The sequence below is a fragment of the Pleurodeles waltl genome, chromosome 11 (genome assembly GCF_031143425.1).
Source record: "Pleurodeles waltl isolate 20211129_DDA chromosome 11, aPleWal1.hap1.20221129, whole genome shotgun sequence".
In the NCBI taxonomy this organism is placed as follows: domain Eukaryota; kingdom Metazoa; phylum Chordata; class Amphibia; order Caudata; family Salamandridae; genus Pleurodeles; species Pleurodeles waltl.
In genome coordinates this window covers 299,991,540-300,135,718 of record NC_090450.1, presented here as the reverse complement: position 1 = coordinate 300,135,718, position 144,179 = coordinate 299,991,540, and positions in this window count along the sequence as shown.

Below are 144,179 nucleotides of genomic sequence, written 5' to 3'. Positions count from 1 at the left end.
AAGAGCAGGCCTACAATGAAGGGCACAGGAACACTCGCAATGTGGTGGAAAGGACAATTTGGCTCCTGAATTCAAGATTCAGGTGCCTGGGCATAACACAAGGAAGCCTCTTCTATGCTCTACCACACATTTGCAAAATAATTCTAGCACGTGCAGTCCTCCACAAAATTAGTGTCAGAACAAATATCCCCTGGGATGACCAGGTTGATGTCCCCAACGAGGAAGAGGATGATGATGGAACAGATAATTTGGAAGGGGGAACAACAGAACACTGCTGCATGAGTTCGCAGGAGACTCCACATTATTGAGAACTTCTACACATAGTCATTATACTAAAAACATGATATTGTAAAAAGGACAAATAAAATAGTTTGCACCTGATTCTCCATGGTCTACTCATTCTCCACTACATATACCATTGGAATGTGACTCAAACCTCAGTGAGCAGGTAAGAAACACAAAGGTGACAAGTATGGTAGCAACATTGTTTGTGATGTAAGAGGGTCTACTGCCTCTATCTCACATATCAGTGACATGCAATTCATGGGCATGTGACTCCTGAAGGCCTAGATCCATGCACAACTACATATATTGTGACGTGAAGTGGTCAACAACACCATGCCTAACAGAATGTATGAAACGGGGGCACACGTAAGGTAGGGGCTGTTAACAAATGGATATTAAGTAATGTAGGAAGAGAACACTGTCACAACTCTTGGTGATTGCAGCTCTGCCTGCATGATAAATGTGTGACAAGGGTGGGACATCATTAGTAACTATGGACCGTCAGTAATTGTCCAGGGATTGTAACCAATGTCTAATGCTGAGCCTGCACAGTGTATCCATGGGATAATGTCCTGGCACTGGCATTGAGCACAACCCTGACATGTGGTGGACTGTACCTCATGAATGGCACACACATGTTGGCTGTGGAGTGCACAATGAGTTGCCAGACAAAATAAGTAGCTATGGGTGCAGAAGCACTATCCAAACACATGACCCATTGTCAGGATCTAAGGATTTGATGGGACAATGCACCAGCAAAATATTTCTCTGGGACAAAAGTAGGAAGAGTGTCTTGCACTCACTACGTACATGAGGTGCACACTTGTCACACAAATCTGCAGTCTTGACACATGCCTTGAGCAAATCCAGATAAACATGTGAAGACTGATGTACGGGTGCATGTCCTCGGTAGCAATGGGTGTGCCAGTATCAACAATGCTTGACACGTGTCAGCATGTTTACCTAGTATGCTCTGTATAACAACATCACACAGCACATAGCAACACACACCATTCAGTGTAACTCACATTACAGAACAAGTGCATGGTAGCAACAGTAACAATTTATCCCATACATGTTTTGGGCTCCAACATCGCAATCAGGTGTGGGATGTGCTACTATGTCCAACATTGTTTAATAATGTCTGAGACACAACATCAAACTGAGTGCGAGTAGACCTAGCCATACATGTTGCATTTGGCTAATGAACAGTACAGCACTGAGATTATTTCACACCTTTACATAATTCAGTCATGGTGGGAGTTACCTAGGTTGCGGGATGCTGGAAGTAATGCATACCCATGTTCAATGGAGAATGTAGATAGAAAGCTTTGAGGCACCCACAGATACTTGCAAATACAACACTTGGCCACTTGGAGACAACACAACTGCTGTGTCAGGTGTAATGTCATGTGTGTTTGGCAATCATTACATCTCACAAACCCCGTCAATGGAACCATAACCATCAAGTAGCCAGTAGTAGGAGATGTGTACATCTACAAATTACACAAGTCACATGTTGCATCATGTCCATGTATGACCAGACAATGTTGCTGTAGAAGATGTGCACAGAGTGCAAGCAGACTAAAGAATGGACACAATGTAGGAGACAATACATACCTTACCAGTACTGCAGGAAAACATGGAGAATGAATACACATAGACCAATACTGACTGTACAACACATCAATGTCTACATGTCAACATTTAACATATGTACAGAGAGGGTGGTCAGGTCAGTACAAAACCCAGTCATGTTTGCCCCTAGCATACCATGGTATTTTCCCATCGCATGCCACAATGACAGGAGGCAGTGACAGACAACACCATCTGTAGCCTGCCATGTTTCCAATATTGTATTGAAGTCACAACAGATATACAAGCCCTAAACAAGCTGCCCATGGAAACAACTAAGGACATCAAATAATGAGACATTCCCTACATGTGCAAGCACCTGAGCTCTGTACATGAGAGGGGAGCGTTGACATCAAGTACAGCAGAGGAAAATGTGATATCCTGGTCTGTTTGACCACAATTGTGCATGTGTCTATCTGCTGGGGAGTGTGCATAGCTATGCTGAGTAGCAATGATGAAGAGTCTAGATCCCTGCTCAATAAACCCACACACCACTGCTCTGGCTACATCAACGTATGACACTGTCAGGGGCCTGATATATGTGCACAGGGGGCTGAGTAAACTGGAGCACCATTAACCTGCCCCTTCACATCCAACCATGGGTTTGGGTTGCCATACAAACTCACACAGTGGTGAGGATGAGTAAGCTGGCATCTATGCCAGACTGCAACACTGCTGCCCAGTGGTATGCCATTGTATGTGACAGTCATAACAAACAGTTGGAAGCATGTACACATATACCACATATCTCAGCACACGTGTACCACTATAATGGCTCAGGCATGATAATGTGAATGGATTCTGAAAGTCAACCTAGAACAAAAATAATGGCCTAGGTATCACAAAATCAATGACTGAAAGAAATTACTGCGACATCTGTTCAGACATACAGAAACATAGGTGGCACTGATGTGACTACATATGCATTTGTAAAATGCCAACATGTGTCTATGCAGGAAGATGGTAATGTGAGGTTTCACATCCCATGAACACACCACTGTCGCCATATGTTACAGAAATTACATAGCACATGTCTTTACACACACACATGGCATATACCAAACTTCACTAACACAGGTGTACATAACAGCTCCTACAACTAAGATGCATGGGGAATCAAATGACACACGTGTGGCACAGCAACATGAAGTAAAATCCAACTACACACCACAGAGTGGACACACATGCACACTCAAATTACCAGGGGTTATGTGATATTAGTGCAGTCAAAGTCCACTGAATACTCTGAGTACAAATTGTCATGGTTGCACACACGCCTTACCGTGTGTTGGACATAGGCCATCATGTATATTGTGTTGTAGGTATGTGTACATTTGCACCTCAGACATAACAATGTAGTCCACCCACAAATTAGTATTCATACAGATATGTAGACACATAGCACACATGTGCCAACATGTATGTGGACACAGTGTAGCTACACATACCCATATGCACAAGATATGAGCAATTGCATGCAGAAAATTCATAAACAAACCTATGGATTTGACATTCCAATGTCACTGTAATGACCTGACTGGATAGTCATGCACATGTAGCCATACCACATATACAACATTGTAGCACAGCCCATGTGACGTATTAAGTGAATCAGGGTGCACTCAAGGCCTACAATGTAAACATCCACACAATTCCATCATGCGTCACAAAAAGTGCCGCAAACGCATCAACTCCACACTGCAACATAAGTAAAATGACGCTTTGGCCCTGAGCGGCAATTACACGTTCACACGCCTCTTGACGCACGATGGTGAAAAATCGATGCATTACCGTCATACGTCAAAATTTTTCACGCATACGCATATACCATACAATTCCCCTAAGCTAAAAGACGCCTAGCCCCTGAACGTCCATCACACATCTGCAGGTAATTTCATACTAAAGGTTAGAAAAATGACTCATGACTGTTATGCGTAAAAAAAACGCATGACTGGAAACTTGAAGAACACGCCCAGAAAGTGATGAAACAGGACACCCTGCCTCAAAACATGGTACAGTGAGTTAACTTTCACTTTCCAAGCTTTTTGTCTGTGACTGTGTGAGGTTGTGTGGAGCTGGTGCTGTAGGAGGTTTTGAGTGTTTGGAGTGTTTTGAATGTTTATTGTGCAGCATCCTGAAGGTGTTGTGTTTTGTCTTTAAACTTGTCTTTTGTATTATAAGTGCACTGTTTTTGTCTCTGTATTGTGAGGTGTTTGTCTGGGGTACTATCATTGTTGGGGTACTTGGGTTAGGTGTTAGGTATATTTATTTTTTTGTTTTGGATAGACTGCATTTGCAGTCCAGTATGTCTGGGAAAGGGAGGATGGAGTGGATGACAGCTGATGAGCTGGGTGGATTAATCTGGCTTGTTCAGCACTACCTCCCCATGATGCTGCAACTGGGTGGCCGTGTCATTATTGGCTACCCCACAGAGGCAAGGAGGCTGCAGTGGGGCAAGGTGCTCCATCACCTAACACGGATCTTTGGGACAGGAAGGAATGACCCCCAACTCAAGAATCACTGGGCAGATCTCATTACAATGGAGCAGGATCTGCTGGATCATTTGGGCATAGAGATTGCTGGAGCAGTTGGAAAATCTCCCATTTCCATACAAAGTCCTTTCTTTTGCACGTGCATGACAGTTGCAGATACGGTTGAGTGCTGCATGTAGTGGTTAGGGATCATTGGCATGTTGTGTGCTACCTGTATACCTGTATGAAAAGTCCAAGCACCACCATAGGTCTGCAATTTAAATATACAATAATGAAGCCGATGCAGGGCAGATGTACCATTTTCCTTGCACAACCATCACAAAGTGTTGTGATGCATGCATAGGGCAACTCGGTAATGAGCAGCACCAAATGAGGCCTGCGCTAGGCATCATGTATGGAAGGGGATCCAAAAACCTGTTTGGGAGGCAAATGTGTAATCCATTGAGTAAAATGAGAAATCCCTTATTTCAATTTTTCATGTACTCTAAACAGCTGCTGAGAGCAGGTGTGATATGGGGGCATATAAATGTATGAGATGGGCCCCAATGTACTCAGCTAAAGTCGTGATGATCTGTTGGAACTCCTGCTGAGTACATCATTTACCTACACATAAATAGATGCAGTTGGACCTTACCTGCGTTATGCTGTGCCTTAATTCTCATTAAGCGCACACATGACGGGGTAAGATGTGCACTGAGGGCCACAAGGACTATATAGATGCAATTGGTGCTGCACCACTGTTGTTCTATTGGCCCCTTTGTGTCATTGGCCAAGGCCATGTAAGGGAGCTTGACATGCACTGGGTCCAGACTACTAGAACCTCCCTGTTCCAGCTCATTGTGAATCACATAATCCTACACTATGTCTATTACAATATACATGTGCAGAGTCAGTTCCAGAGGCCTGCCACTTCTCACTGACAGTATGGGGCTGCCCTACATCTGCTCCATCACTCAGTAATCTGTACCAACAAATGCATCCTTGGACCACTGAGCAAGTGTGTCTGTGTTGAGGCATATTTCTATGTCCATGTTCTTATCCCTCCCTGGACAAATAATGGTGTAGCATGGCAACAATGGCTGGCCACACAGTATTGGCAATTCATCCATGATTTCAATCAGTCAACGTGCAGGTAGGTACAACTGTCTTCACATGAGTAAACTCCTATAGCATTTTTGATTGTGTGGGCCTTGTGATGACACACACCTACTACTTACCTCAATGAAGGATGTATTACGGCATTTCTCAACACCTTGGTATACCCTTACAACCCCTGGGCATTAGTTTGTCAGTTTGCTGTGACAATGAGGTAGTTGTCTACAACATCTGAGGCAGGCTCAAATGTTATTGGTGTCACAATGGACAGCCACTGCAACAACCATAGCATGCCCCTCAGATGCAATATACAGTGTCAAGCAGTCTCATATGGTCATGGAGGTGTAGTGCTAACAGACACCTGTATGACAATGCCATGTACAAATGGTGCAGTGAGAAGCTCCACAGAAGTATCAGGGACAATGATGGTTTGTAGGTGCGTGGGTCTACATTATCTGAGAGTATCTGTGATTGACTGATCATAGATATTGTTCAGTTGCTCTGATCGACCACTAGGATGACTTGCTCACTCATCCTAACAAGTTTACAGTGAACAATGTCGTCCATTAACTGATATGTACAAATTACACTAAGCAATGTTTTCCATTCATGTCTTGCAGGTGGCCCTTCAACTTACACCGTAGGAGAGACTGACCAATTTGAAGACACCAATGCATCCAGTAAGTGTCATCTTGTGCATCCTGTGTGCTAATCCAGGTTTTGGTGTGAGTGAGTCTGAAGTGTGGAATGTATGAAAGATGGTTTTGCCTGACTAATGATATATCATTGGAGAATGGATGGTGACACTGTGTAGTTGGAATGTTGTGCAATTACAATGGCTTGCTTGTAGTTCAAGGGGCAACGTGTGCTGGCATGGAATTGTGTGAAATAGGAATTGTAATGGCTGGCCACTTATTTATTGATGACTACCATGATAGGTCTCAGGGCAGCTATTTATGTTCATAGCATGCCTGTTGACAACCACTTTGTCACAGCACCATTGTCAGCACTGTGTGCCACACATAGCTTACATTTGCTGACAAGATGATACAGATGTGGGTTATATCTGCAGAGGTCTCTAGGGGGCTTATGTAAGAGACACATACACCACAGGTGCCTCAGTACCCTTCAGATATAATGAGTCTGTAGTGCTGCAAGGAGCCACACTGCGCTGCACAGCAGTCAGTACTGTACACAGTTAGAAGACAACTCAGCTCCAGATGCTTGTGGGAAAAGTCTATGATTCTTTACATGCCAGATCTCTGCAGTTTTCGCAACATGGTCCAGCCACCATGATATTTGTGAGTGATGTCGGTCACACCACACATGCATCTGATGTGAATGCTGTGTGTGTACCTGGTACTTTGATGATGTCTGACATGCATGTGCAAGTGATGTACAATGTATCAGGATACCGTTGCCACACCCAGTGCAGTGCCAAACTCACTGTGGGCCTAAGGGTACCCATACAGCCACCATGTGTGTGCCATTTAACACATGTACCACAACACAGCACAGGGTAGGGGGCTTCAGTTCTGTAATGTGTTGACAACTTTGGTGTGTAGCTCAGGCTTTGGACACACTCTCTGGGAACATTGCATCAATGGTACATGTGGGCACATCATGGGCAATGGCGTGCCCCCTTGTAATTTATGCTCAGGCCAGGTCTTACGCAAGGACACAATGTTGATTTACCTAACCTTTGACTAGAAGGTGGGAAGTTACCAGGCCCCCTGTCATATGGTCCCCACCTTGTTCCATGATGACTGGGCAACACTTGATGCTTCACCAGGGGTGTTGAGGTGATGGATTGCATGCACAGCCCCCCTTATCCACAGGGACACAAGAAATCCAGACTTGTTGGGGCACGTGATCCTCACAAGTTAGATGACAAAAATGTTGATTATGGACAATTTTGTCCAATCAGCTCTGGACCCTGTTGGTCAACAATGTATTGCCATCATCCCAGTAACAAGTACATGATACTGTTGATGGCTAGTAGGAAATAGTCATAGATGAGGATAAGTCACTTGAGGAATGTGTGATGGACTGTATGTGCTATCTGCAGTTGCAGTGTACATAATGGGGGTCATTCTGACCCTGGCGGTCGGTGATAAAGCGGCGGCCAACCCGCCAACAGGCCGGCGGTCCAAAATATGCAATTCTGACCCTGGCGGGAACCGCCAACACAGCCCGCCGCATTAACACTCCGACCGCCACGGCGGAACAAACAAACAGCGCGGCGGTCACCGCCAACAGCCAGGCGGCAGACAATGTACCGCCCACCCTATCACGACCCACCAATCCGCCACCTTTTCCGGGGCGGGAGCACCGCCGATAAAAACAAGGCGGAAACAGACTACGAACGGGAAAACGCTCACCTCCACATACTCCACGCGAGATTCCGGCAGTATGGAACCCGAGTTACAGGTCATCCCCGCACTCCTATACCTGCTCCTGTACCAGGAGCACGCCCGGCGGCGCGGAAGACATCGGTGAGTACTGCACCTACGACACAGGGGAGGGAAAAGATTACCGGCACACACCCACCCACCCACACCCACTACAACACACACATCAATGCATTCCCACAGATCACTGTCACAACCCACAAACCCCCCCCTCCGAAATAATGCAAAGACCAAAAGAAGAGATCTTAAACGGGCAGATATATTGAAAAATGGACAGCAGTAATCCAAATAAATAAATAAACTATGTACAAAATATATACATCTACTATATGTAGTCCAACCACTGTCCGTGGACCACAGGGGTCCTGAGCAAAGGGGCAAGGCCCAGTCCCACGACAAGAACTCCACGGAGAGAACACTGCAGGGGCATCAGAAAGAAAAAAGGGCAGGCACCTCAGGGGGAAGGGAAGGGGGGGCACCTCAGCCACTTGAGTACACGACGCCAGATCCACGAGGGGACTCCATGACCACTGGCCCATCCTGGGGAGTGCAAAGCCACAGTCCATACTGTCCATACAGTGGGTGGCCTGCCCACTGGGCCATCCTGGGGAGTGAAAAGCCACAGTCCATACAGTCCATACAGTGGGTGGCCTGCCCACTGGGCCATCCTGGGGAGAGCAAAGCCACAGTCCATACAGTCCATACAGTGGGTGGCCTGCCCACTGGGCCATCCTGGGGAGTGCAAAGCCACAGTCCATACAGTCCATACAGTGGGTGGCCTGCCCACTGGGCCATCCTGGGGAGAGCAAAGCCACAGTCCATACAGTCCATACAGTGGGTGGCCTGCCCACTGGGCCATCCTGGGGAGTGCAAAGCCACAGTCCATACAGTCCATACAGTGGGTGGCCTGCCCACTGGGCCATCCTGGGGAGTGCAAAGCCACAGTCCATACAGTCCATACAGTGGGTGGCCTGCCCACTGGGCCATCCTGGGGAGTGCAAAGCCACAGTCCAAACAGTCCATAACAGACTCCACTGCCACTGGAGGAGGCATGTTGGCCAGAGGACATCCTGCAGCCCTGCCCGAGACAGATCCTGCCCTGCCACGTCTGCCAAAGGGCCAGCGGTTCTTGCCTGGAAGGGCCCAGTTCAGCGGTTCTTGCCTTGAAGGGCCCAGTTCAGCGGTTCTTGCCTTGAAGGGCCCAGTTCAGCGGTTCTTGCCTTGAAGGGCCCAGTTCAGCGGTTCTTGAGACGGCGGTCCCCAGCGGAGCGGTGCTGGAGACGGCGGGGCCCAGTTCATCGGTTCTTGCCTTGAAGGGCCCAGTTCAGCGGTTCTTGCCTTGAAGGGCCCAGTTCAGCGGTTCTTGCCTTGAAGGGCCCAGTTCAGCGGTTCTTGCCTTGAAGGGCCCAGTTCAGCGGTTCTTGAGACGGCGGTCCCCAGCGGAGCGGTGCTGGAGACGGCGGCCATTCTATGGCCAACTGCTCATTGCCTGGTGGTGCCCTCCTGGGCAGCGGGGATTGTGCTCCTTCAATGCCCACCTGGGCTGTGGGTGGTGGGGCCCTCCTGGCCAGCTGGGCTGGGTCCTCCCTGGGCAGCGGCTATGGGGGTGGTGGGCTCTCCCTGGGCAGCTGTGCCGGTTCCTCCCTGGGCAGCGGCTATGGGGGTGGTGGGCTCTCCCTGGGCAGCTGTGCCGGTTCCTCCCTGGGCAGCGGCTATGGGGGTGGTGGGCTCCTCCTGTGCAGCTGTGACGGCTCCTCCATGGGCAGCAGGCCTGCTGCCTGACTTCTCCGCCTTGCTGCCCTTGCCCTCCTTAGTCAGGAGTCTGTGGCCCTTTCCTCCCTTTGGAGCTGTGGCTGGTGACGGTGTCTGGGTGGTGTCCTGGGGGGATGTAGAACCCGGGCTCCTGCGGCGCCCCTTCCGCCTTCTGCTCCTCTTCCCAGGGGGTGGACTGCCTGTCCCCTTGCTGCTGGGTGAAGATCCAGACATGCGTGCTGGTGGGCTCCAATACCCCTGCACCCTTGTCAAGGGGGCTGCAGGGCTGGTGGTGGCTGAGGTGCTCTTTTTACCCCGACGAGAAGGAGGGGGGGGCTCAGGGTCAGGAACGAAGGTAGCAGTAGAGAGATAGATTTTCTTGGGACAATGGAGAGTGATAGGTACAGTGGGAATGGGAGTGGAGGGAGAGGATGTGGTTGTAGGTGAGTGACGTTTGCTGTCTTTGGGTGCAGGTGCAGGAGGGATAGGCTGTCGTGAGGTGGATGGCTGTTGGGTGGGTGGGTGGGTGCGTTTGTGTGGTGTGGAAGAGGGGGTGACAGACACAGTGGGAGAGGACACAGGGGACGTGTAAATGGCAGTGGGGGTGGTGACTGCACGTGTGCGGACTGTAGTGGAGGGTATGCTGGTGATGGAAACACTGGCTGATGGTGAGGTGAATGAAGGTGTGAGTGTAGACGTCACAGGGAGGGAGGAGGGAGACGAGGAGGTGGGGGTCACAGAGGTGGAAGTGACTGTTGGCATGTCTGCATCGGAATGTTGCTTGTGTGAATGTCTGCGTGATCTGTGGTGCTTATGTTTGGATGAGCTGCTCTTGGGTGTTGAGGTGTGTGCAGGCTGGTCTGATGGTGTGGGTGGGACAGGCAGAGGAACAGGAGACTGGGAGGAGGGAGTTAGTAGAGGGAGGCAGGAGACAGGGACAATGGCTGCCGTCAGTGCTGAGGCCAGAGCCTGGAACGATCGTTGATGGGCAGCCTGACCCGAATGAATGCCCTCCAGGTACGCATTGCTGCGATGAACCTCCCTCTCCACCCCCTGGATGGCATTCAAAAGGGTAGTCTGCCCAACAATGAGCGTTCGGAGGAGGTCAATGACCTCCTCACTGAGGGCAGCGGGGGTAACAGGGGCAGGGCCTGAGGTGCCTGGGGTGAAGGAGATGCCCGGCTTCCTGGCAGAGTGGGCACGGGGCGAACGCTGAGGGGCTGCTGGGAGGGCGGAGATGGTGCGCTGGGTGGCGGCTGTACCTGTAATGGCGGGAGGCACGGATGTTGCCCCCCCCGCAAGGGAGCTCCCTTCCGAGGACGTGTCCGTGTCGCTGCAGGGTCCAGTCGTCCCCGTTGTGGAGCTCCCCTCGCCCTCCGTCTCACTGGTCCAGTCAGATTCTGTGGCATGGCCCTCCTGGGCCATGTGAGATGCAGCTCCCTCCTGCCCCGATGCCACTTCTCCTCCGCCTGATGATGCTGATGCACACAAGCACAGAAAGACAAACAAAAAGGGGGGGGAGAGAGAAATAAAGAGATTTTGAGTACATGGATCACCGGTACAGTTAGCGGACATGACAGACACAGATGCCCCCTGCACTAAGTTGCGCACTTGGGGTCCGCTACGCATTCCGTGGAACATGCCCTACACGCCTAGAGTTGACAACTGCACCCATGGATGACACGGCCCAGGGATGGCTGTACTGGCACACTACTGAGGGTGGTGGCTGGGGACACAGGGGCTTACGGGGGTTCCCAGCCTACAGATATCGCCCTGGCCTCGGGGGACCCACAGCCCTCCTCCCCCACCCAGACACCTCCACTGCGCGACAACAGAGTAGATTATGCTTGTACTCACCCCCTTGTGTCTGCTGTGCTGCCCTCACGCGCCCATCCAAATCAGGGTAGGCCACCGCCAGGATCCGGAACATCAGGAGGGTCAGTTGACGGCAGGCACCCCGCCTACGTTGGGAGGCCATCCCCAGCAGAGACTCGGCGGTCTTCTTGGTCCCGCGGCGGATGTCCTCCCACCTCTTGCGGCAGTGGGTGCCCCGTCGATGGTGGACCCCCAGGGTCCGGACTTCCTTGGCGATGGCACGCCAAATCCCGATCTTCTCATGGGCGCGGACCTATGTGACACGTACAGGGAGGGAGAAATACCACGTTCAAGTTTGTCTGCATTTTCGTTGCCAGTGGCCCAACGCCCCCCATCCCCGCCAGGCCCCCCGCCATGCCCCCCGCCAGGCCCAACATGCCCCCCATCCCCGCCATGCCCCCCGCCAGGCCCAACATGCCCCCCATCCCCGCCAGGCCCCCCGCCATGCCCCCCCGCCAGGCCCAACATGCCCCCCATCCCCGCCATGCCCCCCGCCAGGCCCAACATGCCCCCCATCCCCGCCAGGCCCCCCGCCATGCCCCCCCGCCAGGCCCAACATGCCCCCCATCCCCGCCAGGCCCCCCGCCATGCCCCCCGCCAGGCCCAACATGCCCCCCATCCCCGCCAGGCCCCCCGCCAGGCCCAACGCCAGGCGCAACATGCCCCCCATCCCCGCCATGCCCCCCGCCAGGCCCAACATGCCCCCCATCCCCGCCATGCCCCCCACCAGGCCCAACATGCCCCCCATCCCCGCCAGGCCCCCCGCCATGCCCACCCGCCAGGCCCAACATGCCCCCCATCCCCGTCATGCCCCCGCCAGGCCCAACATGCCCCCCATCCCCGCCAGGCCCCCCGCCATGCCTCCCGCCAGGCCCAACATGCCCCCCATCCCCGCCAGGCCCCCCGCCAGGCCCCCCGCCAGGCCCCCCGCCAGGCCCAACATGCCCCCCATCCCCGCCATGCCCCCCGCCAGGCCCAACATGCCCCCCATCCCCGCCAGGCCCCCGCCATGCCCCCCCGCCAGGCCCAACATGCCCCCCATCCCCGCCATGTCCCCGCCAGGCCCAACATGCCCCCCATCCCCGCCAGGCCCCCCGCCATGCCCCCCCCGCCAGGCCCAACATGCCCCCCATCCCCGCCAGGCCCCCCGCCATGCCCCCCGCCAGGCCCAACATGCCCCCCATCCCCGCCAGGCCCCCCGCCATGCCCCCCGCCAGGCCCAACATGCCCCCCATCCCCGCCATGCCCCCGCCAGGCCCAACATCCCCCCATCCCCGCCATGCCCCCCGCCAGGCCCAACATGCCCCCCATCCCTGCCAGGCCCCCCGCCATGACCCCCGCCAGGCCCAACATGCCCCCCATCCCCGCCAGGCCCCCCGCCATGCCCCCCGCCAGGCCCAACATGCCCCCCATCCCCGCCAGGCCCCCCTCCAGGCCCCCCACCAGGCCCAACATGCCCCCCATCCCCGCCATGCCCCCCGCCAGGCCCAACATGCCCCCCGCCAGGCCCCCAGGCCAGCCAGTGGCCCCAAATCCATATTGAATTAAACTCACTTGTTGGTCTGGAGGACCGTAGAGTAGCGCATACTGGGGGAGGACCCCATCCACAAGTTTCTCCAACTCTTCTCCAGTGAAGGCAGGGGCCCTTTCCCCAGACACATGAGCCATTGTCCCTTCCAGACCGAGGTCACAGCAACACTTGCAGTATAGGTCCTCTCCTGTGAAAGTTCAAGTCGCGAGTGAATAAGTAGATAGAAAATGGCGGTCACGCCCGCGGCGGTGCGTACCGCGGCGGGGCGTACCGCCACCGCCAGCGCACTTCGCCATTGGCTCCTGATACCCATAGGCTTCAATGTTATCCAATGCGGCTTCGCGCCGCGGTCTTCGACCGCCTACCGCCACGGTGTGCCACGCCAGCGCATTGACCTCACATCCCATTGTCACACTTCACAGGTCAGGCAGCCGCCATTTCGAGGGTCCACATGGCTCAATTTCAACTGCGTCACACAGGCCTAGGCCTTGCATAGCCACTCATACACGCCATTCACTGCATAGAGAATCGTTTACTGTGCAAGCTGTGAGTACGTACCTGTGGGTTGCTTGACTGTGTGCTCCATGTTGTCCTTCCTACGCACCGTCCGCTGGGTTTGGCGAGGAGAAGGAGGAATCCTCCCGTGTACAGACCGCTGGTGGACCTGTCGACAATGGAAGCACGCCACATTATCCTGACCTACCGGCTTGACCGTGCAACTATACATGAACTGTGTGCCCAGCTGGAGCCCGACCTGATGTCCCCCATCCGCCAACCCACAGGGATTCCCCCTCTGGTGCAGGTCCTGTCAGTACTCCATTTCTTGGCAAGTGGGTCATTTCAGACAACAGTGGGAATTGCTTCTGGGATGTCTCAGCCCATGTTTTCGAAGGTGTTATCCAGAGTGTTGTCTGCCCTGATGAAATACATGAGGAGCTACATCCTTTTCCCTGAGGTGGGCGAATTGGCTACAGTGAAGGGTGATTTCTATGCCCTTGGACATATTCCCAACGTCATTGGTGCCATTGATGGGACCCATGTGGCTTTGGTTCCCCCCCAAGGAAGTGAGCAGGTGTACAGGAACAGGAAAAGTTACCATTCTATGAACATCCAGGTGGTGTGTTTGGCTGACCAGTACATCTCCCATGTCAATGCCAAGTTCCCTGGGTCAGTGCATGACGCCTACATCCTAAGGAATAGCAGCATCCCTTACGTGATGGAACAGCTAGAGAGACACCGTGTATGGCTATTGGGGGACTCTGGGTACCCCAACCTGTCGTGGCTACTGACCCCAGTAAGGAATCCCCGGACCAGGGCAGAGGAACGGTACAATGAGGCCCATGGGCGTACTAGGAGGGTGATCGAACGCACCTTCGGCCTCCTAAAGGCCAGGTTTTGGTGCCTGCATATGACAGGTGGATCCCTAATGTACTCACCTAAGAAGGTGTGTCACATCATCGTGGCCTGCTGCATGCTTCACAACCTGGCTTTGCGCCGCCAGGTGCCTTTCCTGCAGGAGGATGGTCGAGACGGTGGTGTTGTGGCAGCTGTGGAACCTGTGGAGAGTGACGAGGAGGAAGACGACGGGGCTGAAACAGACAACAGGGACAGAATCATTGCACAGTACTTCCAATAGGACACAGGTAACAATTCAAACATAATTTAGTAAATGTAAACTACTCTCCTGCATCTCTGCTGCCTGTCTATTTGCCCCAGTGTATGATGACTGAGTTGTGGCTTTTCCCTCCCTATTTCAGATCTGGGGTCCCCACTACGAGTCCTGTGCTTCGTTTCCCCATGGACTACAGCTTTGTGGCAGTGGTTTGTTGACTTCACTATGTACAAGGACATATTTGCACTGTCATGTCAATGACAATATTTTGAAATCACAGCCAGACTCCAGATAGTTTTGTGCAAAATAGGTGTTTATTTCAGTGCTCAAAATGGGATGGGTGGTTTCAAGTGGGTGGGGGCTATGGTGAAGGAATGTCCATGGCAGGGTCCAGAGTAACAGTCACACAGGTGCATTGTCCATAGGCCTGTGGAGAGATGGAGCATGGGCAGTTCAAGGATGGACAGGGTGACAATGTGGGACAGTGGGATGACATCAGGTGGTATCCTTTGCTGGCGGGGGTCTTGACATCCTACTCTGTCTTCTTGCGAGATCTCAGGGCCCTCTTGCGGGGTGGTTCTTCTCCTGCAGGAGGTGGGGGTCTGGTGGGCTGCTGTTGTGCGGGGGCCTCCTGTCCACTAGCGCCGGCGGAGGTGGTTGGCTGTTCTTGGTCCAGGCTAGTGGCAGGGGCCCTTTGTTGTTGTTGAGTGTCCGTCCTGGTGTTGATGAGTTCCTGCAGCAGCCCTACCATGGTAACCAGGGTGGAGGTGAGGGCTCTGATGTCCTCCCTGTACCCCCGATAGTGTTCCTCCTGCAGTACCTGGATCTCCTGGAACCTGGCCAGTACCGTCGCCATCGTCTCCCGGGAGCGGTTGTATGCTCCCATGATGGTGGTGAGGGCCTCGTGGAGAGTGGGTTCCCTGGGCCCGTCCCCCCCCTGTCGCACAGCTGCCCTCCCAGTTCCCCTGTTTCCCTGGGCCTCTGCCCCCTGGCCGGTGTGCCCACTACCACTGCCCCCAGGTCCCTGTTGTTGTTGGGGTGGTGGGTTATCCTGGGTGCCCTGTAGTGGTAGACACACCGCTGATTGACGCGCCCTGGAGACAGAGGCATGGGCCCGCTGGGTGGGAGCTGTGCTGGTGTTCCCAGAGGGGTTTGGGTCTGTAGTGGCCTGTGGCTGTCTGAAAGGGAACCGACTGTCCAGAGGTCCCCGATGGTCCGGGCTGGTCATCAGTGTCCAGGTCGACAGAGCTGCTGTCATCGCTGACGGCCTCTTGGGTGGGGGGTGTGGAGAATTCTGGGCCCTCCGTGGCGGTGTGTTGGCGGTCGGGTCCTGCAGGGGTATAGAGGTATGGTTATAGTTTCAATGTGTGCCATATGGGTGTATCTGTGGGTTCCCGTGTCCCCAAGTGCTGGCATTCGTGTGTGGGGGCTTTGGTGAGGGTGGCTTGTGGGGGGGATGTGTATATGCATTGGGCATGCTTTGGTGATGGGTGTCCATGCTTAGTGGACGCATGCAGGCCTAGGTTTTGGGATGTGTGGGTTGTGATGGTGAGACATTGGCGGGGAATAGGTGTGCTGGGGGTGGGGGTGAGGATGGTGGTGGGGGTGAGGGTGGGGGTGAGGATGGGGGTGGGGGTGAGGGTGGGGTTCGAGGATGGGGGTGAGGGTTGGGGTATGATTTGGCATGCAGGTGGGGGGGAAGCAGTATTGAAGCTTCAACTTACCAGAATCCATTCCTCCGCCGACTCCTGCGAGGCCGTCAGGATGCAGGATGTTCAAGACTTCCTCCTCCCATGTTGTAAATTGTGGGGGTTGAGGTGGGGGTCCTCCGCCAGTCTTCTGCACGGTGATGTTGTGCCTGGATACCATGGAACGCACCTTCCCCCGTAGGTCGTTCCATCGCTTCCTGATGTCTTCCCGATTTCTGGGGTGCTGTCCCACAGCGTTGACCCTGTCGACAATCCTCTGCCATAGCTCCGTCCTCCGGGCAATGCTGGTGTATTGGACCTGTGTGCCGAAGAGCTGGGGTTCTACCCGAACGATTTCCTCCACCATGACCCTGAGTTCTTCGTCTGAGAAGCGGGGGTGTCTTTGGGGTGCCATGGAGTGGTGTGTATGATGTGTGGGGTGGAGTTGGTGTAGTTAAGTGTGTTGAGTGTGGTGGTGTGTGTTGTTTTGTGTGTGGATATTGTGTGGGTGATGGTGTAGTGTGCCTCTGTGTGATGGTGTTCTGTGATCGCTGCTGTGTCTCTCAGTGCTTCTTTTTGGATTTTGGTCGAAGGGGTTTGTGGGTGATGTGGGTGTGTGTTTTATATTGTATTGTGTGTGTGGGAGTGGTGTGTGTATGTGTATCAGGTGTGTGGAATTCAAATCGTCCAATGTGGCTGAGTTTTGTTCGTTTGTGTGTATTCTGACCGCGGCGGTGTGTACCGCCAATGGAAAACCGCGTTTGAAAGACCGCCGTGTGGATTCGTGGGTCGTAATGGCATGGGCGTATTTCTGTTGGCGTGACGGTGGAGGTTTGGTCACCTCCACTTTTCCGCCGACCGCTGGTCTGGCGGTCTGTTGTGGCTGTCGGATTTTCGGAGGTTTGGCTGTTGCGGGTCAGAATGACCGTGGCGGATTACCGCGACCGCGGCGGAATTATGGAGGATTTCTGACCGGCGGTAGGCGCCTTTTACCGCCGAGGTCAGAATGACCACCAATATGTCTGTACTACCTTCACCCAATGCTGATGCTTGCTTCTCCTCATAGTTCAGCTGCCAACATGACACAAGACCAGAGGCAAGCTTTCCACAAGAGGGCCGAACGCTACCGCCACATGATGGAAATTGAGACCAGATACCGCTGAATTGGAAGGAGGTTCCGAAGTGAGAAAGCATCAGGGGAATGGCATGCGTTTGCACATGGTGGACCTCCACAGCAGCCACACAAGAACATTGGAGCAAAGTCATTAGGGGATGTAGGGGGTCACAGCTGGACCAAGGCCCTCCATGTCAGCTGCACCAGTCATAACCAAGCCACTAGTTCCGCCACCTGCTGCAGTAGTCCCAAGTCAGTTTGAACAAGACATGAGAAGAGACATGGGCAAGATTTTAGCCAGACTTAAAAAAATGGAGGAGGAATGAGCAGAGAACCGGATGATGTTGTGATACATCAAGAAGAAGATGAAGAAAAGCAGGGAATGAACTTCTGGTCGTACAACCTCACAGTTCCTTCCCCTCCCTTTTACTGTTTTAAATAGTCATCTATTGGGTTTCTAGATGTGTAGTTTTAGGTTAGTGGGTAGGCATAGGTTAGGTTAAGTATAGTGGGGGGGTGGGTTTTTCTACATTTTTTTGTTGGGAGGTTTGGGTGGGAGGTCATGTTGGGGTATTTGTGTATTAAAAAATATTTAAAAATAAAAAATAATATATATATATATATATATATATATATATATATACATATATATATATATATATATTTGTTTAGGTCAAAGGTTATGTTAGTACATGTGCAGTCACAGTTTATGTTGTCATTCTTGTATCTTGTCTCTGAAGGGTGGCGGGACAATGTTTGGAGTGTGGTGTTACATGTGTAAGATAAGTTTAGAATAGGTTAGATAGGTTTAGTTGTTAATTAAGTATAGTTAGTATGATTAGTATAAGTTAGCTTAGCAAAGAATAGGTTTTAGGAATTCTTTTGGTATAGGTTTTTAAAATAAATCCTGTTATTCTTACCCTAATAATTTTGTAATTTGATTGAGTGTCTGGGGGTTCTCATGAGTGCACTGGCCGAGTTGGGGCAATAGCCTAGGGTATGCTTGCTGTTTTGCTTTCCCAGGTTTCTCATGTGCATCACCTATGACCAAGGAGCTGTCAGAATGGCTGCTACATACTGTCTACTAGTACATACATTTGCCATACAGTGTTCCAGCTGTTCACAATGTGTATGTATTCTTTATCTTTGACAGGTAAATATGGTACTTCACCTGTCTGTGTAAATTACCATTGATTTAGTGCAGAGCCATACATGCTGTATGTCTACTTCAAAGTATATAGTTTCAAAATCATGTAGTATAGACAGTATGTTGGTTGTAGCCGACAACACCATCATTCAGCTTTCTTATGTTAGGATCCTAGTGTGTGGCTTAGTGTGTGACAGTCATACACTCATGTACTGATATTCTGTACACATTGACATGGATTGACACAATGCTATCTTTTAGCTGAGTAGATAGATCACAGTAAACGTGGCAATGCTACATGTGTACGGGGTGCTTTATTTACAGGTGCAATTGTAATTGTGATTTCTATTCAATATCCATTTCACAGACCCCATGAGTGAACGTTAGCCATATCTAGCACAATCGGAGTCCAGGGTTGAGGGACATGTCACGAGACATGGTTAGGAGTAGTGTGCATAAGTATGGAGTATAAAGAATTGGCACTTGGTACGGAAGAGACAATGACATCACATAGCAGACAATTCAACAGTGGTTAGGTGAAGAGGGCACATTTCCTACTGTCACAACAATAGCATGATCTTTAGCCCAGAACTAAGGAGAAACTGTCCATGTGGCACAGACCGGTGCTACCAGGTGCTTTTCCTTGCAAATGTTATTCCTTCAAGATCTTCATCCTCTGATGTGTGTGATGCCTCCTGTGCCATGGCTGATGCTGTTGTAGAGGTAGAGTTGACCACACACACTTCAGGGGATAGAGATGTGGAGTCAATGGTTCCGGCAGCTGCCATTTGTGGAAACACATGAGGCACCACTGCAGCAAGGAGGAATTGCTGGTTTTTCAACACCGCAACATCACAGTGGTAGGCAGCTTTGTTTTCCCTGAGGGAGGCCACTTCCTGCTGTATAGACTCCAGGGTATTCTGCATGCTGCTGGCAGTTAGGGAGGGCACGTGTTGTAGACCCTGAAGGTATGTCTGCCAGAGACTGCTGGAGTCCACGTTGCAGAATGCAGCACACATACAAAAATGAACAAACAAGGGGGATAAAGGGATCCCTCCATATTTTGCCTTGCTCACACCACCCCTGGGGTGGCGTTAGATTTTGTTACTGCAGCAGGTTTACTTAAACTCGTAAATCTGAGGCAGCATCAAAATGCAATGGGTATTGCTGTGGCACGCCCAAAGCAACACCCATTGCACGCCCCTTCCACACAAAGAGCTGCATGTGAAGGGGCGGTATTAACAGTGTGGTGTTCAGCCACAAAAAGTGGCTTAACACCACCTTGTAAATATGGCACAGGGCATTGTGCCACCGGAACATCACGAAAAGTGATGCTCTGTTGGCGCCTGGGGCTCATAAATATGACCCTAGGTATTTTGGGGCATATATATGTGCACTAAGTGCCACCTGCGTTTAACTTTTGATGAGGCTCAGGTGGCACAATGCCCTGCCCCATAAGTACTAGATGGCATGAAGCCACTTTTTGTGCCTTCATGGCACATTTTATATATGGCCCCTTCACACCCAGCACTTTGTGTGGATGGTGTGTGCAATGGGTGTTGCTGTGGGTGTACCATGGCAACACCCATTGCGTTTTGACACTGCCGCAGCATTTGGACTATTTTAATGCCGACACTGGGCTAATATCTGACACCAGCCCAGAGGTGGGTTCAGCATGAGAAAATCTAGGAGTAATGCTGACATTTCTACTGGATGTCTTGCTTTTACTATGTGTGCTGCATTCTGCTGCATACAGAGTAAGAATAAATCGCACTTTAAGTTTGTTGTTGTGCCGCACGGTGTTTCCTTCATGCATGTAAACATTCTCAACGCAGCCATCCTTTGCATATGGTGCAAGGGTGGCTGCATTGGCGCACAACATCTGATTTCCACGTGTGCAGGGGGATACACAGGGTTCGGTGTATTCTTATGTATATGGTGCATCACTGTGTTTTGAAAATGACAGAGCATGATGCTGCCTAATTTTGGCCAGCAGCACGTACCATCATTTTCTGTTTGATCTAGCCCTCTAACTTGTCAAATGGTGAGATTGCAGCCACTTGTACAGCTGCACACATGATGTTCACATACATGCACAATGTGTTGTATGCATTTTATTTTGAGCCTGTTAGAAATGGGGTCTTTTGTTGAAAGTCAGGTTACCCCCTGTTCAAGCAAGGACCCTCACTCTAGTCAGGGTAAAAGAGAATCACCCTCAGCTGACCCCTGCTTACCCCCTTGGTAGCTTGGCAGAGCAGTAGGCTTAACTTCAGAGTGCTAGGTGTAAAGTATTTGTACCAACACACACAGTAACTTAATGAAAACACTACAAAATGACACAACACCAGTTTAGAAAAATAGGAAATATTTATCTAAACAAAACAAGACCAAAACGACAAAAATCCACATTACACAAGTCAAGTTATCAATAGAAATGCAAAAAGAGTCTTTAAGTCATTTTAAACACACAATAGCGCTGCTAGCGTGAAAATGTACCTGGTGTGCGTCAAAAATAACCCCGCACGGGCGGGTGTGCCTCAAAAATAACTCTGCACGGTGGTACGTGAGTCGGAAATCCAGCCGCACGATGATCCAAAATCCCCGCAGCGCAGGTTGTGATCTCCCAGCCTCCATCAGCGAAGCTGCGTGTCGTTTCTCCTGCTCCGTGCATCGATTCCTCGGTTGCGTTTCCTATGAGCATCGTTTTCTCAGCTGCGGAGCCGGCGGCGCGTCTTTTTTTTAGCCGCAGATCGGAGTTGCATCAATCTTTTCCCCACAAGGCGCTCTGTGCGTGGATTTCCTTGTCTTTAGGCTGCCAGCTTCTCCTTTCAGGGTCCCAGGAGCTGGATGGGCACCACAGGGCAGAGTAGGAGTCTCTCCAGAGACTCCGGGTGCTGGCAGAGAGAAGTCTTTGCTGTCCCTGAGACTTCAAACAACAGGAGGCACGCTCTAGATCAAGCCCTTGGAGATTTCTTCTCAAGATGGAAGGCACACAAAGTCCAGTCTTTGCCCTCTTACTCTGGCAGAAGCAGCAACTGCAGGATAGCTCCACAAAGCACAGTCACAGGCAGGGCAGCTCTTCTTCCTCAGCTATTCAGCTCTTCTCCAGGCAGAGGTTCCTCTTGGTTCCAGAAGTGTTTCTAAAGTCTGTGGTTTTGGGTGCCCTTCTTATACCCAATTTCTCCTTTGAAGTAGGCCTACTTCAAAGTAAAGTCTCTTTTTAATGTGAAATCCTGCCTTGCCCAGGCCAGGCCCCAGACACTCACCAGGGGGTTGGAGACTGCATTGTGTGAGGGCAGGCACAGCCCTTTCAGGTGTGAGTGACCACTCCTCCCCTCCCTCCTAGCACAGAAGGCTCATCAGGAAATGCAGACTACACCCCAGCTCCTTTTGTGTCACTGTCTAGTGTGAGGTGCAACCAGCCCAACTGTCAAACTGACCCAGATAGGGAATCCACAAACAGGCAGAGTCACAGAAATGGTATAAGCAAGAAAATGCTCACTTTCTAAAAGTGGCATTTTCAAACACACAATCTTAAAATCAACTTTACTAAAGGATGTATTTTTAAATTGTGAGCTCAGAGACCCCAAACTCCACATGTCCATCCGCTCCCAAAGGGAATCTACACTTTAATCAGATTTAAAGGTAGCCCCCATGTTAACCTATGAGAGGGACAGGCCTTGCAACAGTGAAAAACGGATTTAGCAATATTTCACTGTCAGGACATATAAAACACATTACTATGGCGGTCATTCCAACCTCGGTGGTAAAAGCCGCTTACCGCCAGTCAGAAGACCGCCATAACACCGCCGCGGTCGTGGTAAACCGCCACGGTCATTCTGACCCACAACAGGCAAACCGCCAAAATTCCGACATCCACAAAAGTCCGCCACACCAAAGGTCAGCTATAAACTGGCGAGGACCAAACCTCCACCGTCACGCCAACAGAAATACGCCCATGCCATTACGACCCACGAATCCACGCGGCGGTCTTTCAACCACGGTATTCTATTGGCGGTACACACCGCCGCGGTCGAAATACACATACTCGTACAAAACACAACCACATTGGACTATTCAAAATACACACACCTGATACACATACACACACCAATACAATATAAAACACACACCCACATCACCCACAAACCCCTACGACCAGAAATTCAGAGAGAAGGCGAGAGAGAGACACCACAGTCAACTACCAAGCATCCACAGGCACACAATACCAATACCCACAGAACTTCCACGCACCTCACACAACACACCACTAAATAGCACCCCACCTATCACTACACACTCCACCCCACACATCATCCACACCACCCCATGGCACCTCAAAGACACCCCAGGTTCTCAGATGCTGAACTCAGGGTCATGGTGGAGGAAATCGTACGAGTAGAGCCCCAGCTGTTCGGGACACAGGTGCAGCACACCACCATTTCCAGGAAGATGGAGCTATGGAGCAGAATAGTGGACAGGTTCAAGGCTGTGGGACAGCACCCGAGAAATAGGGACGACATCAGGAAGCGGTGGAACGACCTACGGGGGAAGGTGCGTTCCATGGTATCAAGGCACAACATCGCGGTACAGCGGACTGGCGGCGGACCCCCACCTCCTCCCCCAGATTTTACAACATGGGAGGAGCAAGTCTTGAACATCCTGCATCCTGAGGGCCTCGCAGGAGTCGGTGGAGGAATGGACTCTGGTAAGTCTCATCTTCACTACTTCATCCCCCCCACCCCACCTGCATGCCAACTCATACCCCCACCCTCACCCTTACCCCCATCACAACTACCCCTTGCAAATGTCTCACCATCACAACCCACCCATCCCAACACTTAGCCCTGCATGCGGCCCCAAAGCATGGACACCCATCACCAAGGCATGCCCAATGCACATACCCATCACCCCCCCCCCCAAAATACCGTCACAACAGCCCCCACAAAGGAATGCCAGCACTGGGGTACACGGGCACCCACCCATTGCACGCCATTGGCACACACAGAAGCAATAACCATACTTTTATACCCCTGCAGGACCCGAACGCCAGGTCACCGCGCAGGAGGGTCCACAAATGTCCCCTCCACTCCCAGAAGAGGCCCACAGTGATGACAGCAGCTCTGTCTCCCTGGATCTAGATGACCAGCCCGGTCCATCGGGGACCTCAGGACAGTCGGTTCCCCTCAGACAGGCACAGGCCACAGCAGACCTTCCCCCCTCTGGGAACACCAGCACAGCACCCACCCAGCGGGCCCATACCTCTGTCCCCAGGACACGTCAATAAGCGGTGTGTCCACCACTACAAGGAACCCAGGCTAACCCACCACCCCAACAACAACAGGGACCTGGGGGCAGTGGTAGTGGGCACATGGTCCAGGGGACGGAGGCCCAAGGAAACAGGGGAACTGGGAGGGCAGCTGTGCGACAGGGGGGGACAGGCCAAGGGAACCCACTCTCCACGAGGCCCTCTCCTCCATCATGGGAGCATACCACCGCTCCCAGGAGACAATGGCGACGGTCCTGGCCAGGTTTGCAGGAAATACAGCTTCTGCAGGAACAACAGTATATGGGGTTCAGGGAGGAACTGAGAAACATCAGTACCGCCATGGGTACCATCGTAGTGGCCCTGAATGAGTTAATCTCCACATTGCGGACCACTGTGGCACCTCACAGGGTCCCTGACACTAGCATGGACCAAGAACAGGCTACCACCTCCGCTGGCGCTAGTGGACAGGAGGCCCCGACAGAAGACCAACAGGCCACCAGAACCCCAGCCCCTGCAGAAGGAGAACCACCCCACAAGCGGGCCCTGAGATCCAGGAAGAAGACAGTGTAACATGTCAAGACCCCCGCCAGCAAAGGATACCACCCTGATTGTCATCCCACTGTCCCACATTTTCACCCTGTCCAACCTTAAACTGCCCCTGCTCCACTTCCCACAGGCATTTGGACAATGCAACTGTGAACCTGATAGTCCGGACTCTGCCATGGACAATCCTCCACCATCACCTCTCACCGATTTGCACCACCCATCCAAATTAGAGCACTTGAATAAACACACTTATTGCACATAAACAATCTGGAGTCTGTCTGTGATTTTAACAAATGTATTAGACATGACAGTGCCAAAATTGTTATTCACATTGTGATGCCAACAAACCGCTGCCACACAGCTGTAGTCCATGAGGTAACAAAGCAGATGTCACGCAGTGGGGCCCACAGCTCTGAAAACGGAAGGGAAAGTCACAACACAGTTACCATACACTGGGGGAAATAGTCAGACAGTAGAGAGGTACGAGTTTTTAAGTAAATGTAATATGCCAGTGTGTACTCTCACCTGTGTGTCACTGAAAATATTGCTCTATTACTGTGTTCCTGTTGTCTATGTCGTCCTCTCCGGCTTCCTCTTCTTCACTCTCCACAGGCTCCACAGCTGCTACAACACCACCATCTGGACCATCCTCCTGCAGAAAAGGCACCTGGCGGCGCAAAGCCAGGTTGTGAAGCATACAGCAGGCCACGATGATCTGGCACACCTTCTTTGGTGAGTATATTAGGGATCCACCTGTCATTTGGAGGCACCTGAACCTGGCCTTCAGGAGGCCAAAGGTTCGCTCGATCACCCTCCTAGTCCGCCCATGGGCCTCATTGTAGCGTTCCTCTGCCCTGGTCCTGGGATTCCTCACTGGGGTCAGTAGCCAGGACAGGTTGGGGTAACCAGAGTCCCCTAATAGCCACACCCGGTGCCTCTGGAGTTGACCCATCACATACGGGATGCTGCTATTCCGCAGGATGTAGGCGTCATGCACTGACCCAGGGAACTTGGCATTAACATGGGAGATGTACTGGTCAGCCAAACACACCATCTGTACATTCATCGAATGATAACTTTTCCTGTTCCTGTACACCTGTTCACTCCTGCTGGGGGGTTCCAAAGCCACATGTGTCCCATCAATGGCACCTATGATGTTGGGGATATGTCCAAGGGCATAGAAATCACCCTTCACTGTAGGCAAATCCCCCACCTCAGGGAAAATGATGTAGCTCCTCATGTGTTTCAGCAGGGCAGACAACACTCTGGACAACACCTTGGAAAACATAGGTTGAGACATCCCTGATGATATGGCCACTAATGTTTGAAATGACCCACTTGCTAAGAAATGGAGCACTGACAGCACCTGCACTAGAGGGGGGATCCTTGTGGGTTGGCGGATGGGTGACATCAGGTCTGCCTCCAGCTGGGCACACAGTTCCTGTATAGTGGCTCGGTCAAGCCTGTATGTCAGTATGACATGTCTTTCCTCCATTGTCGACAGGTCCACCAGCGGTCTGTACACGGGAAGATTCCTCCATCTCCTCTCATTGCCCAGCGGACGGTGCCTAGAAAGGACAACAGCGAGCACAGAGTCAATCAACCCACAGGTACGTTCCCACAGCCTGCACACAACACGATTCACTATGCATTGAATGGTTTGTATGAGTGTTGAGGAAAGGCCTAGGTATGTGTGACGCAGTAGAAATTAAGCCATGTGGGCCCTTGAAATGGCGGCTGCCTGACCTGTGAAGTGTGACAATGGGATGTGAGGTCAATGCGCTGGCGTGGCACACCGTGGCGGTAGGCGGTCGAAGACCGCGGCGCAAAGCCGCATTGGTTAACATAGAATCCTATGGGTTACACGAGCCAATGACGATGTGCGCCGGCGGTCGCGGTACGCACCGCCGCGGTACGTACCGCCGCGGGCGGGCGTGACCGCCATTTTCTATCTACTTAATCCCTCAATACCTGATCTTCCACAGGAGAGGACCTACACTGCAAGTGCTGCTGTGACCTCGGTCTGGAAGAGACAGTGGCTGCTGCGACTGGGGAAAGGGCCCCTGCCTTCACTTCTGAAGAATTGGAGAAACTCGTGGATGGGGTCCTCCCACAGTATGCGCTACTCTACGGTCCTCCAGACCAACAGGTAAGTACACTGGGAGCATGCTTTGTGGGCAATGCCTAGGTTGAGTCGGGTGGATGAAAGATGGTGGGGAGGGGAGCGATTGAGGCATGCATCAGACGACAGATGAGAGCATGTACCACATGGCAAGGGTAGGGATGGGGGGCCACTCACATCAAGCATGCAGAAGGTGATGATTTTTTTTCTCCCCCTGTACATGTCACATAGGTCAGCGCCCACCAGAAAATCGCTATTTGGCGTGCCATCGCCAAGGACGTCCGGACCCTGGGGGTCCACAACAGACGGGGCACCCACTGCCGGAAGAGGTGGGAGGACATCCAACGCGGGAGCAGAAAGACGGCGGAGGCTCTGCTGGGGATGGCCTCCCAACGTAGGCGGGGTGCCAGTTGTCAATTGACCCCCCTGATGTCCCGGATCCTGGCGGTGGCCTACCCCGATTTGGATGGGCGCGTGAGGACATCACAGCAGACACAAGGGGGTGAGTATACTCTCATTCTGGTGACTTTGCGTGCAGTGGAGGTGTCTGGGTGGGGGAGGTGGGCTGTGGGTATCTCTAGGCCAGGGCGATTTCTGTAGGCTAGGCCCCTCCGTAAGGCATGGCCCTGTGCCCCCGCCCCCCACCTCTGTAGGGTGCCAAGTACAGCTATTCATGGCCCTGTGTCATCTATGTGTGCAGTCGTCGTCCATAGGCTTGTAGGCCATGTCCCACGGATTGCGTAGTGGACCCCAAGTGCGCCGCGTATTGCAGGGGGTTTCTGTGTCTGTCTTCTCCGCCAACGGTAGCGGTAATCCATGCACTCAACATGTCTTTATTTCTCCCCCCCTTTTTTGTGGTCTTCCTGTTCATGTGTGCGTTAGCATCATCAGGCAGAGGAGAAGTGGCATCAGAGCACGAGGGAGCTGCATCTCACATGGCCATGGCGGGACATGCAACTGACTCGGATTTCATCAGTGAGACGGAGGGCGATGGGAGCTCCACAGCGGGGACTCGTGCTGATGTCAGTGGCAGCGACTCGTCCTCTGAAGGGAGCTCCCTTGTGGTGGCGGCAACATCCGTGCCCCCGCAACAACAGGTACAGCCGCCACCCAGCGCACCAGCACCGCCCTCTCAGCAGCCCCTCAACGTTTGCCCCGTGCCCGCTCACCCAGGAAGGTGGGCATCTCCTTCGCCCCAGGCACCTCAGGCCCTGCCCCTGTCACCCCTGCTGCCCTCAGTGAGGAGGTCATTGACATCCTGAGGACCATCATTGTTGGGCAGTCTACCCTTTTGAATTCCATCCAGGGTGTAGAAAGGGAGGTGCACCGGAGTAATGCATACCTGGAGGGCATTCATTCGGGTCAGGCTGCCCATCAGCGATCGTTCAACGCTCTGGCCTCAGCACTGACGGCAGCAATTGTCCCTGTCTCTAGCCTCCCCCCTCCAACTTCCTCTACCCAGACCCAATCCCCTGTACCTCTGCCTATCCCAGACACACCTACAGAGCAGCCTGCACACACCTCAACACCCAAGGGAAGCTCATCCAGACATAAGCACCACACTTCACACAAGCATTCACACAAGCAACATCCACATGCAGACACACCAACACCCACTGCCTCCACTGTGTCCCCCTCCTCCTCGTCTCCCTCCTCCCTCCCTGTGACGTCTCCACTCACACTTGCATGCACAACATCTTCAGCCACTACGTCCATCACCAGCACACCCACCAGAACACTCCGCACACGTGCAGTCACCACCCCCACCACCATTTACACGTCCCCTGTGTCCTCTCCCAGTGTGTCTGTCACCCCCTCTTCCAAACCACACAAACGCAGGCAGCCACCCACCCAACAGCCATCCACCTCACGACAGCCTCCAGCCCAAGCACCTGCACCCAAAGACACCAGACTTCACACTCCTACAACCACATCCTCCACTCCCATACCCACTACACCACGCCGTCCCTCTCTTTCCAAATTGATTCTCCTTTCCAAACTTGACCTCTTTCCAACAAATCCCCCTCCCCGTCCATCGAATAAGACTGCAATCAGCACCTCAGCCACCACCAAACCAGGACCTATCAGGACTGTTGTCCAAGGACTGTGGAGTCCCCCACCCTCAAGGGCAACTAGTTCTGGTAGGAGCCAAGGCACGGCCAGCCCACCCCCGGAAAAACACCCAAAGATCACCAGTGCCTGGCACGAGAGGCCAAGGACACCAGGGACCAAAATCCCTACCCTGGCTCTGCCTGGCTGTGGGGTGCCACCTGGCACACCGCCAAAGGTGAGAAAGGGCCACAGACGACCAGGGAAGGGTGGGAAGGGCAGCACGCCCGACAAGTCCGGCAGCAGGCCAGCTGCCCAGGAGTGCCCCACCAGCCCCATCCCAGCTGCCCAGGAGGGCCCCGCCAGCCACAGCCCAGCTGCCCAGGAGGGCCCCGCCAGCCACAGCCCAGCTGTCCTGGAGGGCCCCGCCAGCCACAGCCCAGCTGGGCAATGAAGGAGGGCCAGCCACAGCCCAGCTGGGCAATGAAGGAGCGCCAGCCACAGCCCAGCTGGGCAATGAAGGAGCGCCAACTCAAGCACCGCTGAACAGGGCAAGGACCGCCAAGGCAAGCGCCGCTGAACAGGGCAAGGACCGCTGAACAGGGCAAGGACCGCCAAGGCAAGCACCGCTGAACTGGGCAAGCACTGCCAAGGCAAGCACCGCTGAACAGGGCAAGGACCGCTGAACAGGGCAAGGACCGCCAAGGCAAGCACCGCTGAACTGGGCAAGCACCGCCAAGGCAAGCACCGCTGAACAGGGCAAGGACCGCTGAACAGGGCAAGGACCACCAAGGCAAGCACCGCTGAACTGGGCCCTTCATCTCAAGCACCGCTCCGCTGGGCCCTTCATCTCAAGCACCGCTCCACTGGGCACCGCCGTCTCAAGCACCGCTCTGCTGGGCACCGCCGTCTCAAGCACCGCTCCGCTGGGCACCGCCGTCTCAAGCACCGCTCCGCTGGGCACCGCCGTCACAAGCACCGCTGCACTGGGCCCTTCATCTCAAGCACCTCTGCACTGGGCCCTTCATCTCAAGCACCGCTCCGCTGGGCCCTTCATCTCAAGCACCGCTCCGCTGGGCCCTTCATCTCAAGCACCGCTCCGCTGGGCACCGCCGTCTCAAGCACCGCTGCACTGGGCCCTTCATCTCAAGCACCGCTGCACTGGGCCCTTCATCTCAAGCACCGCTCCGCTGGGCCCTTCATCTCAAGCACTGCTCCGCTGGGCCCTTCATCTCAAGTACCGCTCCGCTGGGCACCGCCGTCTCAAGCACCGCTGCACTGGGCCCTTCATCTCAAGCACCGCTGAACTGGGCCCTTCATCTCAAGCACCGCTGCACTGGGCCCTTCATCTCAAGCACCGCTGCACTGGCCCTTCATCTCAAGCACCGCTGCGCTGGGCCCTTCATCTCAAGCACCGCTGCGCTGGGCACCGCCGTCTCAAGCACCGCTCTGCTGGGCACCGCCGTCTCAAGCACCGCTGCGCTGGGCCCTTCATCTCAAGCACCGCTGCGCTGGGCCCTTCATCTCAAGCACCCCTGCGCTGGGCCCTTCATCTCAAGCACCGCTGCGCTGGGCCCTTCATCTCAAGCACCGCTGGCCCATTGGCGGAAGATGCAGTGCCGCATCTGTGTCGGGCAGGGCTGCACGAAGCACTCTGGGCACCAGTCCCCCTCCAGAACCACTGGACACTGTCATCCACTTGAGAGACTGTGGCTTTTCACTCCCCAGAATGGTACAGTGGGCAAGCCACCCACTGTATGGACTTGAGAGACTGTGGCTTTGCACTCCCCAGGATGGTACAGTGGGCAAGCCACCCACTGTATGGACTTGAGAGACTGTGGCTTAGCACTCTCCAGGATGGTACAGTGGGATAACAAACCACCCACTGTAGAGACTTGAGAGACTGTGACTTTGCACTCCCCAGGATGGTACAGTGGGCAAGCCACCCAATGTATGGACTTGAGAGACTGTGGCTTTGCACTCCCCAGGATGGGACAGTGGCCATGGAGGCCCCTCGTGGATCTGGCGTCGTGTACTCATGTGGCTGAGGTGCCCCCCCTTCCCTTCCCCTTGAGGTGCCTGTAGTTTTTCTATCTGATGCCCCTGCAGTGTTCTCTCCGTTGGTGTCAGGTATCCTGTGTGGGCCTTGCCCATGTGATTTGGGCCCAGTGGTCCACGGACAATGACAGCTAAAATTATCGGACTTTTGATATTTATGTATATATTAGTTTTAAATGTGTGATATTTTTATATGCCGATAATACAATATATTTGACTGTTTATGATCATTTCATTTTGTCTTTGCATTCTTCTGGGCGGCTTGGGGGTTGTAACAGTGATGTATTGCTATGCATTGATGTGTGTGTTGTAGTGGGGGAGGGTGGTGGTGGGTGTGTAGCATATGTGTGCCCGTAATATTTTCTCCTCCCCCTCCCCTGTGTAGTAGGTGCAGTACTCACCGTAGTCTTCTGCGCCGGCGTTGGTGCTCCTGGTAGAGGAGCAGGAAGACAATGGCTGGTAGGATGTGTAGTTCGGGTTCCATGCTGTCCAGATTCCTCGTGGGGTGTATGGAGGTGAGCGTTTTCCGTTTGAAATGTCTGTTTCCGCCGTGTTTTTATCGGCGGGGCTACCGCCCCGGAAAAGGTGGCGGATTGGTGGGTTGTGATAGGGTGGGCGGTACACTGTCTCCCGCCTGTTTGTTGGCGGTGACCGCCGCGCTGTTTGTTTGTCCCGCTGTGACGGTCGGAGTGTTAAAGTGGCGGTCTCTGTTGGCGGTTTCCACCAGGGTCAGAATTCCATTTTTTGCACTGCAAGCCTGTTGGCGGGTTAGCCGCCGCTTTAACACCGACCGCCTGGGTTGGAATGACCCCCTATATGTCCTACCTTAACCATACACTGCACCCTGCACTTGGGGCTACCTAGGGCCTACCTTAGGGGTGTCTGACATGTAAGAAAAGGGAAGGTTTAGGACTGGCAAGTGGGTACACTTGCCAAGTCGAATTTACAGTTAAAAGCGCACACACAGACACTGCAGTGGCAGGTCTGAGACATGATTACAGAGCTACTTATGTGGGTGGCACAACCAGTGCTGGAGGCCCACTAGTAGCATTTGATTTACAGGCCCTGGCACCTCTAGTGCACTGTACTAGGGACCTACTAGTAAATCAAATATGCCAATCATGGATGAACCAAACACATACAATTTTACACAGAGAGCATATGCACTTTAGCACTGGTTAGCAGTGGTAAAGTGCTCAGAGTTCAAAAGCCAACAGCAATAGGTCAGAAAAAATAGGAGGCAGGAGGCAAAAAGACTGGGTATGACCCTGCAAAAATGGCCATTTCCAACACAACCCCCTACCAGCCTAAAGCCAGGGGAGAACAATCAATACCTTGCTGTACTTCCATGATTGGGGCGATAGAGCAAGGACCCAGGCCCACAACAGCAGGGGCATGTTCCAGTTCTATGCCTTCCTGACTCCAGTTAGATCCCTCTGTCCATACTCTCAGGGCCCACTAAGCTAACCCATGGGGAACCCTTCTCCACATCTTCAAATACCATCTGTGCAGCACCTAACTTTACTTTGCTCACAGATGTATCCCAATGGGCAGATAGTACCACTAGGGCCAACACAGTGGTGTTGCCCACTCCACCCCCGCGGTGTGACTCTCGTCCACTAGGACAGCAAGCCACAGAGGCCCCGGACAACTGTCAGGGATGAGAGCCCGATCTCAGGCCTCTCCAATCACTGTGACTGTGGAGAGTGGGTGGCGGAAGCCCCAGGTAACTGGCACCCTTTGACCACTCTCTCTTCCACCAGGTCAGGGATGACAACCTGACCCTGGTCCTCCCCTCTGGGGCTCTGTACACTCCCTGCAGGAGCGGCACCCCCAGAGTCCAAAAATTTCAGGGTGCTTGTAGAAGCAGTCCTGCACAATCCTTCCACCAGTACAGGAATGTAAACCTGCAACTGGTCCTCCAACCTGGGGTCTGTACCTTCAGGTTGGACCAGGGCCAGGGGTGAGGCTTCTCTCTCCCTGACCTCCCTTCTGGGGTCCTGCACCGCCAACAAGGAGTGGCACCCCCAGAAGACAACATGGTAGGGGCACTGTTAGCCGTAGCCCCTTCCTCCAGGTCAGGGGGGACACCCTGAATCTGGCCTTCCAATCCAGGGTCTGTACCCTTGGATTGCACTGGGCCAAGGGTGAGGCTCTCTCTCCCCTGACCCTACTCTCAGGGTTCTGCACCCCCCCTCAAGGAGAGTACCCCTTGAAATCACACCAGGGGGGTGATTGGGAAAACCGCCCACCCCTTCAGGTCAGGGTTTACCCCCTCCACCTGATCCTCCAGTCCAGGGTCTGTACCCACAGACTGGACCACTGCCTGGCAACCTAGGACTTCCTGGGGGGCATACCTACCACCCACCAGGTCAGAGTTTATCTTCTGAACCTGGTCATCCAACCCAGAGTCACCACCCTGCGGTTGAACCACTGCCTGGCGCACCAGGACTTCCTTGGGAGCACACTTACCCCTCATCAGGTCAAGGTTTACCCCCTGAACCTGATCATTCAACCCAGAGTCAACACCCTGCAGTTGAACCATTGCCTGGCACACCAGGACTTCCAGGGGGCACACTTACCCCCCTCAAGGAACACACCGTCCCCAAGGGCCACACAAAAGTCTGGCTGGTGCAGGTCTCCTGACCTCTGCCCATCTGACAGAGTCTGGGTTCCCCCCAACCCAGAAATGGTTTCACCAAGGTCATCCCTGGGGGGCTCTGCTCTCAGAGCTGACCCCTGACCCTCCAGGTTCTCTACTGGGGTCCGCAACCCCCTCTTAACCCTCTGTCTGGACTTCTGCACCCCCTCACTAGGAGTGGTACTGCCAGACACCAGAACTGGTGGGACGCTGGCTACAGCCGCCCCTCCAAGTTCTCCTGACACTGTGGGGTCTCCATCAACAGATGGCTCTATGGTACAGGCTAGGCTCCCCTCCTGGTGTTCCCTCATGGAACCCTCCTGGACGTGGGACCGGATCTTGGGCACCTTGCGCCTCAGCCCATCCCCATTCCCTCTGTTCTGAGACTGGACATGGGGTCCCTCACCCATCCCACTACACTGGGACCTACCTTGGACACTACAATCCTTCCCTACCTCACCTGGTTGGAAAATACCTAGACCACCCCTCTCAGGAGCACCCCCAAATGCCTCTTCAGACCCTCTGGTACTCACTTAGAAGTTTGCCTCCATTGTAAGCTCCCTGGGGTCAGTGAACTCACACTCCACCTGGTGTTGGCGTAGCTCTGGAAAATAAGGACTAGACATATGCTTTCCAGCAATTACATCTCACAGCCCCTCACATGAATTAACCAAAGTACCCTTCACCCAACCATCCAGTGACTCTGCTTTGAAAAAGCACCCCACATCACCCTCCTGAGACTGGTGAGACAGTACCTGACTGTCCCTGACACTCAACCCACACTCTTCTGGGATGAATTAACACTCCATAACCAGGACTTCTACCTAGGGGGAACCCCTCTCCCTGTCACTCTCACCTAGAGTCAGTAGAGTGTCCCTCCCACCAGTAGGAATATGACTCCCCATGCCAGTTTCCCAATCCACCTCAGGGACCCTGTGCATCACTGGAGCTACCTCATACCCCTGAACCTCCTGGCATGTGTTAACTCCCTCCTTCAAGTAGGGCACCACATCTCTGGGCATGTGTACTTCTTCAGCAGCTCTGGATATGAAATTGTTGCTGCCACCATTCCAGCTGGACTCAGCTCTCCTGACTTCCAGCTCTTCCAGTTTGAGCTCATTAACCAAAATCATAGTTTCTATCTCGAAGTCCCTTTTCCACTCGTCGTACTCCCTTTGCATCCTCAACTTTTCTGCCTACAACCGGCAAACCATTTCTGCCTGTAAGTCCTGCACATCTTTAGGAGTCAGACCCTTAGTGGACCTACTGCCACCACTCCTGGAGACCCATCCCCCAGGTGTAACAGGTACCTCTACTACACCACTGTGTAGACTCTGCACTTTCCCATCCATATCTTCTGTGTGCCCCCCAGCTTCCTTGCCTGTCACCCAGGCCCTCAATGCCTCTTGCAGCTCCCCCTTCCTGGCAGAGCTCTTAACGGGACAGGCAAGATCTTCACAGATCTGTTTCAATTGAGCAACTGAGTACCTCTTCAGTTTCCCTAATTCAAACACAGCTCCAGATGTTGCATCTCCAGATTGAGACATGATGGCAACAAGTGCATAGTTCCAACGGCAGAAAACAAGTTCCTGATGAAGTAAAAAGAATCAGTCAAGGGATCAGCAAAATCATGGAAGTAGAACAAAAAGGAGTCCTTAAGAGAAAAATGAAATATCCCCAAACAAGTAGTATGTGGTCACGTAGTGGTCTGAGATCAAACAGTAGTGTACACTTAGGGCCATATTTATACTTTTTGACGCAAAACTGCGCCAACGCAGTTTTGCGCCAAAAAAATTAGCGCCGGCTAACGCCATTCTGAAGCGCCATGCGGGCGCCGTATTTATTGAATGGCGTTAGCCGGCGTTAGCCGACCGGCGCTGCCTGGTGTGCGTGAAAAAAAAACATGTACACCAGGCAGCGCCGGCGTAGGGAAAAATGGCGTTTGGGCGTCCAAAAATGGGGCAAGTCAGGCTGAGGCAAAAAAATCGTCTTAACCCGATTTGCGCCATTTTTTTGGGGCGCCCAGACGCCATTAACATGACTCCTGTCTTAGCAAAGACAGGAGTCATGCCCCCTTGCCCAATGGCCATGCCCAGGGGACTTATGTCCCCTGGGCATGGTCATTGGGCATAGTGGCATGTAGGGGGGCACAAATCAGGCCCCCCTATGCCACAAAAAAAAAATAATAATAATACTTACCTGGACTTACCTTAATGTCCCTGGGGTGGGTCCCTCCAGCCTTGGGTGTCCTCCTGGGGTGGGCAAGGGTGGCAGGGGGTGTCCCTGGGGGCAGGGGAGGGCACCTCTTGGCTCATTCTGGGCCCACAGGTCCCTTAACGCCTGCCCTGACCCAGGCGCTAAAATCCGGCGCAAATGCAGGTTTTTTAGACCCAACCACTCCCGGGCGTCATTTTTGCACGGGACTATAAATCCGACGCATATGCATCGGAGTCATTTTTTAAAATGGGAACGCCTACCTTGCATATCATTAACGCAAGGAAGGTGTTCACGCAAAAAAATGACGCTAATTCCATAAACTTTGGCGCTAGACGCGTCTAACGCCAAAGTATAAATATGGAGTTAGTTTTGCGTCGAATTTGCGTTGAAAAAAACGACGCAAATTCGGCGCAAACGGAGTATAAATATGCCCCTGTATGTCAAGTACAAATACAACTCCAAATCCCAACCGCTGATCACCAATGTTAGAATTGGGGTCTTTGGTTGACAGTCAGGTTACCCCCTGTTCAAGCAAGGACCCTCACTCTAGTCATGGTAAAAGAGAATCACCCTCAGCTAACCCCTGCTTACCCCCTTGGTAGCTTGGCAGATCAGTAGGCTTAACTTCAGAGTGCTAAGTGTAAAGTATTTGTACCAACACACACAGTAACTTAATGAAAACACTACAAAATGACACAACACCAGTTTAGAAAAATAGAACTTATTCATCTAAACAAAACAAGACCAAAACGACAAAAATCCACATTACACAAGTCAAGTTATCAATAAAAATGTAAAAAGAGTCTTTTTTAAATAGTTTTAAACACACACTAGCGCTGCTAGCGTGAAAATGTACCTGGTGTACGTCAAAAATAACCCCACACGGGCGGGTGTGCGTCAAAAATAACTCCACACAGCGGTACGTGAGTCAGAAATCCAGCCGCACGATGATCCAAAATCCCCGCAGCGCAGGTTGTGATCTCCCAGCCTCTATCAGCGAAGCTGTGTATCGTTTCTCCTGCTCCATGCGTTGATTCTTCGAGCGTCGTTTTCTCAGCTGCGCAGCCGTTGGCGTGTCGTTTTTTCAGCCGCAGTTCGGAGTCACGTCAATCTTTTCCCTGCACGGCACTCTGTGCATGGATTTCCTTGTCTTTAGGCTGCCAGCTTCTCCTTTCAGGGTCCCAGGAGCTGGATGGGCACCACAGGGCAGAGTAGGAGTCTCTCCAGAGACTCCAGGTGCTGGCAGAGAGAAGTCTTTGCTGTCCCTGAGACTTCAAACAACAGGAGGCAAGCTCTAGATCAAGGCCTTGGAGATTTCTTCTCAAGATGGAAGGCACACAAAGTCCAGTCTTTGCCCTCTTACTCTGGCAGAAGCAGCAACTGCAGGATAGCTCCACAAAGCACAGTCACAGGCAGGGCAGCTCTTCTTCCTCAGCTATTCAGCTCTTCTCCAGTCAGAGGTTCCTCTTGGTTCCAGAAGTGTTTCTAAAGTCTGTGGTTTTGGGTGCCCTTCTTCTACCCAATTTCTCCTTTGAAGTAGGCCTACTTCAAAGTAAAGTCTCTTTTGAATGTGAAATCCTGCCTTGCCCAGGCCAGGCCCCAGGCACTCACCAGGGGGTTGGAGACTGCATTGTGTGAGGGCAGGCACATCCCTTTCAGGTGTGAGTGACCACTCCTCCCCTCCCTCCTTGCACAGATGGCTCATCAGGAAATGCAGACTACACCCCAGCTCCTTTTGTGTCACTGTCTAGTGTGAGGTGCAACCAGCCCAACTGTCAAACTGACCCAGACAGGGAATCCAGAAACAGGCAGAGTCACAGAAATGGTATAAGCAAGAAAATGCTCACTTTCTAAAAGTTTCATTTTCAAACACACAATCTTAAAATCAACTTTATTAAAAGATCTATTTTTAAATTGTGAGCTCAGAGACCCCAAACTCCACATGTCCATCCGCTCCCAAAGGGAATCTACACTTTAATCAGATTTAATAGTAGCCCGCATGTTAACCTATGAGAGGGACAGGCCTTGCAACAGTGAAAAACTAATTTAGCAATATTTCACTGTCAGGACATATAAAAACACATTACTATATGTCCTACCTTAACCATACACTGGACCCTGCCCTTGGGGCTACCGAGGGCCTACCTTAGGGGTGCCTTACATGTAAGAAAAGGGAAGGTTGAGGTTAAAACTGCACACACAGACACTGCACTTTACTAGGGACTTACTAGTAAATCAAATATACCAATCATAAATAAACCAATTACATACAATTTTACACAGAGAGCATATGCACTTTAGCACTGGTTAGCAGTGGTAAAGTGCTCAGAGTTCAAAAGCCAACACCAACAGGTCAGTAAAAATAGGAGGCAGGAGGCAAAAAGACTGGGGATGACCCTGCAAAAAGGGCCATTTCCAACAGTGCCCATTCCCATATAACGCATATGGTTGTGTGTGAGTTGTTATGGGTTCACCTGGATGGGTTGTGTTCCACAGGTTGCAAGCTTTACTGCATATTTTTTCTCATTTGGCATGGCTCAGGGCAGCTGCAAGATGTGTTTCAGTACACTGCAGTTTAGATACACAGTGATGTGTCATATTTACTTGAATACAGTACAGCCCTGCAGATCTCCCTGCGCCGGCACAGACTAGTGCTCCCTGCACCAACATAGGCATTGTTGCAGCATGATGACCGGGTGCCTGTCTTGAAGTGATGATTTGTTCATGTGCAGGGAGGTGTCCCTTCCTGCACATGTACAAGTTATTTTTGCGGAGATGGCATTTCAATGTGTGCTGCAAGATGCAGCACACATGAGTAAAGGCAATGTGACATTGAGGAAGGGAAGCATTTTGGCCAGAGAAACCACCCTGACACCACCCCTGGGTGGTATTGACTTACATCCCAGTCTCTGATGTCTACTTTGTGTTGGTATAGGGGCTTTGACTATATGCAATGGGTGTTGTAATGGCACAGCCACTGCCACACTATTTGCACGTGCCTACCAGACAATGTGGTGCTTATTTACATGGTGGAGTATAGCCATAGTGAGCGGCCTATGTTGACATTGTCTATACGTTGGTGTGCATTGCACAACCAAAGCGTGAGTACATGTGTGGCTTGGGTGAGGATGGTGCGTCTTGATTCAGGGCCTATGTGTCCCAATGCAACCATTTAGCATGCATTGAGTTTCTTCTCATGCCATTAGTGGAGTTCCAGATATCCCACCCTGCAACTTACCCTGCATTTGTGGTGGTTCTGGGTAGTTTGTGCTGTCCTGAGATTCCAGTGCCCAGCTCCTCCAGGGTGACCGCTGCAACCATCTCCTCCAGCTCATCCAGCTCCACCTGTGGTGCTGGACTTCCACCTAAAATCTGAAGTGCTGCCTTACGGTTCCTGGCAAGTTTCTCCTTAGTCCTAGGCTTGCAATCATGCCAGCGCTTCTTGACCTCAGTGACAGTCCTCTTCACCACTGCCACTTGATTTTTTCCACTATTTCCTGCCATATTGCTTCTCTCCTTCCAACTGGCAATTTGGAGGTGGCGAAGAGCTGGTGCTCCGTCACCTCTCAGACCAGGAAGTCATGCACCTCCTAACTAAAGCAACACTTTCTCTTCTCCTTCTCCTGTGACTTTTCTGGACCCTCCTGCCTGGTACTTGGGTGTTTGGGGTCTCCCTGGGGTCTCTCCTGGCCTGATGATTCCATCTTCTCTTGCAATTGTACTCTTTCCTGCTTGTGAATTTTATTTTGGTGCTAATGCTGTATAAAAATGGCTCTAACCCTTTTGCGACATATTTACGTGCCACAAAATGGTGTAGCACCACTTTTGCAGCATTAACGTAATTTTTCCTAACGGCATTGCGCAGCTGTTAGCTAACCATTCCTTAATCCTACGTCATTTCATAAATATGGCGCAAGGATGGCCTTAAGGAATGTCACTAGCTTGCGTTAATATAAATGCGCTAGCGCAGTTGTGCATCACTTTTCATAAATATGCCCCTGTGTTGCACCACATGTACAGGACTTTGAATTACGTTTGACCCGTTCCAGCTACAATCATATTTTTAATTGCAAGTGTGCAAAATATCTGTTGAGAATATAGGAGAATGTGTCATGTCTGTGGCGGAGTGTTTGTAACCCATCACCTTCTGCAACTGGTGACTGATGCTTCTGACATTCAGGAATCTGGACATAATTAAAAGGGTTACCAATGATAGATGCTTCCATAAGTTTGTGGAATACTAGTAAGGTAGCAGAAGTGTTGATGACCCGTGGTCTAATGCAACTATCGTTTTAAGTTTAATTGAAAACATTTATTTTGTCTTTATGGTCTGCAATAGCCTGTGAATATCAGGCTTGGCTTTTGCGAACACATTAACTGTACGTTGCTTTCTATTTTTAATTATTGTTGCACTGTGCAGACAAATTAAAAAATTTCATAACAGGACCAGCAGCCTATGCACCTAGTCTGCTAGATCGTAAGGGTATAGAATGTAATGATGTGTGGTGGGGAAAGTGGATGGCATGCTAGAACAAGATCTGTAGAAATTTACCTTTAAGTGTTTAGATCTTAAAATATCTGATTTCTTAGGTGCTGAAGTATGATTAAAGTAAGAGAGATAAAGCAAATCTTTCATTCTTTGCGTTCGGTAGCACCAGCAACACCGTACAGTTCATTAAAGGAGGAAACGGAACTACTGACGCTTGGAGAATGGTTTCCCCAAAAAGGTAAATTGGATAACTTTTATATCATGGAGCTGCTTGCTGATTTCGGTATGGGCATCCACTTTCTGGACGTTCATCCCTATAATCTCTCATTTCCAACAAACTTTATAGAGCTGAGAGCTGGGAACGAAATAACAACAAAATATGCATGTCTGGCATATGTGCTCATAATAACAAAGTCATATCCTATATAAACCCATACGGGGATGTGTCAGAAACCCAATGTCTGGATTCACCAAATTTCTAACTGCGTTGAGGTGACATGGTGGAGTCATCCAGGGAGCTGCATTATATTTATGAAGCGATGAGAAACGAGAGTGATATATGTTTCAGAAAGAGGCGAACGGTATACAGTGTTTGACCCTGAAAGAGAAAGGACACATGGTAGGACATATGTCAGGGGCGTGGTCATCTGACATTTCTGATGTAGCAAATGTTGATGGTTAATGTGAGTTTCCTACAATACCGCTCTATAATGCTGCCAATATCAACTGAGATTTTGCTTAACTTTTGTATCAAGCAACAGAGACCATTTTACACGTGTCACCTTTGTCAGAAAAACGTATGCATGTTTCTGCTATAATGACCGAAGCCTCAGCCAATAGGAGAATTCCAGGGACAGAAGGCATAACATGGACCAGGCCAAAAGGCTGTGAGAATTTAAAGGCATAATGGTACTCACTCAAACCAATGTCACCATTAACAACTCTTAAAAGCCCATCAGACAGAATACTCATAATCAGAGAGCTTACAAATGTTTCTTAATTTATTCATCAAAGATTACTTGATCAGGGTTCCAAAAATCAAAAAGTCAGAGGGAATGGGCAACATCCATAAGTTATATCCAAAATTTCAGAGTTAACAAAAACAAAACTAAGCCAATAAAGAAGGAATAGCAAAATAGCAAATGAGCCCCCAGCTATATTACATAAATCAAGACAGAATCCAGTCCTTTAGTTAAAACTAAGGCCCCATTTTATGTCCACATTCCACAAGTCAACGAGGCAATGCATAGTCTTTATTCCTTGTGGGATCAACAAGAATAGAGGATTAAAACCAGACAAAACCCAAGCCCCTTTTAAGATTGCTTTTTAGGTCAAGGCTAGGCAGTGCCCATGCACTCTCTCTCGACAAGTTGTCATCTACTTCTGTGGGCTCTCACCAAGCACATCTCATGCTCATCACTTTCATTCGGTCCTTAGCCTGCCTTTTAAAATTCCCTCGATTTTGTAGGTAAATGCTTTATGTTTGTCCCGCCTTGAGGCTGCTTTGTTACCGCCTTGCAGACTGACCCTGTTCCATGTATTATTGCATGATTGACCATATACCTTTCGTTTGTCTCTCTGCTTCACGCTCTGTGTCCGTATGTTATTTCCTACTCTTCCTTGATTTTGGAGATGCCGCTGTTTCTTTGTGGTGTCTGTGGCCAAAGGCTGCAAGTTGGAGGTTTTTTTTAAATGTATTTATTTATTTTGTTTAAGTTTCACATAGTGCAAACTCAATCAGAGGAGCGCTTTACATGAGTACCACTTACGTATGTGAAGTTTCATATAGCGCAAACTCGATCAGAGAAGCGCTTTGCATGAGTACCACTTACGTACAAGTTTAGCAGTTGAAAAATATACAAACTGGTGCATGTTAAACAGAAAAAAGCACGGAAATCCTCAAAGCAGCTCTCCCAGCACAGCAGGATAGCCAATACTACGATATTCACTGCACTCTGGAAACTCGCCCCATAATGCTTTGCAGAGCAGTTCTTTTACAAAACATTTTAGCCTCTAACTCCGCATGTGGTGGTTCTACGACAACGGGACCACCATCAAAATGTTCAGCATGGCACATTATTTCTGTCTAGGTCATCTTTGGGTCCCCACACTAGTTTGGGGGGGTACAAAGTAATAATACGCCTCCCACCATTCAGTGTCTTTTTAAGTTCTCATGACTGGAGCTTTTGTTTTACGGGGGGAGTAGTTTGTGTTTTAAGGGCCTTTTTTATAATATTATTCTAGTATGCCTGCAAGGCCTGAAAATGTGTAATGTGCTATTTATGAGTTAAATATATGGTCACACTGCATTTCGCTCTGCCATTCTGTTTTCATATGGTTATGTTCTCTAGGGGCTGACTCTATGGCTACATGACCATGTTTCTTACAAATGCTATTTTTCTCATGGTGCCCTCTAGGTGCTGTTCTGAACATTACAGTCAAGATACTACAATATTCGCAGCAGTTGGAAAATCAACCCATAATGCTTTGTGGGGCATTCCTTTTACAAAACATAACTCACAATGTGGTGGTCCTAGGACAATGGGACTACCATCAAAACGGTCAGCATGACGTGCTCTTTCTGTCTAGGTCATAACCGTAAAATAATAATATAAACATAATAAACAATGGCAATATATATTTTTTTTTGCCACAGATAGAGGAAGAACGTAAATAGGAGTGCTTTAGTTATATGCAGGGCCACTATACTTGCGTGGCAGAGGGGATCAAATCATGTGGCAGGGTTGACCAATTTATGTGGCAAGAAAAGTCCAGTTATGCATTTAAAGCGCCACCAGCTCTAACTAAAGCAAATGGGAGACCTATTGCATTGCAAATGCTTGTGTTTTAAAGTACGAGAGATTTTGCAAGCACAGTGCAAGCGTTGTGCAGACAAAACCTAAAAAGTGTCCCCAATGTTTTTTATGCCTCCCATGCACAGGAGTCAGATCCAACGCTGCTCTAAATCAATGCAGAATTTCAAACGCTGTCTATGGCTACTGAAGCGTGCACACAAAGGGTGTCATACGTCATGGGCCATAGCTGCTTGAGAGAATTGCTCTGTTGTATCCACAACACCAGTGACAAGTCTCAGCTTCAAAAGAAACTGATAACCTCCATACAAGCAGATCTATTATAGTGCCTCCCCACCCCTGGCCCGAAGCATCAGCAGCCTTCGTTCATCGTCATGCCTTGCGCTGAGTTTGTTTTCTTGTGGAAGCAGGATTTTATTTTATTTACCTCCGGTGATACTGCACAAATAGCTTGACTTTTGCACCTTCTGCTTCTTTGATTGCCAATGCTCTGAAAAATTAATTTGTTTTTATTTGAGACACAGAGAGTAGGGCAGCTCATCTCACAATAGACCGTAATCGGTGGCACAAAACACATTTCTTCCTGGAGCATTTTCCATCCGACCTACATTTTTTTTCTTTTCAGCTGAGAAAATTGAGGTCACCGGACTGCTGTTAACAAGAACTGCAATCACTGGTAGATGCATGCAGTGCCCCAGAAAGAATCAAGAACGATAAACTGGCAAGAGTTATTTTGCTTCTCTCTCTCTCCGCTTCTCCTCTTCTTCCCAATAAAAATCTGAAAGCATGCCACCCTAAATCACTTTGGAATCTCTGAGACAGATTCACAAGCCCCTGGTGACTTCTTGCTCCATATTAGCGTCATTTCTATGTACGCTACTGTGGCATTAGGAAGGCATTTTTGCCACACTGGATTTTCAAAGTGGCTCAATGCATGCATTGCAGCACTTTGCACCCCCTTCTACCACATTATGCCTGCGCCTGGCATAATATATTTCATAATAAGATTTCATTGCATCATCACTGGCATCATTTTTAACACCTTCTCAGAGCAGGCATTAAAATGACGCACCCATATTAACCTATGAGCCTCCCTGCATTTATGCTAGTGGAGCAATAGGGAGCACCCAACGGTGCACCCATGGTGTCATTATTTGGGGGAGGGGCGACGCAAGTTAACTGCTGCATCAGTGCTGATGCACCAGTTTCTTGTAAATCTGCCCCTCTGTGTCTAAGAGATTTGGATTATCAAAACCATTTAGCTTTTTATGGTTTAGTTGGTTAAGAAGTCCAATAGGCCTCGGTGCTGTTGCAATACTTCTGCACATGTATGAAAAATATTCAGAGAAGCTTGTACCCTGCATATCAAAGCCAGAATTAAGAAGGAGGCAAATATCGGGCCGGATTTATGAAAAGTGGGGCATCATTTTGACGCTAGTTAGGTGCTTTACAGGATTAGTGCCAAAAATGTGGACTCTAATCCTGCAAAGTGAAAGGAGATCCATTAAAAACAATTGGAGCATCATTTTAACGCCTGCCTTAGGCAGGTGTTAAAAATGGTGCTAAAATGGCACAGTAGAATTTCATATATTCCACTGTGACGTTTTTCTGGGCCTCCTAATCACAGAATGCCCCCTTACATACATTATGTCTGGTGCAGGCATAATGTGGTGCACAGGTTTAGAAAGTAGTGCAATGAGTGCATTGCACCATTTTGTAAATATGGTGCAGCGCTTTTACAAACCTAACGCTACATTAGTGTAAACAAAATTACGCTAATGTGGAGCAATAGGATCATAAATACACCCCATTGAGTTCAAAATATTGAAATGTAAGTATAGATTTTCTACACTTAACTCCACAGATACCTTTCGATATTTTAGTCTTCGATATTTTGTCTATGATATTCTTGTACCAGGATATTCATGGCCTCAATATTAAATAGTACAATTTATTCGGGCATCATCTGTGTAGTCTTTGGATCGGAGACTTCCCCCCAAGTAGCAGTAGGCCAGATTCACAACTCTACCACCCTGCAAAAACAAAAGGGGAAATTTGTAGTCAGAATTCCTATACCCTGAATCGTAGAATCAGGAATAAGAATTTTCCAAGAGCAATTTCTAATTCTGGCTCTTGAAAAATCGTCATGTTTGCAGATTTACAGTTGTAAAGTTAGAAAAAGAGTAGGAAAATAGGTGATGCCAGAGAAGCGACTAAATGTTGCCAAAGGGAACGCCCTAAAAATGAGATCTGTATTGTCATTGGGAACGCCCTAAAAGTGAGAACAGTATTGATATTTGCATAGTTTCTCATATTTGTAAGCTTTCTCAACCCATTCCCTCACACAGAAAGCACACGAAAAAAATATATCCCAAAACATGTTTGACTAATTATGCTATTGCGTTGTGACAATACTTGCAAACCACCAGGTTTCCATACAGGTTTTAGGGGAGTGATGTACCCACATGGAAATATATTTTCATTGTGGAGAAAAAAACTGGATAAATAAAATTATTGTGTGCCTTCTCTCAATCTGCTTGACTAGGTTTCAGCCCTGCCTCATGAAATTGGTAATTAGCGCGGATTTAAGAAATGACTCCTGAGGAATTTTGCAAATTACAAAGCCAGTCCTTATTTTGTATCGGTGTTTGCACACAGACTGGAAAGGGAGGAAGGAGGAGCAAGAGAAAGATAGCAAAAAGTGGCGAAAAACTGACGAGATTTGGAGATCAAGACACGATCTTTAGGGTGGTCGAAGAAAGAGGCATAAAGTGGAATCAAGATAATGCAGCCTTGATATTCAGCAAAATTCGGGCCCCTGCAGCTACATTTCTGTTACTAACTCAGCACTACGGAAAACAAAAGCAAATATATGAAAATCCTACGAATAAGTCTGTGAATGGTACTCTTGTTTGCTTATAAACCCGGCCTAGTCCTGGCGTAGGGAGTGTGTCACAGGCCCTAGTACAAGGAAGGAAAGAGGCCCCTTGGCTGCTGTTGGAGTTATAAAATACATAAATAATCAGGGTTAAGTGTGCCCCTTGGTCTCCAAATCCCGATGCCACTGCACCCCCTGCACTGATGACAGCTATGTCCCTCGATATAGTATAAAAGGAAATGTGCTCTGACCCTACGAAGCCGCCTGCTGAATTAGACTTCCCAGAGGTGAACCAATCGAAGAAAATAAAACAGAGTGCAAATAAGACTTTGTTATACCCAAGCCTTAATAACCATGTAGAGAAAATCAAGCATTTGGCTGCGGTCGCTGATGCTCCCAGTAGCTTGATGAAAAACCTAATCAAAAGGTTTCGGATCCGGGGAGTCCAACGCGGCGAGGCATTATTAGCAATTTAAAATCGCGAGGCAGATGCAGCATCTTCTAGGCGGCCTGTGCGTCCGCGGGAGAAGCATGGACTACCAGCTTCCTCAGAAATGCAGCTCAGTTAATTTGGTAGACAAGTCACACGGCTTGTTCACCATCAAGAACAAGAGTTGACAAAACCAATAGGTCGCGCCTTTTGGGCCTGTTGGCTTTGCCAATGCAGTTTACCAATGTTCCACAGCATTGAGGAGAAAAAAGGTGCAAAGACAAGACAGCACTGTGCGTGCCAAAAGAATGATGCTGGCACCGTTTCCATTTTTTTACATTTAATCATCCATATTGATGGAAGCACGTTAATTGTTTTGTTGTTGTTGTTGTTGTTGTTTTTTAGCAAGAAAGCTCAAAATAAAATGAAAAAGGATCATGTTGATTTGAGGTGGGGGCAATGGATGAGCGAGTGGGGAGTTGGTGATTGGAGGATAGGAGTGTCAGCCCACAAAGAAAAGAGCGGCACTGGGGCGGGAAGACAGCATACATTGGAGAGAACAGCATGAGTGGGGAAAAAGTATCCAAGAAAGAGAGCAGCAAACGAGAGAGAGATCAACATTGAGTGAGTGAATGGGTATTTGGTAGAGGAGAAGCTTCTGAGTAGGAGGAGGGGAGCTGGGAAACAGAAACCTGGGCAAGTCAGGAAATCAAAAGGATGATAAAGAAGCTATGCTCCAAGAGAGAGCAAAAATACACAAAGAGGATTGCAAGCTATTGATCAAGAAGCAAACAAAATGAAAGTGACAATAAAGCCAACTAATGGTAAGCAATGGGGAGGCTGTAAGACCATTGTAAGTTCGCAATAGGTCTTTACCAACCAGACATCTTACATTGTTTGTAGTAGTCAAGACCTAAAGGCCAAGGCCCATATTTTTCACGGGAAAAGGGCAGGAATGTGATGTATTTATCCAATACGGTGCATTCCTGCCCTTTCCCCTTGCGCTGGCGCCCTTTTGGCAGCCTAGCGCCAACACAGTCACCCTTGCACCATGGTGCAAGGGTGCCTGCATTGCATGCAGGATTGTTTTTGTGCAGGAAAACAATTCTGAAAGGCCTTTTCTTCTTTCTATGTGTGCTGCACATAGACACACAGTAAGAGGAAAAAACAAGTAGAAATAAAGAGATTTCTCCTGGTTATGACTCACCTAGGGAGACATATCTTTCCGGGGCTTTCCCAGGCTCACAATCTCGGAATACACCAAAATCTGTGGATCTGGTGTGGGAACACCCTTGCAATATCTATGGACACACGTCCCAGATGCAGAGTAATGTAACGCAGCAATTTGCGCTGTTTCACATCACTCGAGATTTATGAAGCCACAAAGGATCATGCAAGGTGGCCTTGCATGGCTTCATAAATCTCACTTAAGGTTTGCGTTGCTCTTGCACCACATTGCGTGGTGCACAAGCGCCACAAAACAGGCCATAAATGTGGCCCCACATGCATAAGAACATACATAGGAACAGGACAGATTGAGGAGGGAGACTCAAGATTTTGAAGGCCAAGCTTTATTTTAGCTGTCTCCCTCCTAAAATGACATCTGTTTCTTTTTTTCAACCTTTATTTACATTTTCAGAGGAAAATATAGTGTAAAAACACCAATGACAACAACACGTTGACAGCTAAGAAAAAAGAAAAGGAGTGAATTCCCACATATTAGGCTTTTTAGACTGGGTAAGTGGGCCCAAGAAAACAGAAGGACCAGGTCAGGAGGCAATGTCGAAAGGGAACCACAAGCAGAATGTCATACAGCAAATAACACTTCCATAACAAGTCATACCTCCGGTGTCAGGGCTCTGCTATGCCAGGGGTAGCTGAACCCCAGTTCGAAGAAGTGTCTGTCAACTATGTCACCCATGTATTAACATCAAACCAAAATTAATTTAACAGGGGAAGGAAGTGCTAAGGGGTGATAGGAAAGGAAGAGTGGGGAGGGTGAGCTGATAAGAAGAGACTGGGGGGTGGTGTGGCAGGTCTAGGCTGAATTTCCTGAGGGATAACACATGCAGTGGGACATGTCAGTCAGGGGGATAGAATAAGGTGTCTTGGTGATAGAATGATGTTGTGGTGCGAGGAGACCTCTAACAGTGACAGGAGCTCAAGTGCTGCAAGACAACAATGTGCTGGGGGAGTGGGACAGTGTATGGGCACTATTAATGGCAGTGGGCTCTGGGGGGGCTATGCCGGTGTTAGAAATGGGCTCTCTAGTTGGCAGAGGAATACACCCTTGTCCAAGTATGGACCACAATCCTCTTCAGGGTAAATTACACACAATCCAAATTATCCTATGCCCATCCTCTGGTAGGTTGGCACACAGCAGTCAGGCTTAACTTAGAAGGCAAAGTGTAGTGTTTGTTGAATAAATCATACAGTAATACAGTAAAAACACCACAAAAAGACACCACAGATGTTTAGAAAAATGGAGAATATTTATCTAAATAAAATACTGTTAAAACAAGAAAAATCGAATGTACATGAACCAAGTTGTGAATTTTTTATTATTGAATCCAACTAAGGCGCCTAGAAAACACAATAGCTCCAACTGGGCCTATCACAACATCATTGACAGAGTCGTCCCCAACAACCCGACACCACCAGTGCTGGTCATGGGGTCACACGGCCCCCCAGGTACAGTACCTTTTGAAAACCAAGAACAAGGACGTCACATGGAGTCGGAAATAGGCGTCAGTGGAGTCCTTTCCAGTGTCAGTCCCTTACAGTATCCGAGGAGAGGGACGTCAGATCTGCGCTGTGAGGCAGGTGGAGGGGGCGATTATGAGGCATTGTCGCGGTGAGTCGATTCCTTGTGACCCTGGTGGGGTTGCCAGTCCGGCTCCATCAGGACATGATGTGTCGACTTCGCAGTGTCATGATGATCCTGAGTGACATCAGCAGAGTCGTGGCAACGTCAGACTTTTTTGGGAGGCCGAAGTCGTTACGTGGCGAGGTCCATGGAGCGGGAGCAGGCTGCGGTGTCACTGGCATCACTGAAGTCGTTCCGGAGTTGCTGAAGTCAGTGTGCTAGCAAAAGCTAGCAGTGGAGGTCTTTGTAGTCCCTGAGACCCCAGAACAGAAGGCAAGCTCAATCCAAGCCCTTGGAGAGCACTCTTGTGGAAGGCAGAGTCCTTCTCAGCAAAGTCAGAGGCCAGCAGTGCAGCAGGGCAACAGCAGGACAGCAGTCCTTCTCAGCAAAGCTTTCCAGATGTGTCTCCTTTTGGCAGCCAGGCAGCTCCTCTTGACAGGATGCAGGTGTAGGTCGAGAAGTGTCTGAGTTGGTGGGGTCAGAGACCCAATTTATATACCACAAAATGCCTTTGAAGTGGGGGAGACTTCAAAGAGTGGTTTTAATTTGCCCAAGTTACCCTTTCAGTGGAGTCCTGTCTGCCAGGCTCCCAGTAGGGGGTTTGGCAGTCCACTGTGTGAGGGCAGGCCACTAGGTTTTGAAATGTAAGTGTCTGGCCCTCCACCCTTCCAGCCCAGGAAGACCCATACAATATGCAGATGAGTGCCGGTGTGACTGAGTGTCCTGTGTTTGTGGTTGTCTCGGTGAAATGCACAATTGAGCTGTCAACAAGCCCAGCCCAGATGTTGATAGGAGACAGGCTTTAAGTCACAGATGATTTTTAAGTGCAGAGAAAAGCTCACTTTGTAAAATTGGCATTTCTAAAATAGTAATATAAAATGCAACCTCACCAATAAGCAGGATTTTCTATCACCATTCTGGCCATTCTAAATATGACTTAGTTACCCGTTTCAGATCAGAATCTACCACTCAAAACGTATATGAGGGCGAACCAAATGCTAGTCTAGGAAAGGAGAACCTCACAGTAGTGGAAAATGAATTTAGGAGTTTTTCACCACCAGGACATATAAAACACATGAGTACATGTCCTGCCTTATACCTACATAGCACCCTGCCCTAGAGGTTAGCTAGGGCCTACCTTAGGGGTGACATATGTAGCAAAATGGGAGTTTAATGCTTGACAAGTACTTTTAAATGCCAAGTCAAAGTGGCAGTGAAACTGCACACACAGGCCTTGCAAGGCAGGGCTGAGACAAGGTTAAGGGGCTGCATATGAGTGTGGCACAATCAGTGCTGCAGGCCCACCAGTAGCATTTAATTTACAGACCCTGGGCACAGGTAGTGCACTTTACTAGGTACTTATAGGTAATTCAATTATTCCAATTGGGCATGAACCAATATTACCATGTTTAAGGGAGAGAGCATATGCACTTTAGCACTGGTTAGCAATGGTAAAGGGCACAGAGTTCTAAAACCAGTTAAAACAGTGTCAGAAAAGTGAAGGAGGCAGGCAAAAAGTTGGGGGATGACCACTCTCAGGTCTAACACATGGTCTCTTGGTCCAAGAGGCATAGGACGGGGATTGTCATGCAGTGTCAATTTTAGACTGTGTCCTCAACTGGCTCTATGAAGGCATCTCATACTCCCTGCATTTGTCCGCTGGGCACCTCCAACAGTGACTATGGGATAGGAGGCCCACCTGGCATATTTTTCAGTACCAATCATGTAACACCTTGAAGTATTTAAATTTAAGACAGGAGTTTCAGACAACCCAATCGTGAGAGAGGAGTAACCACGCCCACTCATTTGGGGCATATTTACTCCCTAGGGTGGTTTGCGATCTGGGTCTGGTCAAAGTAATCAGAGGTTTTGAATGGACTTTCCCCATGAACACACCATTCAGTCTGGAGACCAGTCACCTACACCTGTCCCATAAGCAGAGATAGCGGTGAATGGGGGAGGTCGGGAGTTTTTCTTGAAGAGGGCCTAGAACCTCAACGGAGGCACTGGGAGAAAGTTTCTGTTCCAAAGTGGAATATACACTACCTTGATTTTATCTCTATCTTCCGGTTTCCCATTTTGAAATGTTGGCATGTATGCAAGAAAGAGAAGGAACACTGCACATACTTGACTAGCGGGGTGCCCACTTAAGTTTGAATCTACACAGTATCCTGACAGGTTTTGCTTGCTGACTAGAAAAATAAACATGTGGCTTCGTTGGCTTCTTCGAATTGTTCAATTTCTAGGCACAATTTAATTGATACGTGTGCATCTTTCAATATTCATACAATAATTAAGTACGGTTAACTGAACTATAAAAGCATTAGCACATACAGATTGTGACAAGCGAAACAGAACTTCAAATGATGGCAGAAAACATATCCAAAACAAAGCAATGTTGAGGCTAGGAATGTCCACAATGTTTAAGTACTAGACACAAATGATTCCAGATCGGTGATGGCCTAAGAGACCTGTTTTTTTACTGGATGCCGACTGAGATGCAGGGACAATGTGAGTGGCATAAATTGCACTCAATTTATTGCTGGAAACCAAAATATCATGGTGGAAATATAGATCCCAGTTGTTCATGAAGATCCATTCCATTCACATTATTATATTATTGTGAAATCCACCATTCACATCAAGGTAGGGCCACTGGTCGTACTTGTGAGCAGCATTGTCAGAAGTGTGAACCAGAGAGACTTAAATGGTAGAAAAGTGGGTTTCATATGGAATGGTCTATCATGCTTTTCCTGCTTACTTACCTGAGTAGGAGGATGTACCCTGTCCACATCAAAGAGGAAGTCCTGTTTAAAGACAGCTATACATTTTTAGAAACTTGCCAATTCTTCCAATGGCACCTTGAGTCTTTAGGAGACATGCAGCAGCTAGGGTTGGCCACCCAAATGGTATGAAGCCAAAAAACCACTAATTCAATACACTAGTGGATGATTTATGGGTCTGTCTTTTAACTCCAGTGACATATAATTAAGACTAAAGTACATATGCTAGGGTAATCCTTTGAAAGATACTTGCCAGTGTGAACTCTTATAACAAGACATACCGAGCAGAAAGAGTTATTGATCTATGCTATCATAACAAGGTGCTCTACTGGTTTGACTCTGTATTCGGGCAGTGGGTAATTAATGGCATAGGGGTTGAGTGAGTAGGAACATACTCTACCAGTCCTCCTTTATGTTCCATAGGCCATGGTTTAGTGCTTGAGTGACTCTTCCGTTTCTTTGAGTTTACCCTCATGTTTTGCCACCATGAACATGCAAAGAACATCAGTTATGCTTTGTGAAAAGCCAATGTGTCAAAGGCAGACTGAAACTCCATGTGCATGATGTAATGCATCTTGTAGTGACTTTTGATGTCTTCATCGGGAAACTCAAGGTAAACTTTGGGAATGTCAAGTCTAATTGTGGAGATTCACATTCACCATCATGGTTTATAACAAAGAAGTTTAAAATTACCAATCAAAATAATGTGAATGTATGGAGGGTGTAGAGGGTATGATCAAGGTATGGATACAATAGGTCTAGCCTTAGGGGATGCTTGAGACACTAGTCTTATTTCAACATCACGAGCAATAGAGTCTCTACCATCTTCAATTTAATGGAGCACATTCCACAAGGCAATTGTGCTGGGTCTTGGGAACAGAGTAGTAGTATCATGGCCCATTAATATCTTAACTTACATCAGTGTAGGTGGGGATGTAAGAGTTAAAACTGTGGACAGGAAAAATACAGACACCTGTGTGCACATAAACTGGTGGATTTCACTTTAGCACCTTCATCAATGAATCAATTGTCTCCTTGTAGCTTGGAGAAGCTCAGAAGGGTTTACAAAATATGACTTAATCTGCTCTCCATAAGAAAAGAAAAGTGCCCGTGCTCCTCCGGTATCAGAGGAGATTAATTAAGGTTCTGATCTCCACTGCCACATTCTGTGGAACCTTCCTAGGCTGAAGCCTTCTGCCTCTGGTAGGAGCCAGGTCGTGAGGGCTGAGCTGGTAAAGAGCAATTCAAATAATGGGATTTAGCATAAAACATCTAAGTCACTGCCTCCTTCTGGTTCTTTCTTGTCTCAGTCTTATCGCTTATGAAGTTAATATCTCCACTCAATTAAAAATGACAAGAGTGTGTGTCTGCAGTACAACATAACAGAATAATATTAGCACCCTACATTACATTTATTTGTGTTAGATTTGCATCACACCACCTGTACTGATAACAGCCCCATTCTGACAAATTCAACAATTCTGGATTCCACCTCATTCAACCTGTGTGGTGGAAAAACTGGGACAAAACACCAGAGGTAACAGGTGGCATGCTTTCAAAACTCTCATCTACTAATAATTGCATCAGCCACCTTATTTTTTACCCATCATGCCATTATTCCAATTCAGACCGACCTGGAATATGAAAATCAGCCTTGTCCCTGCTCCATTTCACTCCAGGCACAACTGTCAGGCCAGGGCCTTCAGAATGGAATCACAATCAACTTAAAGACAGATCGATGTCAGCCTAGTTGGCATCCTCATAAGAGGTTTAACTTGAGCCCAGTGTTACAGCTATCACTGGACTCATATCCAGGGCGTACACATTGCCGAAAGGGTGTTGCACTGAGGACAACACAAAGGTGATGGGTGGAATGCTTGCAAAGTTACCATTGGAAAACTCTCGACCCCTGGTAATTGCTAGGGCATCATTCCAGTTCATTATTTTTTGTCCATTATGCCCCTTCAGACAGAGAAATGTCTGCTTTGTGGTGTTGCAGGTGTCCACACTGATGGTGACTAAACTTGTGTCCAAGAGGCAACCATGCATGTGTTGAAGTGATCAACAACCACACTGGCTAGGCTATTTCATCTCAAGAGTAACAAAATTAAATAACACAGAAAAGTACTTGCCTGAATAGTTGAGGACAACCTTGGCCCATTTTCCATCGTAGGTCAACTGTTCTATCTAAGTATAGCACTGTGGCATTACATACATCCAAAAAATAAAGTAAAGTCTCCTTCTGGGAGATCAAACCAAAAGAAAGAAATGAGGGCAGAGCAATTTCCTCCTTCATTCATATGAATTTCAGAGCAATGTTTAAACCATGGTTTATGCAGAAGAACCAGACTCTTCGGGAACGCCATGAAGTATGGGATCCTGAAATCAGTAGTTCCTCCAGGTGTCCAGCTAATGTGTTGGAAAGAGAGTTTTGAAAAGCAAAAATGTCACAGATACCTTTGACATCGGAATGACTAGTCTGCGTTTGGAGTAACCCTAGATCCCCTTTGAAAGTCTGAGACCCGAGTTGGAAGTCTCCTGCAAAGTTCAGCCAAGAAGTATTCCTGCATAGGTGAGGTGAAATGCTTAATCAACTCCATTCTTATATGAGTTCATTGCACAGTCAATTTCCCAATGTAATTGAAATGTGGAGAGGGGCACTGCCAGGCAAAAACCTCTTGTAGGGGGTTCCAGAAACTATCCTGTTAGCACTCATATGGGCAGTACCACGTTTTCTTCACACCACTGGGTGAAAAAAGTCCTAATAAAAGCTGTAAACCTCAAGTATGGGCCACATCCTGAAAGACTGTACTGCTATTAATAACCTACTAGATAACTTAATTTACTTGAGATTTAACCATTTAATCAATCAACAAAAGTTGTAGCCTTGACATACATTGTTAGACTTGGTGCTCCAAGGATGATCTACTATTTTTTCACCATCACCATCACCGGCAATAGCATTAAAAATCAGGATGTTCTGTTCACACAGTATTGCCACTACTACTCTAACCATCTTCCACTCGATCAAATTTGACACCTGGCAACGGGAAAGCAAGAATTCAGCCACCAGGGACATAGTAGAACACACATCTCTCAGCATCTGGCTCCAAGAATTGAAAGTCAAACTGAAGAAGGAAGGTATTTTCTCTTGATGGAAATAGAGGTGTACGTTCTGACTCTTTAGGGAGGAGAACACCCCCCTTAACAGTTGTTATCATAGGAATAAGTAAGTTGTAGTTCACCTGGCCTGCAACCACATGATCCCGCCCTCTGATATCGGTCTGTGTTGTTGCAAGAAGATACGTTTCTTTCCACAATAGTCTCTTTACTCACAACTTCTAGAAGAAGATCAGCTCTCTATACCCAACCTGTTAACATAGCCTTTGTTACTGCATTGCCTGTACTCAGAACTACCTACCACCAGGCTTGGTAGGAAAGACAAGCATGTGTTAAGCAAAATTGGACACTATGCAAAGTTACATCCAATTTAAAGAGTTTTCTCTTCCACCCACAATTGCCCCAGTTTGCCCCACACTCATAGTCTGAAACATTTGTTGCTGGGACTAGTGGCTTGGATAAGAGAAGTTGTGTTACTTTGTCCGGGAGTGTTTGTTCATGTCATAAATGTTGTTTCTACCAAAGTGAGTCCAGAACCAGTATATGAGAATTAGACAGGTCAGACTTGCCTTCCACTAAATGCCCTCCACTAACTAAGGATAGAACAGACCAGTGAGCCTAGATGAAACCTATTCAAATGTATTTTGATGAGAGTTGCTGTCTTCAGGATCAGAGAGACGAAGTGATGAATAGCATATCAGAATTCCTGTCCCTAAAAGCCAAATGTGAATGAAAAACACAAAAGAATCCATCAACTCACCTCTCAGGCAAGGCCTTGCTGTCAGAAACTACTTCAGTAGAAAGTCCACCAAGTGAAGCCTGGGGTTGTCTGATTCAGAAATCATCCACCAGCAGCAAACTTCAAACTACAAATATGTATTGCTTTGCCTGAGAAGGTGAGAGTAAACAATCCTTCCATCCAGGAATGAGTGGATGGCACTACCTTTGTCTTGAAGGAACTCCATCAAATACTCAGGCCCTCATTACAACCCTAGCGGTCGGTGATAAAGCGGCGGTAATACCGCTAACAGGCCGGTGGTAAAAAAATTGAATTATGACCATGGCGGAAACCGCCAACACAGACAGCCACTTTAACACTTCGACCGTCACAGCGGTAGCAACAAACACCGCGGAGGTAACCGCCAGCAGACAGGCGGAAGATAATGTACGCCCACACTATTACAAGGCACCAATCCGCCAGCTTTTCCTGGGTGGTACCAATGCCATCAAAAGCACAGCGGAAACAGTACACAGAAGGGAAACCACTCACCTGTCGACACTCAATGAAGAACCAGGATGCCATGGAGCCCGAACTACAGGTGTTACGTATGTTGGTGTATCTTCTCATCTACCAGTAGTACGAACGGCGGCGGCGACGACCACGATGAGTACTGCACTTAGCACACAGGGGAGGGGAGGAGGGAAAAGAGAGTGACACACACACGCAACACCCCCACCCACAACAACACACACACACATATCCAATCACATCACAGAAACACCCCGTCACGACCTGGAAGAACGCAAGGACCAAACAAAATGAGTTTAACTAGTGTAATATTCGAACAATCAGATAGCCCAAGAGAACAGTAAATAATCAGTATACACAAATATTTACAGCAAGTACACAAGTTCGTACACTGTCCCATGAAATGTCCGTGGACCAGTGGTCCCAAAAAGCATGGACGACCCCCACACATGACACCTGCCTCAAAACGGAGAGAACACTGCAGGGGCATCAAGTAAAAAAAAAACAGGCACCTCAGGGGGAAGGGGAGGGGGGCACCTCAGCTGGATGATGGGACGACGCCACTGCTCCTTGAGGGGGCTCCATGCCCACTGCCTGGTCCTGGGGATTGCAAAGCCACAGTCTGTCAAGTCTCTCAAGTGGGTCCACTGCCCACTGCTTGGTCCTGGGGAGTGCAAAGCCACAGTCTCTGAAGTCTCTCAAGTGGGCCTACTGCCCACTGCTTGCTCCTGGGGAGTGCAAAGCCACAGTTTCTGAAGTCTTTCAGGTGGGTCCACTGCCCACTGCTTGCTCCTGGGGAGTGCAAAGCCACAGTCTCTGAAGTCTCTCAAGTGGGTCCACTGCCCACTGCTTGCTCCTGGGGAGTGCAAAGCCACAGTCTCTCAAGTCGGTGACATGTTCCACTAGTTCTGGAGGGGGCTTTGTGCCCAGAGTGCTTCATCCTGCCAAGGATAGGGTGAGTGGATGCTTTTATCCACTGGTTCTGGAGGGGGATTTGTGCCCAGAGTGCTTCATCCTTGCTAGGACTGTGTTAGTGGATGCTTTTCTCCACTGGTTCTGGAGGGGGCTTTGTGTCCAGAATGCATCATCCTGCCAAGGATAGGGTGAGTGGATGCTTTTCTCCACTGGTTCTGGAGGGGGCTTTGTGCCCAGAGTGCTTCATCCTGCCAGGGACTGTGTTAGTGAATGCTTTTGTCCACTGGTTCTGGAGGGGGCTTTGTGCCCAGAGTGCTTTATCCTGCCAAGGACTGTGTTAGTGGATGCTTTTCTCCGCTGGTTCTGGAGGGGGCTTTGTGCCCAGTGATGCTGCTCCTGGGATTTGGCATGTTGACTTTGTCTCACCTGTGTGTCACAGCCACACGATGTACCCAGTACAGGTAGCATGATACTCCCTGGAGGCAGACCCACACTCCGTCCTACGGTGACTTAGGCTGCTAATTGCTTGTTCGTGTCAGTGCTGGAGGTGGTGTCTCAAGTGGCGTGTCCAGGGTCCAGGACATCACCTGCAGACTCTGACGGCTGCACACTGGGGATGGGGCTGACCTCCGACAGAGTGGCATCGGCTGTGCACGTGGCAGTGCTGATGGTGGTGCAGGCGGTGATGGCTGCGGCGGAGATGCTGCCAGTGCTGGCCGTGGTGCAAGTGACTGTTGCGGTGGATGGAGACACCATACTGTCTCCGGCAGCCTCGGATGGCTCCTCCTTGGGGAGGATGCTGCAGACTGACACTGTGGCAGCGGCAGTGCAGGTGGCGGTACAGGTGGCGGTCAGAGCGGCGGTGGCGACTGGGGTGCATGTGGCTGCCATCCCTGATGAGTTGGTGGTCACCAGCCCCTCACCAGGTGGCATCGTGCCCAGAGGTGATGTGCCCTTTGGCTTGTGGCCCTTCCCTATCTTGACAGTTGCTGCAGGGACCTTGGCACTGTCCACTCTGTTTTTGTGCGAGGCCTTGCTGGGTGGGTGGTGTGACTCTCCCCTGCTGGAAGCCAGACCCTTTTTGAGCTTTGCAGGTGGTGGAATAGGGTGGTCCTTTTCCATCAGTGGCACACTGGCAGCTCTGACGGGTGCCTCCTTTGACCATACTGGAGTAGCAAGGACCACATCAGATGCAATTTCTGTACACCTGTTCATTCCTGCGGGGGGGACAAATGCCACATGTGTACCTTCATTGGCACCAATTATGTTCGGGATATGTCCCAGGGCAAAGAAGTCAGCTTTCACTGTGGGCAAATCCCCCACCTGGGGGAAAATGATGTAGCTGCGCATGTGTTTCAGAAGGGCACATAACACTCTGCTCAACATGTTAGAGAACACTGGCTGAGACATCCATGATGTGGTTTGGAAGGAACCACTTGCCAGGAAATGGAGCACTGACAGGACCTGCCCTAGAGGGGGGATTCATGTGGGCTGGCGGATAGCTGACATCTGGTCTGGCTCCAATTAGGCACACAGTTCTTGGATTGTGGCACAATCAAGTCTGTCTATGATGATAATGTGTCTGTCCTTCATTGTCGACAAGTCCACCAGGGGTCTGTACACCGGAGGATGCCGCCATCTCATCATGTGCTTCAGCGGTTGTAGCCTATGGAGGAGAAGAGTAAGCAGAAGGTCATTTTCCACATAAATGGCACAACTGTTTTTGAATTAATGTCACAGAAGCAGTGCGTGAATTCGAGAGTCAGTATATGTGCCAATATGTGCTGTGACGCAGTTAGGTGCCATGCCATGTGCCCACCTGAAATGGAGGCTGCCTGACCTGTGAGGAGGGACAAGGGGAAATGATGTAACTGCGCTGGCATTGTGCTGCATCGCGGTAGGCGGTAGATGACCGCAGTGCAACTCCGCATTGGTTACTGTTGGGCCCTTTCGGTCCCAGGAGCCAATGGCGATGTACGCCGATGGTGAAGGTATGCACCACCGCGGACGTCACTGCCATTTTCTAGCTATTGACTCACTTGCTACCTAACCATCAACAAGAGAGGACCTACACTGCAAGTGCTGCTGTGACCAGAGTCTGGAAGCGACAATGGCTAGAGTGTCTGGGGAAAGTACCCCTGCCTTCACTGCGGAGGAGTTGGAGAAACTGGTGGATGGGTTCCTCCCCCAGTACACAATACTCTACGGTCCTCCAGACAAACCGGTGAGTATACTGTGAGCATGCTGTGTGGGTGATGCCTGTTTGGAGCGGTGTGGATATAAGCCACATGTTGGTGGGTGCTAAGGCATCCTGGCCTGAATGCTGCATGAGAGGTGGTCAGTGTATGTGCGTCAGGGCATGGGGGGAACTGGTGGGCAATGAGTATGACGGTACGGACGGGTGAGCAAGTACATTTTCTGCTGTATTTTCCCTCTAGGTCAGCGCCCACCAGAAAAAGGGTATTTGGCGTGCCATGGGCAAGGAGGTGCGGACCCTGGGGGTCTATCACAGGAGGAACACCCACTGCCGCAAGAGATGGGAGGAACTGCGCCGCTGGACCAAGAAGCCAGCGGAGGCCCAGCTAGGGCTGGCCTCCCAACGTGGAAGGGGTGCCTGTCACACCATGACCCCCCTGATGTTCCGCATCCTGGCGGTGGCCTATCCAGAGTTGGATGGGAGTTTGAGAGCAGCACAGCAGCCACAAGGGGGTGAGTACAGATTCAAAAAGCTGACTTTGCGCGCTTTAGGAACTAGCTGGGTGGGGGATGTGGGCTGTGGGTGCCCCTAGGCCAGGGCAATCATGGCAGGGTAGGTCCCTTGTTTGCAGGCTCTGGGCAGGGTCCTGTGGGTGTCAGGTGTGCAGATGCTGGCATTAGGCATTGTACCCCTGTCAACACCAGAACAGTACGCGCTCTATTGGCGTCAAAAAATGCAAAACAAATCACTTTCAAAATAACATGATTCATGCATTGTGCTGATATGTTGTATTTTACCCTTTTGCATTGCAGAGTTCATTCCTAAACACTTATTCTTAATATGTTTACAAATACTGTTTCTTTGCAAGGTATTGCTACAGGTTTTCAGAGTGGGTTAGGGTGTGGCCTCTTTCCAGGGCCTTCCAGAGACTTTCCCTGCAACATGCCTGAGCGTGGTTCTGGGCTGGGCAAGACTCTATATAAGGAGAGTCAGCCCAACTCCCAGTGCTCACTATTCAGAGGTTCCAGTGCAGAAGAGCACCTATTTCCAGAACTTCAGTTCCAGTGGCCTTTTTGATCTCCCAGTTCTGCTTTGAAATCTTCATTGGTGCATCTTGTTCCTGGGTAATAAGACGGTAGTTGGGTTTATTCCCAATACCGTTTATTTTATCTTGAATTATCTCATTCTAAGATCTGATTGTTTATTTATGTTAACAATTTTTTTTAAGGTCATAGTCATAAAAAGTGCACTCCAGTATTTTTGTTAAAGTGTGTACATGGATGTTTATGAATCGGCAAGAAGCACGATTCGTTTATAGTTTTGAAACTCATGTTACATTGCGTGCCAGCGTTTATTGACATACGCGTTGAGGTTTACAAATCGACAGGATGCGCGATTCATTTGAAAAGCTTTAAAAAGAAAAAAACTGTGTTACATTGCGCGCCAGTGTTTATTGACATACAGGTGGATATTTATGAATCAGCAGGAGGCGCGATTCGTTTGAAAAGCTTTGAAATCTTGAGTTGCATTGCGAGCTGGCATTTATTGACACATATATGATTGATCACGAATCGGCAAGAGGCGCGGTTCGTCTATGAAGCTTTAGAAGCTTGTGGTACATTGTGTGTTACTATTTATTGACATTTAAAAGAAGGTTTTGAAGTGGCACGATGTGTAATTCAATTTAAGATAATTTCAAAACCTGTCGCTATTTATTGTGCAACCATTTCTTGACTTTGCATGGTGGCATTCGAGTCAGCAGGACATGCAATTTTTTACTAGAGTTTATTTATGTTGTGAACTGCATATTACCATTCCAGGATAATTGCTTGGTACAATTCGAGTTGACAAGTATGGGAAATATTTCTTGAACTATTGAACCCTTTGAAAAATATTTCTTCTCTAGTGTTTTAAGAGTGTAATCTGTGTTGAAAACATTTTAAGGAAAATATATATAGGATCAGAAGTTCTAGATGCAATATTATATGCTCCTATTATGCATATTCTTGTTATTCTAATTCATGCTTGAATGAAAAGTTTTATTTCAATTAATCTTGATTCCATTACAGGTATCTGATCATCACAAAATCTGTTCATTTTTAAAACTGCAATTCAAGATTGCTCATATTTTCAGAAAGACTATGTTTATTAATATTTACTTCAGGTTATATTGTGTGTTCTAACCTTTTTTCCCATTAAAGGTCTCCTTCCCAGCAGTACCCTTCCTAATCCCCTCTTCCCCTCTTGAACTCTCACAGTCTCTGTGAATTGTCTATCAGAGTCTTGGAGTTGTTCATTAGAGGACGTGTTGGGAACGTGCGCAAACCCGAGGATCTGGTGACTCTGACAGAATAGTGAGCCAACTAATTATTATCCTCCTGGTCTGTGTATGTTCTCAGCATGGCCACGCTAGACGAGTTAGTTAAGGCTATCACCCAGCTCCAAGCAGAGGTGGTATCATCCAAAGAATTGCCACCAGCTTAGCAGAGAGAGTGAGTCAGTTGCAAGATAAAGTAGAGAAGAAGGAGCAAAGTCCCACAGGGGTGTTTTGGCCAGGTACTTCTTCTCAGGCTTCTGGAAGTAGTCCAATTTCCCTAAATGTTCCTGCTGCTATTCCTTTAGCTCCCCCAGAACGTTTCTCAGGAGACCCATTGAAAGCGCAATCTTTCCTGGTTCAAGTGGAACTACACTTCACCTGCAGACCAAATACCTTTCCCGATGCCAAGTCCAAAGTAGCTTTCTTGTTATCATATCTGACTGGAGATGCAGCTACTTGTTCAATTCCTCTTGTGCGTAAAAATAGTCCCTTGTTGTATAATTGGAGAAATTTTGTTCGTGAATTTGAGAGAGTTTTTGATCGTAGAACTGTAACACAGACAGCAGATCATGAATTATTAAACTTACGCCAAGGAAATCAAGACCTAGTGTCGTATTTAGCCAACTTTAACCGGCTGGTTGCCGAGACTTCCTGGCCTGAAGAAAAACAAGCGGTCTTGTTTTACAAGGGACTCAAAGAGGAATTAAAAGATATCTTAGCGCAAATCGATCCACAAGCTACAGACTGTCAAGAGTTAATAAATCTTTTCTTGAGACTTGACCATTATTTAGCAAAACGTAAAGGAACGCACAAAAAGATTGAAAAATATTCATGGCGCGTTCATGATAACAGAGATTCAAGAACTCTGAAAGAAAGAACGTCGGAACCGATGGAAATTGGAACCATCAGAAGACCTTTGAATAAAGATGAAAAGGATTTACGCAGAAAAAATGGACAATGTCTTTATTATGGGCGAAAAGGTAATTTTGCCAAAGATTGTCCCATCAAACCAAAGAACAAGCAAGGTCCAGTTCAGAAGGTCGCAGCCAATGCACCAGTCGAGTTGGAAAACTAAAACACCCGAGATGCAGAGAAGGGTTGCTCTTGGGTGTCACCGTGGACCCTTCACAATCTAGACATCTTAAACTGGAAATAAGAGTTCAGGTCAAGAAAGAGATCTATTTCAAAAAAGCTCTAGTCGATTCTGGAGCTACTGGGAATTTTGTCGATGTCCAATTGGTTCGTGCATGGGGGATCCCATGTATTGAAAAGAAAAACCCAGAAATCATCCAGGCAGTCGATGGAAAACTCTTGACTGGTGGTCCGGTAACTCTTCAGACTATCCCCTTGTCAATGATTTGTGAAGATAAGATTCTAAGAAAGAAACATGAAGAGAAAATCATTCTAGATGTGATCCATGCTCCCCAATATGGGATTATCCTCGGCTTGCCATGGTTAACTCATCACAATCCAGAAATCAATTGGGCAGAATGACAAATCGTGTTCTCATCTGCGCTATGTAATGAACAATGTCTCCAAAAAAATCAAGTACCAACAGTTTGCAACTCTAACATAGCTACTGCTGTGGAGAAAGAAACTCAGTTGCCCAAACAGTATTCATCGTACAAAGATGTATTTGATGAGAAAGGAGCAGAGACTCTACCTCTTCATAGATCTTATGACTGTCAAATTGACCTAGCCCCAGGTGCAACACTTCCCAACTGTCGTGTATATGCTCTTTCAGAACATGAAAACCAACATTTATGAAAATACATAGATCAATTTTTGGAGAATGGCTTCATTCGCCCCTCTAAGTCTCCTTCAGCTTCGCCTTTATTTTTTGTTCCAAAAGCTAATGGAGAACTTCGAACTTGCATTGACTATAGAGGTTTAAACAAAGTCACCATCAAGAATAAATATCCTTTACCCCTAATTCCGGTTTTATTGGAACAAGTAAAGAGAGCAAAGATCTACACGAAGCTTGATCTTCGAGGTGCTTATCATTTGGTCAGAATGAGAGAGGGTGACGAATGGAAAACAGCGTTCAAGACAAAATATGGCCTTTTTGAATATACCGTCATGCCTTTTGGTCTGTGTAACGCTCCAGCAGCTTTTAAATTTTTCTTGAATGACGTTCTTAGAGAGTACCTCGACAAATTTGCCATAGTCTACATCGATGACATTTTGATATACTCAGACAATGAAAACGAACATGTACAACATGTCAAGAAAATTCTTGCAGCCCTTTCAAAACACCATTTATATTGTAAACTAACCAAGTGTGAGTTTCATGTTACCACGGTTTAGTTTTTGGGGGTTATTCTTACCCCTCAAGGTATGGTGATGGCAGAAAAGAAAGTAAAAGCTGTATCTGAGTGGCCCATTCCAAAAACTGTTCGTGATGTACAGTGCTTCCTGGGGTTTGCAAATTTTTACCGGAGGTTCATAAGTCATTTCTCCCAGACAGTGGCTCCAATCACTAAGCTACTAAGAAAGAAATAAAAGTTTGTATGGTCCCCAGAAGCAGATCAAGCCTTCTCGACTTTAAAGAAAGCTTTCTCTACTGCCCCAGTTTTAACTCATCCTGATGCAAATCAACCTTTTATAGTGGAAGCTGATGCATCAGATGTAGCAATAGGAGCCGTCTTATCACAACGAAATAAAGACATTGGTCAACTTCATCCTGTAGCTTATATGTCTCAGAAGTTGAACGAAGCCAAACAAAACTATGTCATTGCTGAAAAAGAACTTCTGGCAATTCGGGACGCCTTTAAAGAATGGAGACATCATTTATTGGGTGCCAAATACACTGTTACAGTATATACTGATCATCGTAATCTTCAATTCATGAGTTCCGCCAGACTTTTGACGCCTAGGCAATTACGCTGGATGCTTTTTTTTACCAAATTTGATTTTGTAGTAACCTTCCGGCCTGGTAAAGATAATCGCAAGGCTGATGCCTTGGCCCGTCAAGAGTCTACCACGTTGCCTGCATTTCAAGCCTCCAGAGCTATCATTGCTCCAGACAAGGTTCTATGTATCATAAAAACTGAAGATTTCTTTGAAGAAATTCGCAATTCCTTCACTGTTGAAAAATGGCAAACATGGACCCAAGCTGATCCCAAAAGGTCAATCAAACAAGGTTTACCCTTTCATGACGCTCGTTTATTCATACCCACTATCAAACTTCGCAAGATAGTGTATCATTGGTTACATGTTATACCTACGGCAGGTTATCCAGGTATTCCTAAAACTCTTGAACTGATCCAACGTTATTTTTGGTGGCCTACCCTAACGAAAGATGTAAAAGCAATGGTAAACAACTGTGAAGTTTGTGCTAGCATTAAAACAAGTCATTCTAAACCAAAAGGATTATTACATCCACTTCCAACTCCAAGTATTCCATGGGAACACATTTCATTAGACTTTATTACAGGTCTGCCAGTGGTTCAACAGCATTCAGTAATTCTGGAGGTAGTAGATAGTCTCACAAAATATGGACATTTTATTGCCTGTAAAAAATTGCCCACTTCTAGTGAATTGGCAAACATTTTACTGAACAGAGTGGTTCGTTATCATGGACTACCAAAGGTTATCCTCTCCGATCGGGGGTCACAATTTTCCTCCAATTTCTGGAAGACATGGTGTAAAACACTCCAAGTGACATCTACACTATCTACTAGTCACCATTCTCAAACAGATGGTCAAACAGAAAGACTAAATCAGACTTTAAAACAATACCTACGTGCCTACGTTGAAAAGGCACTTCATTCTTGGACATCTATGCTCTGGTTAGCTGAGTTAGCTTACAATAACTCATTCCACACTTCCATTGGCGTTACACCCTTTTTTGGTTTATGTGGTTATCATCCTGACACCTTGCCCATCACAATTCCTCAAGAAAGTTCTCTTACTCCAGCTGTGTCGGAAACCATTCAGCATTTACATCAAACCCAGAAGCTGATTCAACAGTATCTAGAAAAAGCCAAACAAAAATATAAAAGACGTTATGATAAGAAACATTGTGAGGGACCACAATATCAACCAGGTGACAAAGTGTGGCTTTCCACAAAACATATAGACTTCAAGAAGAAGCACATGTTTAACCCCAAATTCATAGGTCCTTATACTGTCCTTCAGCAAATCAATCCAGTGACTTATAAACTACAATTGCCCGGATCCTTACGGATTCATCCAGTGTTCCACACTTCCCTCTTGAAAAAGGCAGTCCAAAAGGTCCATCCTCACCCAGCTCCTGTTTTAGTACAAGGGGAAGAAGAATATGAAGTCAAGAAAGTGTTGGATTCTAAACTGAGAGGACGTAATCTTTGGTATTTAATCTCATGGAAAGGTTATGGTCCTGAAAGTAACTCATGGGTTTCCGCATCTGATGTTCATGCTCCAGTACTTGTGAGACACTTTCATCGTCTTAATCCAAGCAAACCAGGCCCTAGAGCGCGTCTGGGAGAGAGGAGTACTGTCAACACCAGAACAGTACGCGCTCTATTGGCGTCAAAAAATGCAAAAAAACATCACTTTCAAAATAACATGATTCATGCATTGTGCTGATATGTTGTATTTTACCCTTTTGCATTGCAGAGTTCAATCCTAAACACTTATTCTTAATATGTTTACAAATACTGTTTCTTTGCAAAGGTATTGCTACAGGTTTTCAGAGTGGGTTAGGGTGTGACCTCTTTCCATGGCCTTCCAGAGACTTTCCCTGCAAAATGCCTGGGCGTGGTTCTGGGCTGGGCCAAGATTCTATACAGGGAGAGTCAGCCCAACTACCAGTGCTCACTATTCAGAGGTTCCAGTGCAGAAGAGCAGCTATTTCCAGAACTTCAGTTCCAGTGGCCTTTTTGATCTCCCAGTTCTGCTTTGAAATCTTCATTGGTGCATCTTGTTCCTGGGTGGTAAGACGGTGGTTGGGTTTATTCCCAATACCGTTTATTTTATCTAGAATTATCTCATTCTAAGATCTGATTGTTTATTTATGTTAACAATTTGTTTTAAGGTCATAGTAATAAAAAGTGCACTCGAGTATTTTTGTTAAAGTGTGTACATGGATGTTTATGAATCGGCAAGAAGCGCAATTCGTTTATAGTTTTGAAACCCATGTTACATTGCGCACCAGCGTTTATTGACATACGCGTTGAGGTTTACAAATCGACAGGATGCGCGATTAGTTTGAAAAGCTTTAAAAAGAAAAAAACTGTGTTACATTGCGCGCCAGTGTTTATTGACATACAGGTGGATATTTATGAATCAGCAGGAGGCGCGATTCGTTTGAAAAGCTTTGAAATCTTGAGTTGCATTGCGCACTGGCATTTATTGACACATACATGATTGATCACGAATCGGCAAGAGGCGCGGTTCGTTTATGAAGCTTTAAAAGCTTGTGGTACATTGTGTGTTACTATTTATTGACATTTAAAAGAAGGTTTTGACGTGGCAAGATGTATAATTCAATTTAAGATAATTTCAAAACCTGTCGCTATTTATTGTGCAACCATTTCTTGACTTTGCATGGTGGCATTCGAGTCAGCAGGACATGCAATTTTTTACTAGAGTTTATTTATGTTGTGAACTGCATATTACCATTCCAGGATAATTGCTTGGTACAATTCGAGTTGACAAGTATGGGAAATATTTCTTGAAATATTGAACCCATTGAAAAATATTTCTTCTCTAGTGTTTTAAGAGTGTAATCTGTGTTGAAAACATTTCAAGAAAAATATATATAGGATCAAAAGTTCTAGATGCAATATTATATGCTCCTATTAAGCATATTCTTGTTATTCTAATTCATGCTTGAATAAGAAAAGTTTTATTTCAATTAATCTTGATTCCATTACAGGTATCTGATCATCACAAAATCTGTTCATTTTTAAAACTGCAATTCAAGATTGCTCATATTTTCAGAAAGACTATGTTTATTAATATTTTCTTCAGGTTATTTGTGTGTTCTAACCTTTTTTCCCATTAAAGGTCTCCTTCCCAGCAGTACCCTTCCTAATCCCCTCTTCCCCTCTTGAACTCTCACAGTCTCTGTGAATTGTCTATCAGAGTCTTGGAGTTGTTCATTAGAGGACGTGTTGGGAACGTGCGCAAACCCCGAGGATCTGGTGACTCTGACAACCCCATGGGCTGGTGACTACCTTAGTGACTTGTTGGGCATGGCAGGGCAGCACAGTGTGTATTGTGTACGCCAACGGTAGTGGTGTTGCTGGCGTTGACTAAGTGTATCCTCTGTCTCTCCCCCCTTCTTGTTTTGTCACCCTGTCCTTGTGTGCATTAGCATCATCTGGTGGAGGAGCAGAGGCGCCGGCAACAGAGGGAACTGCATCCCACATGGCCCATGAGGGCGAATCCACTGAGGGTGAAGGCACCAGTGGGACGGAGGGTGAGGGGAGCTCCACGACGAGGTCAGGAGGGGATAACAGTGCCAGCGATTCCTCCTCCGATCGAAGCTCTCTGGCAGTGGTGGACACCTCTGTGCCCACCCCAACAACAGGTACAGCCGCCACCGCCCCTACCAGCACCGCCCTCCCAGCAGCCCCTCAGTGTGTTTCCTGTGCCCGCTCACCCAGGAGGGTGGGCATCTCCTTTGCCCCAGGCACCTCAGGCACTGCCCCAGTCAGCCCTGCTGCCCTCAGTGAGGAGGTTATTGCTGCCCTCCTGAGCAGTTACGTGCTCTGCAACTAAAGGAGGTGGCGTCACATCCGGCAGCTAGAGGACGTGTTGTCACCTCTGGCAGCGATAACGTTTGGCACCGGGGAACGGGTTCAAAACTCGACGTCGGCTCAACATCCTGTGATACTGGGCAGATGACTTAATGTCACCATATAAACAATGCATATGACCTTTGTGAGGAGGTCCAATGCCTTCGGGTCGAGTTCGCGCTGTTTAACTCCTGATTAAAATAAGTCAAACGCGCTCGCCTTCAGCCCAGTGACGTCTGTTTTGTGCTTCCACTAGCGCCCTGCTCAGGCCCGCAGTGCAGCAGTACGGGCAGCAGATGCCTCGCAGCAACTCGTGCCTTCTTCAGGAAAGTCAATCCAATGGTCCCATCTTTGGTGTTCTGACTCCACCACAATGCCAGACGACTCCTTTCTCGCCGGGATCGAAGTCTCACAGGTGAAAGAACAAAATAAAGAATAGAAGTAATAGAGACAGGAATATCATGGACACCAGAAATTACAATTCCACATTGGAGAATCAAACTCAATGAAGAGATTGAAATAGTTTTTAGAAACCTTAGCCCACCAAAGAAGATCTATGATTGTTACTTATCTGTACGGAGTTAGTAGCACACGCTAGTGGATTGGTGTGTGCCTGAAGACTGTGACATTATAGCATACACTAGAAGAAGAGTAGTATCCAATGAATATGATATCATATTAACACTTAAAGGAACTCAAATCACGCGCCAGGAACTCTGCAGGGACTACATATCCCAGACTGTTTTGTGGCCCCAGGAGGTGGCCATCTTATCAGCACCTGCATCCACTTGATCACACCAATGAGCGCTATATAGCGCGTGGGGGCACTTTGTGGCACGGGACACGCCAGGAACTCTGCAAGGACAACATATCCCAGACTGCTGTGTGGCCCCAGGAGGCGGCCATCTTATCAGCACCTGCATTTACTTGATCACACCAACGAGCGTTATATAGCGCGTGGGAGGACTTTGCAGCACGGGACGCGCGTGGGTCGCGCCCGGGCAAAGCCCGGGCCAAGGCAGGCTCGTCCATGCCCGTCGTAGCCCGGAAGAGGCTGGGCCATCCCCCTAACATTTTTTCTTCTAATAGGCGCCGTTGACTCTTGCCACTACTGTATCTTTTTGCAGGTACATCATTGAATAGTCATCCATTAATTATAAGTAAATGGGCAAATGGAAAGCAATCGAGGGTGGGGCAGGGGTGGTGTAAAAAAACTAAGCGGAAAAGACAGAAGCATGTAGTCAACAACTGTGTTATGGATAGAATCGACAACCTTCTTGACAAATGTGAAGGAATCTTAAACTCCTCCCCGGACAGCAGTCCTGCCAGAATTGGGGGAGTGCTCGCCTGTTAGGAAGGGTGCTGGCCACAAGAAAATTGCGGACATATTTGTAAATCGCGGCTAACAGGCTATAGCTTTCACAGGCCAGGGTGAGGGGAGGGATGTCATCACTCACGCTCCCCCAATATCAGCGGACAAGCTTCCAGCTAATCCTAGCGACCCTATCCAGTGCACAAACCGCTTTACCCCTTTAATAAACATCCTAGACTCTCAGGACGACCCGGATCTATGTACCAGGATGGGTCGGTCAGTAGATGCAGATGTACATGAGCACTCAGTCCAGTCAAATGCACAGCACATGCTATACATACAAGACTTAAAAAGGGAGGTGTCAGAACTTAAGTCTATGGTTAATTACTTAATTGCAGTAGTCAAGCAGTTAATTCCCCCAGACACAACGAGTTCAATAAATCATTACTGCAATCCAATACCATACCACTTAGGTACCACAACGAAAATGCCCACAACGCTAGCAAATGGTTGTGCTGACCAATCTTTAGCCGATGCCAAGATCAAGGAATCCAATCAGCCCCCCCCCCATTAGTTCAGGCGCAGGGCAGGCACTTGATGCCTGCCATCAAATTACAAAACCTACAAGCAATACTGTTCCTAAATACACAGCAAAACCCATCATTGACCGACTCCAACCCACAAGGACTGTCCTAATGGTCAATGTCCCTAAGCTACATCCGTTGGCACCAAAAGAAGGGGGAGATTCCACTAGAAATAAGGCAATTCATTGGATTCGCCACGTAAGAGGCTGTTACTTTGTAATACGCGAGGATATAATTGATGCAGTAAGAAGGCCCAACCCTGGCACACACTTTGACATTTTACAGTTGACATTCAGGGATAGGAGTATGGTGGACAATCTGGTGGCCCTAGATGCAAGGACAAGTGCTTCAGAGCAATCAGGTATCCAGTTCAAATATCCTAGTCCACCTGCACATTGTATGGCCCGCTCCAACCATTGCCCAACAGGTAATCCATCTGCTCTTAGCAAGAATGATTCACTTAAAGTATCATCTTACATGTTGAACTTCCCCCTGACTTACATGAAACAACTGTCTATGGTCTGGCCGTAGCTGCCAATATTGCCCCTGCAGGCACTCACGATCCTTCTCCGTACGGATCCCACCAGGATGCCTGTGATCTATTGCATGGCCGCGACAACATTGTACATTCTTTCCTCTGTGATTCACACTCATTACAGATAGCAAAGCATGAGAATACCGCACCTAGGACCAGGCCAGGTCCCGCAGATGCTTATCATTACTCAATTCTGGATTCACTGGACAATAGTGATGATGACCCCTCTCCTTCTAAGCAATCTCATCTGCTAAACCCACCTTTGGAAACCAAACCCTCAAATATGTCAGTGGACAGGGCTGTCCATTCAACTACCGGGGTACGAATTGTCTCATGGAATGTGGCAGGTCTGAGATCTATCCTTCACCTCCTGTCCTTCACTTCCTTTATTGATGAACACGACATATGTCTTTTTCAAGAGACATGGTCAACTGATCCACTCTTTCGAACTGGCTACTCCAACTTTTATATTCTTGCTCTGGCCAGTACCAGGGGCAGGGCCTCTGGGAGTCTAGCCATTTGGACTAGAACCTCACTAAACAGCTATCCATTGATTCCCCTGACCTGCTAGGTCTTCGCCTATCATTTAGGGCTGATGCAGTTTTTAACATCTATGCCAGAGGGGTTGGGGGGATGGTTGGGTTTCCAAAACCCTCTCCATTATGGAGGCATTTTTGCAAAACTGTCCCCGGCATTACAAAGTTATTGTGGCAGGTGACTTTAACGTCACATTTGAACCTCTCGACTGGGATGATCTTGGGTCCACCCACGAGGAGGATCAGGTATGGTCTATCCCTGCCCTGGATATCCCACCCATTAAAAGGTAGTCCCAAGTTGCTGTTCAAGCAAAATCTTTGACTATGGAATTTGGACTTAGGGCACTAAATGGCAGGACCAAATCAGATGTAAAGGTCTGTCATACGTACAACAAAGTTAACCATACTAGTAGAATTGACTAGTGTCTAGTCAATGTAAGATTATGGCCTTTAGTCATTGACATGATGGTTGTCGAGAGATCAGAAAGTTACCATAATCCTCTCCCAGTACACTTTTCAGCTTTGAGCAGCCATCTGCCCATAATCAACACCTCAGCTAAAGCACCAAAGGGGATCAGTCTGGTCAATGACAAACGACACCTAAAGTGGAACCAGGTTCTGGCTCGACCAACACTTATTGACATTGCTAACGACACCTTAAGGACCACATTGACGGGCCTAGAGGGGGACTCCGCATACACTAATGAGGAAATAAGCTTAACTCACACCACATGTTTCAAGGACATCGCAACCCTCTTCTTGGCTGACACAGTCCCTGATAGTAAGAGGCTCAAGGGTAGGCATCGCTGGTTTAACAAAAAGCGCCGCTCCTCAAGCAAGCATGTAATCCAAATGATAAAATCCAAGGATGTAAAAGCAATTAGCTTAGCCAGAAAGTCTTACAAATCTGCCATTGACAAAGCTAAACGTGAATAAGACGAATAAGACGATAAGTGGTGGGCTGCACTTAGTGACGCTGCACAAGAGAGGAACGACAGCACATTTTGGTCCCTGGCAGCGCATGGCCCTGCAAACAGCGATCTGAACATTACAACTAGTAAACTATGCGGTAACTATGCACGTGTCAGGTGGGATGATGGGGGGCAGCTAACTCACAGAATACAGGTGTCAAGGGGTGTGTGGCAAGGGTGTGTCCTTGCCCCCACCCTGTTCTCCCTGTACATAAATGATATCGTCCCCTCTCTACTCAGACTGGCGGCTGATGCACCACCATTAGGCACACAGAAAATTCCAGTTCTGTTCTTTGCAGACAATACATTGCTGATATCCAAGACCCCAAGTGGATTATGTAAACTCCTCACGTGTTTTGAGGAATTTTGCTCCACACAGGGACTTGAAATCAATGCCCCAAAAATGAAACTGATGACACTTAGGGGCATATTTATACTCTGTTTGCACCAAATTAGTGTCATTTTTTTTACTCTAATTCGGTGCAAAACTAACTCCATATTTATACTTTGGTGCTAGACCCGTCTAGCGCCAAATGTATGGAGTTAAAGTCATTTTTTGGAAGTGGAGACCTACCTTGTCTTAATGAGATGCAAGGTAGGTGTTCCCGTGCAAAAACTTCACGTGGTGAAACTTAAAAATGTTTTTTTTTTAAAAACAAATTAAATGTAGCTAAAAATATCTAAGAATGCAGAGAGGTCATACTTTTTGCGTGTGTGTAGAGCCTGTGGGTGTGTGAAGATTGTGTGCGGGATGTAAAACTATGCAACTGTGTGTGAAAATGAATGTGTATTTGTGGATGAGTTGTTTGCTGTTGGGGCTGTTAGAGCTGTGGCATTGAGGTGCAGGCCTGTAAAACTGACCTAAATGTCATGCAGCTCTTGATATTCTTGTGTGGACATTTAGTGTGGATATTTTGCAAATGCAAAGACTATTTATGGGGCTGCAAGAGCCAATCTTCAAGGGGTACAGAGAGCATCCCTGGCCATGTGTTTGCACACAGGAATAACTTTTGTGAATGAGAGCAAATCAGCAGAAACTCGGGTTGTGACTGAGGGGAGGCCCAGGCTGGGGCATTTGTATGAAACTAAGGGCCAGATTTACAAGGCCCTTGTGCCTCCTTGCCCCACACTAGTCTCATTTTTTTACGCTAATGTGGCATTAAGGAGGCCATTTCCCCACGCCATATTTACAAAGTGGCGCAATGCTAGCATTGCGCCACTTTGTGACCTCTTGCGGCACATTATACCTGTACCAGAGATAATATATGCAAGGGTGGTGTTCCCACACAGGGAGGCTGCCAAAAATGGCGCAGTGAAATCCACAAGATTTCACTGCAACATTTTTTCATCATTTTTAATGCCTACCAAGGCAGGCATTAAAGTGACAGACCCTTAGTAACCTATGGGCCTCCCTAGTGCTTGGCTTCACTAGCACCATAATTTATTGTGCTAATCCAGCAAAGCGCCACAATACCATAATATGAGCACAATGGTGTGCCGTACTGTAAATACAGCGCAGCCATGGTGTTTTACGTGGAGGAGGGGCAGCGCAAGGAAAGTGTCACATCAGGACCGATGCACCACTTTCTTGTAGATCCGGCCCTAAGGGCCAGATTTACAAAGGCCTAGTCCCACCGAAGAGTCACTTTTTGCAATGCTCAGGTGGAGCTAACCACTTCTCCATATTTAGAAGGAAGTGTAACACCACTTTTTGTGGCTTTACACCTCCTTTTAAATATGGGCCCCTCTGACGCAGTTTTCTGCATCAGAGGGGATTGCAATGGGTGTTGCCTTCTGCAGCACACATAGAAAGAGCAAAAGGCAATGAATGCTTGTTTATGGGTAGAGGGGTGTCCCTTCGTGCACATAAACAATCATTCAAAAATGACAATTTGGGGGCATATTTATACTTTTTGATGCAAAATTGCACTAACGCAGCTTGCATCAAAAGGTTTAGCACCGGCTTGCGCCTTTCCTGAACGCCAGCCGGGCGCCATATTTATGGAATAGCTCAAAGGGCTGGCTAGTGCACAAAAATATGATGTTATCAAGGGGGTGGCAATATGGGAGAAGGGGATTTTGCACTAAAAAATGATGTTAGGCTGGTTAGGGGCAAAAACAATGCCTCTAACCAGCATAGTATCATTTTCTGACTCAAAACCATCCATACCAAATGACTCCTGTCTTAGAAAAGACAGGAGTCATGCCCACCACCCAATGGCCAGCAGAGGGAACCAGGGTCCCCTGGGCATGGCCATTGCACCCTGTGCCATGCAGGGGGCCCCAAGGTGGGCCTCCAATGGCACATTAATAAAAAAAGACAAATAATTACCTATACTTACCTGGGATGAGGTCCCCCATCCTCAGTGTCCCTCTGATGTGGGTCGAGTGTTCCTGGGGCTTGAGGAGGGCACCTGTGGACCCATGCCATGGTGTTTAACCAATGAAATGGGTCCACAGGTCCCTTAACGCCGGGTCTTACACAGGCGTTAAATAATGGTGCAAAGAAAGCTTTGCACCATTATTTAGCCCATCCTCCCACCCGTGCGTCATTTTAGCACAGGGGATAAAAATGTGGCTATGGGGTTAGCACCATTTTTTAGATGGGAACACCTACCTTGCATCTCATTGACGCAAGGTAGGCTCACACATCTAAAAAATGGTGCAAATTCCAATACTTTGACATTAGATGGGTCTAACATCAAAATATAAATATGAAGTTAATTTTGCACCGAATTTGCGTAAACAAATTTGGCGCAAACCAGGTATAAATATGGGCCTTGATACTTCTATGTGTGCTGCATTATGCAGCTCACATAGAAGTGCCAAATCACCACTTTAGTTTGTTTATGTGCAGGAAGGGACACCTTCCTGTACATAAACAATCACATCCCCCAACGTAGACACCCTTGCACTATGGTACCAGGATGCCTGCGTTGGCTGCTTAATTTAGTGCCATGCAGGGGGATACACAGGGTTGTGCCATATACTTGTAAATACGGCGCATCCCTGTGTTTCATAAGAGGTGTGGGCCTGCTATTTTTGGCACAGCACCGCACTGCACCAGTTTTTTTTATAAATCTGGCCCAAAGGGTGCATTTTCATGTTTGGTTCTGTTGACACCTAAGCCTAGCTGGTTTCTACCATAGGTTCAATTGTGGCATTCTCCAACTCCTATGCAAAAGTTGTTTCCTATTTTAAAATGCATACTTTTTGATTGCCTAATTTGTATTCATACCTACAAAGAGGCAAGCATTCATATGTCTAACACCATGGCTTTAAACTTCAGCTAACAGGTACACACCTCACACTGCCTGCACTTGACTGGAAGCAAACATGGGCCCGGCACTTATGAGAAATCTCACAAGTGGCCAACAGAAAGCTGTAAGTTTGATTATGCAGAGATACTCTGCTGTTACTTGGACTGGAGCTGCCGGTTTTTGGTACAGGGTTCTGACAAGCATTGGCATTGCCAATAGGTCTTGGCTTTGGGACCTTATAAGTGTTTAACCATGCATCATTTTATTCTTGTGTGCTGAAAGGGGAAGCACTTACAAGCAGATTAAATGGTGGCATGAAGCGCTATTCAGCACACTGCCTCGCGTTCCTTTTATGAGTGCTGTGTCCTTCAAGTCTGCACTGTGGCCGTTTCAGTGCAACGTTCTTGCCAGCAGCACTAGGCTCATGATCTCAGCTGTCTAGAGCGCGCAGCTGCCTCCCTGTCTGTCCTGGAAGGCCCCTGAGAGCTGGAAGGCTGGTAGTGCAGACACCGGCTGCCATCAGTCATCAAGCGTGGCACCACCCTGCCACAGGTTAGCCACTGAGCAAAGACAGACCAAGCATCCCTGCTCTGTCAAGCACCACAAGCACCTTGTAATTTAAACTTGCCAAACATAATGTTTAAAAAATATATATATCTCCACAATGCCCTCGACGAGTGCCCCACAGACAAATCACTTGTGATATTGTGAAGCGCTTGCTGTGGCATTGGTGGCAGCAAGGTGCCTTTGTGGAGGATTTTGTGGGGGTAGGGGTGCAGATAAGGCTCATTGCTGATAATAGCAGAACACAAGCATAAGCTGAGACAAAAGAAATAAGTGCCCCCACTCCGCAAAGCACCACAAACACCTTGTAATTTACATGCACCGAGTAAGTTAAAAAATGTATATATATGTCCGCACAATGCCCTCACCAAGAGCCCCACAGAAAAATGACTTACTGTGATATTATGAAGCGCTTACTGTGTCATCTGTGGTGGCAAGGTACTGTTGTGAGGGATCAGGTGAAGCAAAGCGGAGAGATAAAAGCATAAATATATGTCTGCACAATGCACTCGTCGAGTGCCCCGCAGACAAATGACTCGTTGCGATATTGTGAAACGCTTGCTGTGACATTGGTGGCAGCAAGCTGCCTTTGTGGTGGATTGGGTGAAGTGAAGCAGTGAGACAAAAGAAACAAGAAAAAGGAAGAAATAACATACTGCCAAAAGAAAGATTAGTGGGCCACACTAAGGTATCTGGCCGATCGTGCAATAATTCATGTAACAGGGTCCGTCTGCAAGGCATAGCAAAGCAGCCTCAAGGTGGGACAAATGCAAAGCATTTCCCTATGGAATCAAGGGACTTTTGAAAGGTAGGCCCAGGAATGAATGAAAGTGATGGGTGTGAAATGGTCATGATTAAGCCCACGGAGTAGATTACAACAGGTCAAAAAGCGGCGCTTGTGCTCTGCTAAGTGCAACCTAAAAATAGGCGACTGAATAGAAACAGGGGCCCAGAAATTCATCAGTGCCATACAGGGGCCAGTGGTATTATGTGGAGCTTCAACTGATTCATGGTCAAATGATAAGCAGGTGCATGTATTCAGAGATCAAAGGTGCACTAAGGTGAAGTAGGAGGAAGACTCATGGACAAGCACATAACCCCAGCAGAACAATCCCAGGTGTTGAGGCAAGCAGGTTGGGAGTAGCCGAGTATAACCCCTCTTTGGGTGTGGCCCAAGAGAACAGAAGTCTTCCAGATGCACGGGAAATTCAGGACTCCAGTGTAGAAGGCAAGGGGTTCTGGAGAGAGCACAATTCAAGCAAGGAGTAAAGATAGTCGGCAAGGAGCGGCTGGCTGGCAGGTGGTGGAGAGGGCAGAGGAGGACAGGGTGCCCAGCCTCAAGAAAATAATTTTCATCACAAATCAGAACTGAGGACTATTTTTCACATGACAAGGGTGGTGAAGGAATTACAGGAGGAAACGGTAACAGTTTGGACAACGTGGTGATGGTACACAGGCTGAAGATTAAAGGAGACAAAACAAGCCATACTAGCGGAGGAAAGAGGCCACAGGGACAGGGCAAAGATGTGCAGCAGGGCATTGGGGTGTGATGAATTGGATTGGAGTGGATTGTGGTGGATTGGACTGAGTGGGGTGGAGTGGATTGGATTGGATTGGAGTGGGCTGGATTGGATTGGATTGGGGTTGATTAGATTGGAATAGGGTGGATTAATTGGAGAGGGTTGGACCGTATTGTGGTGGGGTAGGTTAAAGCGGTTTGGAGTTGGGTGGATTGGACTGGAGTAGGGTGGATTAATGTAGACTGATTGAACTGGAGTGGTGTTGATTAAAGTGGATTGTATTTGAGTGGCATGGATTGGGGTGGTGTGTGGGGCTTGGAGTCGGGTGGATTGGAGAGGGTGGATTGGGTTGGATTGGATTGGAGTGGGAGGTTGGATTTGGAATAGGGTGGATTGGACTGGAGTGGGGTGGATCGGACTGGAGTGGGGAAGGGTGGATCGGACTGGGGTGAGGTGGGTTGGACTGGGGTTGAGGTACATTGGAATGGGTTGGATTTTGGAGAATTGGATTGGTGTGGGGTAGATTGGATTGGTGGGGGTGGACTGGATTCTAGTGGGGTGGATTGTGGTGGATTGGAGTAGGGTGCATTGGGATGAGTGCGGTGGATTGGATTGGGTTGAGGTGAGGTGAATTGGAGTGGGATGAATTGGAGTGGGGCAGATAATTTTTTATTGTAGTGAGTTGTTTGGTATTTGAGTGGGGCAAGTTGGAGTGAGCCACATTGTTTGGATTAAAGTGAGGCATATTGAAATGGATTGGAGTGGGACAGAGTTTTGGATTGGAGTGGGGCAGCTTGAAGTGGGGTAGATTGTTCTGGATTGGAGTGGGGCAGATTGGAGTGAGGCAGATTGGTTTCGATTGGAGCGGGGCATTTTGGAGTAGGGCCTAATGTATTAGGGTGGATCGAAGTGGGGTGGATTGGACTCAAGTGGGGGATTGGGTTGGTGAGGGGTGGATTGCATTGGGGTGTAGTGAAATGGAATGGAGTGGGGTGTATTGGATTGGGGTGAGATGGATTGGATTGGAGTGGGGCAGATTGGAGTGGAACAGATTGGAGTTGGACAGATTGTTTGGATTGGAATGGGGCAGATTGTTTGGATTGGAGTGGGGGAGATTAGAGTGGGCAGATTGTTATGGATTTAAATGAGGCAGATTTGTGTGAGGTAGTTTAGAGTGAGGCAGATTGCTTTGGATTAAAGTGGGGCAGATTGTTTTGGATTGCATTGGGGCAGATTGTTTTGGATTGCAGTGGGGCAGATTGTTTTGGATTGCAGTGGGGCAGACCTGAGTGATGCAGTCTGTTTTGGACTGTAGTGGGGCAAATCGGAGTTGGGCAGAGTGTGTTAGGGTGGATTGGTTTGGAGAGGGGTGGATTGGGTTGGTGTGGGGTGTATTGCATTGGAGTGTGGTGAATTGGGATGGAGTGGGGTGGATTGGATTGGAGTGGGGCATTTTGTTTTGGACTGGAGTGGGCTATATTGTTTTGGATTGCAGTGTGCCAGACTGGAGTGGGGCGGATTAGAGTTAGACAGATTGTTTGGGCTTGACTGGGGCAGACTGGAGTGTGGCATATTGGAGTGTGTCAGATTGTTTAAGTTTAGAGTGAGGGACATTGTTTTGGATTGAAGTGAGGCAGACTGAACTAGGGCAGATTTGAATGGGGGCAGATTGTTTTGGATTGGGACAGATTGGAGTGGGGCAGATTGTTCTGGATTGGAGTGGGGCAGACTGGAATGAGGTAGATAGGAGTGTGGCATATTGGTTTGGATTGGAGTGGATCATATTGTTTTGGATTGCAGTGGGTTAGATTGGAATGGGTTAGATTGCTTTTGATTGGAGTGCAGCAGATTGTTTTGGATTGGAGTGGGGCAGATTGGAGTGGAGCAGATTGTTTTGGAATAGAGTGCGGTAGATTGTTTTAGATTGGAGTGGAGCAGATAGTTTGGGATCGCAGTGGGCCAGATTGGAGTGGAGCAGATTGTTTTGTATTGGAGTGCAGCAGATTGTTAGGTATTGGAGTGGGGCAGAATGGAGTGGTGGAGATTGTTTTGGATTAGGGTGGGGCAGATTGGAGTGGGGCAGATTGTTTTGGATTAGAATAGAGCAGATTGGAGTGGGGCATATTGTTTTAGATTGAGAGGGAAGCTTGGAGTGGGGCAGATTGTTTTGGATTGGGGCCAATTGTATTAGGGTGGATTCTAGTAGGGTAGATTAGAGTGGGGTAGATTAGGTTGGGGTGGATTGGGTAGGTATGGGGTGGATTTAATTCGAGTGAGGTCAATTGTGATGAAGTGTGGTGGTTTGGATTGAAGTAAGGTGGATTGAGGTGAGGTGAGGTAGATTGGATTAGATTGGGGCATACTGTTTTGGATCGGAGTGGGGTGACTTGAGTGGGGTGGACGGGAGTTGGACAGATTGTTTGGTCTGGAGTGGGGCAGACTGGAGTGGGACGGATTAGAGTGGGGCAGATTGTTTTGGATTTGAGTGGGACAGACTGGAGTGGTTCAGATTCTCTTAGATTTGAGTGGGGCAAACTGGAGTGGGCAGATTAGGTTGGAGTGATTTGGGAGGATTGGAATGTGGTGGGTTGGAGTGGATTGGACTGGGGTTAGTATTTTGGATTGGAGGGGTGGATTTATGTGGGATGAGGTGGATGGATGTTAGTGGGCAGATTGAAGTGGGGTGAATTAGGGAGTACTGCACAATTATGTGTTACAGCATAATTTCAGAAATTGCCCATAATAAAGAAACAATGTCACCTTGTAATATTTAGAACAAGATTATTGTCATCTTTTGAGAACAGCACACACAAGCAAAAACAAAAGAAAACTTGGGGGGGGGGGAGTGATAAAAAAGACAACTTGTCAAAATAAAAGAATTTAGCTATAAAAAATGAAATTTTGCAGTTTTGTTTGTTCTGCTGGGCACCTTTTTGACTGTCATAAGCCTTCTGTTTGCAGGGCTCTAGAAGGTAAATAGAACAAAATAGTATCTGAATTGTGTTGGGAGCAGCAGAAGGGCAATGATTAAGTTGAATCAATCAGTGCTTGGACCCTACTCCACACAGAAGAACGGAAATGATGCATGGACTGCAGTGACAAATTACGAGGTTGTAAAGAAGAGTTCCATGCAAGCCAACAAATGGTAAGCGACAGGTAGGCTCCAGTTCCTTTACTGTACACAAGAGTCTTGCAAGTGAGACGCATGCTCTAGCGCACGCACTCGCAGGCTCAACCCGCAAAACTACCTACTGCAAAAGAAGGATGTGCAGTGTAAAGAGAGGAGTGAATCCGAGAATGGAGGGGAAGAGAAGGTGATGGAGAATATTGGGGAAGGAAATAGGGAAAAAGGTCTAAGAACAATTATTTGCACAAAACGGGGCAAAGGGAAGGGACCAGGACAGATTAAAGTCTCAAGTTAATAATTGTCACAAGTCTGGTGGAAAAAAGGAAAGCAGCAGACTGTGATGCAGAGAAGAAACAACAGTACATAACAGTGAAGGTTGTTATAGGCAATCACTTGTTGCTGAGCACAAAAGAAAAATAGTGTCAAAAAGAAATTATAGACATCTTCAAGTTAGTACATAGAGAGACAAGACACAAAGAAGGGTCAAAGACGGAAGGAACGGAATTGTCAACAAGACCGAGGACGCCAACAAACATACGTATGAAAAGACACCAGAGGCCAAAGGTCAGTGATTATAGGTTTTAGGGGGTTATATTAGCTGAGATATGACAATGAGTTTGCATCCCACTAGAACAGAGCCAGGCCAACAACGGGAAGAATTGAACAATGAGTTGTGGTCATAAATGAAGACTCCGACCATGCCACTGATGACCTTCCACACTGCATGCACAATGCTGCCTCCCCATACAGCAGTTTCCAGTGAAGACCACCCCAGGTCAGTGGGATATCCTTGGAGGATAGGCACCATTGATGCCTGTTGCAAGTACAAGGAAGCTCATTATTTGTATTTTCAATATGTGTAAAAAATGCAGCAGCAGCCACCCACATCAAGTTACTTGGAGAACGGTTTTATTTTATGAAGAGCTTCAGAATACCTTACACTTTCCCAAGTCGCAGCTCGCTGACGTGTAAATGGGTGGGGTGGGTGCAGCGTGCGCCGGGGTAACATTTAATTAAAACGTGTTTTTTTTTTTAAACGTACCTCCTCCGTTGCCATGCTGCTCCTCTCTCACTTCTCGTCGCAGCAGGCAGGCACAGTCTCCCAGCCTACTCTGTGGCCAATCCCGACACTGCTCAGTGCAGCATCAGGATTGGCTGGGAACACCCAGGCTGGGTGCTCCCAGACAGACTGGGGGCCTATGCAGGCTCTATTTAGCCCAGCAACAAAGTGCTGGGCTGGAGAGAGCCTACTGCGCATGTGTCTTTGGCCGGCCCGAGATGGCCGGCCAAACACACATGTGCTCTGAAGGGAGTGCTCTGTGCACTCCCCTCACTGCCTGTCACCCCCATGGCCCACCCTTTCACCACAAAGGGATAATAAATCTAGTTTATTATCCCTTTGTGGTGAAAATTTGCAGCTTCTGCTGCTGGCTGGGGGGAGGCAACACTCCTTCGCCCTAATGGAGGGGCTGCCCCTGACTTTCCCGAGGAAGATGAGGTGGACCAAAAACCTGAAAAAACATAAAGGCAGAGAGCACATCATAAAAAGCTAGCAAAGTAGAGGCGGGTGGCAGTCCATTATATTGACACCCTCCGAATTGAAGACTTGATCATGTCTGGACCTTGGCGAAATTAAAATTACGCTGGGCTTATTGCAGCAATACCCCACTTTGCATAATTATCATCCATTTGCTGTAAATAATTACTGTTGATGGCACAATTCGCAGTAATTCACAGTAAACATTTACCACAAAACAACAGGGACAATTGAATGTGAGAGGTTGTTGTTCAGGGAGGTTTTCTATAGATGCATCCTCACACCAAAAGCTGATATAAGGATGCATTTTGTTGTTAAATATGGCACAGAATATCAGACTTGTGTTAGATCTGACAGCCTTAGGGTGGTCACCCCTAACATTTTGCCTGCCTCCCTCCACTTTTTAGATTCTGTTTTTGATGGTTTTAAGACTCTGCGCACTTTACCACTGCTAACCAGTGCTAAAGTGCACATGCTCTCTACCTTTAAACATGGTAAAATTGGGTCATACCCAAATGGGCTATTTAATTTACTTATAAGTCCCTAGTAAGAGGCATTATATGTGCCCAGGGCCTGCAGATTAAATGCTACTAGTGGGCCTGCAGCACTGATTGTCCCACCCACTTCAGTAGCCCCTTAACCTTGTCTCAGGCCTGCCATTACAAGGCCTGTGTGTGAAGTTCCACTGCCAATTTGACTTGGCATTTAAAAGTACTTGCCAAGCCTAAAACTCCCCTTTTTCTACATATAAGACACACCTAATGTATGCCCTAGGTAACCCATAGGGCAGGGTGCTGTGTAGGCAAAAGGCAGGACATGTACCTGTGTAGTTTACATGTCCTGGTAGTGTAAAACTCCTAAATTCGTTTTTACACTGCTGTGAGGCCTGCCCCCTTCATAGGACAACATTGGGGCTGCCCTCAAACATTGTTTGAGTGGTAGATGCTGATTTGAAAGGGGTAGGAATGTCATATTTAGTAGGGCCACAATGGTGATATATAAAATCCTGCTTACTGGTGAAGTTGGATTTAATATTGCTATTTTATAAATGCCACTTTTAGAAAGTGAGCATTTCTCTGCACTTAAATCTTTCTGTGCCTTACAATCCACATCTGGCTGGGTTTAGTTGACAGCTCCTTGTGCATTCACTCAAACACACCCCAAACACAGGATATTCAGCCTCACTTGCATGCATCTGCATTTTGAAAGGGTCTTCCTGGGCTGGGAGGGTGGAGAGCCTGCCCTCACACAAAGGACTGCCACACACCCTACTGGGACACTGGCAGACAGGATGGAACTGAAAGGGGACCTGGTGCACTTCTAAGCCACTCTTTGATGTCTCCCCCACTTCAAAGACACATATGGGTATATAAACAGGGCCTCTGCCCCTACTAACTCAGACACTTCCTGGAGAAGAAACTTGTAATCAGAACCTGCATCCTGCCAAGAAGAACTGCCTGACTGCCCAAAGGACTCACCTGACTGCCTTCTGTGAAGGACTGTTGGCTTGCTGTTGCCCTGCTGTCTTGCTGCTCTCTGGCTGAGGTAAAGAAGTGCTCTCCAAGGGCTTGGATAGAGCTTGCCTCCTGTTCCCTGAAGTCCCAGGACCAAAAAGACTTCATCTCTTTGAGAAGGACTCCTTGTGCGTCGAAATTCAATGCACAACCTGCCAGAAATGATGCTCAACCTGCACCGTGGTGAAAATCTCAACGCACATCGAACCGGAACAACGCAGCCCGACTTTGCGATGAGAAGATCGATGAAGTGCCGATGTAGCAACTGGAACTTTGACACACGGCCCCCTGGATCGACGCACAGCCGACCTGGAACAACGCAGCCCAACTTCAAGAGAGGAATTGACGCAGTGTCTGCCATGCAGTAGAAAATTATACGCAACGCCCACTGGATCGAGGCAGCTCCTGTGACTTTGTCCTGTCAGCACAGCAAATCCACGCACCATCCCCGGGGCATCTGAAAACCCTGCAACCCGAACAGCATCCACGAACAAGCACTGGAAATTGACGCACAGCCATCCCTGCATGAAAACTTAATGGCACATAGCTGTGTGCGGCCCGAGAAATCGACACACCCCCCTTTGTTTCCACGCTTCTCCTCCTCTGTGGGTCTTTGCAGAGATTTTTCATGCGAACCAGGTACTTTGTGCTTGAAAGAGACTTTGGCCCTCATTACAACCTTGGCAGTAAATGGCGCCTACCGCCGTGCTAAGGGGCGCCAACATACCGTGACCGTGGCGGTAATCTGCCACGGGTATTATGACCCACACAGAGAATACCGCCACTGTACAGACACCGACAGAAGTCTTCCACACCAAAGATCAGTGAGAAACTGGCGGTACCAAGACCCACACCATTACGCCAACAGGAATATGTCCACAGTATCACGACCTACGAATCAACTCGGCGGTCTTTCAACCGTGGTAAACCATTGGCGGTACACACAGCTACGCTCAAAATGCACACATACTTACAATACTACACCACATTGGACAATTCAAACTGCACACACCTGACACACATACATACACCACACCCACACACTACCAAACACTATAAAACACACGCCCACATTACCCACAACCCCTTACAACCAAACAAATCGAACGAGCACAGAGAGACAAGCAAAGAGCACACATACACTCAGAGGCACAGAACACCATCACTCATACACCATCCTCGCACATCACATAAAACATCACAACACATCACCCCACACATCACCTCACACATATCACTCACACCACATGATGGCACCTCAAAGACACCCTAGGTTTTCTGAGGAGGAGCTAAGGGTCATCGTGGAGGAAATCATCCGGGAAGAGCCTCGGCTATTCGGATCACAGGTGCAGCAGACGTCCATTGCTAGGAAGATGGAGTCAATGTCATGGGACAGCATCCAAGAACCATGGATGATATCAGGAAGAGGTGGAACGACCTACGGGGGAAGGTGCATTCCGTGGTATCAAGACACCAGATTGCTGTACAAAGGATTGGCGGTGGACCCCTACCTCCTCCCCCACAACTAACAACATGGGAGGAGCAAGTCTTGGCAATAATGCATCCTGAGGGCCTCGCAGGACTAGCAGGAGGACTGGACTCTGGTAAGTCAAATCTTTACTACTATATCCCCAACCCTACCTGCATGCCATCACAAACTCCAACCCCTACCCTCACCCCCATCACTCCACCACCTCACATATACCCCACTATCACAACCCACCCATCACAATACCAAGCCCTGCATGCAACACCAGTGCATGGCCACCCATCACAGACCTGTATGTACACCCATCACAAAAGCATGCCCAGTAGAGAGACTCACCCAGCCCACACAATCAGCAATTACACAAGGCAACAAGGAAAGCACAATTCGATAAGGGAAACACACCCATTGCACAAGATGGCACACACAGATACAATAACAATGCATTTTCATCCCAACAGGACCCCTACCCAACGTCACCGGACAGGAGTTGCCAGCTACATCCAGTCCCCCCATAGAAGAGGCCCACAGCGAGGACAGCAGCTCTTCACGCATGGATCACAATGACAAACCTGGCCAATCAGGGACCTCTGGACAATCGGTTACCCTGCCACAGTCCCCACCCAACACCAACCTTCCCCCTTAGGAAACACCACCACAGCACCCACCCAGCGGGCCCATCCCTCTGTCCCCAGGACACATCAATCAGCAGTGTGCCCACCACTACAGGGACCCCAGGCAACCCCACTAACACAGGACAATCAGGGACCTGGGGTCAGTGGCAGTGGGCACACGGTTCAGGGGACAGAGGCACAGGACAACAGGGAAACTGGGAGGAGTGTTGTGCGACAGGGGAGGACAGGCCCAGGGAACTCTCCAACATCATGGGAGCATACCTTCATTCCCAGGAGACCATGGGCACGGTACTGGCCAAGTTGCAGGAGACCCAGCGGCTGCAGGAGGGACAGTACATTGGGATCAGGGAGGAACTCACCAAAATCTACACCATCCTGGTCACCATAGCAGGGGTGCTGGCTGATATGGGCAAGACCATGAGGGAGGCAGTGGCTCAACAAAGGGCCCCTGAAACTAGCCAAACCGAGGAACAGCCTTCCACCTACGCCAGCGCTAGTGGACAGTAGGCACCGCCACAGGACCAACAGGCTACCAGCACCCCACCCCCTGCCGAAGGAGAACCACCCCGCAAACGGTCCCTGCGATCCAGGCAGAAGACAGAGAACCTTGAACTGCCATTGCTCCACTTCCTATGCCCCCTTGGATAATGCACCTGTGATGCCATGAGACTGGACTCTACCATGGACCTTCCTCCACCATCACCCCAGCCCCTTGCACATACCCCAATACATATAGGCACCTAAATAAGCACCCTTGAAACAAATACCAATCTGGAGTCAGTCTGATGATTCACAAATGTATTACTACAACATTAGCAAAGCATTGCAACGTATATGTTCACTTACTCATACCAATGTATGACAGTTGTTGGGCAGCAGTACTCATAGCAGAAGCCAGAATGGGGTACACAGATCTGAAAAAAGGGAATCCAAAGGGAACAGTCAGTGTCCCTAGACAGAGGGTAAGAGGCTGCCATGTACAATGTCCAAAGTAAACTGAAATGTCAAGAGGAGTTACAGTGTCTTACCTGTGTGTCACTGGAAGTAGTGCAGGATAATGTTTGTTCCGTTGTCATCATCTTCTTCCTCTGCCTCCTCTTCCTCACTGTCCACAGGCTCCACTGCTGCCACAACACCATCACTAGGCTCATCCTCCAGCAGAAAAGGCACCTGGCGTCTCAATGTCAGGTTGTGCAACATACAGCATGCCACGATGATCTGGCATACCTTCTTGGGTGAGTAGTACAGGGATCCACCTGTCAGATGGAGGCACCGGAATCTGGCTTTCAGGAGACCGAATGTCCTCTCAATGATTCCCCTAGTCCACCCATGTGCCTCAATGTAACGTTCCACTGCCCTTGTCCTGGGATTCCTCACTGGGGTCAGTAGCCGTGAGAGGTTTGGGTAACCAGAGTCACCTGCAAATATCGAGGGACAATAGTGAGACACACACTAACCCTTACGGACAACCCCATACCCAGACACCTACACATACTGTGTGGATACCTTGGGCTCAACTATTAGCCACACCTGGTGCCTCTGGAGTTGGCCCATCACATAAGGGATACTGCTCTTGCGCAAGATATAGGCACCTTGCACAGAGCCAGGATACTTGGCATTCACATGGGAGATGTACTGGCCCGCCAAGCACACCATTTGCACATTTATCGAATGGTAGCTTTTTCTATTTCTGCACACCTGTTCATTTCTGCGAGAGGGGAGAAATACCACATTTGCCCCATCAATGGCACCAATGATGTTGGGGATATGTCAGGGCATAGAAGTCAGCTTTCACTTTGGCCAAATCCTCCACCTGGCGGAAAACGATGTAGCTGCGCATATGTTTCAGCAGGGTAGACAACACCCTGCTCAACACGTTTGAGAACATTGGCTGAGACATCCTTGATGCCATGGCACTGTAGTTTGAAAGGAGCCACTTGCCAGAAACTGGAGCACTGTCAGGACCTGCACTAGAGGGGGTATTCCTGGGAGCTGGCGGATAGCTGACATCAGGTCCGGCTCCAATTGGGCACACAGTTCTTGGATTGTGGCACAATCAAGTCTGTATGTGATTATAATGTGTCTGTCCTCCATTGTTGACAGGTCCACCAGGGGTTTGTACACCGGAGGATGCCACCATCTCATCATCTGCCTCAGCGGTTGTAGCCTATGGAGGAGAAGGGTGAGCAGAAGGTCATATTTCCACATGGAATGCACAACTGTGTCCGAATGAATGTTACAGAAGCCATGTGTTAAAGAATGAGTGTGTATATGTGCCAATATGTTCTGTGATGCAGTTAGCTGCCATGCCATGTGCTCCCCTGAAATGGAGGTTGCCTGACTTGTGAGGAGGGACAAGGGGAAATGAGGTAACTGCACTGGCGTTGTGCAGCGTCGCGGTAGGCGGTCGAAGACCGCCGCGCAACTCTGCATTGATTATCATTGGGCCCTATGGGTCCTAGGAGCCAATGGCGATGTACGCAGGCAGTGACGGTACGCACTGCCACGGACATCACCACCATTTTCTACCCATTCACTCACTTTATACCTGACCATCAACAGAAAAGGACCTACACTGCAAGTGCTGTTGTGACCTGAGTCTGGAAGCGACAATGGCTAGAGTGTCTGGGGAAAGGGCCCCTGCCTTCACTGTGGAGGACTTGGAGAAACTGGTGGATGGGGTCCTCCCCCAGTACACGCTACTCTACGGTCCTCCAGACAAACAGGTGAGTACACTGTGAGCATGATGCGTGGGCAATGCCTGTTTGGAGTGGTGTGGATGTAAGCCACATGTTGGGGGGTGGCCTGAGTGCTGCATATGAGGTGGTCAGTATATGTGCATCAGGGCATGGCTGGGAACTGGTGGGCAATGGGTATGATTGTCCGGATGGGTGACTAATTCCCTTTTCTGCTGTCTTTTCCCTGCAGGTCAGTGCCCACCAGAAAAAGGGTATTTGGCATGCCATCGCAAAGGAGGTGCGGACCCTGGGGTTCTATCACAGGCGGAGCACCCACTGCCGCAAGAGATATGAGGACCTGCGCCACTGGACCAAGAAGACGGCGGAGGCCCAGCTGGGGCTGGGGCTGGCCTCCCAAAGTGGGAGGGGTGCCCATAGCACCATGACCCCCCTGATGTTCCGCATCCTGGCGGTGGCCTATCCAGAGTTGGATGGGCGCTTGAAGGCAGCACAGCAGCCACAAGGGGGTGAGTACAGATCAGAAGCTGACTTTGCGCACTTTAGGAACTAGCTGGGTGGGGGATGTGGTCTGTGGGTGCCCCTAGGCCAGGGCGATCATGCCAGGGTAGGTCCCTTGTTTGCAGGCTCTGAAGCACCCCTACCCCAATGGTACAAGTGGGCAACTACTACTGGGCAGGGTCCTGTGGGTGTCAGGTGTGCAGGTGCTGGCGGTGAGCATTGTACCCGATGGGCTGGTGACTGTCTTTGTAAATGGTTGGGCATGGCCTAGTGCATAGGGCAGCACAGTGTGTTTTGTGTCTGCCAAGAGTAGTGGTGTTGCTGACATTTACCATGTGTGTCCTCTGTTTTTTCCCCCTTTTTGTTTTGTCACCCTGTCCTTGTGTGCATTAGTATTATCTGGTGGAGGAGCAGAGGCACCGGTGACGGAGGGAGCTGCATCCCACATGGCCCATGAGAGTGAATCCATGGAGGGTGAAGGCACCAGTGGGACGGAGGGTGAGGGGAGCTCCATGACAGGGACAGGGGGAGATACCAGTGACAGCGACTCCTCCTCTGATGGAAGCTCCCTGGCAGTGTCAGACACCTCTGTGCCCACCCCAACAACAGGCACAGCCGCCACCCCCCCCTACCAGCACCGCCCTCCCAGCAGCCTCTCAGCGTGTTTCCTGTGCCTGCTCACCCAGGAGGGTGGGCATCTCCTTCGCCCCAGGCACCTCAGGCCCTGCCCCAGTCAGCCCTACTGCCCTCAGTGAGGAGGCTATTGCCCTCCTGAGATCCCCCACTGTTGGGCAGTCAGACAGGGTCCTTGCTTGGACAGGGGGTAACCTGACTGCCAAACAAAGACCCCATTTCTAACAACTTGTATTTCATGTAATTATGAAAATTAATATGATGGTACGTAATGACTTACGGGTGTGGCAGAGAATTTCGATGAACTACAATGGTATGACAGTATAGCAACAAAATGATTCAGTGTCCTGGACACTTGCAATATTTTGGTCACTTCAAGAGTTGGAGGATTTGGCTTCAGCTGGAACGAGAGATGGCACAAATAGGCATGGCCGAAGGCATGAAAAAGAAGGCAAACTAGAATTGCATTAATTGAATTACTTGAGTGCTTTCCAGTGGTAGTGGAAAGAGGACTGCAGGGAGGAGAATTGGAGGGCAAAAAGGTACTTTCAGGATTGCTAACCACACAGTGGGATATGAAGTGAACAGGCAGACCGTGACAGACCAGTAGGTGTTTGATGAGGAAATGTGTGTCCCAGTGTTTGCAATGCAACATCAGATTAAAGAACGAGCCACATTCCTGGCTTATAATACCAGGTGGCTGTAACACTGTGCCATTTTTAGTGGGTAGTGTTCTGTGGTTTGGCACCAGAGGCAGATGAAGCAGTTACGGCAGAGCAGCCTGAGACATGGACATTATGTGAAGTTAAAGTGGTTAACAGAAAGATCAATCACTGGCATCGGCGGCTGCATGATATGTCAAGGGGAGTTGGGGGACGATGATGTGGGAAAGATATTTTTTAAAAAACTCAATGTTTCCCTTGCGCCGGCCGTCTCCTGCTGCCTCCAGCTGCCATGCTCCTCTTGTGTGGCCCTGCATTCGCTGGGACACCAGCAAATGCTCCCCAGCAATCCTGGTGATTCTTACATGATAAACATAGCATGTAAGCAAAGTCAGTATTGGTCTGAGTGGCTCAGACACAAGCCTGGGGTCTGTGCTGTTTCTCCAGCCCAGCTGTGTATAAAGCTGGGTTGGAGAAACCTAGGTGGGCATGTGTGTTTGCTGGCTGTGTACTTACTGCATTCTCCCCTCCTCCCTCCTCCTACCGCCCCTGTTCCAGACCCTCCCTGTACACTCTGCTGGATGAGCCAGCAGATGAAAAATTATGAAAAATAAAACAATAGCAAGCAATTGTTTTATTTTTCATCTGCTGGCTCAGCCAGGGGGGCGATGCCTCTCCGCCACTGCAGAGGAGCCACCTCTGATCACTGGACTCACATTGTGGTCATATCGGCTTCCTTTGAGCAAGTTCCTGAGATCAGGAGTGAGAACAAAGACAGACTAAAAGACAGACTACACATGAGGAAATATTACGTAGTACGATTTGTAATGGGGCAGAACAAAAAAAGGAGTTCACTGGTGACAACTGCAGGAACGTTTGCAGGTACAGCATTTTGCCGCAATTGTTTTTGGAGCTATGAGCCAGAAAAAATTATTATTACTAGAAAGAATACTCAGGAGTATGGCGACAGTAAAGGAAGTTTGACGAATCAGAGATGACTAATTACCAGGGAAATTTTGGAGGAGGAGGTGGTGGAACAGGGGAGACACACGCACTTTGGCCTGGAAATTCTACTGTTTAGCGCATTTTCATTCTCTTGTTTTTTCAGGGTGTTCAGGGTGTCCAACAGTGTATAAGACAAGGCATTTGGAGGCTTGCAAAAGGAATATGCATGGGTAGAAGAAAGCAAGTACGGGGAGCATGAGATGATGCAAGATGGATAAGGGAGGAAATGTCAAAAAAGAGAGGGATCGGGAGAATTGAAGGTCCAGTGTACGTACTCCCAATATGACTAATCAAATGCAAAAAGTACACTGTTCCTAACTCTAGGGTGAACGATTAAAGTTTAGGAGCTAGAGCTCTCACACACCCGAAGGGTGTCATGCTTCATCATCGGGAAGCTCCTCGTCAGACCGGCTGGTGCAATGTCTGACGGGCTCCCCTTTCGGGGGCTCTTTGCCGGAGATCTTTTTATATATGATGACTGACGTTGAGTCAAAAAGGTCAGGCACTTAATATGGCAGGAGAGTGGAAAAAATATATTAAGATTGATTAGAGACCCCTAAACTAATCTGTTTACTAGAAAACAAAAGGGGTCAGCCGGTCTGACGAGGAGCTTCCCGATGATGAAGCATGACACCCTTCGGGTGTGTGAGGGCTCTAGCTCCTAAACTTTAATCGTTCACCCTAGAGTTAGGAACAGTGTACTTTTTGCATTTGATAAGGGAGGAAATGGACATTTGGTTTCAGTGAAGGCCAATCAAAAGAATGAAATATGCCCAGTAATGGCACTGCTAATATAATATAGGTGAGAGTGGGGAATGAGGGCCATTGTTTGTGCACAAGGATGGGTGGATGGTGGCTACACAACAGGTCCTGGAGGTGTTTAGTCTATGAGTCTCATTTACAAGCCCCTTGTGCCACCGCTGCTTCATTTTTTTATGTAGTGGTGGTGCTAACAGTACACTACACTGCTCCATATTTGCAAACTGACGCATTGGGCCAAATGCATCAATCCGTAAAGCCCTTGTCACATTATACCTGCTCGGGGTATAACATATGCAGGGTAGGCGTTCCCATGGGAAAAGCCACTTAGAACTGACACAGTGAAATGTACAACTTTTCACTGAGTGACTCTACTACTTCTCTGCGTCAAACTTTTCCGGCCTGCCAGACCAGGTATAAAATTTACAAAGGGCTTTTTCCAATGGCTCTCTACTTGTATTACTGGAGTTGCATCAGTTTAACTCACAAGGGGGTGGTATGATGTGGGGATAGCATTATCCTGTATCCAAAGGTATTACTGTGTGGCGAGTTGCCCACTATCAATAATTGGGTCTTTCTCCCCCTGCGGAAGCCGGCATTCCTGGTGGACAGGCAGGTGATGCAGCCGGGGGGATACCTTAGGGCTCTTTATGATGGACCTAGAACCACTAACAATCATGGTGCTACGGTAACAGTAATAGACCTCTGGGACACAGCAACTTGGGCCTTGGACTGGAAGGGCAATATCACACAAGCAACACCCCTCTGGGAGACAGAAAAGTTGAATACTCTGGGAAAGCAATTCCAGCAATGTGTCACTTTAGCACAAACAGATGCGCCAGGATTTCTGACGCATCTGTGAAAAAGTGTACCATTGAGCTCCATATTGTGAATACAGAGCGTCCATGGCGTCACTGGGGGATGTGCGGCAGGTGCAAGAAATCTGACACGTTGATGATGATCCGTCAGTATCTTGTTAATGAGGCCCAATGTCTCAAATAGGAGGGCTAGAATGAAGAGGTATCTGAGGCATGGTCAAAAAGGAGCGACTACAGATGTGCTTCACATAGGTTAGTAGAAAAAAAAGATCAAGCAACTGGGACAATAAAGAGTGATTACATATCGGGTTATGTGAGACTGCAAAGGGTCAGATCCTGATTTAAAGAGTTGTGTTTTGAGTGGCAGGTCATGAACTGGTGGAAAAATGGAAGGAGGAAGCTTGGATCTGCAGACACTCCATTGTTAACTGGGTGGTAGTGCAGGCTAAAAGGCAAAGGAAAGGGATACCTTTAGAGCTGGATAGAGAAGAGGTGGCAGTACAGTGCTATGGAATAGACAGGATAATTGATGCCAACATTATGACAACTTATTTTGAAAAAATGGGGCAACCCAGTACCCTGGGACCTGGGTAAGTGAATAATGTAACAAAAAAGTGTTTTAGTCCCTCTGGTGGAAGGATATGAATGAACCTCCACGACAGTGGTTGTATCATAAAGAACTTTCTGTACCGATGTGGTTTGTGAGTAAATCACATTTATTAAAAACTTAAATTCAACAATTTAAAGTAAAGTAATTGAGGTGCTCCTGTATAACGGCACAGTGTGAGTGAATTATGTGTTAGTATAAGTGTTGTAGGGCTATTTACAGGAAAACTAAAACCAAACTGTGGTTAAAAATGTGAGGTCTCAAATAAGCACCTATAACCATAGGTACTGTGAGTTAATTCATGTCCTTCCCCCAGAAGGACCAAAAGATTTGTTTTTGTTTTTTTGTTACAACATTATGACAACATCGGGAGAAATTGCAAGTCTGGATGCTTTAATGTTGCTCTTAGGGGAAATGATTTGGTGAAATCAGCAGGGTTAGAACTGATAAAACCGGTGATGAGGAGTTAGGGAACAGTTAGGAAGTCATTAGAAAATATGATGATAATGTGGACTCAGGTGTTGCCCTGAAGAAATAGCAGGAGGGTCAAGAAACTGGCAGCCATTAACAGGCACGGAAGGAGCTAAACATGATTTTACAATGCACAGGAGATAGAAGTGAAGCCTATGGACAATGTTTATAAATATTTATAAATGTTCAGTTATTTCTACACATTGATGTTGATTCTTCATTGCTGGGAAACAGAATGTATTTAAAGAAAGTGACAAAAGTGCTGGGACAATCATGGAAGTGCAATGCAGGTAATTGGAGGCAGGGGGAACAGAAGCAACACTTCTGGAGATGGTTCCTTTTGGAGGTAAATTTAAAGACGCCAATGACGAGATTAGGGGGAACAGTAAATGGAGCTGAGGGACGATTAGGCGAAAGGAAATATTTGAGACAGGAGAAAGGGCAGAATTGCCCCAGCAAGACACCAAATGGAAGGTGTGAATTTTAAACTAAAGAGAGAATTGTTAAATGAGGCAATGGGAATATTTAAGGTCATCAGAGGGGATAGTTACTATTTGCTTGAGTGCTGTGAAGGCATATTATTGTGTGCAGTAGTGAGCTGAACGTTGGTAGTAGGAGTGCTCACCTTGCTCATGAATAAAGAGGCCTTGTAACAACAACAAGGTGTCTGTCATTAGTCCCTCTCGAGTAAAGCCTCAGGGTGACTTATGGGTACCACCCTCTCCTCCCAGGGAATGGAGAGGGAATGACTGATGCAACAGTCGCACAGCTGCTGTAGTTGCATCATACGTGCCTGCTTCAAGCCACATCTCTGGAGAAGCTCTGGAGAAGCACTGAACCTACCAACCCACATGGTAGAAGGTCCGCAACCTGGTAGACAGTCATGTGGGTTGACTGCAGGTTGGGTGCAGGGTGATAGGGAAGAAGGAGTGGTATTTGTCGCTGTTAAGCAGACCATTGAAGCATGCTAAGGACAAGATTAGGGGTAACAGAATAAAGAGAGATGGAAAGTAAAGAGAGAATGCGGGAATGAAAGGGAGCTAGGCTTAGTCAGGGAGTGGGGCCGGGCTGAAACATTGGAGACAGGACAAAAGGTAGAAGAGCTCGAGTATGAGAGAAAAAGGAAAGTTTTTGAAGTTGAACTTAAAGAAGGAATTGTTCAAGGGGAGGATGCGAATGTTTAAGGGCAAGGAAGGGAGTAGTTCATATTTGGTAGAGTGCTGTGAATGCATATTAGTCTGTGCAACAGAAAGCCGAAGATTTTCTTTTTAAGTCTTTTTATTGACATTTTAAAAAATAACAGGTACAAAACGCAACGGTGCAGTGTAATTTTCTTTAATGTCCTTATCATCTCTGCACCTGACATCCCCGTCTCTTCACAGTTGACATGAATTATTGACACAACCTTCCCAGGTGGCGTCCCCTCGAGACTGGTGGAGGCGAGATCACTACATATTTTGGCCCTATATCCATTCCAATCTCCCCAGATTTTTTCCTACTTTTGGGGGCATCCTCGATCCTCATATACCACCCTCTCGGCAGACATGTACCAATCCGTATCACGTTTCAGGTCCCCAAGCTGTGGCGATTGCTCTGCTTCCCACAGTCTCCCAACATTTAATTTGGCAACTGCCAATCGCAGGGTGATCCAGGTACACTCCTTATGGTTCAAATCCATTTCACCTCAGATATTCAGTAGGCACCATTTCGGTACTCACCTCGATCATATACGTTACAACTGCTACCCAATATCTTTGGGGCATATTTACAAGCCCGTAGAACCTTCCTGCATCACATTATCGTAATTCGTTTACGCTAATATGGTGTTAGGAAGGCTTTTTTACTGCACTGTATTTACCAAACTTTGCACCCCCTTGCGCCACATTATGCCTTCACCTGGTAAGGGAGGCGTTCCAGCGATAGGAGGTCCACAAACATGGCACAGTAAAATCTACAAGATTTCACTGCTCCATTTTTGGCATAGTTTTTAACTCCTGCTCAAAGCAGGTGTTAAAATCTATGGGCCTCCATGCAATTTGCTGCACTAGCGTCAATTTTTTTTACGGTAGTGCAGCAAAGTGCTACAATACCGTCAAAAATTCTGATGATATTGTCCTAACGACCGCCATGGTGCGCCATATTGTAAATACGATGCACCCATGGGGTCGTTAGGTGGGGCAGGGGCGATGTAAGAAAAGTGGTGCATCAGCACTGGTGCACCAGTTTCTTGTAAATATTCCCTTTTGTATCTCTAACCATTCCCATACAATATGATAAAACATACCAGTTTGTCCACCTCCTTGCTGAAAACACTCAGCGTCACCCTACCCATCTTAACCATTGTAGCTCGAGAGTATAATGAGTGGTGAAGGCTCTTTAGCTGGACTAGTTGGAAACCTGCCTTTATAGCCACCTCTCTAGAGGATTCTAGGGCCTCTATTCACTCGTTGTCCTTTAGGCCCTCTAAGTCCTGAACCCACCTCTCTTTCAGGTACAGCAGGGCATCAGGTGTGTTATTGAGCAACTTTTTGTAAGTCAGGGATATGGCTTTCTGGGGCATATACTCATCCAGAAGTCTATTCTCTAGGAATGAAGGCTCATGGAGCTCTGTGCCTCTCTGTAGTACTGCCCTCAGTGTGTGGCATATCTGTATGCAGCGGTAGGTCCCAGTGGGTGCTAATTGTCAATTTTACTGCAAATCTGTGAAGGATATAACATCTACCTGTGTCATGGATTCCCCCACCCGGGAGAGCCCAATTTGGTCTCATTTTTTAAACTCTGGTTGCTTTCCCAGGGTCCTCAACTGTGCTGACTTCCAGAGGGGTGCACCTTGTATGATTTTGCCCTCCCAGTCCAGGGCCCAAGTTGTTATGTTCCAGAGGTCTACTACTGTTGCCTTAGGACTATGAATGTTAGTGCTCCTAGGTCCACTATAAAAAGCCTAAGGTATCCCCTCGCTGCATCACCAGCCTGTCTACCATAAATGTGGGTTTCCCCGGAGGGATGAAGACCCAATAATTGATGGTGGGCAACTGCGCTGCCCAGTAGTACTTTTGCATATAGGGTAATGCTATCCCCACATCATACCACCCCCTTGTGAGTTTATGTAGCGCTATTCATGCCAGGACCCTATCCCAGAGCAGTGTCCTAAGTTCACCCTCAAATGACTTAAAATATGATTTGTGTAGCGAATAGGGCATGTTCTCCAAGACGCACAAGAAACAGGGTAGGGTTCTCATTTTAAAAAGAGCGGTTCTGCCTAGGAGTGACTGCGGTAGGTATCTCCAATGTCAAATATCCTACTTTAGCATCTCTAGCAGTGATGTCATATTGCTGTGGAAGAACAGGCCCAGGTCTGTTGTGATACAGATTCCTAGATAGCGGAACCACTTGGTAGCAATCTCCGCCTCACATTCATGGGATAGTCATGGTACCCATCCCTGCAGATTGTATAGTATGGAATTTTACCAATTAATAGTATACCCTGAGTAGCTGCCAAATATAGTCATTTCCTACCTTAGGCTATTAAGCGTATTTTTGGTATCCGTCACATACAGAACATCGTCCGCATACAGTGATATTTTATCTTCCCAGTGGCCATTCCAGTACAAACCATGTATTAAAGAGTCATGCCTGATCGAGGCAACCAAGGGCTCCAGCACCAGGGCAAAAACTAGTGGCAACAAATGGCAGCCATGTCTAGTAACTCGCTGGAGCCCAAACTCTGGGATTTTCCCTCATTTACTTTCACCTGTGACAATAGGTCAGTGTATAAGAGTCACACTTTTTGCACAAACCACAGGCCAAAACCCAATCTGGCCCACACCTCAAACATATAGGCCCACTCCTCTGTGTCAAAAAACATTTTGGCGCCTAATGGGAGTTCAAGGGCACGCTCCTGCAGATTGGGTGTCTGGTTTAGTATGCCATGTAGGCGCCTCAGGTTGAGAGTGGTACTTTAATGAGGTATGAATTCTGATTTTTCCTGATGGACCAATGCCATAATTACCTTGATCAATCAGGAGGCCATCAGCCTGGCCAGGTTCTTACCCTTGGCATTAGGAGCGAGACCAACCTATATAAGACACATTCATCAGATTGTTTCCCCTCCTTATGGATGACCACAACGGTGGCCAGCCTCTGATCCCTAGGCAGCGATCCTCTCTGTTTAATCTCTTTCAACATTTTTATCATGTGGGGGGACAACTTCAGGGCCATCAGTTTGTAGATTTCTATGGGTGCTCCATTAGGGACAATGGTCTTTCCAGACTTTGGGTCTTAAAAGAGAGGACTCAACCGAGGTCTCATTCTCAGAAAAGTAATGCTCCATTGCTTCTAGCAGGCCGTTCCTCACATAGTGTCAGACTGAAGTCCCCTTCCATAAGTAGTTGTCCATCTGGCAGTCAGAGCAATAGAGCTCTCATGCCACAGAGCTTGATGTCATGACGACGTGGTGCGAGATAGACCGAGCATGCATTAATCGTCACTCCCTCCCAGCTCTCTGTGAATGCCATGTATCTCCCTTCTGTATCAGGCCAGACTTTGTAAATGACAATTGGGAGTGATTTCCTAATTAAAATGTCCACCCCCCTTGAGCCTGTGGAGTAACCCACATGGGCTGCCATTTTGTAACCTCGTCTATCCAATGCTCGGTAGGTGCTACCCATCATGTGGGTCTCTTGTAGAAAGACCACGTTTGGTGCCTGGTGTTTGATGTACTGCAAGATGACACCCCTTTTGATTTTGTCTCCCAGTCCATTTACATTCCAGGACAACAGTTTCATAGCCATCATGTCAGTCTTTCCACACATTGGTGTGTCGTGCTAGAGGCTCGTCCGGCCTGCCAATCTTTCCTTCCAGCCCAAGGGAGTCAGGTTGGTTGCACATATCAAATCTCAGTGACAGTGCCTCATAAAATAGCATAAACTCCTGTCACATACAACAGTAGACATCATACCCCCTGATCACTCCCTGCTCCCTGTCTCACTGCACAGCAGACTTAAAGCTCACTGCGACCCCCAACATTGCAGAGTGCCTGTCACCCAGAACAAAAATGTAAACGATAGCTGACAGTGGTGACTACAAAACAGTAAGTTGAAGACTGGCAGTATGAGCTCCCGGTTTAGTCATGAACAGAGCTACCTTATAACAATGATAAGGTATTCAAGGTGATTCCCTCCCAATGTTGCATGACAGTGTTTTCCAGTACCTATGCCACAGCCTGTCGGCTCTCTGTCAGTGCTGGACACACAAATGTGGGTTCTCTTATGAATACATTAGTGTCAACTGCGACAGTGGCCAGTCAGCCACCACAATATGGTCCAGTGACAGTGATCGCCCTTTACACTTGCTCTCATCTACTAGCTTGAGCAGAGCTGCTTTATAGTTCAATCATTAGTGTTACAGCCATGAAATTACACAGTGGCTCAGCTCAAGATGAATAGTGGTCCGCCCCACGTATAATGACAAATCTGCAGTGGTTTCCCACCACTCTATTCCAAGCTGGCAAACCAATTCCTGCCTGTGGATGTCATGCTGTCAATGACCTTTACATCACACACAAAAAACAGGATAGCATACAAATCCAGGTCCTAGTGGACAAAAAATCTGTAAGCATTCCTGATAAATACCTGTAGCTAATCCAGGGTATGTTGGGCCTCTTCTCCCTCTCTGGGCCCTGCTGGAATGGCCCCTCCTTTAGGGCAGAAGAGCGTTGCCCCACTAAGTAAAATGCCCCCAGAAAAGCCCCAGAGATGAAAAATACAATGGTAATAAAGTTCATTTATCACCATTTAATTTTTCATTAACCCCTCCCACTGAACCGAGTGTCAGATGGAGGAGTGGTGGGCTGGGCACTTATGTTCAATGTATGCATGTCACTTTGGCAGGCTGTTTTTCTATGGCCAGCCAGACATGTGCATTTTAAATCTCTCTAACCCAGCTGTCTTAAATAGCTGGGTTGACCGCAAGCACAGGACTCCAGTGCTCTTGGAAGGGCTGTAAGAGCCCACTCCCTTCAATCCAGGCACTTCTTTCATGCTGGTTACCAGCATGAGAGCAGCACAAGGCTTGGGTAGGGGAGTTGGCTGGAGTCCACACTGGAAACTGGAGGAGAGAAGAAGAATCCACCGGGACCAGATAGAAGAGAACGTGTGGTGAAGCTACTGCAAGCAAAGTAACTTTTTATTTTATAATGTATTTATTTTACAATATATACTATAGGCACCGCAGCCTTACATGTAGCATGCACATATAATACAGGCACCTTACATGTAGCGTGTGGGCATGCACCCAACCGCCACCCAATTGCCAGCCCTCACTGTGGCCCTGAAGCCAATTTACCAGCTGCTCCACTAACAGTTAAGCTCCTGTAAAGTATCATAGTAACATACATTGAAAAGATGTAGAAAATCCAGAAGTGATCCTTACCACAAGCTAGTGCACATCCTTTCAGCCAGTATCTGAACACAGATTAAACACTTTGCGGCATTGCCACTATTGGGTACCATCTATTTAGCACCTACTTCTAAACAAGGACTTAGTTGTTGTCTCCCTGAAGTCAGTGATGATTAACTGATATTACCTGAAGGGGTTTGCAGAAGGGTTACAGGTCAGAAAGGGATGTGCATAGAGTTTTACTATTTGGTAAAACTAAAACTGCATGTTATTTCACATTCTTACAGTACTATAAGTCAGAACTTGAAAGTAAAAACCACTAACGGTAATTTCAGTACTACATCATAAAGGTATTTCTCCTGGTGCTCTGCCACCATCCAGGATATTTATCCAGGCTAGAATGTGGTGGTCAGCCTTTTTTAGTCTTGTTTACTATTAGAATGCTGGCTCTGCTTTAAGGTGGAATCTGAAGCTAAAATGTAAATCTGGTTATTACCTCCTCATTCACCTTCTTCACTGCAGTCCTTACAATGTAAGCTGTTGTCACAACCCCAAGACGGAGTTTAGCTATCCCTGCAAAATAAACACTCCAACCATGAAATGGTTAACTCTAACATACTTGCCATACGCTTCGTGTTGCTGTCCCTGATCTTGTGAACTTCTTGTTGCTTTTCTTGTTGGAGATACTACAATGCAATTGACTTCCATGCTCTCAGTCAGTTTCTGAGTAATTTTTAGGTGAAACCTGCCAAACAGCACACCTGTCCGGTCATGAAATACCTATCAGGGCCAGTAGCTGATCTGAAAACATCTCTGCTGATAGCTTTATGTTGACTTTTTGTTTTGAAACTCATATTTTCTTCCTTTCTACCCTCCCATTAACAGTAGTTGTTTTTCATTTTTATGTTCCCTTAGGCAGTTGAAAGTATAAAGAGACTGCAAGGCAAGATTATTAATTATACAGTGGGATTGCCAGTGTGTAGGTATAGTTAGGTATACCTTTCCATAGGAATAGCAGGTTTTTTTGGTTATATTTTTTGTGCCGTTTGACGAATCTGCACAAAACTTTCTAGAAATAAAAGTACATCAGCCTCAGATCCTCCTAGAATGTTATGGGATGATCCGTCAAGTGGGGGGCTGAGAAATTTCCCATAGGAATCCTCAACACTGATGGTACATGGGATGTTGTCTTTTTACTGTGGTCCGATTAATATTTTCTTCTCTGTTCCAAGGAGTGAAGAGATAATTTTACCAGATTATTCAAATCAATTACAGTGCACCTCAATAGCTACACAGGAAACCTCAGAGTCCAAATTGAAGTTTCAAAGGGCTTTATTACAGACTTGAAGCCAAAGTTACATATGTGAGTCTCAAAACCATAGTATAGATAAACAAAATCACTAATGGAGAATTAAGGAGTTGCCCAATATTAAATAGAAACAACATACAAAAGACCAAGACGTCAATAGGAACAATGCAGAAAATCAGGAAAAGTATGTGATGTCTGAATTCTAAAATGAAGTTCTCTTGCTTAACCATTGAATCCAGCTTCTAAACTGTTCAAATACTTAAGGAATATCTGAGAAAGGTTAGCAAACAGAACCTCAGTAGAAGATTCTGTTTAAGAGTGGTGTGGTGGCATAAGGCCACATAGAAAATATGAGGTCTGTACCTCAAAATGTCTGCTCTGAGCAAGCAGCAGAGAGAATATGAATCTCTCGCCAAGCAAACCACACTTAAATCTTAGTTTTTTCACGTGTGATGGCATCAAGACCCAAACTCTCATTTGAAAAACAAACTGCAAGTCAATTATAATTAACAATTCAATCTTCTGAAGCCTTCAACACTGGACCTTGATACACAAACGCATTCAGGAATCTCAAAAGCTGTATCTGCCAATGGCAGGATACTCCTTTCATTCAGTAGAGCTCCTCTCAGACTCTCTTATCTCTCCTGCACAACGAGCTCCTTGTTAATTTCAATACCTGCAGCTCTGGAAAAAAAGCTTTCATGTTGAAGATTCGAACATACAAAAAGAATGCAGACTTCACTCTGACCAAACTAAAAATGGACATGAATATGCCTTTAGTTCTGTATGCTTTAAATGTCTAATTTGTTGAATTTAAAATGATTATGAAAAAATAACATTACTAAAATACTACAACATTAAAATTCTTGCAAATGTGTATTAAATGTGGCTTACATGAAACTTGTAACTTCTTTGTGTATTTTGTACTAATATATTTCAGTGCACTACGTTTAACAATTAGTTTTACACGTTGCAAAAAGAAAAATAACCACCCCTTCTTCTTCTCATTTTTGGGAAGCTTAAAGGCACAGGCAGTTTATGCTCCTTCAACCCTCCCTCTGATGACATATAACATCATCTCAAACCCGCTTCATTCTTGAATGAGACTCTCTAAAACCTAGTCATCTTGAACAGCTTTTATCTGGATTCTAACAAACGTTTCATGTTGTCATAGTACTTACACTGACTATCTTCCAACTCAACCTCTTCTCTCTTTGTGCTTTACTGAACCCTCATTCCTTGGAAAATTTTGTATCCAACAAATAGAGCTATTCTCACTATGGAAATAATTAACAATGGCCTCAAAACAAACCCTACAATTCCACTTCCCAATTTCCAAACTATCTACCTATAGCAGAAAATCTGTCTCCAATCACTTCCCATGAACCAGTTGCTTCCAACTCTTTCAAATCCTTTGTCAATCCTGAAATATTCCAGATACACTTCTGCCTATCCTTACTTTTATCCGAAATGAAAGTACAACACTGTTGGGTCTTAAGTATCTGACAAACCCCACTCTCTTTTGCAAGCAACATGTCTAACGCAAGTCAATTTTGTAAAACCATTAATCTGATCCCTATCATCTCAGAATGTGCGAACTGTAAAGCTCCAGCAGTACTAGTGGCTTGTTTATCCACAATAGTACACAGTCTTCTAATCTTCAAATAATTCAAAATCACTCCCACAGATGGGATTAAAGTGCCAAAAATGTCTCCTACAACTTCTCCTGCACTCACACCTCACTTAGATCTAGAACCTTGAGTCCAAACAGGCTCGTCAAAATGTTCTACATGATAAATTTTGAGAAAAACAATCCCCAAATGACATGTTCCATACCATCCTTTTGGAAATCTAAAATAAGCATGTTTTCCACAGATAAAAATAAAAATAATCCAGGGATAACAGCATCTTCTCCATCCAAATACAACTTACATTTCCCACAAACTTCAGAAGTGAGCTCACATTATCAGACTCAGATCTTTCCATCCAAATGCACAATATTCCTTTGTGTTACCAATCTTTATCTAAGGCAGCTAAGTTTCCAGCTAACTGATGTTCTATTTCTTTCTTTGTCCATTTATTTTGACTCCAGAAATGCTCATCTAACTGCAAGCTTGCTTTTGTCCCTCTTCTTCTATCCTCAACTAAATTCATGAATTTCTTCTAAAAATCTGATAATATACAAGTTAAATTATGTCAGTGTGCAGAAACCAAGGCCCTCATTATGAACATGGTGGTAAACACCGCCGACCGCCGTGGCGACGGTGAAAACAGAAGCCTGCCATTGGTGGTGAACAGAAACCCGCCATATAATGAATCAAAAATCTGATTCCGACAGTCCACCAGTCTCCGCCAGGATCTTTTCGGCGGAAATGCTGGACCTTCCACCCCGCCACCGCCGAGTACACCAACACCCCGCCCTCCAAATATTGTTGCACAAATCACCTTGGCGTCAGTGGAAGTCGAACGACCATTGGCGGTGCAGACCACCGAAGTACACACATTGGATAAGTTAGAAACCCACACACCTGACACACATCCACAACACCATAAAACACTCACAGACACACCCCATAATCCTTTTCAACTAAAGTATGCCAACGAAGACAGAGATTACCAGAAGCAGACACCGTACGCCACAATCCACGCTTCTTACACCCAACCACAGAAGAGCACCCTCACCGAGATCCACACCAGACACCATCCACAACACTCACTCCCCAAACACCCACACTTCACAGAAAGGGAGCTAAGGACCATGGTGGACGAGATCCTGAAGGTTGAGCCACAACTTTTCGGGGCTCAGATGGAGCACACACCGATCGCCAGGAAGATGGAGTGATGGCAGACAATAGTCAACAGGGTCAATGCAATGAGACACCATCCACGCACCAGGGATGACATCCGCAAGGGATGGAACGACCTGTGGGGGAAGGCCAGGGCCATGGCATCTAGGCACCACATTGCAGTCCAGAAGACTGGGGGAGGACCTCCACCAACACCACCTGACTAAACTGACTGAAAGGAAAAGGTACTGGCCATCCTGCACCCTGAGGGCCTCACTGGACTCACTGGAGGAATGGACTCAGGTTAGTCATCTACATTTACCACATATCCATCACACCTGGAATACAAGCACCACCCCACCAACACCCACCAGGACCACTACCCCACCAAGCCCACAGGCACTGAATCCACTCCCCCTGCATGCCCATAAACCCACTAACAGGCCCACATCCCTCCCCCTATGCACAGCCACCCACCCCTGCAAGGAAACACAATGGCCTATAACACCCACATCCTAAGATAAAAGCAATGCTAGCCCCACTAAAATATCCTGCATGTCCCCAAAGTGTGTAAGCTGCACAAACCCACCCAGGCCCCAGCCCCCCATCTGACCATGATAATGTAACAGACATGTCTATTTCCCCCAACAGGAACCACCACCCATGCCACCCTGATGGACAGGACAAGGAGTGGCAGTGTCCCCCAAGGAGACAGAGGCACCTCACAGGACACTGGGGGTGGAACCCTGGACACTGATGATCAGGCTGGCCCCTCACACAGTCCTGGATTGTCACCATCCAGCAGCCCCACCCAAGATACCACTGACACCCCTACCACCCAGCCAATAACATCAGCCCAGGGCAACTGTCCCCACACCTGTGTATCCAGCCCACAGACTGGTGGAACACAAGTACAGAGGCCACTGTAACCCCGTACCAACAGGCAGGAAGACGATGGTCCCAGTACAAGTGGTACCACCAGACCTGTGCAGGGGACACAGGCACAGGGGTCTAGGCCCAGTGGGAGGGCATCAGTGGCCCAGGTGGGAGGCCACAGGATGGATGCTACAGCCCAGGATGTGATTTCTGAGGTCCTGGGAGCCTACCACCATACCCAGGACAGATTTGTCCTGATAGTATCCAACCTGGAGCAGAGTCAGAGGATGCAGCACACACACCACCAAGAGGCCATTGAGCAAGGGAAACTGCACAATGGCCAGCATAACAGGTGCACTGCTGCAGCTTGCCCAAACACAGCCTTAGGCCCACACAGAACAGTAAGCCCCCACTACAGCACAGGAGACAGACTGGACAACAAGAGCATCAGCAGCGACTTCACATGTACTACCCTCTGAGGACACACGGGGGACATCCATCTCATCCCCTACAGGCCAACAACAGGCACCCAAACGGACCCTCAGGCCAAGATATGGGACAGGAACATCTGCCAAGAACAAGGCCCCCTCTAAGAAGTGACTCAGCAAAAAACTGTCGACCAACTATCCCACTCAATCAACCACCAAACAGTGCTACCAATAATTAAAAACTCATGTAAGCATGGATGGACCTACCAATACTGACAACAATGCTGCCACCATGTTGCCATTTTGGATAACCACCATTGACCCACTACCATCACTGTAATTTGCATGATGTTATCCCTGCACCAAATAAAACACATATCACACCTGTTACAATGTCCCCTGTCATTATGCGTGAACAAAGTGAAGTATGGATGCAACTGGTTGAGAACTCCTCTATTTGTACCTGCGTAGCATGAAAAGCACCACTCGTCTTACATGTTGTTGTGCCCAAATATGTTTAGAAAAAATACACTAAATTGTAATCTGTCCTATGCAGACCTGGACACAGTGGCAATTAGTATTAATCCCCCCCCCCCCCAGATGACAAGACACACTGACAGTATGATGCACAGACAACAATCTCATCCAATTGTCCCACATAGTTTTACTGGAAGTAGAGCTGTATCAGTTGGGTCCTGGAATTTACATCTTCCCCTTCCTCATCATCACCATCACTCTCGTCCCCTCTCTGAGGAAGCTGGTCTGGATATACAGCACCCTCCTCCTCCAAGAGGGGGATAGAATTTCTCACAGCCATGTTGTGCAGCATGCAGCAAGCCACCACTATTCTACACACCTTTTCCGGCCCATAGGCTAGGGACCCACCAAAGATGTGTAGACAACGAAATCTAGCCTTCAGGACACCTATTGTGCGCTCTATCACCCTCCATGTATGTCCATGGGCCTCATTGTAATTCCTCTCTGCATCTGTTCCAGGATTCCTCATTGGTGCCAGGAGCCAATGCAAGTTGGGATAGACAGAATCACCTAGAAAAAGGTTCACTACACAACTTAAAATGACAAGTCTCAGAGGCAGACAGCCTGGCTGTCTGCAAGGCGTCAAGAAGTGACAGAAACACCTACCTATGATCCACCCTCTTTCCTCTTGTAGTTGTTCCACCTTCTGTGGCACACTACTGTTCCTCAGCACAAAGGAATCATGGACTGAACCAGGGAACATGGCATTCACATGTGTGATGTACTGGTCTGCAATACACACCAATTGAATGTTCATGGAGTGAAAGTTCTTCCGGTTTCTGTACACCTGTTCACTGACTCTTGGGGGGATGATAGGTATGTGGGTGCCATCAATGGCACCTATCACATGGGATATGTTGGCAAAGGCCTTGACTTGATGGCAGGGAGGTCAGTACTTTGGGGAAACCTCACATAGGACTGCAGGTGTCGTACAAATGCATTCAAGAATTGTGTCAGTATAATGTTAAACATTGGCTGTGAAAAACCAGCGCCCATGCCCACTGTCACTTGAAATGAGCCCGTGGCCAGGAAATGGAGTGCAGAAAGCACCTGCACTTCAGTTGGGATGGCATGCTGATTACGATTTGCCAGAGTCAGTGCAGGATCCAGTAATACACGAAGTTCAAGAATAGTTGCACGGGTGAGTCTGTAATTGATAATGATGTTACGGTCCACCATGGTCCGCAAATCCACAAGTGGTCTGTACACCAACGGGGCCCTTCCTCGCCACAAGGGTCTGTACCTAGGAGGAGTTGTCAGTCATTGAGCACTGCTGGCTTGATTGTCGTCGACACAAATGCATATTCTGTATGATATAACAGCAACTTGACCACAATGATAGATCAGGGCTTGTCAGGTGAAGTAATGATAATTGTCACATGCCTATGGGTGTTTGGGGAACAGTAGGGACTACATTGTGCAGATGGGAGTTTTATAAATGCGTAGTTTTTGCCAAAATGTCTGCCCCATGTAGTGACTTCATGCCGCTAGTGGCTGACGTAACAGCATAAGGCAGTGTTTACCACCGTGCGCAAAGTCATTGGTTAACATGGATGTCAATGGGGAATCCTAGCGTATCATGCCGTGGTGCCTACGCTAACTCATCACCCCAACTCACTTGACTCCCTGATCTTGTGCAAGTAGGTACTCCACTGAGTGTACTGCTGGGTCCTGCCTCTGGTCATGGAAGTGGCATGTGTTGCTGGGGAAAGGGCCCTGGCCTTCACCCAAGAGGAATTGGAGAGGCTCGTGGACGGGGTCCTGCCCCTGTACACCAAACTCTACGGACGGCCAGAGGTACAGGTGAATAGGAGGATTGGGGACCATGGATGTGTAGTGGTTGGTGTTGGCATCATACACGTGTGCACCTCTGACACTGAATGGTCAAGGGTTCCTGACATGATGCTTGTGTATGTGCTGTTAGTCCGTTTCTACTGTCCGTCCCATAGTGGACGTGTAGCCAGCTGTATATGATTGGCCAGTGCCTGACCTCTGTGTTACATTTATGGTTTCCCTTTTAGGTAAGCACCCACCAGAAGAGGGCACTTTGGCATGCCATCGCCAAGGAGGTGCGTACCCTGGGGGTCTTCAACCGGCGGAGCACCCACTGAAGGAAGAGGTGGGAGGACCTGCGGCACTGGGCGTGAAAAATTAGCGAGGCCCAGCTGGGGAAGTCCACCCAACGGGGAAGGGGTGTCCATTGGGCACTGACCCCACTTATGCTAAGCATCCTGGCGGGGGTGTAACCAAACCTGGATGGGCGCTTGAAGGCTGCACAGCAGTCACAAGGGGGTGAGTGCACATACCTTATTTTTGACCCTTGAAGGATGTGTGTGTGTGCATTCGGTTTTATACTGCTTAGTTGCAGGGACTCTGACTGATATCCATCTACATTATGGCCCCCGTGGGGAGTAGGGATATTTTGGTCAGGTCTCCTACATGTCGGTTCCTTAAGTTATTTGGGGAATGGCTGTAGAGCAGGGTTCTGGGCACTAGTCAGGGGCATAGCCATGGGTATAGCAGTAGGTGCTGCCTGTTGGAGGGTCTTCTGGGTTGGTGTATGAATGAACCACTATGGTAACTCCATTCAGTTATTTACAAATGTCTCTGCTTTTACGTCTCCCCATCCCTGTTCTCTTGTGTGGTCTTTGTACATCAGCATCATCTGGCGTGGGAGCTGAGGCACCAGCAAGTGGGGGTGCAGCAGCCAACGGATCCTCTGAGGCAGAGTCGTCCAACGCCAAGGGAACCAGTAGGTTGGAGGGTGAGGGGAGTACCACGGGGGAGGCAACTACCACTGGAGGTAGTGACTCGGATACCTCCTCCAAAGGGGGCTCCCTGGTGGTGGCGGACCCTAGTGGGCCCACACCTACTATGTCATCTTCCACCACCCCCCATACCATCACCACCCTCCCATTTGCTCCCCACCGAGTTGCCTGTGCCCACTCACCCAGAAGGGTGGACATCTACTTCGCCCCAGGCACTCTTCCCCTGCCCCAGTCAGCCCTGCTGTCCTCACGGAGGAGGCCATTGTTAATGCCATCCAGGGGCTAGCATCAGAGATGCAGCAGACCAATGCCTAGCTGGATGGCATTCACAGTGCCGTGTATGGCCTACAGAGATCTTTTCAGGCTCTGTCCTCCTCTTTAATGGCAGCCGGTGTCCCTGGTCACTCCGCCCCCCGTCCAACCTCCGCTACCCATTCCAGCATACCACTCCCTTCATCCGTCCAAAGTACACATTCTGACACGCAGGCACATACCTCAACACACAAGAAGCACACTTCAAAACACAAGCACCACACCTCTCACCACAAGCATTCACACAGCCAACATACACATGCACACACAGCAACATCCACTTCCCCCATTGTGCCCACCTCTTCTGCCTCCCTGTCTGTCCCCTCTACATACACACCCCCAGGCACTGCACCTTCATTCACTGTTGCTGACCCTATTCCTGCAGTCCCCACAATAGCAAACATCCATACATGCACCCCAGACACCTGCACTCACCACAAATACTTTAGTTGACACATGCAGCACACTCACCAGACTTGCAGACACCCAGACAACATACATTCACACTGACAGCCTGTATTGTTCCACTGTGTCCACTCCCCCTCCTCCCAAAACACTCAAACACACCAAAACACCCACCTATCACACATCCACCACACCTCAGCATACTGTCCAGTCACCTGCACCCACAACACGCACACCTACACCTCTTATGACCACTCCCTGTACCTCCACTCCCTCGCCTTCCTTCAGGCCCAACCCAATTGCACCAAAGAAACTTTTCCTCTCCCGTGCTGACCTATTCCAACCCACTGGAGAACCCCATCTCATCCTTAAACGTGCACACCTCCTTGCCCTAGCCACTCCTTCCACATCACAGCCTGCCCCTGTCTGCCCTTCATATTCCCGTGCCCCTTCCCCAGAGAGGAAGAAGCCCGTGCTGAGCCTATTCCATCTGATTCAACCCAGTCCAAGCACACTCCTCCATCTTCCAAGGCCAAACCCAAACCACCTCCACCTTCCGAACAAAAATATAAGCCCCACCCCTGTCGTAAATCAACACCACCACCACCCCCTGCCCTTGTTCCCTGAGGTGCCTGGATGCCACATTGTTTCCCCTATGAAGTGGAGTACCGTAGCACTTGTGGGAGTCATTTGGGGCCATTGTGGCCCATGGGACTTCTTGCACTATGGACTGGCCATTGGCCTTATATTCAATTTGTTTGCTCAGAGAGCAGAATTAAAAGGTAATGTGTGCCCTGTGTTTTTGGCAGCAAACTCTGGATCCCTGGTCTCTCGTTTCATTGTTTGTGGGTGTAGGGCACATGTATGTACTTTGGACAGGTTGGATTTGCTTTATGTGGGGTAAGTCCCTCTTGCTGTGGGGTGTATGGCTTGTGCTGCTGTGAAGGGTTGTGGGAACGTTGGAGGGAGGGTGGAGTAGGTGGGTCTGTTACTGTGCCCTTTCCTGCCTTGTTTTATAGGTTGCAGTACTTACCGTCGTCGTCTTTGTCGGTGGTCTCGGTCGGGGAGGTATATGGCAAGGAGAAGGGCTGGCATGATCTGCAGCTCTCTATCCATGTCTGCTTCTGAGTGTTGCGTGAGCCTTCGGTGAGTATTTCTTTATATTTGGTTCATTTCCACCTGGCTTTTTGTGGCAGTGGTTCCCGCCCCGGAACTGATGGCGGTCTAGTGGTCCATTATTTGAAGGGCGGGTAGGTCCTTTCCATCGGCCTGTGGGTGGGCTCTGCGGTCGTTGTCGGCACTCCTCTGCTGGCGGTGGGTGGTTTTCAGGATGCCTGTGTTTCAGTTGGTTCATTATTTGGCGGTCCGGACCGCACCTCTGTTGGCGGTTTTTACCGCCGCCGGCGCCAGTGCGGTGTTTACCACTGTGTTCATAATGAGGGCCTATGTCTGTATTGGAAATAGGTTTGAAAAATCTTGCAATTATTTTTATTTCCAAGGGAGGTGGAGGTCTATTCAAGTAGTCAAGTATAGGGACCTCTGAAAGAACTAAATCAAAGTTTGAAAAATAATACTGATAATGTTCTGTCCCATAAAACAAACTCAACAAAAGACTACATGAAATGCCCTAAGTCACAGGAATATGATACATAATGCCTTCTGAAACAGAAGCAGGCAATTGAGTGCCTACAGAGCAATCCCTCACTTCATAGTATCTACATATTCAGATAAAAAGCGGAAATATGCATTTGTAGAATAATCTCCTCTTGATGCATCTAAGTGTAATGCTATTTTAGGATTAATAATGTTGGGGGAATAGCTAAAAGATATCTCATCTTCTATGGGATTGGTAGGGGAAAATATTCTTACTAGCATAGCAAATTATTAGTATTACAAAAGAAATGAGCAATAAAGCACCTAATATGTATTTACACTACGCCTTTCGAATAAGATGTATTATTGAATGAATATTGCAGCAGCAAAATATTTCATCATTGATTTCACCAATGCAAGCAGCAAAAGGAAATTCAAAAGTTATTTTATCAACAACATAAAATCTTGTTCAGACTTCCATAGCCCTACTCTGTGTTCTTCTTAGTGACAACTCTTTTTCTTTTCCTGGGCCTTAGAAAGTCTTCCAAATTCTAGATCCCAACCAATGTAAATGTCTGTAATGTGCACACTAAATAAACTCATAGATAACAATAAAAGTTCAAGATATAATTCAATCACAATGTTCAGTTAATGGAGGTTCATCCAAACCTGTATGTTGACTCCAAAACTCCAAGATTTCTAGGTCATTTGTAAAGTAAGTCCATTCAGATGAAGAATACCTACGACTAGCCACTCGCGTTGTTTTGGCTTTCTCAATGCTAGACCTTTGTCTTTACTTCCGCTCAGATCAGAGTGCTCATTTTCCTCAGCAATTGCCGGTGGCACACACTCTTTTACAAAATAAAATGATGGACGGAGTGTTGAAACTTTTCAAACACTCACCCCAAGTCACAGACCTGGGTTTAGTCCATCATTATTTTGCTTGCCACGCCGCCCCAGTTCAGACCCAGCTATATGCAAACCAGTCTTGACCCTGCTCCCAATGAGAACAGTCTAGCCTGAACTGTCCAACCATGTGCTTGTTTCCGGTCCAGTGAGGACCTGGCTTGGCAGTTTGGGCTGGACTGTTCCCATGAGGAACTGATTTGCATACCGCTGGGTCCAAACTAGGGTGGCATGGTGAGCAAAAGAACGATGGATTAAACCCAGATCTGTGACTGGGGGTGAGTGTTTGCATTGTTCAGTACTCCGTCCATTACCCTTTTGTGTTGCTAAAGTTGTCCTAAGTGGGAACAATATGCCCAGACATAGGTCCCTTGCTCACTGTGTCCTTGGATTCAAGCTCCCCTGGTTGATGAAGGGTGAAATCCTGAAACCGGTTCCAGAATGCTTGTTTCCGGTCCAGTGAGGAACTGGCTTGGCAGTTTGGGATGGACTGTTCCCATGAGGAACAGGGTCAAGACAGATTTGCATACAGCTGTGTCCAAAGTGGGGTGGCATGGTGAGCAAAAGAACAATGGATTAAACCCAGATCTGTGACTGGGCGTGAGTGTTTGCATTGTTCAGCACTCTGTCCATCGTCCTTTTGTGTTGCTAAAGTTTTCCTAAGTGGGAAGGGTATGTCCAGATGTGGGTCCCTTGCTCACTGTGCCACTGGATTCAAGCTAGCGTGGCTGATGAAGGGTGAAACTCTGAAACCGGTCCCAAGATGCTTGTTTCTGGTCCAGTGAGGACCTGGCTTGGCAGTTTGGGCTGGACTGGTCCTATGGAGAACAGGGTCAAGACTGATTTCCATACGGCTGGGTCCAAACTGGGGTGGCATGGTGAGCAAAAGAACGATGGATTAAGCCCAGATCTGTGACTGGGGGTGAGTGTTTGCATTGTTTCAGCACTCCGTCTATCATGCTTTTGTGTTGCTAAAGTTGCCCTAAGTGGGAAGAGTATGCCCAGACATGGGTCCATTGCTCACTGTGCCACTGGATTCAAGCTAGCCTGGCTGATAAAGGATGAAACCCTGAAACTGGTCCCAGGATGCTTGTTTCCGGTCCAGTGAGGACCTGGCTTGGCAGTTCGAGCTGGACTGTTCCCATGAAGAACAGGGTCAAGACTGATTTGCATATGGCTGGGTCCAAACTGGGGTGGCACGGTGAGCAAAAGAAGGATGGATTAAACCCAGATCTGTGACTGGAGGTGAGTGTTTGTATTGTTCAGCACTCCGTCCATCATCCTTTTGTGTTGCTAAAGTTGTCCTAAGTGGGAAGGGTATGCCCAGATGTGGGTCCCTTGCTCACTGTGCCACTGGATTCATGCTAGCCGGGCTAATGAAGGGTGAAACCTTGAAACCAGTCCCAGGATGCTTGTTTCAGGTCCAGTGGGGACCTGGCTTGGCAGTTTGGGCTGGACTGTTCTAATGAGCGACAGGGTCAAAACTGATTTGCATATGGCTGGGTCCAAACTGGGGTGGCATAGTGAGCAAAAGAAGGATGGATTAAACCCAGATCTGTGACTGGGCGTGAGTGTTTGTATTGTTCAGCACTCCGTCCATCATCCTTTTGTGTTGCTAAAGGCGCACGCTCTTTTGGCAGACTCACTTTTCCTTGCTCTTGTCTTCTGGTTCAATAGTCTCCTGCTTCCATTTGCTTTCTTTAAGCATTTGTTCCGTCTGCGTGGTCAGACTCTGAAAGTGACTCATTCGCCACAGAACAAGACTCTATTGTTTCAGCTTCAGAGTCAGTCGTGACTTGCTCAAGATGCTCTTCAACTTGTTTGAGTGCTACTTCAGTCTCTGTTTAGTCCCCAACAGCTTGACTGACCTGTTCCAGTTGTCTTACTCACACCACTTGTTCTTCAGGGACAGGGGCTGCCGTATCAAGGGGACACTCAACTCTGTGAGTAAGGTAAGCATAGATCCAACTGGGGAGACCGCCACATTTCATAGCAGTCGTGGTCACTAGGGTAATCTGGTAGGGTCCATGCCACCGACGTTCCAGACTAAGGTCATGGCCCTGTTATTGTAGTGGAGAAGCTGTAGTCGATCCGACTTTATCAGACACAGAACACACCACTTCAGCTAGTCTGTTGCAATAGTCTAGGACATATCATCTGTTATATTCACAAGTGCATTCACAGGAATCGCTGGCAGTCTCATCACCCTCCCCATCAAGATTTCATGGGATGACAATCCAGTCTTTCGATCAGGTACACTCCAAAGACTCATCAACACTAGGGGCAAAGCACCAGGCCATTTCAAGGATGTCAAAGCACACACCTTTGGCAATCTCAATTTCAGTGTGCCATTCACTTGCTCAAAAAGACCCAAAGCCTTAGGTCTATAACTGCTGTGCAGTCTCTGCTCCATTTGCAATGCTGCGCACAACAATTTCAAAACTTCATTGTTGAAATGAGTTCCTCGATCTGATTCCAAAGAGGATTGAAAGCCAAACCTAGGCATGAGTTCCCTCAACAGCAGTTTAGCTACAGTAAGACTATTATTTCACCTAGTTGGGTACACCTCAACTCAGTGGGAAAAGATACATTCAATAACCAAAGCATACCTCAATCCGTTTCACACAGGCATCTCAATAAAATCCATCTTTATCCTGTTAAAAGGTCTTCCTGTCCTTCCTCTGTGACTCAATGTAACTGCAGTTCTCGTTCCATCATTGTTCTGCTGACGCACATCAGTGACACCACACTTCAACCATCAACCTGAATTGAGGATTGAACCAAGTCCGTCTGAACAATCTCACCATAACATTCCTACCAATATGAGAAGGACCATTAACATGTTGAGCCAAAGAAACAAGCTGTTTGGCAACACTGGTCTTCCATCCATTAAAACCCAAATGTCATCATCTCTTTTGACACAATCTGCACTGACCCAACTCTGCTGTTCATATTTAGATACTTCCTCTAGGAACCTTTACACCTCAGCTGTTGTCACCTAAAGGTTAAAGTTAGTCTCACCATTTCCCTCGTTTGTGAATTCACCATTAAAGGTTCAGATATTATGGGCACAGCATCTCACAACCTCATTGCCATACCTATTGCCCAAATTCACATGTTCATCTACAGAACGAGGTACAGGGCACTTGACTACTGCAACTTGTTGAGGCAATTGTAGTGCATCAAGGAGGTTTTTCACTTGTTTGACGTTCCAAAATAAATCCAGAGGACGTCCTAAAACCTCGCTGAAATAACAGTGGTCCGAAGTCATGAATGATGCAAAAGCCGTATTGACTATTGGAGAAGATTGTCACTTTCAGTTGATCAGAGACAGTAGAGAGATAGTAAGAGCAATCAATTCAGCTACTTGGGCAGAGAATATGTCTTGAAGCCAAGAAGCATCGACAACTCCAGACAAAGTACAAACAGCATAAGCTGCGCTCAAACTTACACCATTATCTCTCAAGCATGAACATTCAACATAAAGGACATAATTAGATTTAGGTAATGGTTCATCTCGTCTGTCGGGTCTTGGTTTGGTACATAGTTCAGTGACATCAAGACAATCGTGGTCCCCTTCACAATCTTCATTGGTTCCCTGATCCACTATTGGCAGCAGAGTAGCCGGATTCAAAATCCCTTAATTCTTGATTGTCATATTCTCTGTGGTCATTATGATCTGCTCATTGTTAGTAAGTCAACTACTTGTCAAATGCTGTGTTCAAGTCCTAGTCAATAAAAGCTCTACTGAATAAGGGACATACACAGGTAATGGGTGTCCCATAATAATATTCTCACACTGACTTTATGCAAGTGCTAACTGCAGCAATTGATTTTAAACATCAAGGCAATGCAGAAGCAACAGGATCTAATGTGGCGGATAAAATATGCCACACGTCTCTTAGCATTCCCATGTGTTTGAGTCAGCACTGAGAGAGCACAGCCCTCCCTTTCACTGCAGAAAAGTTAATGATCAGGCATCCCTAGAGCCTGAGCATGACATAGAAATTCTCTCATCTCTAGAAATGCATCAAGACAATCATTGTCCTACGGTGTCGAATCAGACACATCATTGTGTGTCAGCCTCTGTAAAGGCTTAGCCACCAGGAAAAAGGTGGGTATCCACTGTCTACAGTAGCCCACCATTCCCCAAAACATCCTGACTTTTCTCTGCGTAGTTGGTGGACCCATAATCAGTATTCGTGAAATTTTCTCTTGTGACACCTTTCTTACTTCTTTCTCAATGTGATGTCCAAGGTATTGGACTTGTTTTGACAATATTGCAACTTGCCCTTGCACCACACCAGCGTCATCTTTTTACACTGATGTGACAGTAAGGAGGCCATTCTCCTTCGCCATATTTACAAAGAAGCGCAATGCTAGCATTGCACCACTTTGTAACTCCTTGGCCACATTATACCTGTGCCAGGTATAATGTATGCAAGGGGGCGTTCCCACACAGGGAGGCTGCAAAAAATGGTGCAGTGAAATCTACAAAATTTCACTGCAACATTTCTTCCATCTCTTTTAACACCTGCTCAGGGCAGGCATTAAAGCGATGGGCCCATAGTAACCTGTAGGCTTCCCTAGTGTTTTGCTGCACTAACTTCACAATTTATGGCACTAATCTAGCAAAGCGCCACAATAGCGTAATAAAATATGATGCTATTGCAAAAACGAACGCCACAGTGCACCATAATGTAAATGCGCCTCAACCATTGTGTCATTAAGTGGAGCAGGGGTGACGCAAGAAAACTGGAGCATCGAGTACCGATTTGTGACTTGCTTGCAGATTTGGCACTTTATGTCCAGTCTCAGTCAGGTGGTTCAATAATGCAATGGTATCCTGTTTACAGGTTTCTTGAGTATTTGACGCCACAGCAAGATCATTGATATACTGAATCAGGACTAAAGTGCATGACATAACCAAGGATTCCAGGTTTTTCTTTCAATTGATGGTTACTCAGCATACCCTTGTGGAACCCGGCACCATGCCAATAACTTGTTTCCAAGCCAGAATGAGAAGAGAAATTGACTATCCTCATGCAATGGTATTAGGTTTGACACAAATCAATGACAGTGAACCACTCAACCTCACATGGATCCTGAAACAATCTTACAGCCAGATTCGGTACCACAGGGCAAAAAGGGACAACAGTATTGTTTATTTTCCGAAGGTCCTGTACAATTCTGTATTTTCCATTAGGTTTCACCATCAGAATTCCCTGCTGTATCATAGATGTGATCACAGAAGTTATTCCCACAATTGTTTCAGGGGTCAAACTATGTCATGGGGTTCTCGGACATTCAGTACTTGGTTTAATTGTAATACGGACAGGTTCTACACTTTTTATCAGTGCAATATCTTTTCATGAAAAATCCCACACTTCAAATTCAACAGTTTCTCAAATCTGGAGGCAAATCGTTAACAAAGTCAATATGGTGCAATGCGTTTCACTTTTCATCAACTTAAAGACAACATCCTCATCTTGAGTATAAACTTCTATTCCTGATGGAGTAAAATAGCTAACACAATTTAATTTTGATAGTAAATCTCTTCCCAAGAGATTCACTGGACTGTGATCACATATTATAAACTTGTGCTTGTCTTCAAAAGATCCTATTTTTACTGTGACTGGGGCAGTTTCTTGAGCTGTCATTTGTTTATTCTCCACGCAACAACTTGGACTGTTTTCCTGAGAGGGGTTGGTTTGGGACTTCTACTGTTCTCAGAGTAGAACGGATATCACCAGTGCTAATCAAAATTGACACAGGATGGCCATCCACTTCACTAGCTATGAATGTCGGCTCTGGTCTCCCTCTAAGGCTGTGCCAAGTATGCAGTCTTCCTCCCCTCTCAGGAACCATCAGACTGACTGATCGGAGTCATTTCTTTCACCTGTGTCAATAAAAGAGAACTGTTGAAATGGATTATTATCCTGTACCCCATTTGCATTCATTCTCATGCCCTGATTTACATTCTGGCGTGATCCAATGGTATTCTGTGGTGTTATCGGGAGTTGGGGCACCTGCATCATGAGAGCTTGGGGCACATTAAAAATTTGGTTCTTGCATCTTTGGACATCCTGCATCTGGTTAGGATTGTTATTCTGAGAAGGCACAAATCCTGCATTTTGGACATGATGAGCTGGATTTAAACAACATTCCTGCTTCCAATGACCCAGCTAATTGCAGATAACAAGGAGTTGATCTATTTAGACTATTTACATCCATTGCTGTACTTGGGTCTATAGGGACTCCTCGACCTCTCCCTTGCATTGGATTCTGTGGCTGTTGATATACACCATGCATTGCACTGCCATTATTTACAGCTATGGGCATCTGCCTAGTTCTTTCAGCTGATTTCATTTGGGCAAGCAGCATATTTTCCTTCACCTTTCTCTACTTCATTTCTTTTTCTACATAGCAATATTTAGCATTACACAACATCTTGTCATTAGACTTATTTTGCCAACAGATTAAATGCTGCTGAATCATTAGACTTATCTCTGGCATCAATACTGTCACAAAGCTTGACACAAAATGTCCTGTATCCTTTGCCTCTAACGTCTCCATACTATTACACTGTTTGAATGCCTGTAACAGCCTTTCATAGTGAGCATGTATCTTTTGGTTCTTGAGTTGTCCTATCAATCTTGACCCAATAAACATCTTGTGGAGGCTCCTTCCCTTTCAGGAATGTCCTGATCTGTCTTCATCGCCAACAGCAAAGACCTTTAGTTACTACGTTCCTAATTGGTTCTGGCTCAGGCCATCGAACTGTCATTTTACACTCAGTCCACAAGTCACTCAGGACGACAATGTCAAACAATGTATTCAAATCAATCCACAACACCTGTGAAAATTTCACAAATCTTTCAACCTGTCAATACCATTCCATTGGTTTCCCTCGTAACTTTAGGAAATCATTGGTAAATGGTGCAAGATCACTTTGACTCCACAGCACATGAACATAACCACCACTAGGCACTTCTCTCAAAGGAAAGGTTGTAACACCTCTCTCTGCTCCAAATGGTGGTGTTTCACCCAAAGGTTTCTTCACCTCTTTCTTTTTCACCCATTTGGTATGCCACTTATCTAATTCATTCAATTTCCTAATGTTCTCAATCAATTCCCAATCTGAGTTTTCAATCCCAGAGTTCTCATATCACCAATGTATTTGTCACTGAAGCACACTCGATAGCTTCTTTGCAAAGCCTTGGTTTTATTTAAGTCTACCTCATGTTTGTGAGCCAATTCTGGCAATTTATCATGGACTTGGCCTGCTCGCTTAGTGATATCCCTACACATGAATGCAAGCTTATTTTCTTGATAAGTCTCTAGCTGTTCAAGCCAAGATTTCTAACAATCATTGCATCCAATTCTATTGTCAACTTCGCCATGTTTAAAGTCCTCTCACTCGATTTGGGTGGAAGCATTCCCTGACTCAGTTCTGTGCTAGTACTCTCTTTAGAAGGAGTTTTTCCATTAAAGAATTGTACCCAGTCATCTATCTCCTTTGCACTAATGGATCGTGTCACTGCAGGAATTTTAGGTGTGGAATCACTTCCCTGTGCACATTTCCCAAATTCAAAGGTGGTTCCCATGCAAAAGTATTATCGAAGTAAATCCTGACATATTCAAAGTTGTATCTGCAGTCTCTCCACATGGAGTGCTCGTGTGTGTTGGAACAAGAGGAACAAACTCCCTAACGCCTGAAGTATTTAGAACTCCACTCTGCCTTTCAGCATTATTGGGTGCAGTCAAGTTGTACATATTTCTCCTGGAGCCTTCCGTTTTATACATAGGAACAACTGGGCCTCTAGTAACTGGGACTGTAAGGGCATCAATAGCACTCACTGTGGGATCAACCATTCTCTCAAACCTTCACTTCTTAACTCACAAGGTACACTAGTGGAAGTAACTCCCACAGGACAAGGGGTCATCTTAGTTGGAGCAGTCACAATATTAGCTGTTCAGATGTTGGATGTTCAGAGAGTAACACATCCAAAAGACTATCTTCAGAGCCTTCACCGCTGTTCATACTCACATTGTCAGGCTCTTTTTGTTTCCTCTCTTTTGGTTTCTGAGTCATTTTCCTTTCCCCTTCTCCCTCAACCACATCTGTCATCAAAGCTGGATAAAATTGAACTCCTTCTATCATGTCAGTTCCCTACCTTCTCTGCTCGGTATCCCATCTAGCATCTGCATAAGTACGCATAGCTTTCTTCACTCTGCCCTGATATTTTTCCTTTTCTCTTGCATGAGCAGCACATTCCTAAGCATTAAGTGCTTCTCTTCTTCTTCAATACTTTATTCGGTACAAAAAGACCATAAAAGACATCCAATAAATATAATAATTTAAATCTGTAAACGTTAAGTTAATAAAAGCGTATTTTTAAAACCTCTTTCGAATTCCAAAAGCAGCATATAGATAGTTTAACATAGCCTGTATTGTCTCTGCATCTTCCAGCTTGTGTAAATAAGAGTAGGCAGTCTGGCTAGTTCTAATCCTTTTAGTTAAAAAAATCAGCCGTAAAAACCTTTTTCTTGGGGTATCATAGAGCTTACAAAAAAGTATAAGTGCAATGTGCTTTGAGGTCTCTTTCCATCACAACGACAAGGGGGAAGAGTCTTAAACCAGGTTCCACATGAGGGGAATGCTAACAGGTGGTGTAATGTGTTCAAACGTAACCTGGTAAGTAGGAACCTTTGTCGCTCAGAGCTAGTAATAACCAAGTATAACATTGGATATAATTGCTGTGACTGACATCTCTCCTGATTTTGATCTAAACCTGAGTTTGATTTTAGGTCCCATGTTTGCTGCCAATATATGTCCTTTAGTCTTTTAATGTCCCGCTTTGCTATAAGGTCTGGGTTAATGAAAAGCTCCCCTACTCCAGAGGAGAGAAGCAATGAGCGGACATATCTGAGCCAAGGTATGTCCATTGATCTTGTTAATGAGAGGCAATTCTGTATCACCTTTCTACATAAATGAGCTTCCAGTTTTAACCACATTTTTAACCATAATAATGCAGGTTGGAGCTTTATGTAGTCAAATATGCCTCTCTAGCCCACTTCTTCATGACAAAACTTACTGAAGTTGACTGGGGGACTGCTAATAACCTCCTTAGAAACTTGTTTTCTGCAACCTGAAGGCTCGAGGATTCAGCATAGCCCCAAACCTCTGCTCCAAATGTTGCATTGGAGAGGCATTTGCTAGAAAAAACAGTCATCATCTCTTTTATGGGTTTGTGTCCCAGCTTTTTCAAAAATCTAAAAACCGCGTCTATAGCTCTTTGAAATTGTGTTAGACGTATATTTACTAAAATTTTCCAGGTAAAATCTACATCAATAGGGACCCCCAAATATGTGAAATGTGGAACCTTGAGTATTTCTTCCCCTTCCATATTAATTTTTTTAGTTTTTGCTAGCTTTGGTCCACTCTTCATCACAAATGACTTTGATCTATTTGAATTAAGACTACAATTTCCCATAAATACATTAAAAGCATTCAATAAAATTTGGAGGCCATTAGCTGTCCTTGACATAAGTACAGCATCGTCCGCATACAGCAGTACTGGAATTGGGGAATTATTAATAGTTGGTAAGTCCTTCCCCAATATCGAACTCGGGCTGAAGTGCATGCATGAAGCCTGCTAAGTAGGACAATTATGTCTTTATCCACCCCCAATTCTGACATAACCCTCTACAATTTTTCTCGATTGACTGTATCAAAAGCACATGACAGGTCCATAAATGCTAAATGTCCACACCCCTTTTTGGCTCTCGTATATTTCTGGACTATCAAGGTCAAATTAAGTGTTTGATCAACTGTTACCAGCCCTGGTCGAACCCCAAATTGCACTTCTGAGAGACAGTTAGTCTCCATTGCCCAATTTTCCAACTTATTTAGGATCACACGTCCCAAAATCTTGACCAAGCTATCCAAGAGGGAAATTGGTCGATAGCATATGGGGTCTGCCCTATTCCCCTTTTTGAAAATTGAGACAATGATTGCCTCACTCCAGGTATCTACTAATGGGCCTGTCATGGCAGATCTCAAGACATTGGTAAGCAGTGGACCCCAAAAATCTGGGAGCGCTTTGTATAGATCGGCAGGGATTCTGTCTGGGTCAGGAGCTTTCTCAGAGGGGCGATCTTGGATAGCCTGTTTTATGTCTGCTTCATTAACAGTGTTACTAAAGCCCGCACTAACTATGGCATTCCTTGATGTCATAAAGCAACTCGTATCATCCTGTGTGACATTTTCCTCGGTTGCGAAGATTTTCGAAAAATAGTCCACCCAAGTTTGTGCTGGAATAACAGTGTCCATAGTCATATTAGCATTGTCGTTTAGTAGTGGTGAATTAACCACTCGCCAAAAGGCGGCTATATCTCTGCTTTTGCTCGCCTCAGTCAATTCCTCCCAGGCAGACTCCCTCAGTTCAGCTTTTCTAAGGGCAAGGGCATCCTTGTATTTCTTTCTTGCAATTTTAATAGCATGTCTATCTTGAGTGAAAAAATTAGCTATTTTCTTCAGATTTTTTAAAGAAGAAGTGCATGCGTGATTGAACCATCGTGGGCCTCTTGCTTTATTGGTACTAGGGCACTGCAGTTTTTTGGCCATATATTTTGTCAGGGAGGAGTAGGCATGGGCAATTTCATGGGGAGGAGTATCTTCAACCAGAGCTGTCATCACATCTGTCCATCTATTCATAATTAGATCTTTAAAAAAGCTATTACTGTCTATTTTTCCCCATTTAATGGTCAGGCCTTTCTGAACTAAGAATTTCATATCTGGATGTCACTTTTGAACTCTAGAATTGCTATTAAGACCCAAACTTGTCTCTAAAATTAACAGAATGTGGTCACTAACACATGTTAGCATCACCCGAAACTGTCAAACAAAAGGGGTAAGTTCTCTAGAATAAATAATAAAGTCTATTGTGGAATGAGTGTCTCCTCTTATAAATGTCGGTACCCCCTCTACCAATGACATGGAGAAGAGCAGGGATTTAGCTACTATCAGACGATTAAGAGCATTCCCATAAGGGGAGTGCTTAAATTTTGGATGGGACAATCATGTTCATCATAGAGCCCACAACAGTCTAAAAATTCCGGTTTACACAGATGGGCATTAAAATCACAAACCCAAATTATTCTTAAAATCTTCTTACTTGTGTTCATAGCCTTATACATTACTGTTTTAAGGTCATCTACCACACTAGTGTCCGAGTGATCAAAAATATTATTATAGTAATTAATCAGCAGCACATCGAATAGCTCTGGAAGTTTCAAAATAAGAACCAATAAAAAAGGGGATGTGCTCAGTACACTCACATCCACCCCCTTTGCCATTACAGATACAAAGGTAGCAAAACCTCCCTTGGCCCTACCCTTGGAGGACTTAAGTGCGGGGACACCATATGTGGTGTAGCCATTGATATGAGGCGGCTCTATAAGCCATGTCTCTTGACAACAAATAAAGAGGTTTTCTGTCACTAAACCTAGCCAGTCGAGGTTTCCCATCTTAGATTTCAATCCTGCGACATTCCAGGAGATGATCCCTGAAACTATCATATCTGGTGTATTAAGAGCTCCCTTGTGTTGTGAGTCAGACTGGTACAATACATTAGTCTCCCGATTCTCTTCTGAGGAAGACCCATTTGTTGATGGTCAATCTAACTGCTCTAAAGAATCCAAGGGCTCAAACCTATTAAACAGTGTCAGGGGAGTTTCATACTGCATAGGGGCCCCGTAATGGCTAGGATTCTGTTTTCCAAGACAGTTTAGGTCAGGCAGATGAGGCTGAGGTAGAATTGGGATAAACTCAGTTAAACATTTTACTTTTATGAATCCTGTGGGTTGCGTTAAAGTTGAGAAATGATGGTACAAGGTGCTGGCTGTCTTAGGGCTCTTAAAATTTATAACTATACAGTCCCCCTGTGAGGACTTGGGCAATGTACCAACCCAGGGGACCCTTCTCACAGTAAGAATGTCTTTACAAAAATCAGTCCTCTGCCCCAAATGCTTTCCGGCCCAGTGTGTAACTTTGTTTAACAAAGATGTGTGGGACTCAGTGTATGAATTTCCTAATATAGGGTCATTTTCCAAAATTAAAATATATGGAGCAGATGCCAGCGGGATCTTTGGGTACGATGTTTGGGGTCTTGTAGGCACCTGGCCCTCACTGCCCTCTTGCTTATCTATTCCCCACTGCATTGGCCTATTTATAGCTTTTTCTATAGCCACAGGATTCGAAGGTTTTGTAACTAAATTCTGGACAGAGTTGTGCCTGTCTTTTAGGTTTGACCGGATAACCGGGGTTGGTGGGCACACAAAGTCAGTATGATTAATCTGCAATTCAGCCCTCGGCTGTAAAGGCTTCATTATTGCTGATATAAGGTCGACCTTCTCCTCTAAAACTGCCACTTTCTCCAAAACCTGATTACATAACTTTCTGATATCTCCGAGCTGATTTTCAATCTGACTACAATAGTCATTGGAGAGTTTCAGAATTGTAGTAACTCTTGGGTGTTTCCCAGTGGCTCTCCTTTGTGGTTTAGATTGTAGCTTCCCCTTTCTGATTACTGTTCCTACTATGGCCTTTCCAGGAGCATTGGATTTTTCAGGAGACAAAGCTAAATCTAGAAAGCTGTCTATGGCATGGGGAGAGATCAGTTGCCTGCTCTTTTTGACGGGTGGACTCTCAGGGTTTATAGAGTTAATTTGTTCGACTTGAGGGTCCATATCCGTTACAACGCAGGGATTCCTTATCCTAGATGACAAAACTTTTACATGAGGAGCCTTTACTTCCATCCCTCCTTTCCCTGTTTTCTCAAGAGTTGTTCTAGGGTGGCTTCCACCTTTCCTATCTCTGACTCAATGGCACCCATCACAGAAGTAAGATAACTAGTTATCAACTTAGGAGCAGTGGTCTCAGAATAAAAGCCCCCCTTCCCATGGTCTCCTTTACGTTTCCCCATCAGGGCAGGCAAGTCCTAAATAAAAAATAAATGTCTTTATATATATTTTGGTTAAAAAAAAATCTTTGGCCCGTCCAGCCTAATTCGTACGTGAACTACAAAAACACTAAAAATAACCAATAAAAAAAAACTGCTTAAAAACCTAAGAGGATTTTGCCTCTTCCTTCGGGTGCGCTATGTCGTTGTTAGCCCAGCCACCAAGGGTCCCTTGATCGTAAATTAAAGAGGGGGGGCCAGCCCAGCCTCTTCCAGTCGATGACAGGCGAAGGACGGGCCCGCCCTTGGGCGTCCTGCGTAGCGGGAGCGCAGACAGCGCTTTGTGTTTTCTCCCGAGGGCTTGGCTCCACCCTCCACCATGAGTTGCCGGGGCTCTCCCCCGGTGACGGAGAAAACAAAGGTTTGGCGTGTCCCGCGTAGCGGGAGCGTAGACAGCACTTTGTGCGCTCTCCGAGGGCTTGGCTCCGCCCTCCACCAAGCATTGCCGGGGCTCTCCCCGGGTGACGGAGAAAACAAAGGTTCGGCGTGTAAGTGCTTCTCATTATGTGGGTCTAGGAGGTGGCTTTATTTCATATAACTGTTGTCAAATTGTCAATAATTCTTAAATTAAATGTACCATATTGTGGGAATGTCAATGGACCATCCTTTTCTGTGCTATTGTAGCACTGACCAAGCCAAACACATGTATGGAGCTCTACATGAATCACCACACAATGCCCTGAGGTACCTTCCTGAGGCGCCACTACTCCCTCCCTACTGGGAATATGAACGTCTCCTCTAAACACTTCTAGTATAACTTTAAAGTATTTCATGTTTCAAAACTTTTCAAACTATTCAAATTCAATTAAAAATACTCACCAATTGCAGCGCGTAATCCTGTGACGTTGTCCACCAAAAGCAGCCCTGTACCACACCAACCAACCTATACCTGGATGGCACACTGTGACGTAGGTCTTGCTCATTGCTGCAGTACCCCCTCCTTTACAATCTGCACGCACACTTGCTTCGTAACATCACTGGCCTACAAAATACAATACAATAAGCTTATCTGCTTCACTAAGGAATGAACAGTTTCAATCACACAAGAAAGTTTACAATCACTTCTGGTAAGATCTCGACCTGCAGGGTAACATCTAAATCAGTACAGTTTCTCTCTGAGCATTAAGATCCACTATACCAATTTGTCTCACACTCACGCAAAGTAAGTCCCTATTTTAACTGTTTCGTTGATGACATCTCGCAACGAACACAGCCACTCAGAAGGCAATATAAAACGGTGTTTTCTACACCTTTTAAACTATCTTGGAATCTTAAGCTTCGTCGGACCCGATAACTATTTCAACATCTCTATAAAACACCACACTCACTCAAAATACAAACATGTCTACAAAATGCCATCCAATTTCATAATCACTGCAAGCTAAATGCAAACCTCTGCACTCCACAACCCTATTAATACTCTCTCTTCTGATGCCAGTGCAACTCTCTTCTGATCCTCTGCAACTTTGCTGATTCTCCAGCTCTGGTCATGGAATACTAGGTTTTGGGCTCTGGGACTAACTATTCTAGAGTCTAATTCTGGTTGTCTTCAACTCGGAAATCGAACCATCTTCTGTTACTAGCTGATGTAGGACATGGCACTATCTTTTTTCTGGGGTCCATTGAATGTTTTCTTCTCTGTTCTGAGGGGTGAAGAGATAATTATAACAGATTATTCAAATCAATTACAGTGCACCTTAACAGTCACACATGAAACCTCAGAGCCCAAATTAAAGTTTAAAAGGGCTTTATTATAGACTTTAAGCCAAAGCTATATGGTGAGTCTCAAAACCATTGTAGAGATATATAAAATCACCAAAGGAGAATTAAGGGGTTGCACAATATTAAGTAGAAGCAACATATAAAAGTGCAAGACTTCAATAGCAACAATGCAGAAAATCAGGAAAACTATGTGATGTCTGGGTTCTTAAATGAAGTTCTCTTGCCTAACCACTGAATCTAGCTTCTAAACTGTTCTAATACTAAGGGAATGTCTGAGAAAGGTTAGCAAACAGAAACTCAATAGACGATTCTGTTTCAGAGAGTTGCGGTGCCAAGAAGCCACATAGAAAGTATGAGGTCTGTACCTCAAAAGTTCTGCTCTGAGCAAACAGCAGACAGAGGGGGTCATTATCATCTCCGGCGGTTCAGATCGCCATGCCGGCGATGGGTGAAAAGACCGCCACCGGCATGGCGGTCTGAACCGATATATAAAGAACACATAGAGGGCCGCCATAGGCGGCCCTCCTCCACCGCCAGGCTGCCTCCGACGGAGGGAATCATTATCCGACAGGGCAGCGCTTCTGTCCCTCAGGTAATGATCCCTACTGCCACCAGGCTTTCATATAGGGAAAGGCTGGCAGAAGGGGTGCTCCAGGGCATTTACGGGCAGTGATCTCCGCGACGGGTGCAGCTGCACCCGCCGCACAGAGGCATTGATGGCTGCTCCATGTGGAGCCGCCGGCAATGTCCTGGCCATGCATTCTGCTGGTTCGGTGGGCAGAAACATTGTTCTTTATGCAGCCAGCAGGGTCCTGGGGGGCTGGCGGTCAGTTAAATGACCGCCTGCATGAACACGGTGGTTCATAATGAGGGCCTGAATCTGAATCTTTCACCAGATAAAATACACTTAAATCTTAGTATTGCCAGGTGTGATGACATCATGACCAAAACACTCATTTGAAAAACAAAAGTGCAAATCAATTATAATTAACAATTCAGTCTTCCAAAACCTTCAACACTCGACCTTGATACACACTGGCATTCAGGAATATTAAAAGCTATATCTGCATTAAGGCCATAGAGTCATTTTTTGCACAGGAATGCCTACCTTGCATCTCATTAAGGCAAGGTAGGTTTCCATTTCCAAAAAATGACTTTAACTCCATAAATTTGGCACTAGACGGGTCTAGCACCAAAGTATAAATATGGAGTAAAATGGCGCTAATTCAGTGCAAACAGAGTATAAATATGCCCCTTAGCGTCAAAAAATGATGCTAATCTGGTCAGAATCATTTATTTTGACTCAAACCTGCCTAATGTCATTTTTTTAAGCTAGCCTACTCTTTGCACCGGCTTGCACCATTCCATAAATATGGTGCCCAACTGGTGCTAAAAAATGGTGCAAGCCGGTGCAAAACTTTTTGTTGCAAAACTGCGTTAGGGCAGTTTTGCACCAAAAAGTATAAATAAGGCCCTAAATTCCTGTAGTCCCTTAGAGGGTTTTGAGAAGAAGTCAAGCCACCCATGTGAGCATGTCTTCTTTACCATTTTCAGTCCCCTCTGAGACTCCTATAATCCTTGGCCTTGAGTGCTGTTACCTGCTTTCTCACATTTTTAACATTGCGTGAAGCTGGGAGTCATAAACAGTCTGATAAACTTACTCTTCAATCTCAGTCAAGAAAACTTTTTATGTGGTGCTTTTAACTCATACATTCTGTCAGTTTGTGTCCATTGCATTAATTTTATCTTTGAGGTCCCCATTTTAGGACTTTGCCCTTTATTTATTTTTTGACTCTCTTGATTTGTTTCATTGTACTCTCCAGTAGTTGGCTGGTAGAATGATTTGTGCTTTTGGATTGGGAGCTCTCTGACTCTGTGCTGGAATCACAGTTTAAATTTAGGTCAGTCTCAGACATCAGGTGTATATGATTCTTTGGTCTTGTTCCTGCAAGAGGATCTGGCTCAATCTCAGCCAGAGGTGCAAAGTGATTGGTGCAAGGCCAATCCTCAAAAATGTCTGACCAGCAGTCTGTGCCAGTTTATACTTGGAATATTTTACGGGATCCCCTTCAGGATTGCTCCTGGACCCTCCGAGTGATCTGGATTTACCAAAGAGTTAGGGAGTGCAGGTTCAATTAAATCATCTTTTTTAGCTTACTTCTCAAGTGGGACTGCTCTCATAGCACTCATTGCTGTCTGTGATGTATTAGCAGACTGGGTCTGTAGAGTCAGTGGTGGGTGCGCACTAATCTCAATTTGAATATCATTAGATGGGTCTCACAGAGCTGACCTAAGGTTCATATTTTGTGTTTGCAATACACTCATACAGATTCATCACACCTCCGCCCACCCCCATAATGACCTTGCTAGTTGGGAAGTTGAGGTTAAGTTTGAAGTTACGCTTGAGAGCAATAGATTGATTTTGTTCTGTGAGTAGTGATGATCTTCCTGCTCAGGGTCTCACTGCTAGGCTCACTCAGACTCCCTGGTGGAAGTATTCCTAAGGCCACCCAGAAGGGTGGGCCACGTTTCAATAATCCTCGTTTCCTTCCAGCATTCATTGAAAGCTCAGGTGTTCCCCCGTTCTCTGTGTTTTCCCACTTTTGCCAGCACTTTCTTTTCATCACAATATTAAAATGTTATTTTCTAAAAGTTTGTCCTTTGAGCCACTCTCCTGTGTACTGTAATGTACTGTAAATCCATGTTGTGTCCTCTCTTGGTAGTTCACTTCCAACCAGTCCATGTCGCTCAGTTTCTTTTTCTTTTCCACCCCATGTCCTCTGTGATACTTCCCCTCACCAGTGCCTTCCTTGCTGTTTCTCCACGTGCAACCTTGGGCTCCTTCCGTGTGCACTCTATGTTGCTTCCTTCATACTCCTGTTGCTTCTCTACACTTAGTGATTTTGTCCTCCATGTTGATTCCCCTAACTGCCTTATTTCCCACCACTAGTCTTTCACCCAGCTGTTGCGCATTTCTTTTTTTGTTTGTTTGCTGATCCAACTTGGTTCGGTAAACACTACGAAGAAAAGAAAAAAAAAATTGCATCATTTTATAGGCATGCTCATGCTTAATGTCCCCCATCTACAAAATGGTGCCACCAGTCATTTAGGCTTTTTACCCTGTTTATTAGCAATGCTACATTGGATACTGTGCAGCACGGCTAAAACCATTGACAAAACCAATAGGCCCCAAAGGTAAGACCTATTGACTTTGCCAATGCTTATTATTTACTTATAATGATTTGCAGAGCTGTGCTGTAGCCAGCACTCTTCATAATTACATATCTGTATTGTCATAGCATCAGGGACCTGATTAAATAGAACCTGTGTTCTATGGTAACTGACCGCTTACTATTATTTGTTGGTGGGCAGATGATTTTTCTGCTGAGAAGGACTATTAGGGCAGTCATTGATTCTCATCACTTTTTGCTGTGGGTTGCCATCTAAGACAGTCTGGCGGTCATTCTGACCTTGGCGGACGGCGGAGGCCGTCCGCCAAGGTACCGCCGTCAGAACACCGCACCACGGTCGAAAGACTGCGGCGGTGATTCTGACATTTGCCCTGGGCTGGCGGGCGGCTGCCAAAAGGCCGCCCGCCAGCCCAGGGCAAATCAACCTTCCCACTAGGATGCCGGCTCAGAATTGAGCCGGCGGAGTGGGAAGGTGCGACGGGTGCAGTTGCACCCGTCGCGTATTTCAGTGTCTGCAAAGCAGACACTGAAATACTTTGCGGGCCCTCTTACTGGGGCCCCTGCAGTGCCCATGCCATTGGGAGAGCCGCCATGAACAGGATGGCGGTAGGGGGTGTCTGAATCCCCATGGCGGCGGAGCGCGATCCGCCGCCATGGAGGATTCAGACGGGCAGCGGAAAGTCGGCGGTACACCGCCGGCTTTCGGCTTCTGGCCGCGGCTGTACCGCCTCGGTCAGAATGCCCGGCGGAGCACCGCCAGCCTGTTGGCGGTGCTACCGCCGACCTCCGCCCTGGCGGTAATTACCGCCAGGGTGAGAATCAGGGCCTCTATTTTTATTAGTGGTGGTTTTGCAATTTTCTGTATGACACAAGATGGCAATGCTCTGGAACTAGTTAACGAAGAAAGTATATTGGTCAGATTCTCTCAGCAACTGAGCAAGCAGTCTTTTCTTGGAGATATCTCATATATATAAAATAAAATGGATCACAATATAAAAGCACCAACTTATCGAGGGAGTAAATTCTGCTTCACTTACATCTAATATAAAAGATGAAGCAGCTGCAGAACATACTGTTTTTGTCTAACTGTCATCCCTGCAGCAGATGATTGTTCGTGTTGTAAAAGGTGCCTTTTGGCCAAGAGAGGGCTGTTCTGAGTCAAAACAACCACAATTAGAAGATCTGCCAAATTGTGTTGACGCTGATCAAGAGGACGACCAAAGTAAAAGAGGACATTTCGTACGGGTTCTGAGTAAAGACACATATTACAACATACCAACCTTCTCTGATCATAAGAAGAAAAGAAAATTACATCTTTCTCCAATTTTAAATGAAAGAGCCAACATTACACTACATAATGCAATTTGCAAATTGCTCGCCAGCTAGTAGTAAGTGTTTCAAAAATCACAATTTCCTGGATTTCTGACAAAGCTGTATCCATTGGTGTGGCTTAATTAGGTGTTTTCACATGTAATTTCAGTGGATTCTTTGATGCTTTGCCTAGCTTCTCAAGGGTCCTTTAGATCTGGGGATCCTGCTGTGTACAGTTGACAAAAAGGCGGAGTTAGCTGGAAAAATGTCATTTGCATCGTCTAATTTTACTACTCAGGTCAGTACTTACTCATCATACGTAATTCATACCCTTCTTAGGGATTTTCAGTCCTTAGCATAGAAAACACATCAAAGGCAATAATTTAACAAGTGGTCTGCCTATGAAAAAACAACAAATGAGGCTTTAATCAGACATATTTTTGTGTCTTATATGCAACAGCATCTTGAGAGTCAGTGGTGGTCCAGTGTTATTTCTCAGATAAATTTTTATCACTCTGACACCCTCACACTTTTTGGCATTTCACATTATGCTTCTTATGAGAAATCGCATATATTAAGTCATTGCATCATGTTAGGCAATTTTCCTTCCAGCCAAGGAAAACTTCCATTGCTCGTCATGGAAACAATGCAGACAAACAAACCAGAACATGAGCAGCTGCGTGATTTAACACTATGGCCCTCATCATGACATTGGCAGTGAGTGGCTGAAATACTGCCAACAGGCCTACGGTAATTACCACCAAGTTATGACCATGGAGGTGAGAAATCCCATTGACAGCCAATGTACCACACCATCTGCCAGGGTGTTAACACAAAGCACACTGGCGGTCGCAATCAACAGCCAGGCGGAAGACAAAGTACCGCCCACCATATCATGACACAGTACACCTCCACGATTTCCGGAGCGGAACCAACGCCATCAAAAGCCTGGTGGGAACAGAAGACAAAATACTCACCTACAGAGACACAGAGACACAGAGAAGACCAACGCGGCCATGGAAGCAGAACTGAAAGTCTTCCTGATGCTCTTCTTTGCCATGCTCCACCTGGAACACTAATGCTAATGAAGACGACGACGTTGAGGTCAGCTGCCTAGCACACAAGGGAGGGAGAGAGGAAAAGGAGAGTGACATACACATGCACGACACACACCAGACACACACACACCATACACACAACCAGGTGCAGAGGAAAAACAGTGGCACACGACACATGGCAGAATAATGCAACAAGAAGGCAGTAATGAGAATGCATTGAATGTGAAGAGATACCAAACGAACCAATTGCATAATAAAGAGATATGTACAAATGTCCACAAAGGGCCAATGCCCAGTCCAAAGTACAAAGGGCCCGCAAGGCCACAGGGCACAGTCTAAGGCCCAACTTGTCTCCTGACATCAGCTGCATAGAACTTTGCATGGGCATCATTTTGCAAGTGGGCAGGCACCTCAGGGGGATGCGGGGCACCTCAGCCGAAGTTAGGAACTTGACCACTGGTTCTCGAGGGGGCTCCATGCCCATTTCTCTGTGCTGGGGAGTGCAAGGTCAAAGTCTCTCAGGTGGGTGACTTTCCCACTGCTTCTGGAGGGGGCTCCTTGTACAGCAGTCCCTGGAGGGTGGACTACATGCCCTCTGCTGGAGGTAAGGAATGCACTTTCTCATTTGGAGGTGAGGGCTGCACTGTGTGATCTGGAGGTGAGGGCTGCACTGTGTCAGCAGGTGAAGGTGCCTCCTGGGCAGCCTCTGCTGGAGGTGAGGGCTGCATTGCCTCAGCTGGAGGTGAGGGCTTTGTCACCACTGATGGTGGTGTCATCCTGACAGCCTCTGTTAGAGGTGAGGGCTGCACTGTGTCAGCAGGTGAAGGTGCCTCCTGGATAGCCTCTGCTGGAAGTGAGGGCTCCACTGTCTCAGCAGGTGAAGGTGCAGCCTCTGCAGGAGTGGTGGGCTGCACTGCCTCAGCTGGAGGTGAGGGCTCTGTGACCACTGGTGGTGGTGGTGTCACCAAGCCAGCCTCTGCTGGAGTCGAGGGCTTCTTCCCCTTCATGGCAGGAGGTGCTGGACTCTTCCCCTTCATGGCAGGAGTCGAGGGCTTCTTCGCCTTCATGGCAGGAGGTGCGGCCTCCTTCCTCTTCATGGCAGGAGTTGAGGGCTTCGTACCCTTCATGGCAGGAGGTGCAGCCTCAATCCCCTTCATGGCAGGAGTTGAGGGCTTCTTCCCCTTCATGGCAGTGGGTGTGGATCCTTCCCTTCCTTGCTGGTGGAGTGGGATCCATCACTGTCTTGCCTCAATGATTAGGAGGTGTCTCCACTGTCTGAGTGGACTGTTTGCTGAGGTGCTGGGCTGGGTCATTGGGACCCTGCTCTTATGAGCAGGCCGGGGGGGTAGAAGAGGTCAAGTTGGGCAAGGAAAAGCTTTTTAGGGATGGTGGGGTGGGAAGAGGGAGGAGTGTGCTGATGTGAGGTGGATGGCTGTTGGGTGTCTGAGTGCTTGTGTTTGTTACCTTTAGGAAGGGGGACAGACAGGGTTGGAGAGGACACAGGGGGCGCATGCATGGATGTTGTGGAGGTGTCTGTTAGTGAACTGTGTGTGCTGCTTGGTGTGGTGATGCTGGTGGAGGATGTTGAAGCAGTACATGTAGGTGTGAGTGTGGATGTGACTGTGAGGGAGGGGGAGGAAGAGGAGGAGAGGGAGACAGTGGAGGCAGTGAATGTTGTTGTGTCTGCAACTGTCTGGTGTTTGCTTGAGTTCTTGTGGGCTGAAGTGTGGTGCCTGTGTTTGACTGTGCCACTCTTGTGTGTTGTCTTGTGTGCATGCTCGTCTGTATGTGTGCATGGGATGGTTTAGGGTTGAGGAGACTGGGACTGGGAAGTGGTAGTTGGAGGGGCAACGGTAGGAACAGGGACAATGGCTGCCATCAGAGAGGATGCCAGAGCCTGAATCGATCTCTATTGGGCCACCATTCCACTGTGGATGGCCTCCAGGAATGTATTGCATTGTTGCATCCGGGATGCCAGCCCCTAGATGGCATTCACAATGGTTGACTGCCCTACAGAGATGGATCTCAGGACGTCAATAGCCTCCTAACTCAGGGCAGCAGGGCTCACTGGGGCAGGGCCTGAGGTGCCTGGAGCGAAAGAGATGCCCACCCTCCTGGGAGAAAGGGCAGGGGCAACTCACTGAGGGGCTACTAGGAGGGCAGTACTAGTACGGGGTGGTGGCTGTACCTGCAGCTGGGGTGGTCACAGAGGTGTCCACCACAACCATGGAGATTCCATTGGAGGAGGTATCTGAGTCAGTGTTGTCACCTCCTGTCTCTGCTGTGGTGCTCCCCTCGCCCTCCGTCCCACTGGTTCCCCCGGCATCAGTGGACTTTTCCTCCTGGGTCCTGTGGGATGCAGCTACCTCTGTCGCCGGTGCCCCTGCTCCTCCGCCAGATGATGCTAATGCACACAGGGACAGGATGACAGAAGAAAAAAGGGAGAGAGAGAGAGAGAAAGGGAGCACTAGGTCAATTACTGCACCAACACCACAGAAGGCATACACAGTATCATCACACACAGGGATCAGGATTTAGCACTATGCATTGCAAACAATTGGCTAAATGCCACAGCAGGGTGAGGGCCAACCACTACAAACTGCACCACTTCTGGGACAATCACAGAGCTGTGTGCCCAATTAGAGCCATCAGCTATCCGTCATCCCACTTGGATCCTCCCTCTTATGCAAGTACTATCAGTGCTCCATTTCCTGGCAACTGGTTCTTTCCAAGTGACAGTGGGCTTGGCAGCTGGAATGCCACAGCCAATATTTTCAACCGTGCTGGCAAGGGTTTTGTCTCCCCTGGTGAAACACATGTGCAGCTACATTGCTTTCCCCAGGTGGAAGATTTGGCCAATGTGAAGTCAGGATTCTACGCAATGGGGCATATCCCCAATATTATTGAGGGGGTACACGTATTGCGTTTGTCCCCCTGCCAGAATGAACAGGTGTTCAGAAATTGGAAGAGTTTCCACTCACTGAATGTGCATATGGTGTGCCTGGCGAACCAGTACATCTCCCACGTCACTGCCAAGTATCCTGGGTCAGTGCATGATGCCATCCTCCTGAGGAATAGCAGCATCCCAAATGCGATGGACCAACTACAGAGGCACAGGGTGTGGCTTATAGGTGAACCAGGACCTCCACCCACTGTGTGTCAGTGTATGCCTTCAGGTGTTCTCTCCATAGGATTATGTAAGGCTAAATGTTGTCCCTCAATACTTGCAGGTGACTCTGGCTACTCAAACCTATCATGGCTCCTGACCCCTGGGAGGAATGCCAGGACAGGGGCTGAGGACCAGGGCGAACCAGAAGAATAATCGAGCGGACCTTCTGCCTCCTGAAGGCCAGGTTCAGGTGCCTCCATCTGACAGGTGTATCCCTGTGCTACTCACCCAGAAAGGTCTGCCAGATAGTAGTGGCATGCTGCATGTTGCACAACCTGGCCCTCAGATGACATGTGCCTTTTCTGCAGGAGGAGGGGTCTGGAGATGACCCTTTGGCAGTAGTGGACCCTGAGGACAGTGAGGATGAGGAGGCTGAGGATGAGGATGAGGACAACAGAACATCAGTTATACGACGGTACGTCCAATTGCACACAGTTGACACAGTGGAACAGACCATTACTCTGACTATTGATTTATCAGTGTGGCTGTAGCATGATGGCATTCACCTCCTTCGCATCTCAACTCACTATCATCTATGGCTTCTCATATTCCAGATGTTGGTGATATGACAACAATGTTCTGATGTGACCACTACAGACAGTTACAGGTCATTATTTGTATGTTATCGCAGTGTTGCACTCAATGTGTCTGTTCCCACAAATGCACATTTTAAAAACATAAAACAGTCACTCAAATTGTGTTCAAGGGTGTTTATTGTAGTGCAAATAAGTGACTGAAAATGCAATGGAATGGGGTGATGATGGAGGAAAGTCCAGGGTATTGTTCCAGTCTGTTTGTAGCACAGGTCCAGTGTCCAAGGGACCATAGGAAGCGGAGCAAAGGCAGTTCAAAGTGGACAAGGTGACAGGGTGGGACACAAGGGGGACAACCAGGAGAGTCTCAGTTCCTGGCAGTGGTCTTGGTCTTGGCAAGTGTCTCTGGCTTCTGTCTGGTTAGCAGGGAACGTTTGAGGGGTGGTTCACCTTCTGCAGGGGTAGGAGTGCTGGTGGCCTGTGGGTCCTGTGGCGGGGCCTCCTATCCACTAGCTGCAGCGGATGTGGTGGGCTGGATATTAGACTGGCTAGTGGTAGGGGCCCGCTGATGTGCAGTTCATTCCTTCATGAAGTTGGCCATGTCTGCCAGCACCCCTGCTATGGAGATCATGGTGGTGCTGAGGGCCTGGAAGTCCTCCCTGATCTCCTGATAGTGTTCCTCCTGCAGCAGCTTGTTCTCCTGCATGTTGATCAGGATCTGGCCCATCGTGTCCTGGGATTGTTGGTAGGCACCTAGGACATTAGTGAGTGTCTCCTGGAGAGTCGGTTCCCTGGGCCGGTCCTCCCCCTGGCAGACGGCGGACCTCCCAGTGTCTCTGTGGCCCTGTGCCCCTGTCCCCTGAACGGTGTGCCCACTGCCACTGGCCCCAGGTCCCAAATTGTCTTGGGTATGAGGTGTGGCCTGGGGTCCCTGTACAGGTGGGCACACTGCTTACTGACGTGTCCTGGGGCAGAGGTGTGGGGATGCTGGGTGGGTGCTGAGGCGTTGGTAACTGTTGGGGGAGGCTCTGTGGTGGACTGTGTGTGGGCTGGAGTGACCAACTGACCTGTGGTCCCTGATGGCCCAGGTTGTTGATCCAGTTCCTGAAGTCCAGACTCACTGGGGGCATCTTCTGTTGGGGGAAAGGATAGTCGTGGCACCTCCTCTCCACTGAGATTGGCTGGGGCACCTGTGGGGATGTAAGTGATGTATTATGCTTCATGCCTGTGACATATTGTACATCCCAATCGTCCCCTCCATTGTTGTTGTTGCCTTGCCACCTTTGTTTGTGTAGGGTGGTGTATTGTGTGCTTGTTAGTTCTCCATGCTATGCAAGCTTTGGTGATAGGTGTCCATGCAGGGCTGCGAGGGCTGTCCATGCATTGGTATGGCATGCAGGGCTTGGCATTGGGGTTAGTCATATGTGTATGTGCAGTGTGTGGGATGGAGTAGAGTGATGGGAGTGAGGGTGAGGGTGTGAAATGACATGCAGGTATGGGGGTGATGAGTGGTAAATGTTGACTTACCAGTGTCCAGTCCTCCAGCTACTCCAGTGAGCACCTTGTCACATAGGCTCTCATTATTCTAATGAGACTACTGGATTTTGAGTGGCAGAATCGCCCGCGGTGTGGGAGACTAAGTCTAACCCACTGCGGGTGACACCTGTCGCTCCAATCTAGGTTTTGCTCCGGCTAACTAGCAGTGCCTACCCAAGGATAGGGATGACTGGGCAGCCGTGCACATGACATACTTGGCTTCTCAGGGAAGTTGTGGTCACTCAGGTCCCATCCGTTTCTCTCATTTACAATTCAGTCTCATATCCAAATGACAAGCAGAAGCAGTATGTGTTTCAATAATGAGTTTAATAAAATGACTGCATCTTAGATAGCAAAGCGTGGGCTGCAATAACCAGGACGACACAACATGACAGTATTAAAATTGTGACGAGAAGAGTGAAGCATAAAAACAACGCCATCATATTGACACTATGACCAATGGACTAGCTCCTACCTAGGCTATGATAGAGCACAGCATGTTAAGCTCTGATTCTGCCCTTCAGGTTCCCCTGGGAAGACATCAAGCCCCATACCTGAGCAAAGGCATGCGGTCTATGTTAGCATCAGTAGCGAAGCATTCAGCAATCAGCATACAGTCGTGGTTCCCTGGCTGGAATCTCCCTCTAACGTGTAAGGGACAAAGAAGTGTTTTTATAATAACATAGCTGATGTTCTGAGAAAATGCCCCTATGTAAGGATGTGTGTTTTCTACGAATGTTGGAGACTAAACTTCTACCACGTTCACCGGCAATGTAACCGTGCTGTAGCCTTGGAAGAAGCACAGAGTGATCAAGAATGTCTTGTTTGAGAACACAGTACTGGCCTAGGCAAAAACAGTTAGATAAACGGAAAATAAAACAAGACTGTAAAAATGGTTATTCTAACAATAATAAGACGAAGCTGAATAAAATATATCTAGGTTAAAGTGCACAGCGGCATAGTGTGTTGAAATAACGTGCATGGAGCTATAACTAAAATGCCTACACAACACCCTCAGGATGCATTTAATGCCAAGACTTGCTCCTCCCATGCTGTGAGCTGTGGGGTAAGAGATGGGGGTCCACTGCCAGTCCTCTGTATGGCGAGCTGGTGCCTTGTTGCCACGGAATGTACCTTCCCCCGTAGGTCATTCCACCTCTTCCTGATGTCGTCCCTTGTTCTTGCATGCTGTCCCACAGCGTTCACCCTGTCCACGATTCTCCACCATAGCTCCATCTTCCTTGTTATGGATATCTGCTGGACCTGTGCTCCAAAGAGCTGTGGCTCTACCCTGACTATTTTCTCCACCATGACCCGCAATTCCTCATCTGTGAAACGGGGGTGTCTTTGTGGGGCCATGGGTGTTGTGTGGTGTGTGTAGGTGTGTGGGTGTTGGGTAGTGTGATTGGGTGTGCGTAGTGGAGTGCGTGAGGGATATATGTGTGTGTGTGTAATTGTCGTAGTGGTCTTGATGTCTGTCTGGTGGCAATGATTTGTATTTGTAAAGGGTTGTGGGTAATGTGGGTGTGTGTTTTATAGTGGTGTGAGTGGGTGGGTGTGGTGTGTGTATGGGTGTCAGGTGTGTGTTGTTTGAATTGGCCAATGTTGTGTGGTTTAGTATTTGGGTGTCCATTCTGAGTGCAGCGGTATGTACCGCCAGTGGTTTACCACCGTTGATTGTCTGCCGTGGTATTTCGTGGGTCATGATTTGGTGGGTGTTGTTTTGTTGGTGGAACGGTATGGGTGTTGGTACCAACAGTTTACCACTGACCTTTGGGCTGGCGGATCTGTGTACGTGGCAGTATTCTGTTGGTTTGGTGTGTGTGCATCATAATATGCCGAACGGATATTCGCCACTGCGGCGGTGTGCTGCCATCCATCAGCGTGGCAGTAAGTGGGAATTACCACCAATGTCATAATGAGGGCTTATATTTTTTTGCGCAAACTGTGCCCTTGTGCTCAAAATGGAGAAAGGGTTACATTTAAGGCTAAAAAATAGCATGAACTGCCAGGTTTGTGGTTTGCATAATTTCACCAACCTTCACATCATTTTTTCAAATATTTTGCATAATTATGCAAAAGTAAATTACTCTAATTTTGTACCCCCATATCAAGCACCAGATGCGGATGCAGTATTGGAAAGAGGAGAATTCCCAATAAGCCTTTCTAATCAATTTGTCTTTTAATGTTTCCAAATTGGTTGGCTTGAAGTTGGAAAAGGTTAAAAGGTCTGCTGAGGACCAGAAAGTGATTGCCGCATTGAGATCAACTGGCAGAGGTTGGAGTATTTTCAACTTATGATCCCACAGTGGCATCAAGAGGTATAGGGCAGCCCCTTTGAAGAAGGAGTCATGGGTAGAGTGCCCTTATTCATAAAAGGCCAAACCTCAGGCCTCCTCCAATACTCCACAATCAAATGCATGACTATTCTAATGAATTTATGGGTCCATTTGGGGGACCACTTCAGAATGTCTTCTAAATAAGTTGTTCATCAATATCTGACAAATGGGTCATTTATATATTAGAGGAAGGTTGTAGAATTCAGTTAAAAATACTGTCTCCACATTTTTCTCTAAAGTTCTCTGAAAGGGATTCAGTTTCTGTTATTAAAGTTAGCTGTAGAACTAGCATTTTTTCAAGAAGAATATTTCACTCTCATTTCTCATGTAAAAACTATTGGGGGAGTTCCGACCTATCTTGGACTTTAAGATGATCAGTCTCTATGTTCCTTCCTCACAACCCTTTCATTTTGTGCCTCTGATTTGAACAAAATACATTTTGGTCCCTCATGACCACAGAAACGCTTATCTTCAAATTTAATTTCATCCATGTACAGGAAATACCTGCTCTTTGTTATTCTGGACAGTCATTTTCAGTTGCCGATGTTGATGTTCAGGCTCACCTCTTTGTCCACAGTCTTCTCACCTTTGCTAGGTATAATATATACTTGAGATATTTGTATCTTTTCATTCCTTGAAGACTGACTAATTTGTGCCTCCTCATTGTCTAAGGCATGCAAATAGGTTTTGCAAATGTGCCAAGTGCTTCAATCATATGGATTTCTGATCAACTGGGAATAGTCACATCTAAAGCTGTCTCAGCATCTCCAGTGCAATGGAGCTCTGTTTTGGATAGGCTAAGGAAAAGTCTTCCTTCCTCAGGAAAGAGAAAATAAGGAATTGTCTGTTATTACTACTGAAGAAGGCGAGGGTGACAACAAGGGACTGGTTGGGGTAAAAGGGGACAGGGCACCAGTCCTCTCAATCTCCAATAGTTCTGATGTCATCTTCATCTTCTACTACAGTATTTGCTAGCTCACTGGTATCCGATATCTAAAGGCTATGATGCCTTTGTATCAGTACATCCTCATCTTCGAAGTTGGTGGTTGAAGAAAGAGAATCAGAGTAGAGGAGATTATCTGTTTTTTCACCAGGCTGCTTATCATAACTAAGATGTCAGCAGCAGGGTTTGGGGAGGTTATTATAGAAGAGTAGTCAGTGGAGGTTCACTGGTCTCAGTCAAAGGACTTCAAACTGGAAAATTCTAGGAGCCATTGACATACAGATACTTCATTTCGAACCCCTAATCAGGAATCGGGCAGTCTAGCTCAGCAAAAACAGCCAGGGAACCAAAGTTAATGTAAATAAGTAAGGTTGCATTCAAGTTCAGGTTCTTGCGTCTTTGGCTCTTAAACATGTATCCAACAGGACAGTATGAGGATTTATGTTGGAATTTCATATGCACTGTGAGTGGGCCAGTGCAAGACCGCTGATGAGCCTCTGCCTTGTTGCTCATCGACTACTTGAAGGCAGATGTGTTATGGTGAAAGTGTGCTGGAAATGGGGGAGGATACCAATGGGGTGAGGAGATTGTTGCTGGTCAGAATATGCTGGCAGGTTTTGTGTTCCACAACTAGATGGTCACAGGAGGCAGATGCAAGCAGTCTGTGGACAGCACTCCAGGCATCATGTCTCCACAATCCAGTATTACAAATCTGAGATTACTCCCAAGAGTAGATCCACAACCTTCCAAACTGCAGGCCAAACAACATGGATGAAGTGGAGGTGAAACAGGCAGGCCTGATCAATGACAAAGTGGAAGAGGTAAGTAGTGGAGCAAGTGTAGAAAGTACTCAAGAGTACCAACTCAAGCTCAGAGAAGCTATACTTTTCATAGAGAGGGGAAGGAAATTTAGAATCAATATCCCCAATAATTAGTCAAATGTCATTTGGAAAAGGCTTTCTGAAGACAGTACATATGATATTCTAAAATGCCAATCCTGTACGTCAATAACAGAACAATACACCATCAAGGCAACATTTAAAGAGAACACCACTCTAGTGGACTGACACCCCATGGCTGATTTCAATAAAGTGCATGAGCCCCATTTATCATGACCTTTTACAGAGGGCATTGCAGGAACCATGAAAACCTTGAAATCATGTAATTCAAAATTGTTCCATAACCAAGTTTCTTGAAGGCAGACAACCATAAGTGATTCAATAAAGGATACAAAATTAAGATATGCTATGTTTTTCAGGCCAGATAAGTTCCAACTACATAGTTGTCTCAACTTAGTTTCCTGACATTAGGCATGATTTAAAACTTTAGAGACCAACAATCAATTGTCCTCAACCTTATCATCTGCACTGATCATCATCAGAGCCTTTTTTCTAAACCTGTTTTCAGCCATTTTGCTGATAAACCATTACATTTTTGGCCTGGAGTTTAATAAGGAGTGGGACATGGCACACCACTGGTCTTTGATCCAATTTCCTTATAGCCTTTTGAAAGATTTGCTCTAGCATATTATATGTAAAAACATGGCATTCTTTTCATGGGATCACCCCACATCTTAAACGTAAAAGACTCTGCTTCAACAAAATTTTCCGGGTCAAAACCAATAACCCACAATACCTGATTCATTAGAATTGGCAGGTAGAATTACAAGTCTTTTCTTGGCAGCAGCAGCATCAATATCCAATAATCTTGAAATTGATCTGGCATGCCTAGATAAAAATCAAGACATGAGTTTTGGAGATATTTTACTGCTTCAGATTTCTTCTGCTGCTAAGGCATTAACTGCAGATGTCAGACAGAGGTGCCACTTCAAGTCCTTGCTTGAGATAGTCTTCCAGATTAAGGCCCTCATTACAACTGTGGCGGTCGGAGATAAAGCGGCCGTAATACTGCCAACAGGCCGGCAGTAATACATATGGGAATATGACCACCGCGAAAACAGCTCAGACAGAGAGCCACTTTAACACACCGACCGCCAGGGTGGAATCAACAGGCACCACGGCGGTAACCGCCAACAGCCAGGCGGAAGACAATGTTCCGCCCACTGTAATATGACACACCTATCCACCACCTTTTCCGGGACAGTACCAACGACAACAAAAGCCTGGCGGAAACACTGCACAGAAGGGAAACGATTCACCTCTGGAGACTCAAGGAAGAACCACGCCGCCATGGAGCCCGAGTTGCATGTGTTCCCCATGCTCTTCTACATGCTGCTCCACTACGAACACCAACGCCGGCAAAGACGACAATGGTGAGTACTGCCGCCTAGCACAGAGGGGAGAGGGGGAGGAAAAAGAGAGTGACACACACATGCACAACACACACCCCCACCCACAACACCATACACACAAGCAGATGCAGTAATAAAACATATTTACCCCGTACCCCACAGGAATAATGCAAAGACAATAACTATAGAGCAAAAAGAGTGTAATACCACAAATATAGTAGAAATATGTGCATCAAAATAAAAAAAGGATATACATATTTACAATGCAAGGGACACTGCCCAGTCCTAAATGTCTGTGGGCCACAGGGCCACATCACAAAGTCCAAGGCCCCACCTCACTCCTGCAACAACACGGAGAGAACACTGAAGGGGCATCGGGTCGAAAATAGACTGGCACCTCAGGGGGGTGGGGAGCAGGGGGACACCTCAGCCGGAAGATCGTAAAACGCCACTGGTCCTGGAGAGGGCAACATGCCCAGGAGTGCAAGGCCACAGACTCTCAAGTGGATGACTTGCCCACTGGCTCTGGAGGGGGCAACATGCCCTGTGCACTGTCCTGGGGAGTGCAAGGCCACAGTCTCTCAAGTGGGTGAGATGCCCACTGGTTCTGGAGGGGGCATGGTGCTCAGTGATCTTCATCCTGGGGAGGATGGGGTGAGTGGATGGCTTCTCCACTGGTTCTGAGGGGGACATGGTGCCCAGTGATCTTAATCCTGGGGAGGATGGGGTTA